At 45.8% G+C, this 141,894-nt stretch overlaps 1 protein-coding gene across 4 annotated transcripts; it reads left to right on the top strand.

Moving 5' to 3' along the window:
• Positions 1-48,693: 48,693 nt before the first annotated feature.
• DHDDS (dehydrodolichyl diphosphate synthase subunit) lies at positions 48,694-124,564 on the top strand. 4 transcript variants are annotated; one of them, XM_077295715.1, is made up of 9 exons: positions 48,694-48,834; positions 53,961-54,035; positions 54,983-55,099; positions 55,764-55,906; positions 76,728-76,844; positions 82,782-82,883; positions 95,439-95,553; positions 111,553-111,660; positions 124,308-124,564. In XM_077295715.1, the coding sequence occupies exons 1-9, from the start codon at positions 48,739-48,741 to the stop codon at positions 124,539-124,541; spliced, it is 1,107 nt and encodes a 368-aa protein (XP_077151830.1). In that variant the 5' UTR covers positions 48,694-48,738; the 3' UTR covers positions 124,542-124,564. The 4 variants fall into 4 exon arrangements, with proteins under 4 accessions (XP_077151830.1, XP_077151831.1, XP_077151832.1 ...); XM_077295716.1 differs by having other exon boundaries at positions 48,819-49,308; XM_077295717.1 differs by lacking the exon at positions 48,694-48,834 and adding an exon at positions 51,482-51,532.
• The last annotated feature ends 17,330 nt before the right edge of the window (positions 124,565-141,894 follow it).

The following is a 141,894-nucleotide window of genomic DNA, read 5'->3' as shown; positions in this document are numbered from 1 at the left end:
ATTACAGAAAAACGGGGAAACCAAGGTGGCAGAGCTGGCCCGATTATTGAGGGCGAACTCCGCCAATGGCAAAAAAGCAACCCAATCATCCTGGTCAGCAGACACAAAACACCTCAGATATGTCTCCAGGGTCTGATTAGTCCGCTCGGTCTGGCCATTAGTCTGAGGGTGAAAAGCAGACGAAAAAGACAAATCTATGCCCATCCTAGCACAAAATGCCCGCCAAAATCTAGACACAAATTGGGTTCCTCTGTCAGAAACGATATTCTCAGGAATACCATGCAAACGAACAACATTTTGAAAAAACAGGGGCACCAACTCGGAAGAAGAAGGCAATTTGGGCAGGGGAACCAAATGAACCATCTTAGAAAAACGGTCACACACCACCCAGATGACAGACATCTTCTGAGAAACAGGCAGATCTGAAATAAAATCCATCGAGATGTGTGTCCAAGGCCTCTTAGGAATAGGCAAGGGCAACAATAATCCACTAGCCCGAGAACAACAAGGCTTGGCCCGAGCACAAACGTCACAAGACTGCACAAAGCCTCGCACATCTCGTGACAGGGAAGGCCACCAGAAGGATCTTGCCACCAAATCCCTGGTACCAAAAATTCCAGGATGACCTGCCAACGCAGAAGAATGCACCTCAGAGATGACTTTACTGGTCCAATCATCAGGAACAAACAGCCTATCAGGCGGACAACGATCCGGTCTATCCGCCTGAAACTCCTGCAAGGCCCGCCGCAGGTCTGGAGAAACAGCTGACAAGATAACTCCCTCCTTAAGAATACCTGTGGGGTCAGAGTTGCCAGGTGAATCAGGCTCAAAACTCCTAGAAAGGGCATCCGCCTTAACATTCTTAGAACCTGGTAGGTACGATACCACAAAATTAAACCGAGAAAAAAATAATGACCAGCGCGCCTGTCTAGGATTCAGGCGCCTGGCGGTCTCAAGATAAATCAAATTTTTGTGGTCAGTCAATACCACCACCTGATGTCTGGCCCCCTCGAGCCAATGGCGCCACTCCTCAAACGCCCACTTCATGGCCAAAAGCTCCCGATTCCCAACATCATAATTCCGCTCAGCGGGCGAAAATTTACGGGAAAAGAAGGCACAAGGCCTCATCACGGCGCAGTCAGAACTTTTCTGCGACAACACTGCCCCAGCTCCGATCTCAGAAGCGTCGACCTCAACCTGAAAAGGAAGAGTCACATTAGGCTGACGCAACACAGGGGCAGAAGAAAAACGGCGCTTAAGCTCCTGAAAGGCCTCCACAGCATCAGGGGACCAATTAGCAACATCAGCACCCTGTCTAGTCAAATCGGTCAATGGCTTAACGACATCCGAAAAACCAGAAATAAATCGACGATAAAAGTTGGCAAAGCCCAAAAATTTCTGAAGACTTTTAAGAGAAGAGGGCTGCGTCCAATCACAAATAGCTTGAACCTTGACAGGATCCATCTCAATGGAAGAGGGAGAAAAAATATATCCCAAAAAGGAAATTCTCTGAACCCCAAAAACGCACTTAGAACCCTTGACACACAGAGAATTAGACCGCAAAACCTGAAAAACCCTCTTAACTTGCCGGACATGAGAGTCCCAGTCATCCGAAAAAATCAGAATATCATCCAGATACACTATCATAAATTTATCCAAAAAATCGCGGAAAATATCATGCATAAAGGACTGGAAGACTGAAGGGGCATTAGAAAGACCAAAAGGCATCACCAAATACTCAAAGTGGCCCTCGGGCGTATTAAATGCGGTTTTCCACTCATCCCCCTGCCTGATCCGCACCAAATTATACGCCCCACGGAGATCAATCTTAGAGAACCACTTGGCCCCCTTTATGCGAGCAAACAAATCAGTCAGCAACGGCAATGGGTATTGATATTTAACCGTGATTTTATTCAAAAGCCGATAATCAATACATGGTCTCAAAGAGCCGTCTTTTTTTGACACAAAGAAAAAACCGGCTCCTAAGGGAGATGACGATGGACGAATATGTCCCTTTTCCAAGGACTCCTTTATATATTCTCGCATAGCAGTATGTTCAGGCACAGACAGATTAAATAAACGACCCTTTGGGTATTTACTACCCGGAATTAAATCTATAGCACAATCGCACTCACGGTGCGGAGGTAGTGAACCCAGCTTGGGTTCTTCAAAGACGTCACGATAATCAGACAGGAACTCAGGGATTTCAGAGGGAATAGATGATGAAATGGACACCAAAGGTACGTCCCCATGAGTCCCCTTACATCCCCAGCTCAACACAGACATAGCTCTCCAGTCAAGGACTGGGTTGTGAGACTGCAGCCATGGCAATCCCAGCACCAAATCCTCATGTAGATTATACAGCACTAGAAAACGAATAGTCTCCTGGTGATCCGGATTAATACACATAGTCACTTGTGTCCAGTATTGTGGTTTATTATTAGCCAATGGGGTGGAGTCAATCCCCTTCAGAGGAATAGGAGTCTCCAAAGGCTCTAAATCATACCCACAACGATTGGCAAAGGACCAATCCATAAGACTCAAAGCGGCGCCAGAGTCGATATAGGCGTCAGTAGTAATAGATGACAAAGAGCAAATCAGGGTCACAGACAAAATAAATTTAGACTGTAAAGTGCCAATGGAAACGGATTTATCAAGCTTTTTAGTACGCTTAGAGCACGCTGATATAACATGAGTAGAATCCCCACAATAGAAACACAACCCATTTTTCCGTCTAAAATTCTGCCGCTCGCTTCTGGACAGAATTCTATCACACTGCATGCTTTCTGGCGTCTTCTCAGTGGATACCGCCAGATGGTGCACAGGTTTGCGCTCCCGCAGACGCCTATCGATCTGAATGGCCATTGTCATGGACTCATTCAGACCTGCAGGCACAGGGAACCCCACCATAACATCCTTAATGGCATCAGAGAGACCCTCTCTGAAAGTAGCCGCCAAGGCACACTCATTCCACTGAGTAAGCACAGACCATTTACGGAATCTTTGGCAGTAAATTTCAGCTTCATCTTGCCCCTGCGATAGGGACATCAAAGTTTTTTCTGCCTGAAGTTCCAAATGAGGTTCCTCATACAGCAAGCCCAAGGCCAAAAAAAACGCATCCACATTGCGCAACGCAGGATCCCCTGGTGCCAATGCAAAAGCCCAGTCTTGAGGGTCGCCGCGGAGCAAGGAAATCACAATCCCAACCTGCTGTGCAGAGTCTCCAGCAGAACGAGATTTCAGGGACAAAAATAGCTTACAATTATTTCTAAAATTCTGAAAGCTAGATCTATTCCCTGAGAAGAATTCCGGCAAAGGAATTCTCGGCTCAGATACCGGAGCATGAATAATAAAATCTTGCAAATTTTGTACTTTCGTGGTGAGATTATTCAAACCTGCAGTTACACTCTGAAGATCCATTATTAACAGGTGAACACAAAGCCATTCAAAGATTATAAGGAGAGAGAAAAAAAAGAAAGACTGCAGCATAGACAGACTGGCAAGTGATCCAATTAAGAGCACAGAGGAAAAAAAAAAAAAAAAACTCTCAGCAGACTTCTTATTTCTCTCCTTTCTCAGCCAAGGATTTTAACCCTTTAGTGGGCCGGTCAAACTGTCATGATCTCCATGGCCAGAGAACTAGCATAAGCCTCTATAGGAACAAGCTCTTGGAAGATGTAACTGTACTGACCATGAACTAAACCTACCGCATCATCTAGAAGTAGCCAGGTAGCATGTCCTACTTTTTATCCCTATATGCCCAGCGCCGGCCGGAGAACTAAATAATGCTAGCAGAAGGAAATATAAGACCTGACTCACCTCTAGAGAAATGCCCAAAAGGAGACAGAAGCCCCCCACATATATTGGCGGTGATATGAGATGAAACAACAAACGCAGCAGGAAAATAGTTTTAGCAAATTTGAGGTCCGCTTTCTAGATAGCAGAAGACAGAAAGCATACTTTCATGGTCAGTAGAAAACCCTAACAAAACACATCCAGAAATTACTTTAGGACTCTGGCATTAACTCATAATACCAGAGTGGCAATTCCTGATCAACAAGAGCTTTCCAGACACAGTAACGAAACTGCAGCTGTGAACTGGAACCAAAATACAAAAACAAAACATGGACGAATGTCCAACTTATCTAGTAGATGTCTGGGAGCAGGAACAAGCACAGAGAGGCTTCTGATAACATTGTTGACCGGCAAGCATCTAACAGAGAAGCCAGGTTATATAGCGACACCCAGATCTAATCAGAACAGGTGAACAGGGAAGATGATGTCACAAGTTCAATTCCACCAGTAGCCACCGGGGGAGCCCAGAATCCAAATTCACAACAGAAATCTATGCGGTCAGTAAAAAACCCTTACAAAATATCCACTCTGAGATTTCAAGAACCCCCACACCAACTAACGGTGTGAGGGGAGAAACTCAGTCCCCTAGAGCAACCAGCAAGCCAGGAAATCACATTTTAGCGAGCTGGACTAAAAACATAATGAACGCTGATAATCAAAAAATGATCAAACAAAAACTTAGCTTGTCTTGGAGAGACTGGGAGCAAGGTAGACACAAGGAATCTGAAGAGCACTGAATATATTGATAGCAGGCAAGGAACTGAGTATCCAGGTGGGCTAAATAGGAAACCAACCAAGGATAACGAACCAGCTGAAGCTGCAACCTGCAGAAAGACAACACTACACAGTACCGCTTGTGACCACTAGAGGGAGCCCAAAAATAGAGTTCACAACAGTACCCCCCCCTTGAGGAGGGGTCACCGAACCCTCATCAAGACCCCCAGGGCGATCAGGATGAGCCGCGTGGAAGGCACAAACCAAATCGGCCGCATGAACATCAGAGGCGACAACCCAGGAATTATCCTCCTGACCATAGCCCTTCCACTTAACCAAATACTGAAGCCTCCGTCTAGAGATACGAGAATCCAAAATCTTCTCCACCACGTACTCCAATTCGCCCTCGACCAGCACCGGAGCAGGAGGCTCAACAGAAGGAACCACAGGTACCACATACCTCCGCAACAAAGACCTATGGAACACATTATGAATGGCAAACGATGCTGGGAGATCCAAACGAAAAGACACCGGGTTAAGGATTTCCAAGATCTTATAAGGACCGATGAAGCAAGGCTTGAATTTAGGAGAGGAGACCTTCATAGGAACATACCGAGAAGACAGCCACACCAAATCCCCAACACGAAGTCGGGGACCCACACCGCGGCGGCGGTTGGCAAAGCGCTGAGCCTTCTCCTGTGACAACCTCAAATTGTCCACCACATGGTTCCAAATCTGCTGCAACCTATCCACCACAGAATCCACCCCAGGACAGTCAGAAGGCTCAACCTGACCCGAGGAAAAACGAGGATGGAAACCAGAATTGCAGAAAAAAGGCGAAACCAAAGTAGCAGAACTAGCCCGATTATTAAGGGCAAACTCGGCCAAAGGCAAAAAAGTCATCCAATCATCCTGATCAGCAGAAACAAAACATCTCAAATAAGTTTCCAACGTCTGATTAGTTCGCTCGGTTTGGCCATTAGTCTGAGGATGGAAGGCCGACGAAAAAGACAAATCAATGCCCATCTTAGCACAAAAAGTCCGCCAAAACCTGGACACAAACTGGGATCCTCTATCAGACACAATATTTTCAGGAATGCCGTGCAAGCGAACCACATTCTGAAAAAATAGAGGAACCAAATCGGAGGAAGAAGGCAACTTAGGCAAGGGCACCAAATGGACCATCTTGGAAAAACGATCACACACCACCCAGATGACAGACATTTTCTGAGATACTGGAAGATCCGAAATAAAATCCATGGAAATGTGCGTCCAAGGCCTTTTCGGAACAGGCAAAGGCAAAAGCAAACCGCTGGCACGAGAACAGCAAGGCTTAGCCCGAGCACAAATCCCACAAGACTGCACAAAGGAACGCACATCCCACGACAAGGAAGGCCACCAGAAGGACCTAGCCACCAAATCTCTGGTACCAAAAATCCCAAGATGACCCGCCAACACCGAAGAATGAACCTCGGAAACAACTCTGCTGGTCCATCTATCCGGGACAAACAGTCTCTCTGGTGGACAACAGTCAGGTCTATCCGCCTGAAATTTCTGCAGCACTCGTCGCAAATCTGGGGAAATGGCAGACAAAATAACTCCCTCTCTGAGAATACACGCCGGCTCAGAAACTCCCGGAGAGTCAGGCACAAAACTCCTAGAAAGTGCATCAGCTTTCACGTTCTTCGAACCGGGCAGGTATGAGACCACGAAGTTGAAACGGGAGAAAAACAACGACCAACGAGCCTGTCTAGGATTCAGGCGCTTGGCAGATTCAAGATAAATCAAATTTTTGTGATCCGTCAAGACCACCACACGATGTTTAGCTCCTTCGAGCCAATGTCGCCACTCCTCAAATGCCCACTTCATAGCCAACAACTCCCGATTACCAACATCATAATTCCGCTCGGCAGGCAAAAACTTTCTTGAAAAGAAAGCACATGGCTTCATCACAGAGCCATCAGAGCTTCTCTGCGACAAAACAGCCCCTTCTCCAATCTCAGAAGCATCAACCTCGACCTGGAAGGGGAGAGAGACATCTGGTTGACATAAGACTGGAGCTGAAGAAAACCGGTGCTTCAGCTCCCGAAAGGCCTCCACGGCCACAGGAGACCAATTAGTCACATCAGAACCCTTCTTGGTCAAATCCGTCAAATGTTTAACCACGCTAGAAAAATTAGCGATGAAACGACGGTAAAAATTAGCAAAACCCAAGAACTTCTGAAGACTCTTAACAGACGTGGGCTGAGTCCAATCATGAATAGCCTGGACCTTGACTGGGTCCATCTCCACAGTAGAAGGAGAAAAAATAAAACCCAAAAAGGAGACCTTCTGTACTCCGAAGAGGCATTTTGAGCCCTTCACAAATAAAGCATTAGCACGCAGGACCTGAAACACCATCCTGACCTGCTTCACATGGGACTCCCAATCATCAGAAAAGACCAAAATGTCATCCAGATAAACAATCATAAATTTATCCAGATATTCTCGGAAGATGTCATGCATGAAGGACTGAAACACAGAAGGAGCATTAGAGAGTCCAAAAGGCATCACCAAGTACTCAAAATGGCCTTCGGGCGTATTAAATGCTGTTTTCCATTCATCTCCCTGCTTAATGCGCACAAGGTTATACGCACCACGGAGATCTATCTTGGTGAACCAACTGGCACCCTTAATCCGAGCAAACAAATCAGACAATAGTGGCAAAGGATACTGAAATTTGACTGTCATTTTATTCAGAAGACGATAATCTATACAAGGTCTCAAAGAACCGTCCTTCTTGGCCACAAAAAAAAATCCTGCACCAAGAGGGGAAGAGGATGGGCGAATATGTCCCTTCTCCAAAGACTCCTTTATATAACTCCGCATCGCAGCATGCTCTGGTATAGACAAATTAAAAACTCGTCCCTTAGGGAATTTACTACCAGGAATTAAATTTATAGCAGTCACAATCCCTATGAGGGGGCAGGGCACTGGACCTGGGCTCATCAAATACCTCCTGGAAGTCAGACAAAAACTCAGGGACCTCAGAAGGAGTGGAAGAAGCAATAGACACCAACGGAGTATCGCCATGAATTCCCTGACAACCCCAACTCGACACAGACATAGCTTTCCAATCTAAAACTGGATTATGAGCTTGCAGCCATGGCAGACCCCAAAACGACATCATGCAAATTATGCAGAACAAGAAAGCGAATCACCTCCTGATGTACGGTGTTACATCCTCCGCTACGCTCCAGCGTCCTCGTTCCATCGCTCCAGCGTCCCGGTCTGCACGCTCCTCTGCAGGTGTTCTTTCTCTGCGCAGGCGCTCTAGCTTCCCTGTAGCTTGCAGGCCCAGCGTCTCTGTTACCTCCTCCTGAAGTCACATGTTCTTTCCACCCAATCCTGTTCCTGCTCCTCCTATAAAAGGTAGTTCTTCCTGCTTCCTGGTGCCTGATTGTTTTAGCACGTTTGCTATTACGTTTGGCCCTTCGTATTCCCTGCTCAAGTACCTGCACTCTGTGCCTTACCGTGCTACCTTCCGGTTCTCTCTGGTTCACTCCGTTTCCTCCTTGTTGTTACCTGCAGTCCCCGTTCTTCTTTTCCTGTAGTTTACCTATGGTCTTTGTTTTGTTTTCCTTCCCTCAGCTCAGCTCCATTCCTGCCTCCCAGCCCTCCGGGCTCTCTAGCTGCTTCCCGTATTCTTCCTCAGTATCCTGCCTTCGTTTATCTCTCTTCCTGGAGCCGTCCCTACTGGTATCTCACCGTGGGTAAGTGACCTCTGGGCTTGCTCCTTGCGGTCCCTGTATAGGGGTCGTTATCTCCTAGGTCGCTCGCCCAGGGGTAGGGCTCCCCACGGTCCAGAGGGTCCACTCTTGTCTCTCCTAGTTCGCTATAGTACAATCAGGCCATGGACCCCGCGGGTACCCCTTTCTCGGCCCAGAAAGAGCTAGCCCATTTGCGTGAAAACCAACGGTGCATAATGGCTTTTATGAAGTCTATGGAGTCCCGCCTTACCTCGATACAGACTTCAGACCCAGTTAACGCTGCCCAGTTAGCTAGTCTCCAACAAGAGCTTGCCCAGCAACGCGATACCCAATCCCGCATGCTGAGTTATATGGCCTCTATTGATGACCGTTTGTTTAATCTCCAGTCTGCCCCAGCTGTGGTCACACAAGCCTCTTCCCTTGACTCCAGTCCTCCGTCTACCGCTCACCCTCCCCCTCGTTTGGGTAAACCTCCCAGGTACTCTGGCGATCCAAAACTTTGCAGGGGTTTTTTAAATCAATGCCGCCTCCACTTTGAGCTTCTCCCACTTCAGTATCCATCAGATCGGGCGAGAGTGGCGTTCATAGTGTCTCATCTTGAGGGGGAGGCATTAGCTTGGGTGAACCCCTTATGGGAGCGTGACGATCCCGTTGTCAGCCACCTGGAGGACTTTCTTGAGACGTTTCGGAAAGTTTTCGATGAGCCCGGACGTTTAGCCTCTACGACCGAGTCTCTCTTTAATCTGCGTCAGGGTTCTTCTTCCGTTGGACAATATGCCATCCGCTTTCGTACTTTGGCCTCGGAGTTAGGGTGGAACAATGAGGCTCTTGTGGGTGCTTTCTGGCGAGGCCTGTCCAGCCGTATTAAAGACGAGCTCGGCGGTCGTGACACTCCAACTACCCTGGAGGACCTTATCTCTCTCGCCACTCGGATCGACCTCCGCTTCCAGGAGCGTTCGCGGGAGTCTGCTAGAGAGAGGAGATCTATGCCTGTCTCCGCTACCTTCCGTCAGTCTAGTATTTCTCGTGCTCCCGTTTCTGTTCCCTCTACTGTTCCAACCTCTGAACCTATGCAAGTGGATCGAGTTAAAATGGCGGAACAACGCCGCAAAGAGAGACGCACCCAGGGCCTCTGCTTCTATTGTGGTAGTGCAACCCATTTACTCCGCAGTTGCCCTGACAGACCGGAAAACTCTTCCGCCTAGGACAGGTAAGAGAGGCCTCCCTAGGTGCCCGCGTTTCCTCTCAACCTTTGACTCTTTCCATTCTTTTTTTCTCTAACCAGCATCAATCTTCCGAGGTGGCGTATGTGGATTCTGGAGCGGCAGGCAATTTTATCAGTCTTGAGGCGGTTCGGAGGCTTCGCGTACCAGTAATCTCTTTGGACACCCCCCGTCTAATCGCCTCTGTGGATGGAAGACCTTTACAAGATGCAATTTCCCTCGTCACTGAAGAGGTGGAGATACAAATTGGGGCCCTTCATCGCGAGAAGATCGCTTTTTATGTTCTGCCTAACCTTTCCTACGCCTTCCTGCTGGGTCTCCCTTGGCTTCGACTACATGAGCCCACACTGAATTGGCACACTGGAGATGTACTTCGGTGGGGTCCTTCGTGCCATGATCGTTGCCTTCGGTCTGTATGTCCGGTTTCTCGTACCCAGCTTGCTGAAGTTCCTGACGGGTTACCTTCTCCTTACTGGTCTTACGCTGACGTCTTCAACAAGCGAGAGGCTGAGAATCTTCCTCCCCATCGTTCTTACGATTGTCCTGTGGAGCTTCTTCCCGGCCGTTCTCCACCTAGGGGAAGGATTTACCCGCTTTCTGCAGCTGAGACCAAATCTATGTCTGAGTACATACAAGAGAACCTAGCTAAAGGATTCATCCGGAAATCCTCCTCCCCTGCTGGAGCAGGGTTCTTCTTTGTGAAGAAGAAGGACGGTTCCTTAAGACCTTGTATAGACTATCGGGGTTTGAACAGCATCACGATTAAGAATCGGTATCCTCTGCCCCTTATACCGGAGCTCTTCGATCGCCTCCGTGGCGCTCGTATTTTTACTAAGTTGGATTTACGAGGCGCTTACAATTTGGTCCGGATCCGCTCTGGTGATGAGTGGAAAACAGCTTTTAACACCCGGGATGGACACTACGAGTATTTAGTCATGCCTTTCGGTCTCTGCAACGCTCCTGCGGTTTTCCAAGAGTTCGTTAACGATGTGTTCCGGGATCTTCTGTACTCTTGTGTTCTGGTTTATTTGGATGATATCCTTATTTTTTCTTCTGATCTTCCGTCACATCGCAGGAGTGTCCGCGAGGTCTTGCAACGCCTAAGAGAAAACCACTTGTATGCCAAGATAGAGAAGTGCTTGTTTGAGCAAACCTCACTACCTTTCCTTGGTTACATTGTCTCTGACTCCGGCCTTAAGATGGACCCTGAGAAGGTGAATGCCATTATTAACTGGCCACGGCCCTGCGGAGTGAAAGCCATTCAACGCTTCATCGGATTCGCTAATTACTACAGGCAATTCATCCCACATTTCTCCTCCATGATTCGTCCTCTCTCTTCTCTCACTCGCAAAGGTTCCTGCTCCAAGGATTGGTCTCCTGAGGCCGAGAAGTCCTTTGTCCTTCTCAAGAGATCTTTTTCTTCTGCCCCAGTCTTGCATCACCCGGAGGTGAACAAGCCTTTTATTCTGGAAGTTGACGCCTCCTCTACCGGAGCTGGAGCTGTGCTCTCACAAAAGACTCCTGAGGGTCTAACGGCACCGTGCGGCTTCTTCTCAAAAGCCTTTTCACCCTCTGAACGAAATTACACAATTGGAGATCGAGAATTGCTGGCCATCAAATTGGCTCTAGGCGAGTGGAGATATCTACTGGAGGGCTCGGTGCACCCGTTTGTAATCTTCTCCGATCACAAGAATCTTACTTACCTACAGACTGCGCAAAGATTGAATCCACGTCAAGCTAGATGGTCCTTGTTCTTTGCTCGCTTTGAGTTCGAACTTCGTTTTCGGCCCGGCAACAAAAACATAAGAGCTGACGCCCTGTCCAGGTCCTTCCAATCGTCAGATACCGTAGAGGAGCCAGCTTACATCATTGACCCTACTAAGATGGTCACCGTAGCCCCTTTACGGATGTTCCAACCTCCTCCGGGCAAAACTCTTGTCTTGGATGAAGACACTAAGAGGGTCTTATCTTGGGGCCATTCTTCCAAATTGGCTGGTCATGCCGGTATTAGAAAGACTTTTCTTCTCATTTCGCGTTACTATTGGTGGCCTACTTTACGTCAAGACGTAAAGGACTTCGTAGCCTCTTGTCCTTCTTGTGCCAGAAACAAGGTACCCAGGCGACTACCGCATGGAAATCTCCTTCCTCTTCCTGTTCCATCCGCACCTTGGCAACACATCGCAATGGACTTCATCACCGATCTACCTTGCTCTTCCGCCTGCACGGTCATCCTCGTCGTTGTGGACAGATTCTCTAAGATGGCTCACTTCATTCCATTATCCGGTTTACCTTCAGCTCCTGAGTTGGCTAACATTTTTATTCTTAACATCTTCAAATTCCATGGTCTTCCTCAGCACATCGTGTCAGACAGAGGGGTTCAATTTACTTCCCGCTTTTGGAGAGCTTTGTGCAAACTTTTAAAGGTGAATCTGGACTTCTCTTCCTCGTATCACCCTCAAACTAACGGTCAAGCGGAACGTACCAACCAAACCTTGGCTGCTTATCTTCGGCATTTTTCTAATGCTCACCATAATGACTGGGTCGAACTACTTCCTTGGGCGGAGTTTGCCTATAACAACCATTCCAGCGAATCCTCCGCAAAGTCTCCATTTTTTGTTGTTTTCGGACGGCATCCAAGTGTTCCCCTACCGGTTTCTCCTGCCTCTGGTGTTCCAGCTGCTGACTCTACGGCTCTCAACTTTTCTTCCATCTGGAGCGAGGTCAAAGGGACCTTAAATCTAGCTTCTTCTAGAATGAAGAGACAAGCAGACAAGAGGCGTTTAGATTCTCCTCCTTTTTCTCCTGGTGACAAAGTTTGGCTTTCTTCAAAATTCATCAGACTCAAGATTCCTTCCTACAAGCTTGGTCCACGGTTCATCGGTCCTTTTGAGATTCTACGTCGAGTCAACGATGTCGCCTACAAGCTGAAATTGCCTGCTTCGCTCCGTATACCCAATACGTTTCATGTCTCTCTTCTCAAACCAGCCGTCTTTAACCGTTTTCATTCTCCCTCTTGTTCCTCTTCTCAACCTGCCAGCACGGACAACATTTTTGAGGTTAAGGACATTTTGGCTGTTAAAAAGGTTCGGGGAAAAGAGTTTTTTCTGGTGGACTGGAAGGGTTTTGGTCCGGAGGAGAGGTCCTGGGAGCCCTTGGAGAACATTGATGCTCCTCGTATTCTCAATAGGTTTTTTGCTACTCTTCGTAAAGGGGGGTATAAGAAGGGGGGTACTGTTACATCCTCCGCTACGCTCCAGCGTCCTCGTTCCATCGCTCCAGCGTCCCGGTCTGCACGCTCCTCTGCAGGTGTTCTTTCTCTGCGCAGGCGCTCTAGCTTCCCTGTAGCTCGCAGGCCCAGCGTCTCTGTTACCTCCTCCTGAAGTCACATGTTCTTTCCACCCAATCCTGTTCCTGCTCCTCCTATAAAAGGTAGTTCTTCCTGCTTCCTGGTGCCTGATTGTTTTAGCACGTTTGCTATTACGTTTGGCCCTTCGTATTCCCTGCTCAAGTACCTGCACTCTGTGCCTTACCGTGCTACCTTCCGGTTCTCTCTGGTTCACTCCGTTTCCTCCTTGTTGTTACCTGCAGTCCCCGTTCTTCTTTTCCTGTAGTTTACCTATGGTCTTTGTTTTGTTTTCCTTCCCTCAGCTCAGCTCCATTCCTGCCTCCCAGCCCTCCGGGCTCTCTAGCTGCTTCCCGTATTCTTCCTCAGTATCCTGCCTTCGTTTATCTCTCTTCCTGGAGCCGTCCCTACTGGTATCTCACCGTGGGTAAGTGACCTCTGGGCTTGCTCCTTGCGGTCCCTGTATAGGGGTCGTTATCTCCTAGGTTGCTCGCCCAGGGGTAGGGCTCCCCACGGTCCAGAGGGTCCACTCTTGTCTCTCCTAGTTCGCTATATACGGGAGTCATGCACATGGTCATTTGCGTCCAATACTGAGGCTTATTCTCAGCCAATGGCGTAGCATCAATTCCCCTCAGAGGAATAGGAAATTCCAAAGGCTCCAGGACAAAACCACAGCGCCTGGCAAACGACAAATTCATCAGATTCAGGGCAGCACCCGAATCCACAAAAGCCATAACCGGGTAGGACGACAAAGAACAAATCAAAGTAACAGACAAAATAAATTTAGGCTGTATAGTACCAATGGTGACAGGTTTAGCGATTTTTTTTAAGCGTTTAGAGCATGCTGAGATAACATGAGTAGAATCACCACAGTAAAAGCACAACCCATTTTGACGTCTATGACTTTGTCGCTCAATTCTGGTCAGAGTTCGGTCACATTGCATAGACTCAGATCTCTGTCCAGAAAATACCGCCAAAGGATGAGCAGATTTGCACTCCCGCAAACGCCGATCAACCTGAATGGCTAAAGCCATAGAATCACTCAGACTTGTAGGGGTGGGAAACCCCACCATAACATTCTTAACGGCCTCAGAAAGACCTTCTCTGAAATTTGCAGCCAGGGCACACTCATTCCATTGAGTAAGCACCGACCATTTCCGACATTTTTGACAATACACCTCTGCTTCATCCTGACCTTGAGAGATAGCCAGCAACACTTTTTCTGCCTGATTCTCAAGATTAGGCTCCTCATAAAGCAGTCCAAGAGCCAGAAAAAATGCATCTACATTAAACAATGCAGGATCTCCTGGCGCCAGAGAGAAAGCCCAATCTTGAGGGTCGCCACGCAACAAGGAGATAACAATTTTAACTTGCTGAGCGGAATCACCAGAGGAACGAGGTCTCAGAGATAGAAATAACTTACAATTATTCTTAAAATTTAGAAACCTAGATCTATCTCCAGAAAACAACTCAGGAATGGGTATCTTTGGTTCTGACATAGGGCTATGAATAACAAAATCCTGAATACTTTGCACCCGTGCAGTAAGATGATCCACACTAGAAGTCAGAGTCTGAACATTCATGTCTGCAGCTGAGCTCAAAACCACCCAGAGTTCAAGGGGAGAAAGAAGCTAAACAGACTGCAGCAAAGGAAAAGCGGGAGGGAAAAAAAAAATGTACTCAGGTCTTCTTTTTATCCCACTTCTGCGATGCATTAAACATTTTTTGGCCTGCTATACTGTTATGATCCTTAGTGGTTGAGGATCACAAATTACTCCAGCTAAGTAACAAACAGGACAAGCTCTAGGGAGGTGGCAAACTGGACTGAACGCAAATCTGAACCTATCCAAACACACTAGAAGTAGCCGGTGAACGTGCCTAAAAATCCTAGACGTCTCGAGCCAGCCTGAGGAACTAACTACCCCTAGAGAGAAAGAAAGACCTCTCTTGCCTCCAGAGAAATAATCCCCAAAGATATAGAAGCCCCCAATAAATAATAACGGTGAGGTAAGAGGAAGGCACATACACAGGGGTGAAAGCAGATTCAGCAAATGAGGCCCACTAATACTAGATAACAGAAAATAGAAAAGGAAATCTATGCGGTCAGTAAAAAACCCTTACAAAATATCCACTCTGAGATTTCAAGAACCCCCACACCAACTAACGGTGTGGGGGGAGAAACTCAGTCCCCTAGAGCAACCAGCAAGCGAGGAAATCACATTTTAGCGAGCTGGACTAAAAACATAATGAACGCTGATAATCAAAAAATTATCAAACAAAAACTTAGCTTGTCTTGGAGAGACTGGGAGCAAGGTAGACACAAGGAATCTGAAGAGCACTGAATACATTGATAGCAGGCAAGGAACTGAGTATCCAGGTGGGCTAAATAGGAAACCAACCAAGGATAACGAACCAGCTGAAGCTGCAACCTGCAGAAAGACAACACTACACAGTACCGCTTGTGACCACTAGAGGGAGCCCAAAAATAGAGTTCACAACAATCAACATATCAATAATAATATACGAACAGTGTGAAGGTACTGTGACAAAACACTCCGGGATCGCCTTTGCTGGGGTCAAAGGTCACGTGGTTTGTGCATTGAATCTGAGGCGTACAGCAGGTTTCTTTAGCAAGCTGACTTTAGGTCAGGTTTATTAACGAGAAAGTAACATAGAAAAAACAAAGCATAAAAATAAATCCTAGCCTGTCCGGCACTAACTAACAGATACGTTGCTATCTCAACAACTGGGGGGGCTTCTCCCTCCCAGCTAACAACAGACAGTCCTTGAGCACAGCTCTCACTCACGTTCGTCTCACACAGACAGGCAATCTGTGTGCCCCAGGCTGACGCTGGAAACCCTCAGCTGGTCATCCTTTATTCCCGCACTCATTAACCCATCATTATCCTGAAAATACTGAGCGGCCTAATTCACATAGGACAAATACCTGGGCGAGATATACCTGCCCCCGACTACCAGACCGACATGATTCTTACATATCCTCCCTCCCTGCTCAGACCACTCAGGTCGAGCAAGAACACTCTTGAAACAGTGCACTCGGGACAGGGCATCAGCGTTCCCCATCTGCACCCGGGGCGGTGCTCCACCGTGAAAGAGTAAGCCTGCAGGGCAAGGAACCACCGGGTTACCCGACTATTACGGTCTTTGTGGAGGTGCATCCACTTGAGAGGGGCATGGTCCGTGACCAGCTTAAACTTCCTACCTGCCAGGTAATACTTGAGGGAGTCGAGAGCCCATTTAATGGCTAGGCACTCTTTTTCAACCACGGCATACCTCTGCTCATGTACGTTCAGTTTCCGGCTGAGGTAGAGGACCGGGTGTTCGACTCCGTCCCTCACCTGGGAAAGTACAGCTCCGACCCCAGTATCAGAAGCATCAGTTTGGACCACAAACTCGCTGCTGAAATCAGGAGTCACTAGTACGGGCTGAGAGCACAAAGCTCGTTTCAGACTGTGGAAGGCCTCTCCAGCCGCTGAGGTCCATTTTACCATGACGGAACCCTTCCCTTTGGTAAGATCCGTCAAGGGGGTAGCCATGGCTGCAAAATTAGGTATGAACCGGCGATAATAGCCGGCGATCCCCAGGAAAGCTTGTACTTGTTTCTTGTTCACTGGTTGTGGCCACCCCTGAATTGCCTGTATTTTGTCGATCTGTGGTTTAACCACTCCTCTGCCAATCACATAACCCAAGTATCGGGCTTCTTCAAGCCCGATGTGACATTTCTTGGGGTTTGCCGTTAAGCCTGTGTCTCGCAGGTCATCAATCACCGCCTGTACCTTCCGGAGGTGAGTTTCCCAGTCCAAGCTGTAAATTACAATGTCATCCAGGTAGGCCGAAGCGTACTGCCTGTGGGGCCTCAAGACTCGATCCATCAACCTCTGGAACGTTGCGGGAGCTCCATGAAGTCCAAACGGCATGTAGACATACTGGAACAGACCTTCCGGTGTAGCAAATGCCGTCTTCTCCCTGGACACCTCGGCCAGAGGGATCTGCCAGTACCCCTTTGTTAGATCCAGGGTCGTAATGTATCGGGCTTTACCCAGCCGGTCGATTAACTCATCGACCCGAGGCATAGGGTACGCATCAAATTTAGAAGCCGCATTCAGTTTCCTAAAGTCATTACAAAACCGTATGGAGCCATCCGGCTTAGGTATCAACACGATTGGACTGGACCAGGCGCTGTATGACTCCTCAATGACTCCTAAGTCCAACATTGCCACCACCTCCCGGGAGACGGCTTCACGGCGTGCTTCCGGAATCCGGTATGGCTTCACATGAACTGTGACACCAGGCTCTGTAACAATCTCATGTTTCACCAGCTTAGTCCGGCCAGGTTTTTCCGAGAAAAACTGTCGGTTCTGTAACAAAAACTGCTTAACCTCAGATTTTTGTTGTTCCGAGAGAGTCTCGGCAATCTGCACCTCCGGTACGGTAGGTGCGCAAACCGGTCGGGGCAGCTCCGCCGTTAGGGCAGAGCGGTCTTTCCAGGGTTTTATCAGATTCACATGATAAATCTGTTCTGGTTTTCTCTTACCGGGCTGGTACACTTTATAGTTCACTTCACCTACTCTTTCCATGACCTCAAAGGGGCCCTGCCATTTCGCCAGAAATTTACTATCCACTGTAGGGATTAGGACCAACACCCTATCCCCGGATGCAAACGTACGGACAGCACCTCTATCATAACTTTGCCTCTGGGCTCCCTGGGCCTGTAACATATGGTCCCTAACAATGGGCATGACAGGGGCAATACGGTCCTGCATTTGTGTTACATGGTCGATCACCGTTTTAAAGGGAGTGACTTGACCTTCCCAGGTTTCTTTTGCGACGTCCAACAGTCCCCGGGGACGGCGGGCGTACAACAGTTCGAAAGGCGAAAACCCTGTGGAAGACTGGGGAACTTCCCTAATGGCAAACAGCAAATAGGGTAGCAAGTAATCCCAGTTCTTCCCATCTTTGTCTATTGCCTTCCGGAGCATCTGTTTTAAGGTTTTGTTGAACCGCTCAACCAGGCCATCTGTTTGAGGGTGATAGACAGACGTATGCAACTGGTCTATTTGTAAGAGTCTGCAGAGCTCCTTCATCACCCTCGACATAAAGGGAGTCCCCTGGTCGGTGAGTATCTGTTTTGGAATTCCCACCCGACTAAACACTTGTACCAACTCTTTGGTGATAGTTTTGGTAGCAGTGTTACGCAAAGGGATGGCTTCTGGGTAACGAGTGGCATAGTCCATGATGACGAGGATATGTTGGTGCCCACGTGCGGACCGGGGAAGGGGCCCAACCAGATCCATCCCAATTCTCTCAAAAGGGACTCCAATGATAGGGAGGGGTACCAAAGGGCTACAGAACCGAGTTTTAGGCTCAGAGATTTGGCACTCTGGACAGGACTCACAATAGTTACGTACATCACTATGTACAAAATCACAGGCATGAATAAGCCCAGGATACTTCTGAATATATTAAACCAAAATTAATTTTTATTAAATATTTCAATAAAAACAATAAGAAAATTAAACAGAGTGCTGCTGATAAAGTGCAGGGATGTAGAGCTTACCAATATCAGTCAGAACCAGTGTATTTACAAACAGTACCAAATAGTGACTTTGTGTAGTATATGTAATATAGCGAGCCTAATCCTACCTACTCCAGACCATTAGTAACATAGTACTACCATGTATGTTGTGAAGTCAATGTCTAACAATAGTTGTGCAGGACGGTATAGTTACTTAGGTATAGAGTATACAGGTACTTACTGGTAAATGCCGGTAAGTTGACTTCACCACAGCCCCAATGCAGGTTTCACCCTTTCTTCGTTAGAGGGCGTCTCCATAGGGAGTTGAGGGTAAATAAATATATGCTATGTGCAAAAAGAAAAAAAAGAGCATGAACCGCACATCCCAAAATCATACGTTGATCTAAAGCCGCTAGGCAAAAATTTAAATACTGAACATGAGGTTTTCAGTTTAACATTCTGATCAGACTGTATGAAGCCCACTGCCCCTTCACGGCAAACCTCGTAGTGGGTCCTAACGCCCTAACGGAGCGGAGCCGTGCGGCGACCACCGCCGCAGCGGCCATGCACCAGCAGGGCGGACGGCCTGTTGCCCCACAGCACCCATGCTGCGAGACTGAGTCCCCAAGACTCCAGACCGCGCCGCCCCACCAGCACAAAGCCACAGCAACAATGGCCACCACACAGCACCAGCACCAAAATGAAGGGAGCATTTAAACTCACCTTCCTCCAGCTCTTCAGTGAGAGCCAAAATGGGCTAGACCCCTTACTTTGCAGTCTCCTGCTAATCACCTGAGCCAAATGGGAGGAGTGCTGGTCCAAAAAAAGAGACAAGTACATGCTATGTGCAAAAAGAAAAAAAAAAAAAAAGAAAAAAAAAAGAGCATGAACCGCACATCCCAAAATCATACGTTGATCTAAAGCCGCTAGGCAAAACAGGCCATGCACCAGCAGGGCGGACGGCCTGTTGCCCCACAGGGACTCAGTCTCGCAGCATGGGTGCTGTGGGGCAACAGGCCGTCCGCCCTGCTGGTGCATGGCCGCTGCGGTGGTGGTCGCCGCACGGCTCCGCTCCATTAGGGCGTTAGGACCCACTACGAGGTTTGCCGTGAAGGGGCAGTGGGCCTCATACAGTCTGATCAGAATGTTAAACTGAAAACCTCATGTTCAGTATTTAAATTTTTGCCTAGCGGCTTTAGATCAACGTATGATTTTGGGATGTGCGGTTCATGCTCTTTTTTTTTTTTTTTTCTTTTTGCACATAGTAAATAAATATATATTCCGCCATTCAATCAGGGAGTTAATCAGTGCCATCATGTGTGTACTAAATAATGAGTTTAATCCATAACGGCACATGTGTAAGAGGGTGGTGCTGTTATGGACAGTAACACGCTGCCACTTTAAGAGACAGCACCCCCTTGTCTGGTGTGATGGAATGTCCTGCTTCCCCCTGCTATAGGCTGTGAAGATGAACTGCCCTAGAATCAGGGGAGGAGTTGAGCCTGAATGTGGTGTGAGCTGAAGCTGCTAGAGAGAACTGTGTGCTGTTTGCTACAAGAAAGATCCCACAGCCTGGGACGGAGTGTACGTGTGAAATTTGCAAGACTTTTCCGGGTACAGCAAAGGTGGCTGTTCTGTGCTAGTTTGTGAAGCCACGAAGATACTGAGAAAGGGACTTACTCTAGGATCCAGAAGCAAGGAGAAGACCACGCTTCACAGAGCTGACAGAAAGCCGTGCGCACCACCATATTAGACTTCTGGGGCCCCCCCTGGGACTGGACCTGAGTCCCCAACATCACCCTGAGTCTGTTCCTGTTTGGTGCACCTGTTAGGGCCTAGTGTAGGCTTCAGTAGTCAGTACACGGGAGCCGTGTGGCCTGCTTAGTAAGGGCCAGGGAGGTCAACACCTTTGAATCTGATCAAGAGCTTGCCCAGAAGGATTCAGACAGTGTTGAAAACCAAAGGCTGATTTACAAAATACTAACAAGATAATAAAAATTAAAAGTTAGATCTTTATGAGCAAAACGGTAACAATGCAATGACATGACAAGAATCTGCATAACTAATTATGTGCTAAAAAGCTGCAAGTCAAATTTAAGTAGGAGATATCTTAGATGATTGTCTATAACATGATGGCAGTCTTAAGTTCAAAGCAGAAGTGGATAATGAGATATGAAGACTAACGATCAAACGTTCAAAACATTGTTACTCTTTTGTTTATCACTGTGTATATATACACTCACCGGCCACTTTATTAGGTACACCATGCTAGTAACGGGTTGTACCCCCTTTTGCCTTCAGAACTGCCTCAATTCTTCGTGGCATAGATTCAACAAGGTGGTGGAAGCATTCCTCAGAGATTTTGGTCCATATTGACATGATGGCATCACACAGTTGCCGCAGATTTGTCGGCTGCACATCCCAAAGATGCTCCATACAAGGCAGGATGGATCCATGCTTTCATGTTGTTTACGCCAAATTCTGACCCTACCATCCGAATGTCGCAGCAGAAATCGAGACTCATCAGACCAAGCAACGTTTTTCCAATCTTCTACTGTCCAATTTCGATGAGCTTGTACAAATTGTAGCCTCAGTTTCCTGTTCTTAGCTGAAAGGAGTGGTACCCGGTGTGGTCTTCTGCTGCTGTAGCCCATCTGCCTCAAAGTTCGACGCACTGTGCGTTCAGAGATGCTCTTAGGCCTACCTTGGTTGTAACGGGTGGCGATTTGAGTCACTGTTGCCTTTCTATCAGCTCGAACCAGTCTGCCCATTCTCCTCTGACCTCTGGCATCAACAAGGCATTTCCGCCCACAGAACTGCCGCTCACTGGATTTTTTTTCTTTTTCGGACCATTCTCTGTAAACCCTAGAGATGGTTGTGCGTGAAAATCCCAGTAGATCAGCAGTTTCTGAAATACTCAGACCAGCCCTTCTGGCACCAACAACCATGCCACGTTCAAAGGCACTCAAATCACCTTTCTTCCCCATACTGATGCTCGGTTTGAACTGCAGGAGATTGTCTTGACCATGTCTACATGCCTAAATGCACTGAGTTGCCGCCATGTGATTGGCTGATTAGAAATTAAGTGTTAACTAGAAGTTGGACAGGTGTACCTAATAAAGTGGCCGGTGAGTATATATATATATATATATATATATATATATATATATATACTGCTAAAAAAAATGAAGGGAACACTTAAACAACAGAATATAACTCCAAGTGAATCAAAAATCAAACTTCTGTGAAATCAAACTGTCCACTTGGGAAGCAACGCTGTTTGACAATCAATTTCACATGCTGTTGTGCAAATGGAATAGACAACAGATGGAAATTGTGGGCAATTATCAAGACATACTCAATAAAGGAGTGGTTCAGCAGGTAAGGACAACAGACCACATCTCAGTACCAATGCTTTCTCACTGATGTTTTGGTCACTTTTGAATGTTGGTTGTGCTTTCACACTCGTGGTAGCATGAGACGAACTCTACAACCCACACAAGTGGCTCAGGTAGTGCAGCTCATCCAGGATGGCACACCAATGCGAGCTGTGGCAAGAAGGTTTGCCGTGTCTGTCAGCGTAGTGTCCAGAGGCTGGAGAAGCAACGAGGAGACAGGCCAGTACACCAGGAGACATGGGGGGCCATAGGAGGGCAACAACCCAGCAGCAGGACCGCTACCTCAGCCTATGTGCAAGGAGGAAAAGGAGGAGCACTGCCAAAGCCCTGCAAAATAACCTCCAGCAGGCCACAAATGTGAATGTGTCTGCACAAACAGTTAGAAACCGACTCCATGAGAAGGGTCTGAGTGCCCAATGTCCACATATGGGGGTTGTGCTCACAGCCCAACACCGTGCAGGACACTTGGCATTTGCTACCGAACACCAGGATTGGCAAATTCGCCACTGGTGCCCTATGCTCTTCACAGATGAAAGCAGATTCACACTGAGCACATGTGACAGACGTGAGAGTCTGGAGACGCCGTGGAGAGCGATCTGCCTGTAACATCTTTCAGCATGACCGGTTTGGCAGTGGGTCAGTAATGGTGTGGGGTGGCATATATTTGGAGAGCCGCACAGCCCTCCATGTGCTCGCCAGAGGTAGCCTGACTACCATTAGGTACCGAGATGAAATCCTCAGACCCCTTGTGAGTCCATATGCTGGTGCTGTTGGCCCTGGGTTCCTCCTAATGCAGGACAATGCCAGACCTCATGAGGCCAGAGTGTGTCAGCAGTTCCTGCAAGATGAAGGCATTGAAGCTATGGACTGGCCCGCCCGCTTCCCAGACCTGAATCCGATTGAACACATCTGGGACATCATGTCTCGCACCATCCACTGTCCATCCACTGTCCTCAACTGTCCAGGAGTTGGTGGATGCTTTAGTCCAGGTCTGGGAGGAGATCCCTCAGGAGACCATCCGCCGCCTCATCAGGAGCATGCCCAGGCATTGTAGGGAGGTCATATAGGCACCGGGAGGCCACACACTACTGAGCATCATTTCCTTGTCTTGAGGCATTTCCATTGAAGTTGGATGAGCCTGTAACTTCATTTTCCACTTTGATTTTGAGCATCATTCCAACTCCATCCAGACCTCCGTGGGATACTAGTTGTGAATTACGTTGATAATTTTTAGGTTTTATTGTTCTCAACACATTCCACTATGTAATGAATAAAGATTTACAAATGGAATATTTCATTCAGTGATATCTAGGATGTGGGATTTTAGTGTTCCCTTTATTTTTTTTGAGCAGTGTATATTGAGTTTTGACCATATGGACATTTTTTGTATCTAGCATGTATCAGCTGCCGGCTCTTTTTAAGAATACAGCTTGGAAATGTGCCTAAACTATCAGAGGAGTAGCATAATAAACAAACATACTGAGCAGGGCTGTGACATGAGAGAAAAAAGTAATCTTCTTGCTACTGGCTGAGCACAATGGGTTTTTTTCTGCAACCTTAGATCTGCTTGCTGCAGTCTCTGACACCTGATTTAACGCTGTCAGGCTGACTGAGCAGAATGGGTGTACAAATAACCACAGAGCAGGCTGAAGCAGTAGAGAAAAATACAATGTGCTCAGTCAGGAAGGAGATTTATTTTTTCTCATTGCTTAGCCCTGCTCAGCAGCTACGTTTGGTATGCATGTTCATGATGCTACTCTTCCAATAGTTGAGACATGTCTCAAGCAGTATTTCTTCAGTTTGCGATTCATCCTCACGAGACTAGGATGAGTTGCAGTTTGAAATATGTGACAAGGAACATTTTTATCAAATTTCTGGCAAACCCCTTTAAGGTAATGTAAACTGTTAAGTTTTACTGCTTTGGCATATCTGAATGCCACATCACCCCATGTACAATAAAGAAGCAAGAAGTCTGAAGGCTGCTATTAATTACCACCTGATCATTAAAAGTTTTTGTTCAGGAAACAAAATATACACCACTCTAAGGGCATGTTCACGATGCCTTTTTCAGGAGTGGTCCGCCAGGAATCTGAGAAAGTGCCCCATAAAATGAAAACCTCATTGCTGTGCACATGTTCTGTCTTTTGTCAATTCTATTAACCTCTTCAGGGTTTGAAAACCATGAAGCGGTAAAATAAGGAATGCTTATTCTTCGGGCGGTTTCTCCTGGGAAGCTGCACATGCTATAGCATGAGAGCAGAGAGCGAAAGACGCCACAGTAAGGCCATGTTCACACGTTGCAAATGTTACCGCGAATCCGCTGCGTTTTTGATGCTGCGGATCTGCAGCAGTTTTCCATGCGGTTTACAGTACCTTGTAAACCTATGGAAAACCCAATCCACTGTGCACATGCTGCGGAAAAAAACCACGCAGAAGGATCTGCAGCGTTTCTGCACCCATTGACTTGCATTGAGTAGGGCACATCCGCAGCAAAACTGCAGATGTAAAAAAGATCTGCGGCTTAGCTGCGGGGGATGGGAGGAGGGAAATGTGTGGACGGAGTGTGGGCGAAGACTGTGCGTGTCTGTGTGTGCGGGCGGGGTCTGCGTGTGTGTGTGTGGGTCTGCGGGGCTCTGTGTGGGGCTGTCAGGGGTCTGTGCGGGGCTGCCGGGGTGTCTGCTGGGACTGTTGGGGTTCTGCTGGGGCAGTCCAGGGTATGTGCGGGGCTGTCGGGGGTCTGTGTGTGCAGGCATCGTCCGATGGGAATACAAGTCCCATTGGGCTATGCCTGCTACAGTGACAGTGATTGACACATTAGCCAATGATGGGACAGTAGTCCCATCATCCGGCTAATGTGTTGAATGTTAAAAAAAAACAAAACACAAACATATAACAGTACATACAACATACAACATATAACAGAACATACAACATATAACAGTAAGAAATGTGAAGATTTTTCCAGCTCCTTTCCAATTAAAAGTCCTTTATTGATCCATATCCTTAAAAATCATCCCTGCACAGAAGGGAATATGAACAGCGACAAAAACCAGCAGGTTTTTGTCGCTGTTCACATTCTCTTCTGTGCAGGGATGATTTTTAAGGATATGGATCAATAAAGGACTTTTAATTGGAAAGGAGCTGGAACAATCTTCACATTTCTTACGTCTTCAGCTGTTGCTACGTCTGGGCCAGGACGGGCTCACGTGCTCTTGTGGTCTGTTGGTGAGCTGACTGGGCCTTTGGCCCCCGTATTTTTCTATTAACATATAACAGTACATACAACAGTACATAAAGCATACAACAGTAAATACAACATACAACATATAACAGTACATACAAAATACAACATATAACAGAACATACAACATATAACACTACATACAGCAGTACATAAAACATACAACATATAACAGGATATACATCAGTACATACAACAGAACATACAACATATAACAGTACATACAACATACAACATATAACAGTACATATAACAGAACATACAACATATAACAGTACAAACAACATACAACAGTACATACAACATAACTAGAAACAACATACAACAGTACATACAACATAACTGCATACAACAAATAACAGTACATACAAAATGTAACAGTACATACAACAGTACATACAACATATAACTACATACAACATACAACAGTACATACAAGATAACTACATACAACATACAACAGCGCATACAGCAAACAAAATTACATACAACATATAACAGTATATACAACATACAATATATAACAGTACATACAACATATAACAATACATACAACATACAGTACATACAACATATAACATTCAATACATACAGTACATTCATACATTACATACAATACATACTGTACATATAGACATACAGTACATACAACATAGAGTACATACTCACCATCACCTTGTCACCTTGATCCCCGAAGCCATAGTCACCTGTAAAAAATATTAAAACAACAAACAAACAATATACTCCCTGATCCGCACGAGGGTGAAGTTGGTTTCTTATTCGTTCAGTTTCTTTTTTCGGAGCTGAAGTTGGTTTCTTATTCGTCAGTTTCTTATTAGGCAGTTTTTTCTTTTCTATTTTTTTATAGGTTTAACAACAGAAAATAAGCATCACAATAATAAAAAACAATGCAGTGAGGTGCCCTGATGTGAATACACTTAAAAATGGCTACAAAAACAATAAAATTGGCACAAAAATGGGAATCAAAGTGGGCACCAAAGAGCGCTGAAGAAAGGGTTAAATGCCTTTGGGCCACTGATCTCACACTGCAGACATATAGAACAGAGCACCTCACATCAAAACCAGTTATATCCAGCCTGGTCCAAATGGGTTCTGGGCATCAGAACTGGCATCAAAGTGGGCAGACAGTCAATTTTGGCAATTTGAATAAGTAACTGATGTTTTAAAGGAGATAAATGACTTTGGGCCACTGATCTGATACATAAAATACACAGATAGTGATGCCCTGCATCAAACCCACGTCCCTCCAGCCTGGCCCAAATGGGTTCTGGGCACCAGAACTGCCATCAAAGTGGGCCCACTTTTGCACAGACCATTTACACAGATTTGCATAAGTAACTGATGTTTTTAAGGGGCTAAATGCCTTTGGGCCACTGATACCACAGTGCATATGTCAGGAAATAGGAAGAAGTCCTGATTACTTCAATTACACATACAGAGCTCTCAGCTGCAGTTTCCTCTGCCTGCCAGCACACGGCTGTAATTCTAAAACACTTTTTCTCCCTCCCCCCTGCTATACAGCCGTAATGTGAGACAAGCCCGCCAGCTTCACTGAAGAATTTATATGGCCCTGTGCTGTTGTCACGATAATGCCAAAAAATTTCATATTGTGAATGTAGTTTCAGAAGGACATGGCTTTCTACACACACACTCACAATGCAGCTGTGACCCCCTTATTCTCCCCCCCTCTGCGTGACTCCTACCCGAAACAAAGCCTATGATAGAGACTGGGCAACCTGATACTAATGGTGGGCAGGGTGTGGCTTTAAACTGCAGGTGACCAACCCTGCAAAGCCACCAGTTGTCCCTCCCCTCTCACTCAGGAATGCCTTTGTCTGAGACCTTGGAATAACATAAAGAACTATCCGATCAGTTAATATCATTAACCAGCCCTTGGGTGATGTCACAAGCTCAGGAGTATAAGTCACTATACTGTTAGCCCAGCCTTCAGTCTTGGCCGGGAAGCAATCTAACACCAGCTTGGCAAAGCTGTTCCATTTATCTGGATGTATTTATCCTCTTAAGCCACAGGCCAGCCAAGATGATACCATGACATAACCTGTTAGTTCTCTTTTCAACGTTAATCCTATTTTATTTTGTAATCTGTAATGTATATACGAATTGTCTACTTTCTAATATCTTTTTATACTTTGTAAACACTGCCTTATTTTTCATGGAGTAAAATATTTAATTGCTAGCTTGTCTCCTCTGCTCTATAACGAACTGTGTCCTCTGAAGTGAATTGCACTACTAATTTGGGTTGGCTCCGGACCCATTAATTGGAGCTGGTGGCAGCATACTTTGTTGTGTGCGATTGGGACGGCAGCGACGGCGGCGTTGATAATTATTGTTCCCGCCTGTGTGGGAGTAGTTATATCGCCCTCGCTGCAGTGTGCCCAATAGCCAGTACATAGCAGGCAGCCTTTCTGGCGACTAATTACCCTAGGTTCAGTACCTAGTCTGACCTGAGGGTAAGGGGAGTGCCAGAGAGCTGCAAGTTCCAAACCGGAACTGAGAAGTGGGATATAGATAAATCCCCTTCAGAAGGAACCAAGGGCAACCAAACAACCCCGGTTCATGACCAATTGGTGTGAGTAGTGGGCAGCACGGTGGCTCAGTGGATAGCACTGCAGCCTTGCAGCGCTGGAGTCCTGGGTTCTAATCCCACCTTGGACAACATCTGCAAGGAGTTTGTATGTTCTCCCCGTGTTTGTGTGGGTTTCCTCCGGGTACTCTGGTTTCCTCCCACATTCCAAAGACATACTGATAGGGAATTTAGATTGTGAGCCCCATCGGGGACAGTGCTGATAATGTGTGCAAAACTGTAAAGCGCTGCGGAATATGTTAGCTCTATATAAAAAATGAACATTATTATTAGTAGTAGTGGGGATGATAAAGATATCCTCCCCAGGATCCCTGACATACTGCTGGGACCCGAGACATAGTGTTGGCAGTCACGGTGTGAACTGTGACAGCTGCGAAAGCCTGTTTCTCCCTAAATCCCTCATTCCCCCTCCCACCTGATACTGGCTTAAACTGGTACAGAAAGCATGGGATTCTATTGTCCTTTTAAGGTTATGTATATTGGCACCGATCAGGTTGTCCCGTCAGGGCGATCATGCCGAGGTGCGCATGGAGGAGTACCGCGAGGTTCTGCCTCTGTAGCGCAGTCCAAAAGGGGAGGTGTCAGGAAATAGGAAGAAGTTCTGATTACGTCAATTACACATACAGAGCCCTCAGGTGCAGTTGCCTGTGCGTGCCAGCAGAAGGCTAAAATTCTAAGCCTGCAGGCAACTCCCTCCCACTGCTATATAGTTGTAATGGGAGACCAGGAATGTTTATGGCTCTGTGCTGGGACAGACAAGTCTCCCTACACTCCTTATTTCCCCCTCCCGCCTGATACTGGCTAAAATTGGTAAAACAAGCATGGGATTCTATATCTGATCTTTTAAGGTTATGTATATTGGCACCGATCAGGGCTAGAGATATAAGGATTATATATTCCGGATGTCCATTGAGAGATCTATAACTCCCTGAAATCACTAGAAGCTAAACCCAACGAGTGCAAGGAGCGGGTTTCTCCGTAAGCAGGTCCTGTAACTACGCCATGTTTACACTTAAAAGAATCCCCCCGACGTGGTGCACGTCCTGATCATTGTGTCATTCATATATGAGGTTCATGCAGCGAGCTAGGTATAAAAATGGTTTGTCATAACTCTAAGAAAGGGGAGGATTCAGCCCCTGAGTGTGATCACCACAGGGGGAGTGCCTTGTTTTTAGGCTGGGAAATAAGTGAGTGAAGCAGCAGTCTTCCAGTGTCTTTTGTCCGGATACTAGCTGCTACACAGATGTGTGATATGCATCTTGATGTGTCACCTGAGCACATAGTCGGCCAGGAGATGAAATGATCTGAACAAAATGTAAGTGATTTTTCAATGTGACACCTCACCCAGGCATACAGACATTGGCCTTCGGTAAGTGTTCACATTTGGACAGGGAGGTCAGGGACCCATCAGTTTTATGAGACCACCTTGACGATGGTTGATGGGCTCACACTATTTGATTATATCAAATTCTGTGCAAAGCGTCTCTTAAATATTTTCCTAATGTTCAAAAGCCATTTTGCTATTCATATTTCATGTATTTCATATTAGACATGCTTTGGCACGATAGAGTGCAACCTTTTTTGTATATTTATATGGTACTTGGTCATCAGGGCCTGCTTGATGGCCTCATAGTCTTCATCTTGGTCTGGTGGAAGAGAAGCAAATGCCCATTTGTTCCCAGGCAGCCGATACTGTCTGCAGGCCTTCTCAAATGCCCGCAGAAAAGTGCCCAAGTCCCTGTTCTTTTCCATCACAGGAAAGTGCTCTGGATGGGGTTTAGGGGTCTAAGCGCTGTTGTGCTCACAGCTGAATTGGGACGACCTCGGCACCAGGAGTCGGGCTAACTCCAGCTGGTACTCCCTCTCCGCTTGCCACTCAGCTCTCTCGTGGTATTGCTGGATCAGCTACAGACGTCCATCACGGTCGTCAGCGGGGAGTTGTTCCAAAGCCGCCAGCAGGTTCGCCCTGGTTGCAAGTAGGGCCAGCATTCAGTGGTTGGACCTTTGCTACAGCTCCATTTTCGCTTGTGCTGGCTTCTGCGGCCACTGGGCTCTGAGAGCGGTCTTGGGCGGTTTCCCATTGCACCAGATCTGCGACCAGTTGGCTTTTGTTTTTGCCCGCATCCTCAATCTGTTTCGCCATGCACAAGACAGCAAGAGTGTTCTTGGTCTGCTTCCTATAAAAGGCTTCTCCCAGCATAGCCATTGTTGCAAAATAAAAGATAGGATAGAAAAACAAAGAGGAAGGGAGGGGGGAATCGCAAGTACACACGGTATCATCTCAGAACTAGTAAACACTGAGCTTGTTCTCCAAAACTTTTTGCGCAAAGTTCTTACAAGAACTGTGAAAGTTTTTAGTAAGAGGAATGATTGCTCAAAAACGATCACTAATGCTCTATTATCCCACCGCGCTGCCACCAATATGTCACGGTTCACTGGGAGGATACCTTTATCATCCCCACCATTCACACCAATTTGTTTGGTTGCCCCTGGTTCTTTCTGAAGGTGATTTAATGTGGCGCCCCTAGGGGTATTTGCCACAAAAAATAGTTATTGACACCAAATACAAATACTAAAATAGCAAGACTGCACTACCATCTCCGGCCAGAAGGGGGAGCTCCAGAGACTCCCCTTGATCCATTCTGGTCTGAGAAAAGGACTGGCAGTTGGGTTGAGGAGCTGAAAGTGAGAGGTCGTATAACTGAACTCCTAACAGCCCTATGACGGATTATAGGCCCGTAATACCCATAGTAGGAAAAGAGGAATAGAGAAAAAGGACATTGTGAGAACCGGGTAGCAATAATTTCTACCCAAAATAGGCGCAGAGACGGATACCGGATCCGTGGCTATATTCGTTATATATAATACAGCAACCGGAAGAAAGTGAGGTGATATCAGCTTCACCAGGGTAAGACGCAGCAACAGACACAGAGTTCAGCGGTACTCCCAAAGGGGGTAAGCCGACAAAAAGGACTCGGGTTGTCCGTCGAACCAGAGCACAGAAGAGACAGATTGGGTCGGCAGCCAGTTCACATACAGCAGCAGGGCCATACAGAAACTGCGCATAATAAGAGGTGGAAATCCTGACAGGGTCAAAGTAATTCAGAGTTCTTATACAGACTCCGGTGACAGTATTGGTTGCAAATCCCTTTTTGTTGAAGTAAACTGGTTAAACGTTTCAGCGCCTCAGTCTTTCATTTAGACAATAGCCATCGATCCAGGATCGGGGTCATCACAGCTGAGAGGACCTGCTGTTGATCAAGTAAGTGTCTGTTCCTTCATGATATCCCTTACGCTGTGCATCGCCTGAGGCCACAGCACCGGGTCAAGCCACTAGTGACATCCCCCTCAAGAGACGGACCTCTTTGATCTGGTGCTGGGTACCCGGGCGTCACAACTGGCGTCACGAACAGGATTGGGCCAGCCCGTACACCGGGTATTGTGTGCCGTTATTGGAGTCTGAAACTGTGAAAATTTGGATGAAAAATCTTGGAAATTGACTTTGTTAAAGAAAATCCCATTCCCCATTGAAAACTATTGAAAGTGACTTTTCTCCATTGGTTATAATGGGGTAAAAATGGCCGCCATACCCTGATGTGATCATCTCATAACCATTAGGCACAAAACTGTTAATCGAGCTACGTCATTACCCAAGCCCCAGTCTAACTGAAAAACTTCAAAATCCATCATCACAGAGCGTGCGGCAGTTAGAGGCAGCAGGGGGCGTGTCATTGTCATCCTGCTGCACAGAGGAACGAATCTACATTATCTAGACGGAAGCTGGGACCGGAGGGGTCTGGATTAACTAAGGGGGTACAGTATGTCGCAGCACGGAGACGCCGCAGCACCCGGCGACGCTAATGCAGCTGAAAGACAGTGTCGATAGAGAGCCTGGCAGCGCAGCAGTGCAAGGAGTGGCGCCCATCATGCCGGTGTTGATGCCATATACCCCGGGTGGCCCGTGGCTTCCAATGTATGAAGGTGAACCTAATACCCTTGACGGTTTCAGGGAAAAGATGCTGGCTCATTTTGATATGTTCCCCGTGGGTGAAGCTCAGCGTGTTAGTCTCCTGATGATGCAGTTAAGTGGCCATGCTAAGCGAGAAGTCACGGCATGGGCAACTGATCTAAAAGGTACTGTTGAACGCATATTTGCTGGATTAAAAGCTACATTTGAAACCACTGCCAGCAGCAAAGCTAAAGTACGATTCTTTAATTGCAAACAAAAAGCTAATGAGGGCGTGAGAGATTTTGCCTTAAACCTGCAGGAAGCCCTTAAATCACTTACACTGGCTGAACCCATTTTTAACACAGGAGCCGATAAACTGCTAAGAGATCAATTTATTGAGGGACTCTACACCCCTTCTCATCGGGGGCATGTGAGCATGCTTGTTTTTAAGAACCCTGAATTGACATTTGCCCAATTAAAGGAGAGCGCTATACAGTGCCTACAAGTAGTATTCAACCCCCTGCAGATTTAGCAGGTTTAATAAGATGCAAATAAGTTAGAGCCTTCAAACTTCAAACAAGAGCAGGATTTATTAACAGATGCATAAATCTTACAAACCAAAAAGTTTTGTTGCTCAGTTAAATTTTTAGAAATTTTAAACATAAAAGTGTGGGTCAATTATTATTCAACCCTTAGGTTTAATATTTTGTGGAATAACCTTTGTTTGCAATTACAGCTAATAATCGTCTTTTATAAGACCTGATCAGGCCGGCACAGGTCTCTGGAGTTATCTTGGCCCACTCCTCCATGCAGATCTTCTCCAAGTTATCTAGGTTCTTTGGGTGTCTCATGTGGACTTTAATCTTGAGCTCCTTCCACAAGTTTTCAATTGTGTTAAGGTCAGGAGACTGACTAGGCCACTGCAACACCTTGATTTTTTGCCTCTTGAACCAGGCCTTGGTTTTCTTGGCTGTGTGCTTTGGGTCATTGTCTTGTTGGAAGATGAAATCACGACCCATCTTAAGATCCTTGATGGAGGAGCGGAGGTTCTTGGCCAAAATCTCCAGGTAGGCCGTGCTATCCATCTTCCCATGGATGCGGACCAGATGGCCAGGCCCCTTGGCTGAGAAACAGCCCCACAGCATGATGCTGCCACCACCATGCTTGACTGTAGGGATGGTATTCTTGGGGTCGTATGCAGTGCCATCCAGTCTCCAAACGTCACATGTGTGGTTGGCACCAAAGATCTCGATCTTGGTCTCATCAGACCAGAGAACCTTGAACCAGTCAGTCTCAGAGTCCTCCAAGTGATCATGAGCAAAATGTAGATGAGCCTTGACATGACGCTTTGAAAGTAAAGGTACCTTACGGGCTCGTCTGGAACGAAGACCATTGCGGTGGAGTACGTTACTTATGGTATTGACTGAAACCAATGTCCCCACTGCCATGAGATCTTCCTGGAGCTCCTTCCTTGTTGTCCTTGGGTTAGCCTTGACTCTTCGGACAAGCCTGGCTTCGGCACGGGAGGAAACTTTCAAAGGCTGTCCAGGCCGTGGAAGGCTAACAGTAGTTCCATAAGCCTTCCACTTCCGGATGATGCTCCCAACAGTGGAGACAGGTAGGCCCAACTCCTTGGAAAGGGTTTTGTACCCCTTGCCAGCCTTGTGACCCTCCACGATCTTGTCTCTGATGGCCTTGGAATGCTCCTTTGTCTTTCCCATGTTGACCATGTTTGAGTGCTGTTCACAAGTTTGGGGAGGGTCTTAAATAGTCAGAAAAGGCTGGAAAAAGAGATAATTAATCCAAACATGTGAAGCTCATTGTTCTTTGTGCCTGAACTACTTCTTAATACTTTAGGGGAACCAAACAGAATTCTGGTGGGTTGAGGGGTTGAATAATAAATGACCCTCTGAAAAAACTTTTCCCAATTTTAAAAAAAAATAAACAAAGAGATAACATTCTTTTTTGCTGCAGTGCATTTCACACTTCCAGGCTGATCTACAGTCCAAATGTCACAATGCCAAGTTAATTCCAAATGTGTAAACCTGCTAAATCTGCAGGGGGTTGAATACTACTTGTAGGCACTGTACGTCTCCAGCTAGCAGAGGCACCTCGGGATCAGGATCTCACACAACCCATGGCAGATGCACTTCAGCAACGGGGAATGCCAGTGACATCAGCTACGTCCGGTGCCAGTGCTAAGTCCCTGGGGCCCATTACTAATGAGACTCTTCAGCAAAAGCTTGACTCTTTAACTGATGTTGTTGCTTCAATGGCTAAAACCATGCAGGAGATGAGAGAACCCAAGATGGAGTTGGTAAACCGTAGAGAGGATGTTCCATGGATGAGGTCCTGGAGATACCCGACATGGAGAGGACGGCCCCGTGACCGCTACCAACCGGATGGACAGCCCATTTGCCGCCGTTGCCAGCAGCCAGGCCACTTTGCACGAAATTGTGATTTAAACGGGAATCCCCTGGGAATGCGGGCCGCTTCGCAGGAATGAATTTTCAAGGCCCAACACCCTGGCACGACAGATACATCGGAGGACGACCCATCATCCCTATCGTGCTGGACGGAATTCCCCTCAACGCTTTGCTGGATACAGGTTCCCAGATTTCATCTATACCATATATCCTTTATAAGAGGTACTGGGCTGAGGTAGATATTGATAAAGGACCCTCTGATGTTGAACTAGATATATGGGCCAGTAATGGTAAGTTGGTACCGAAACTAGGATTCAGGGAGATGACCATAAAGATTGGTAAAGCAGAATTGAAGAAACAGGGTATAATTGTCGTTGATGTTGATCGGCAGAACTGTGAACCAACTGTATTGATAGGGATGAATGTGTTAGAGAATTGCTTTTCCGAAGTTATTTCTGTCTTACAACAAATTGCTGAAACTGCTCGATCCTGCCAGCAGAGAGTTCTCTGGAGGGAAATAAAAGTATTAATGTTAAGGCAACAGATAGAAGTTGCAGGTGGAGAAATCGGCAGTGTGAGGGTGAGTGATCCAACGTCTATTGTAATCCCACCAAAAACAGAAATGCTGGTATGGTGTAGAGCGGCCATTGGTACTAAAGGACGAGACTATCAAGCCTTAATAGAACCAGCGTACACCGACAGCAGGCCCACTATACTCACGGCACGAGGGGTGGTCGAGGTACACCGGGGACGGGTGCCGGTACGACTTTTGAACTGTGGAGAGGAAGAGGTCACTTTGCCAAGGTACGCTACAGTGGCAAAGTTATATACTGTAACAATGCCGTCACAACCGTTGAGCCCTTAGAATTGACCTGTCAGGTGGAAAATAACGGCTCAGATGGAGAATCGGAGGATTGGTGCCAACAGCTAGACGTGGGTGTAGATTCAACACCTATCCATCAAAGACAAGGGGTGTATAGATTAGTGACGGAATATGAACAGGTCTTCAGTAAACACCCATTGGACTTCGGACGGATAGAAGGGGTGGAACATACAATCCCCACCGGTGACCATCCCCCGATAAAAGAAAGATATAGACCCATACCGCCCGCTCATTATCAATGCGCGAAGGACATGCTGAGAGAGATGAAACAGGCCGGGGTAATAAGAGATAGTTGTAGCCCTTGGGCGGCCCCTCTGGTGATTGTCAAAAAAAAGGACGGAACCATGAGAATGTGCGTAGACTACCGGCGGATTAATAATATCACCCATAAAGACGCCTATCCCTTGCCTAGGACAGAAGAGTCCTTGACTGCTTTGAAATCTGCTAATTATTTTTCCACCTTAGACTTAACAAGCGGGTATTGGCAAGTCCCTGTGGCTGAGAGAGATAAAGAAAAAACGGCATTCACCACACCAATGGGTCTAAGCGAATTTAATCGCATGCCGTTCGGACTCTGCAACGCATCCGGTACTTTCCAGCGACTGATGGAATGTTGCCTCGGACACAAGAACTTCGAGACCATCCTCCTGTACCTAGATGATGTGATCGTCTACTCAAAGACTTACGAACAGCACTTAACAGACCTGGCAGAGGTGTTCGAAGCCTTATCCAAGTATGGTATGAAAATCAAACCATCCAAATGTCACCTTCTCAAGCCAAAGGTACAATACTTAGGGCACATCGTGAGTTCGGAGGGAGTAGCACCGGATCCCGAGAAAATAACTGAAATAAGGGATTGGCCAAGACCTACCAACGCAAAAGAAGTGAGGCAATTCTTGGGATTAGTGGGTTACTATCGTAGATTTATAAAAGGATTTACCAAATTGGCAGCGCCCTTGCAAGATGCTTTGATAGGGCAGACGAAGAAACCTTCAAACCGAAACCCTCTTTTTCAGTGGAACGACGAAAGAGAAGACTCCTTTGAACAACTAAAGAAAGCACTAACCGGAGAAGAAGTTCTGGCGTACCCGGATTACCATCAACCTTTCATCCTCTACACCGATGCCAGCAATGTGGGATTGGGAGCGGTGCTGTCACAAAAGCAAGAAGGTCGGGAGAAAGTCATCGCCTTTGCAAGTAGAAAACTCCGGCCTACTGAAAGAAATTCAGAAAATTATAGTTCCTTCAAATTGGAGCTACTGGCAGTACTTTGGGCTGTGACTGAACGTTTCAAACACTATTTGACTGGTGCAGAATTTATTGTCTATACTGACAACAATCCATTGACCCACCTAGACACGGCTAAATTAGGTGCGTTAGAACAGCGATGGATAGCCCGGTTATCTAATTACAACTTCGTGATCAAGTATCGAGCAGGTCGCAAGAATGGAAATGCCGATGCCCTATCCCGGATGCCACACTTGAGAGATGTAGAAGAAGAAACGGGGGAGCTTGAAGAAATTGAACTACCAGCCTTTCATCAGCCCAAGGCAAAACATCGTCAGTCAAATACCTATCAGAAACAACAAGAAGTGAATTTTAATCCATTAGCACACCATAGATGGGCTGACACCCAAGATAGCAATCCGGCTGTGAAGCTAGTGAAGGAACTATTGACTGAGCAAAGTGCATATCCCGATGAGGATGCCCCAGAAGAGACGCATCAACTCTGGAAAGAGAGAGGCAAAATGTTCCTGTATCAAGGGAAACTCTGTAGAAGATACACCAATCCGAAAACACATGAATTGATTTGGCAGATTATCGTGCCTAAACAAGATGTGAAGATGGTCCTCGAGGCTTACCACAATGGTGCTGGTCACTTTGGTTGGAAAAAGCTAGAAGTACTTCTGAGAGAAAGATTTTATTGGGTCGGGATGAGAAAATCAATCGAACAGTGGTGTAGAAACTGTGGCCCGTGCAACCTCAGAAGGAACGATCAAATTAGCCAAAGAGCACCACTGCAGCCCATAATCACCAAACAACCACTTGAACTTGTAGCCATGGACCACGTGAAGTTGACACCGAGCCGGTCCGGTGTCCATCGTGGACCATTATTCGCGCTTCTTGGTAGTAGTACCTGTAGAAGATCTGACTGCAAAAACAGCAGCTAAAGCGTTCCAAACGTACTTTTGTAGACCCCATGGATATCCGGAACAGGTTCTCACTGACCAGGGTACAGCCTTTGAATCAGAGATCTTCAGAGAATTCTGTAATATGTATGGTTGCAAAAAGATCCGGACGACTGCCTATCATCCGCAAACAAACGGCTTATCTGAGAAGATGAACCATATTGTGATAGACCTACTAAAGACTTTACCTGAAACGGAAAGGAATCAATGGCCAGAGAAATTGCCTGACTTGGTGGATCTGTATAATCATGTCCCGGTGAGCTCTACCAACTGTACCCCAGCTTATCTTATGCGTGCAAGACCCGGCCAATTGCCAATCGATCTAGAAATGGGAATTCTGAAACCAGATGCAGAAGATCAAGACTCCAATTGGGATGTCGTACGGCAAAAGCAGTATCGCCAAGTGCAAGAGAGTGTGGAAAGAAGCCTCCAGCAAACCAGAGAAAGACAAGAGCGAACTTTCAACCAGAATGCTCTAGCAACTCCATTAAGACCGGGTGACCAAGTACTCAAGAGGAATCGTCGAACCAATAAACTGGATAATCAATGGGAAGCCGTACCCTGCACAGTTTTACCAACAAGAATGGATAATCCTAAAATGTGTCTCATTAGCAAAAACGGAGGTTTAACATCTGTACTAGTGTCAAGAGACAATCTTAAATTATGTCCGGAAACGTTGAAAGAGCCAGAAGTTGTCCAGCCAGAATCAGAAGTTATTCAACCCATACAGGTTCAACCAGTAAAGGAAAAAGAGGAGGAAATGTATCACACCTGTATAGGAGACTTTCCCAAAACCCTACTAACATACCATGGTGCAGTAGTGGTTCCCATGGTGGCCTTTTATCCAACACCGAACCCAATATTAGAAGTCCCAAGACAGGAAGAGGCTGACCCCGTACTACAAGAGGTTCCAGGTCAGGAAGAACAGATTCCTGATCAGAGTGATCCCATTCACGGTGGACTTGCCAACCCCATAGTGGTGGAATTATCTTTAGCAGAGAGGGCAGATACTATATCCGCAGTGGACAGTAGTACACCACATAAAGAGACACCGCTATTACGTAGGTCCCAGCGTAGTATTTAGGGTCAATTACCGGCCAGGTATGCGGATTACCAACTATAAGACTATAGTCATTGTTATCATTCTGTAACGTTTAAGCCCAGTACCTACAGAGACTTACCTGTATGAACTTCTTGCATATTCTTGAACTTTTTATTAGCCCGGAAATACTAAATCAAAGCTCCGGAAAGACTGCTTTGTGAACTTTGCTTCCTAGTACCTTCAAGGATAGAACTGTATTAATGGACGCTATTTGAAGTGACTTTTTACAGAATTCCATTTTTTTTGTTTCTTTGAGTGGTTTTTGTAACTTTTCATTTTTAAGACTCTGTACATATCAATTGTTATTTCAAAATGTTATCGTCCCACAGTCCCGGAGTACTGTTCTTAACTAAGGGGGAATGTGGCGCCCCTAGGGGTATACTATTTGCCACAAAAATAGTTATTGACACCAAATACAAATACTAAAATAGCAAGACTGCACTACCATCTCCAGCCAGAAGGGGGAGCTCCAGAGACTCCCCTTGATCCATTCTGGTCTGAGAAAAGGACTGGCAGTTGGGTTGAGGAGCTGAAAGTGAGAGGTCGTATAACTGAACTCCTAACAGCCCTATGACGGATTATAGGCCCGTAATACCCATAGTAGGAAAAGAGGAATAGAGAAAAAGGACATTGTGAGAACCGGGTAGCAATAATTTCTACCCAAAATAGGCGCAGAGACGGATACCGGATCCGTGGCTATATTCGTTATATATAATACAGCAACCGGAAGAAAGTGAGGTGATATCAGCTTCACCAGGGTAAGACGCAGCAACAGACACAGAGTTCAGCGGTACTCCCAAAGGGGGTAAGCCGACAAAAAGGACTCGGGTTGTCCGTCGAACCAGAGCACAGAAGAGACAGATTGGGTCGGCAGCCAGTTCACATACAGCAGCAGGGCCATACAGAAACTGCGCATAATAAGAGGTGGAAATCCTGACAGGGTCAAAGTAATTCAGAGTTCTTATACAGACTCCGGTGACAGTATTGGTTGCAAATCCCTTTTTGTTGAAGTAAACTGGTTAAACGTTTCAGCGCCTCAGTCTTTCATTTAGACAATAGCCATCGATCCAGGATCGGGGTCATCACAGCTGAGAGGACCTGCTGTTGATCAAGTAAGTGTCTGTTCCTTCATGATATCCCTTACGCTGTGCATCGCCTGAGGCCACAGCACCGGGTCAAGCCACTAGTGACATCCCCCTCAAGAGACGGACCTCTTTGATCTGGTGCTGGGTACCTCGGTCTCCCGGGCGTCACATTATCTATATCCCACTTCCCAGTTTGGAACTTGCAGCTCTCTGGCGCCCCCTTACCCTCAGGTCAGACCGGGTACTGCACCTAGGATAATTAGTCGCCAGAAAGGCTGCCTTACTTTGTACTGGCTAATGGGCACAGTGCAGCGAGGGCGATATAACTACTCCCACTCAGGCGGGAACATACATTATCAACGCCGCCGGTCACTACAAAGCCTACCAAATGCACAGGACAAATTCCGCTGCCACCAGCTCCAATTTCGTAATTAATAACAGGTCCGGAGCCCACCCAAATTATTAGCGTAATTCACTTCAGATTATGTGACTGTACGTTATAGAGCAAGTAGAGACAAAGCTAGTAATTTTATATTTTACTCCAAAAAAAAGGTAGGCAGTGTTTACAGAGGTATAAAAAGATATTATAAAGAAGACAAGTATCGTATGTACAGTACAATTACAAATAACATGGGATAAAAGTTGAAAAATCACTTACATTTTGTTCAGATCATTTCATCTCCTGGCCGACTATGTGCTCAGGTGACACATCAAGATGCATATCACACATCTGTGTAGCAGCTAGTATCCGGACAAAAGACACTGGAAGACTGCTGCTTCACTCACTTATTTCCCAGCCTAAAAACAAGGCACTCCCCCTGTGGTGATCACACTCAGGGGCTGAATCCTCCCCTTTCTTAGAGTTATGACAAACCATTTTTATACCTAGCTCGCTGCATGAACCTCATATATGAATGACACAATGATCAGGACGTGCACCACGTCGGGGGGATTCTTTTAAGTGTAAACACGGTGTAGTTACAGGACCTGCTTACGGAGAAACCCGCTCCTTGCACTCATTGGGTTTAGCTTCTAGTGATTTCAGGGAGTTATAGATCTCTCAATGGACATCCGGAATATATAATCCTTATATCTCTAGCCCTGATCGGTGCCAATATACATAACCTTAAAAGATCAATAGAATCCCATGCTTGTTTTACCAATTTTAGCCAGTATCAGGCGGGAGGGGGAAATAAGGAGTGTAGGGAGACTTGTCTGTCCCAGCACAGAGCCATAAACATTCCTGGTCTCCCATTACAACTATATAGCAGTGGGAGGGAGTTGCCTGCAGGCTTAGAATTTTAGCCTTCTGCTGGCACGCACAGGCAACTGCACCTGAGGGCTCTGTATGTGTAATTGACGTAATCAGAACTTCTTCCTATTTCCTGACACCTCCCCTTTTGGACTGCGCTACAGAGGCAGAACCTCGCGGTACTCCTCCATGCGCACCTCGGCATGATCGCCCTGACGGGACAACCTGATCGGTGCCAATATACATAACCTTAAAAGGACAATAGAATCCCATGCTTTCTGTACCAGTTTAAGCCAGTATCAGGTGGGAGGGGGAATGAGGGATTTAGGGAGAAACAGGCTTTCGCAGCTGTCACAGTTCACACCGTGACTGCCAACACTATGTCTCGGGTCCCAGCAGTATGTCAGGGATCCTGGGGAGGATATCTTTATCATCCCCACTACTACTAATAATAATGTTCATTTTTTATATAGAGCTAACATATTCCGCAGCGCTTTACAGTTTTGCACACATTATCAGCACTGTCCCCGATGGGGCTCACAATCTAAATTCCCTATCAGTATGTCTTTGGAATGTGGGAGGAAACCAGAGTACCCGGAGGAAACCCACACAAACACGGGGAGAACATACAAACTCCTTGCAGATGTTGTCCAAGGTGGGATTAGAACCCAGGACTCCAGCGCTGCAAGGCTGCAGTGCTATCCACTGAGCCACCGTGCTGCCCACTACTCACACCAATTGGTCATGAACCGGGGTTGTTTGGTTGCCCTTGGTTCCTTCTGAAGGGGATTTATCTATATCCCACTTCTCAGTTCCGGTTTGGAACTTGCAGCTCTCTGGCACTCCCCTTACCCTCAGGTCAGACTAGGTACTGAACCTAGGGTAATTAGTCGCCAGAAAGGCTGCCTGCTATGTACTGGCTATTGGGCACACTGCAGCGAGGGCGATATAACTACTCCCACACAGGCGGGAACAATAATTATCAACGCCGCCGTCGCTGCCGTCCCAATCGCACACAACAAAGTATGCTGCCACCAGCTCCAATTAATGGGTCCGGAGCCAACCCAAATTAGTAGTGCAATTCACTTCAGAGGACACAGTTCGTTATAGAGCAGAGGAGACAAGCTAGCAATTAAATATTTTACTCCATAAAAAATAAGGCAGTGTTTACAAAGTATAAAAAGATATTAGAAAGTAGACAATTCGTATATACATTACAGATTACAAAATAAAATAGGATTAACGTTGAAAAGAGAACTAACAGGTTATGTCATGGTATCATCTTGGCTGGCCTGTGGCTTAAGAGGATAAATACATCCAGATAAATGGAACAGCTTTGCCAAGCTGGTGTTAGATTGCTTCCCGGCCAAGACTGAAGGCTGGGCTAACAGTATAGTGACTTATACTCCTGAGCTTGTGACATCACCCAAGGGCTGGTTAATGATATTAACTGATCGGATAGTTCTTTATGTTATTCCAAGGTCTCAGACAAAGGCATTCCTGAGTGAGAGGGGAGGGACAACTGGTGGCTTTGCAGGGTTGGTCACCTGCAGTTTAAAGCCACACCCTGCCCACCATTAGTATCAGGTTGCCCAGTCTCTATCATAGGCTTTGTTTCGGGTAGGAGTCACGCAGAGGGGGGGAGAATAAGGGGGTCACAGCTGCATTGTGAGTGTGTGTGTAGAAAGCCATGTCCTTCTGAAACTACATTCACAATATGAAATTTTTTGGCATTATCGTGACAACAGCACAGGGCCATATAAATTCTTCAGTGAAGCTGGCGGGCTTGTCTCACATTACGGCTGTATAGCAGGGGGGAGGGAGAAAAAGTGTTTTAGAATTACAGCCATGTGCTGGCAGGCAGAGGAAACTGCAGCTGAGAGCTCTGTATGTGTAATTGAAGTAATCAGGACTTCTTCCTATTTCCTGACATATGCACTGTGGTATCAGTGGCCCAAAGGCATTTAGCCCCTTAAAAACATCAGTTACTTATGCAAATCTGTGTAAATGGTCTGTGCAAAAGTGGGCCCACTTTGATGGCAGTTCTGGAGCCCAGAACCCATTTGGGCCAGGCTGGAGGGACGTGGGTTTGATGCAGGGCATCACGATCTGTGTATTTTATGTATCAGATCAGTGGCCCAAAGTCATTTATCTCCTTTAAAACATCAGTTACTTATTCAAATTGCCAAAATTGACTGTCTGCCCACTTTGATGCCAGTTCTGATGCCCAGAACCCATTTGGACCAGGCTGGATATAACTGGTTTTGATGTGAGGTGCTCTGTTCTATATGTCTGCAGTGTGAGATCAGTGGCCCAAAGGCATTTAACCCTTTCTTCAGCGCTCTTTGGTGCCCACTTTGATGCCCATTTTTGTGCCAATTTTATTGTTTTTGTAGCCATTTTTAAGTGTATTCACATCAGGGCACCTCACTGCATTGTTTTTTATTATTGTGATGATTATTTTTTGTTGATAAACGTATAAAAAACAGAAAAGAAAAAATTGCTGAATAAGAAACCAACTTGATCTCCGAATAAGAAACTGAACGAATAAGAAACCAACTTCAGCCTCGTCTGATATGCAGATATCCAATTAAAATGAGTGTCCCACGACGATCGCCCATGGAGATCTGCAGCATTAGCTGATGCGACCACTCACCAGGGGCTCCAGGAATACAATGACGGAATGTATCCTTCCGCAATGTATTCCTCCGCCACTGTTAAAAATAGTCCCTAGTCTCACTTGTGGCACTGCTGTGTGGGAAAATTCCCATGCAGCTTTGCCATAAAGTGAGACCCTGCACTAAGGTAACCTCAGTGATGCACTGCAGGAGCCATTGTCTCCTGTCAGTGTGTCACTGAAGGTCCTATAGAGCGGTGACATCACCCGATGACACTGTTCTATAAGGGAGATCGTCGTGGGACACTCGTTATTAATTGGACTGCGTCGGACAGGGAGTATACGGTTTATTATTAATTTTTTGCAGGTGATCGAGTTTGGTAAGTATGGTTAAATTAAGAATATTAAAATACTTTTTTCTGGCTGTCTTTTTTTTTTAACCCTTTCACTACTATAGGATTAGTAACGGATAGGCGTCTTATTGACGCCTCTCCATTATTAACTGGGCTTAATGTCACCTTACATTAGCAAAGTGACATTAACCCCTTATTACCCCATATCCCACCGCTACAGGGGAGTGGGAAGAAAGGGGCTAAGTGCCGGAATTGGCGCATCTTACAGATGGTTCAATTCTGGGGCTGATGCAGGCTGGTATTTGTAGCCGGGGGGGGGCAAGTATCCATGGCCCCTTACTAGGCTATGAATATCAGCTCGCAGCTGTCTGCGTAGCCTTTCTGGCTATAAAATATAGGGGGAACCCACGTCATTTTTTTTGGGGGGGTCGCCCTATTTTAATAGCCAGTAAAGACTACGCAGACAGCTGCGGGCTGATATTCATAGCCTAGAGAGGGGCCATGGGTATTACCCCCTTCCAGGCTACAAATATTGGCCCCCAGCTTTCCCCCTCTGGTGCAGAAAATTGAGCGGTAGCCCACGCCATTTTTTTTAAATTAAGCGTTAACATAGGCCTTGCTATTATATATCTATAGATGGATAACTAATAATAATAATAATAATTTTTATTTATATAGCGCCAACATATTCAGCAGCGCTTTACAACTTATAGAGGGGATTTGTACAGACAATAGACATTACAGCATAACAGAAATCACAGTTCAAAATAGATACCAGGAGGAATGAGGGCCCTGCTCGCAAGCTTACAAACTATGAGGAAAAGGGGAGACACGAGAGGTGGATGGTAACAATTGCTTTAGTTATTTGGACCAGCCATAGTGTAAGGATCGGGTGTTCATGTAAAGCTGCATGAACCAGTTAACAGCCTAAGTATGTAGCAGTACAGACACAGAGGCTATTGACTGCATAAAGAGTATGAGGACATGATGCGAGGAACCTGATTATGTTTTTTTGTTTTTGTTTTTTTTATTAGGCCACACAGGGATAGTTAGGTTAATGCGTTGAGGCGGTAGGCCAGTCTGAACAAGTGCGTTTTTAGGGCACGCTTAAAACTGAGGGGATTGGGGATTAATCGTATTAACCTAGGTAGTGCATTCCAAAGAATCGGTGCAGCACGTGTAAAGTCTTGGAGACGGGAGTGGGAGGTTCTGATTATTGAGGATGCTAACCTGAGGTCATTAGCGGAGCGGAGGGCACGGGTAGGGTGGTAGACTGAGACCAGAGAGGAGATGTAGGGTGGTGCTGAGCCATGGAGTGCTTTGTGGATGAGGGTAGTAGTTTTGTACTGGATTCTGGAGTGGATGGGTAGCCAGTGTAATAACTGGCACAAGGTAGAGGCATCGGTGTAACGGTTGGTGAGGAATATGATCCTGGCAGCAGCATTCAGGACAGATTGGAGCGGGGAGAGTTTGGTAAGAGGGACGCCGATTAGTAGAGAGTTACAATAGTCCAGACGAGAATGAATAAGTGAGACAGTAAGAGTTTTTGCAGAGTCGAAAGTAAGAAAAGGGCGAATTCTAGAAATGTTTTTGAGATGCAGATAAGAAGAGCGAGCCAGTGATCGGATGTGGGGGGTGAATGAAAGCTCGGAATCAAGGATGACCCCAAGGCAGCGGGCATGTTGCTTGGGAGTAATGATTGAACCGCACACGGAGATGGCAATGTCAGGCAAAGGTAGGTTAGTAGAGGGAGAGAACACGAGGAGTTCAGTTTTTGACAGGTTCAGTTTCAGATAGAGGGAGGACATTATGTTAGAGACAGCGGTAAGACAATCACTGGTGTTTTCTAAGAAGGTCGGAGTGAAAGCAGGAGAAGAGGTGTATAATTGGGTGTCGTCAGCATAGAGATGGTACTGGAAACCAAATCTACTGATTGTTTGTCTAATAGGGGCAGCATACAAAGAGAAGAGGAGGGGGCCTAGGACTGATCCTTGAGGAACCCCAACAGTAAGGGGAAGGTGAGAGGAGGAGGAACCAGCAAAACATACAGTGAAGGATCGGTCAGAGAGATAGGAGGAGAACCAAGAGAGAACGGTGTCCTTGATGCCGATGGAGCGGAGCATAGTGAGGAGGAGCTGATGATCCACAGTATCGAATGCTGCGGAGAGATCCAATAGAATTAGCATGGAGTAGTGACCATTAGATTTAGCTGTTAGTAGGTCATTAGAGACTTTAGTGAGGGCAGTTTCAGTAGAGTGTAAAGAGCGGAAGCCAGATTGAAGAGGGTCGAGAAGAGAGTTATCTGAGAGATAGCGGGTAAGACGGGAGTGGACCAGGCGTTCCAGGAGTTTAGAGATGAAGGGAAGATTAGAGTCAGGTCTATAATTAGCGGCACAATTTTGGTCAAGGGAAGGTTTTCTAAGTAATGGATGTATGATGGCATGCTTAAATGAGGAGGGAAAAATACCGGAAGTGAGGGAAAGGTTGAATATTTTTGTTAGGTGAGAAGTGACAGCCGGGGAAAGGGACTGGAGGAGATGTGACGGAATGGGGTCAATGGTGCAAGTGGTCGGGCGAGAAGATGCAAGGAGCCTGCTTACTTCTTCTTCAGTAACTGGTTCAAAGTCAGAGAGTGAACTAGATGCAGTGGGGGAGGGAGGACAGTGCATGGTATGAAGAGATTGGGAGATGATTTCCTGTCGAATATGGTCAATTTTTTCGTTGAAGTAATTGGCCAGATCGTCAGCGCGGAGATCTGTGGTTGGGGCCTGCTCTCTTGGGTTGAGTAGGGACTGGAAAGTGTCGAAGAGACGTTTAGGGTTATTGGACAGTGAGGTGATGAGGGTGTTGAAATAGGTTTGTTTGGAGAGGTGAAGGGCAGAGTTGTATGTTTTTAGCATGAACTTATAATGGATGAAATCTTCGGGTAGATTACATTTTCTCCACAGACGTTCGGCGCACCTGGAGCACCGCTGCAGGAAACGTGTTTGCAGCGTGTGCCACGGTTGTCGCCGTCTGTGTCGAGTTGCTCTATGTATAGGAGGAGCAGCTTCATCCAGGGCACTTTGCAGGGTTTCATTGTAATGGTTCAGAGCAGAATCAGGACATGAGATGGAGGAGATTGGGGCCAATGAGGACTGCAAGTTCTTCATAAGTTTCTGGGTGTTAATGGCCTGTATGTTTCTATAAGTGTGGAAAGTGGGGGTGACCTGAGCGGGATGGCAGTTCTTGATAGAGAATGAAAGAAGGTTGTGGTCAGAGAGCGGGAGAGGGGTGTTTGTGAAATCATCCACTGAGCAAAGTCGGGAGAAGACCATAACTATGGCTATATCTATATATTTATAGATACATAGTTATATCTATAGATGCATAGATATATCTATCCATATATCCATCTGGCTACTTTCACACATCAGGTTTTTGCCGTCAGGCACAATTCGGCGAGTTTTGAAAACAACGGATCCGTTTTTTTCCGCCAGATCCGTTTTTTTCTCATAGAGTTGTATTAGCGCCGGATTGTGCCTGATGGCCACACGTTTCATACGTTTTATGTTGTTTCCGGCAGACTGAGAAAACGTACAGAAGAGCGGCTTTTCTGTCTGGCGAAAAGACACACAGCAACGGATCCGGCGAAAAAAACGTATGAAACTGAGATGTGAAATGATGAATCCGGCCTCCGAATCCGGTTTTTCATGCATTTTTCCATTCAAATCATGCACATTTTCCGTTCTCTCAAAAAAAAAAACTGATCAGTTGCATCAGTTTTTCACTATTTGCAACAGATCCGTTTTTTCAAAAATTTGCCGGATCCTGCCTGATGGAAAAAAACTGATGTGTGAAAGTAAGCCTAACTATCCATACATCTATACATAGATATATCTATCTAAATCTATCTACCTCATATCTATCTGTCTATGTGTGTAATGGAGTGTGGGTTGGACAAATGTAAAAGAGGAGATTGGACAAGACATGACATCACAAATCTTTTTTTTGTTCAATAATACATCTTTATTTAGCTTTCAAGAACACATACAAAAACGCATCAAAACCGCGCAAAAAAAGTGCACCTGCGTTTTCTGCCAAGAGCTGCGGCTTTAGGGTATGTGCACACATTGCGGATTAGCTTTAGGAATTTCTGGTGCGGATTCTGCCACTCCTGGCAGAAAACGCAGCTGCGGATTTGTTGCGTCTTTTGTGCGGATCCGCAGCGTTTTTTTGCGGATTTACTGCGTTTTTTACTCCTGCGGATTTCTATAATGGAATGGGTACAAAAACACTGCAAATCCGCAAAAAAGAAGTGACATGCTACTTCTTTTAATGCGCAGTGTTTCCGCACAGGATTTTCCGCAACGTGTGCACAGCTTTTTTTTTTCTCATTGATTTACATTGTACTGTAAATCAATTGCGGATCTGCAGCGTTTCTGCACCGCAAAAAACGCTGCGGATCCGCAACATGTGCACATACCCTTAGGGTATGTACCTATGTACCCTTAGGGTATGTGGACACGCTGCGGATCCACCGCTGCGAGTCCACAGCAGCTTTCCATGCGTTTACAGAACAATGTAAACCTATGGAAAACGCAATCCACAGTGCAAATGCTGCGGATAAAAACGCGCTGAAACGCTGTGGGTTACATTCCGCAGCATGTCAATTCTTTGTGCGGATTCCGCAGCGGTTTACACCTGCTCCTCAATAGGAATCTGCAGGTGGAATCCGAACCAAACTCCGCAGGTAAAACGCAGTGCCTTTTACCTGCGGATTTCTCAAATCCGCTGTGGAAAAATCCGTAGATCTCAAAAATACGTGTGCACATACCCCAAGTGCAGAACAATCCGCAGGCAAATCTGCAACGTGTGCACATACCCTTAGACGATGCCTAGGCCACTCCAGTAGAGTGACCAGTTCACGTCTATAAGTCGCCATGTGCCTTACAGATCCCAAATCAGAGAGCAAAGCTACGAAATCATAAAGTTCTCAGAACACACACTCTCCCACAGGGGCAGGGCTCCACTACTGCAGACGTGACAACCCAACTCATGCCCCCTAATCCCACCACAGACTCTCCCACCCAGAGCCCAGTAGTGTACTCTAAGGACACCAGCCTTCGCAGCTTCTCAGCGATACGACACACGTGACCAGAATGACGTCACTCCAACCAGGAGCCCATACATTGTAACCGATGGCGCTAGCAGCGTGATGACGTCATCGGGAGGCGCCCGGCTGAGGCGAGTTTTCAGCGCTGCTGCCTGTGAATGCGGAAGTGCTTCATACATTGAAGGTGATGAGACTTGGGTAAGAGACGTTTGCTGGCTTCAGCGTCTAGTCTACAACGTACATGTGTTACATTCACTGCTGGCTGCTTAATCGGTAGCTGCAAAGACTATAACCTGTTGCTGCCATGTTTTAGAACTACAGATCCCAGCTGGTGTATTATGCCGAAGGATTTGTGTAGCTGCTCGTCTATGTGTGCATTAGCTGGGAGGCACAGCCCTGCCTTCTGCAGCTTCGCTTTAGTCTGTGTGTGGTCAGCAGTGGAGCAGTAAGAGCCCATGCAGCGCTCTGCCACACTTCCTGCACCAGTTTCATTCCTAGGAGCTCTGCTTGCTGGCATGTAGGTGTAACCCCTCTGTGGCGAAATCACTATATGGGCTCTTGCCAGACTCATGTGTATCATTCACTTATTAGAACCATGGCCAGCTCGTGGCCAGAGCAGATTGAGATCTTCTGCTAGCAATTATTGAAAACCTTTTGAATGATGGCAAGCAGGTAATTGAAAACTGTGACATTGTTTGATAAAGTATACACAGAAGGAAACTTGTACAACTTTTAACGATGCAAATAGCAGCATTTATCTTTTGAAATGTGATCACCTCTTACCTGAAAACCAATGCTGCAGCACCTTCATTCTCAGTCTCTTAGGCCTCTTTCACACATCCTGATATTACCGGTACTGGAAAAAACAGTATGAGTTCTATCTGGGTGTCCTGTCCATGTGTACCATCAGTGGGACACGTACCGGCATCTGAGGAAAAAGCAGTACTGTTAGCTCTGTTCACAAGCACCGGTTGCTGAATCCATCATTGTCGCCTGTTCTCCCTGCAATCAGTGAGATCAGGTGACGCTGATGACAGTTTTAGTCAGCACATGCCGCATGGGAATAGTGCTAACTACAAGTATCATCATCACCTGTTCTTCCTGCAATCAACAAGACCAGGTGACACTGATGACAATTTTAGGAATAGGCTGGGGTCACACTTGCGAGTGTGATGCGAGAAACTCGCATCAATACCCGGCACTGCAGCCGGCACTCAGAACTGGAGTGTGCGGCTGCATAGAAATACATGCAGCTGAACGCTCCGGTCCGGAGTGCCGCGTATTGATGTGCGAGTTTCTCGCATCACACTTTCAAGTGTGACCTCAGCCTTAGTCGGCACCTGCTGTCTGTGTATCTTATTAAATGAATAATTAAAAAAAAATGGCATGGAGTCACCCTTAAATTTTCTAACCATCTGAAGGAATACAGACAGCTGGGGGCTATTGTTATTATTCTGGGACGGGGCCAATAGCCATAAAGGTTTCCAGCATATTAATAACAGCTGACAGCTGTTTGCTTAGTCTTTACGGATTAGTAAAAAGGGGACCCAAAAAGAATATGGGTTCCCCCCTAATTTTACTAACCAGAATAGGCTAAACAGGCAGGATCGGGTTGATATTAATAGGTTGGGAAGTGGCCATGGATATTTGTCCCCTCCCAAACTAAGAACACCAGTACTCAGCTGCCCCAGAAATGGCATATCTAATGGTTGCCATTTTGGGGGGCAGCTGATGGCTGGTGTTCTTAGTCTGGAAGAGGGCTGAAATCCATGGCCACTTTCTAGCCCATTAATATCAGCCTGCAGCTGCCTGTTTAGCCTTTTCTGGTTAGCAAAATGGGGGGACCCCACGTTCTATTTTTTTTGTTTTTTGGAGATTAAACACCTACTGGCCATCCACATCTCTGGTTGGGGCACTGCCTCGCTTCAAGCCAGTGTATGGAACGAGGCCACACTCACTGGCCGGGATTATGTATAAGGCCGGGACCACACATATGTGAGATACAGCCGAGTCTCGCAGGTGAAAACCCAGCTCTGGCGCCGGCACTCTGGAGCGGAGCGTGCAGCTCCATGTATTGCTGTGCGGCTGCACGCTCCGCTCCGGAGTGCCGGAGCCAGATCTCGGTTTTCACCTGTGAGACTGGGCTGTATCTCGCGTACGTGTGATCCCGGCCTAACTCATACCCTCTGTTTCTGGGTCTGAAACCGGCGAATCCCCGCAGCGCACAGTGTGCGCTGGGGCGATTTTTGACCGGACAACCCCTTTAACGGCTGTACTTTATTTAGACAACACTGCAATACCCAGCTTAGATACAATCAAATAGATAGTATGCAGGTATTAAAAGCAATGTAAACACTAAGGCTGGGGTTACAGAGGGACTTTGGCAGTGACACAGGTCGTAAAGCCAAAGATTGTTGTATACCACTGCTACCTCAAATCATAATGCAAGTGAATGGGATCATGTCACATATGTCCCAAAACTCCAACTGGTAAGAACTTTGTATGATTTGTTTTTCACAGTACCTTGAAGGCCGCAATGGACCCCAGTCACTTGTATTATGTTGCAATGTAGCAGAGCCATACAGCAATCTTTTGACTGCACAACGTGTCATCCCAGACTTTTACACGGATAGATCCAATTAGAGAAAAGAGACTTTCTTTCCAATGATTCTAAATGTAAAAATCTGCAATTAGTATAGCAATTCTGAAGCATCTATATTTAAAACATCTGTATAAAAAGATTAAAATAAAAAAGGGAAGAGTACGGGATGTAAAAGCAGACCCAGAGCACCATATAAGGGCTATTTTTTTTTTTATCAGTGGTGACAGAGAGAAAAATTAAAATCCATGCAGACATCTTCAGAGAAGGGGACCCTCACATTGAACATATGGGGAAGTGAGAAAAGCTAAGTATAACATGGAAAGAGCTAACACCTCCATTGGAGTAATAGTCCCCTGCAATGACCAGATAATTAAACAGGAAATTTGGTGGTAAAAAGACAAGGAAGCTGAGATTTGTTTACTCAGAGGAGGAGAAGTGTGCTTCCCATGCAAAAGCTTTTCTCTGATTAAAGAATTGCAGTTGGACACTCTGTCTACCTAAAATTCTAACATACCTAGCACATCCCACAATCAGCCCCCACATGAACTCGTCAAGGGGAGGTATGAGCTAATGTAAAAAAACAGTATTTGGGGTTGGGTCACTGTTCATTCTGAAAGGCATAGTTCACTGTCTGGGAGGTCCATTTTCCCAATCAAAGTGCTTATCTCCTCTAAGCGCTTAGCCATTTTTGTGACAGGTTGAGTAATTTTCTTTTGTTGTTCCTTTTTATTTTATGTAATTGTATTTATCGTATTGTTTTGTTCTCTTTTGTATCATCTTTGTGTATTGTATCATATTGTGGTTGTGTGTGTGTGTGTGTGTGTGTATGTATATATATCTATATATATATCTATCTAGCCGTGTGTTTGAGATGGATATACCATATGCTCATTGTGAGTTTCCCAATAACTGGCTTATTAATGCAAGCAGCCGTGGCATCGTCAATCACTTGTCAGCCAATTGTCCAGACGATTGGAGGCAGCAAAGCTTCTTTCCCCTGACAAACTGGTGACAGTGGTGGAATCTGTGTATGTCATCTGTGACAAAGTGGTAACAGTGGTTGGATCTGCATGACCCTCCCAGCCGATATCCATGACATATTGGTGGCAGCTATCAAAATATAAAAAGTTAAACCGCACCCTATAAAAGTCCAAGTCTATTAAGACAAAGAAAAGGCGCACATCAGAGAGTCCATCCCGGAACACGTTCCATAGCAATAGTTCAAAAGACAGCGCCCCAGACAATGGTGAAAAGCATGCCTTACATTTTATTCTGCCTCCTGTGGTGACGTTTTGGTTCCGAAGACCTTTTTCAAACAAGTTCTTGAAAAAGGTCTTCGGACCGAAATGTCACCACAGGAGGCAGAATAAAATGTAAAGGTACCTTCACACTCAGCAACTTTACAACGAGAACGACAACGATCCGTGACGTTGCAGCGTCCTGGATAGCGATCTCGTTGTGTTTGACACGCAGCAGCGATCTGGATCCCGCTGTGATATCGCTGGTCGGAGCTAGAAGTCCAGAACTTTATTTGGTCTTCGTGTATCGTCATGTTTGACAGCAAAAGCAACGACGCCAGCAATGTTTTACATGGAGCTAACGACCTGTGAGAACGATAAGTGAGTCGCCGTTACGTCACAGGATCGCTCCTGCATCGTTGTGGAGCTGCTGTGTTTGACATCTCTACAGCGACCTAAACAGCGACGCTGCAGCCATCAGCTCGTTGTCTATCGCTGCAGCGTCACTGAGTGTGACGGTACCTTAAGGCTTGCTTTTCACCATTGTCTGAGGTGCTGTCTTTTGAACTATTGATATTGGTGGCAGCGACACAATCTGTGTTATCTCCCTGGTGTCATGTGTGACAAAGTGGTAACAATGGTGGAATCTTTGTGTTATCCTTGACAAGTGGTAACTAGTGATGAGCAAATAGCATTGTGCTCGGGTGAACTCCGAGTATTTGTTAGTGCTTGGAGATTTAGTTTGTCACCTCAGCTGCATGATTTACGGCTGCTAGCCAGGCTGAATACATGTGAGGAATGTCTGTTTGTAAGGGAATTCCCACATGTATTCAGACTGTCCAGAAGCCGTAAATCATGCAGCTGAGGCAAAACAAAAACTAAATCTCCGAGCAGTAACAAATACTCGGAGATCACCTGAGCAACAATGTTATTCGCTCATCACTAACTGAAAAATTCCAATAAAACCCATCTATATATACCTGAAAATCATGAATGATGGCACGTTTTGGAGCTTCCTCAGAAGGGTTTTGACAGGGCAGATGGCTAAAGAGTGTTATAAAGGGAGCGATAGCCAATGGAGAGACATATCTAAATTGAGCAGCTGTATTGGCTCTCACACCAGGTCACCACCCCACCGCAACTCACGACCTTGCTGTCCCGCAGCTCACTGACGTGCCCTTGGTGTACACTGTTCTATATACGACGAACTACTTAGATGTGACTGTGCTAGGTATTGCAGTGTTGTCCCACTGAAAACAATAGGATAAGCTTGCAATGCCCAGCACAGCCATTACTTAGTAAATAGCATGCAGTTATACAGAGCAGTGCAAACACTGAAGAGACTGCAGCGCTCACAAGTGCTGATGATTAGACCTGATGAGACTAATGTAATTACTTTTTAAAATGGCTGGTGAGAGATCGACTTTAACGTATAATTGTTCATGAACAATATTTAAATACTAAATAAGACCTTTATCTTTTAGATCTGTTTCATCATGTCTTGGATTCGTGATAAGGAGCTATCTCTGATAGAACGCTTATGTGCAAATGTCCTTAAGGTATGCCAGCCATTCACTGTATATGTCTGTACACATGCAATGCTAAACTAAACTTGAGGCTGTGTGCACACGTAGCAGATTTTTTGCGTTTTTTCGCTATAAAAACGCTATAAAACCGCGAAAAAAACGCTAACATTAAGCATCCTATGTAACAGAATGCAATCCGCATTTTTTGTGCACATGCTGCATTTTTTTCCTGAGCGGAATCGCAATCCAGAAAAAAACGCAGCATGTTCGTTAAAATTGCGGAATTGCGGCGATTCTGCACACATAGGAGTGCATTGATCTGCTTACTTCCCGCACGGGGCTGTGCACACCATGCGGGAAGTAAGCAGATCAAGTGCGGTTGGTACCCAGGGTGGAGGAGAGGAGACTCTCCTCCACGGACTGGGCACCATATAAGTGGTAAAAAAAAAAGAATTAAAATGAAAAATAGCGATATACTCACCCTCTGGCGGCCCGACCTCCTCAACGGCTTCTGTGGTGTGTGTGAAGGACCTGCGATGACGTCACGGTCACATGACCGCGGGTCACGTGACCGCTACGTCAATGGAAGGTCCTGAACACACAGCATTAGGAACGGAAGCCGCTGAGGTGAGTATAACCTTTTTCTTTTCTTTTTTTTTATTATTTTTAACATTCTATCTTTTACTATAGATGCTGCATCTATAGTAAAAAGTTGGTCACACTTGTCAAACACTATGTTTGACAAGTGTGACCAACCTGTCAAACAGTTTTCCAAGCGATGCTACAGATCGCTTGGGAAACGCTAGCATTCTGCAAGCTAATTATGCTTGCAAAACGCTAGTTTTTCTGCGGGTATATGCATGCAAATTCTGCATGCGATATACCCGCGGCAGGAGGCGCAGAATTGCCGCAGAAATTTCCGCGGCAATTCTGCTACGTGTGCACATAGCCTCACAGTATTTCTCTCCTTTGTTAAACAGGCTGGCCCTATGCCCAAACATGTTGCATTTATCATGGATGGAAACCGAAGATATGCCCAAAAATGCCACGTGGAGCGACAAGAGGGCCACTCACAGGGATTTGAAAAGCTTGCCGAGGTCAGAGGTCCCTATAATTGAACCTTGTGAATTTATAATGTATAAGCCTAGGCACAGCATAGTTGGATTCACACATGATGGGCATACATAGTTATGTCCCTGGGGTTTCGATTACTAGCTTGTTGTGCAGTAAAAGTTATTGTAGGTCATTTTTGCCTAGAGTTCTACAAACGTTGTCAACGTTTGATTCCATGAACTGATGTTTATGCTTGTTTTTTTTCTAGGACTTAATTTTTGATCACCATTGTTAATGTGGATCTGTCACCAGCTTTTATAATATGAACTGCATACTTTTTTAAGTTGATTTTTTTAGACCTGATGAATTTTTTTTTTTTTCATAAATCGAATGATGCCAGAAGCTTCTTTTCAATATCAGTGATCAGTGCTTGCTTTTTTATATACATTTTTTTTTTTAGCCCCTGTTCCATTTGTCACAATCAGAGGCAAGCTTGTTTTGTTTAGACCTAGTAGCCCTGACACTCACTTGAGTACCAAACTCTGATTGGACAGTACTTATTGAGTGGCTGCAGAAGAAGAGAGAATTTTCTTTATACTTTCCTTCTTTTAAGATCTTTTCTTAATGTATCTTTAAAACCCCAAAAACTGCATGAGTCCAGTCTTAATTAGGGACGTAGTAACAAAACTTGTTTACCCCTTCATGTAGACATTGCGTTGGTGTTTGAACTTGGGAATTTGTGAGGTGACCGTGTATGCTTTCAGCATTGAGAATTTCAAGCGTTCTAAGGAAGAGGTGGACGGCCTTATGGAACTAGCTCGCCAGAAGTTCACACGCCTTCTTGAAGAGAAGTAAGTGCATCAAAGTTTGACTATCTAGGCATTATGGGTAATGAAAGGATTAGAAAAATTACTGGTTCACTTTTAGTTTGCTGGCTTTAAAGGTCTCATGTTGAAAATGTTAGCGGATCTGTAGGTAGCACATTCTAGAGAATGTGGATCTGATCAGTTTCCTATACTTTGTGGTAAACGTTTCAGTAAAATAGAGATCTGTTGTGTATGTTTGCATATGAGTCCAGTGTGTGGTCCTACTCAGTGATAATACACAATCGTCGCTGTATGCAGTGCTGTGCATGCAGTGTAGTGCTGTGCATGCAGAGATAGCTGTCAATCACCGAGGAGGAACGCCCACTGGACTCATGCAAACATACACCACGGATTTCAATGAATAAAATTAGTTATACCAGATATTTTCTAACAAATCTATATATCATTCTGCTTAGCTGCATCTTCTCTATACCCTCGCTGATTGGGCTGCTGGTATAAGGTGTCAGTTTCCTTTTTACCCCTTCATGACATGGCGATTTTTGTTTTTTTCTTTTCATTTTTCCCTCCCCTTCTTCCAAGAGCCATCATTTTTGTTTTATTTTTCCGTCAATATTGTAGGACGTGTTGTACTTTTGAATGACACCATTCATTCTACAACATAATGTACAAGAAAACGGGAAAGCAATTCCAACTGCTTTGAAATTGCAAAAAAAGATTCGGATTTGACTTTTATCCTAAGTCATGTGACAAGGCTCGGTAAAGGGTCAACATTGACTGTTAGGATTACTACTTCCAATAGGTGGCACTAGAGTTCTAGAACTCTTCCTCTCTGAAGAGACAATTTGCATATTTCCCAGAGGAGCATTGCAGCTTTAAGTCTCCTCATCTCGACATGCTTAACATGTCAAAAATTTAGAGAAATGCCGACAGCACATCAGATATGGTGATGCAAGTCCTAATTCCACTGGACCATATGGAGAATGTACATACCGAAGTTGCAATGAAGGACAGCATCAAATCTGGGTGAAATATCCAAAAAGAAGTTCCTTTATTATGCCAAGTAAAATGCGACGTTTCGACCAAATAGACTTTTTCAAGCATACATAACATCAATAATGGCAGACTTATATAGGAAGTGGAATACCAGCAACCAATCCCCACACAAAGCCCGCACATACATTAAACATAGTGCAAAATCACACATAAATACATCTATACATAAGTCATATCATATACATATCACACATTATAACTTATACATATAATCCATTAAAAATACTCAGATTTCTTATAAGAAAGACAGCTCACAGAAACACAACTGTGTCCATGGCAACTGTCAACCAATCCCTGTGATTGTCCTATTTAACACACCATTATCCTACAAATAAGGTTTCACGTATCCCCTTAAAACCCCACATGCTCAGCTCACACCAATAAGCACCGTATATATATTGTCCAATCAAAATACCTTAATCACGGTATCACATGTATTTAGAGTGCCAATCACACGAGACATCCCATATTGTGTTTGTAAACAACCTACAGGGCCAATAGATGAGCAGCCACGCCAAAGAGCGCACATGTTCAATCGCCAATGAAAAAATGAGAAGTATTCTCAATCCTACCCGTCATCAAAGGAAGGCGTCTCATCCTGAACGCTCAGCGCTCGGGCACGCAGGCGCACAAAAAACCCCCGCATGGGCGTGTATTACCCTCCGGCCGGCGCCTTCACATGACGGCATGCTGGGGGTTTTAAATACAAATTTTTTTAAAAAGGGATCCGTTGCAAATAGTGAAAAACTGATGCAACTGATCCTTTTTTATCGGTCGTCCATGACAGCACTACGGAGAGAGGGGATCCGCCCTTCAGGAACAGGAAACCTACAGATACATAAGGGCGGCACCTCTCCCACGCATCAGTTGGTTTCCTGTTCCTGGGGGACAGGATTCCCTGCAGATACGACTTCGTTTCTCCTATCAATACCCAGGCCGGCTGTCCGACCCAGGTAGCGAGGGGGTCTCCTACCTCGGGCAGTGCGGGTCCCTGGAAGCGCCACGGTGGGTCCGGGTAGGGCTCCACGACAGTGAGCGGTGCAGTGTGGAGCGACGTCCGGAGGAGGTCCATCCTCAGTGGTCAGCGAGGTGAGTATGCCCCCCAGGGTCCGCTCACCCTCCTGGGCCTCGGTCTTCCCCGCCTCTAGTCCCCGTCGGTGCGGTGTGGGGCGGCGCCCTGTGCGCTCCTTTTTGGTCGGCAGGCCGGGGGTCGGGCGCTGGCTTCTGCCGCTTTCGCCGCTGTGCTGCGGCCACGGGCGGCGGTGGTGTAGCGGCGGGTGGCTAGGGGGTCCGGCGACGCCGTCCCCGGCTTCCGGGTGCGTTCCTGAGTCCTCAGGCCGATACCGGAAGTGACACGCAGGGGGCGGGGTCAAAACCGTAAGTCGGACGCCGGACGTTTTTTTCTCTAGTAACCCCCCACGACAGCACACCTGGAGGATGTTACCCCTTTCCTAATAGGGACAGGAAATGACAAGAGGTTAAATAACCCCTCCCTCATCCTCCCTTCAGTGTTCTTTCCTGTCCCTACTAGGGATGAAGAGGTCATCCCAGGTGCACTGTGCCGGCAGCGGTCACCGGGGGGTATACAGACAATCTGGCCGGGCAGCTGGGATCAGACTTACGTCCATTCCCTGTCGCTGCTCCCGTCTCCTCTGACTCGGGACTCTCCGCCGCCATTCCGCACCTGCGGGTAAGGTCTGGGGCGTTCTTCGGCTGGAGGCCTCTCGGAGCTCTCCAGCCCTTCTCCTCCTCCGTACACGCGCGCGTGTAGGTACTTCCGGTCTGAAGCCGGCGGCCGGATATGACGTCAGACGCCGGCCGGCTTCTTTGAATCAGGAAGTTCCTCGTGCGTTCCAGCCAGGAACGCTAGGCAGATAGCAGGGAAGACGTCGGCGTCCTCCCCCCACGTACTTCCGGACACCGGAGGAGGAGGTCCTCATGCAGGAGGACAGGTGCTACGTCCGGTCGCCTATATATTCAGGCCCTGGACAGGAAGACATCGCAGGTAGGACCACTGTGTGGTGAAGACTATGGAGATGTCTGCTTCCTCGCGCTCTGCACCTGCAGAACACAGCACCATCCCGGCCCCAGTGAGTAATCTGGCCCCGGGTGTCCATTCCCTGATGTGGGTTGTAGTCTTATGATTCCTTCTCCCCTTCCTTTTTAGGGGGACAAGGAACCCACATCAGGAAGCAAAACAAAAATGACCCGCAAATGCGCAGTCTGTATGAAGAAGCTGTCCTCTTCATATAAAAAATCTTTGTGCAAAGAATGCACAGACAAAATTGTCAGCGAGGAACGGCCATCCCTGATAGAAGAGATTAAAACCTTAATCCAGCAGGAGATTAAAACATCTCTAGCCACTCTTTCCCAACCTACACCATCTCCTAGTGCCCCTCCTGAGGCTAAGAAAAGAAAACTTAATCCACAGGAGGAAGAGCAGGAGGACTCTCAGGGAGAGACATCGGACGAACCCCCAGAGGAGGGTGAATTATCCCTGGACTCTGAGACTGTCCAGCAAGAAAGATACTACTTCTCTTCATCTGATATGGAAGAACTCCTTACGGCTGTAAGGAAAACTATGGAGGTTGAGGAAGAAAAGACGGCCCACTCGGTGCAAGAGGAGATGTTTGGAGGACTTCGTTCTAGGAAGCGTCAGGTGTTTCCTATTCACCAAAACATCCGAGATTTAGTTCTGGACGAGTGGGAATCCCCAGAAAAGAAGCTGACTACTCCAGCAGAAATTAAAGACAGATTTCCTGTAGATGCCGAAACAGCGTCATGCTGGTCAGAAGTCCCAAAAGTTGACGTCCAGATTGCCAGAGTAGCCAAAAAGACCACGCTACCATTCGAGGATGCCTCCCAACTGAGAGACCCTCTGGAACGCAAGATGGACGGACTACTAAGGAAGTCGTGGGAGACGTCAGCATCTTTACTGAGCATCAATTCAGTATCCACTTGCGTTGCTAGATCGATGCATCGCTGGCTGGGACAGCTAGAGGAGCACTTGTCCTCAGGTACTCCAAGAGAAGATATTCTGGCCTCCTTGCCTATCTTCCAGAAAGCAACAGGCTTTTTAGCAGATGCTTCTGCAGAATCCGTGAGAGTGACGGCGAGATCATCCGCACTGTCAAACTCAGTAAGGCGTGCACTCTGGCTAAGATCCTGGTCTGGGGATATGACTTCCAAGATGAGGCTGTGTTCCATTCCTTTTAAAGGAAAGTATATGTTTGGACCAGCCTTGGATGATCTTTTGGAGAAGGCTTCAGACAAGAAAAAGACCTTACCTGAACCTAGAAACCCTAGGAAAAGACCCTTCCGCGCTCAGCAGGAGCATACCCCTCAATACAGAGGGAAGGGTAAAACAGGTCGCTGGAGCTATCCGAAAGGAGGGAAAGACAGGAATCTTTTTCTTTCACAACCCCAAAACCAGAGAAAGCAATGACGCCGTCATAGTGGGGGGTCGGATTTCGAACTTCCTCCCAGTCTGGCAAAAGATCGGGGTGGATCAGTGGACCTTAAAATTGGTCAAAGAGGGGATGAAAATAGAGTTTACATCATACCCCCAAAAAAGAATGAAAACTACAACGTTATCAACACCAAAGCTACAGTCCACCCTGATAACTGGGATAGAAGATCTCTTAATCAACAATGTGATCTCCCCAGTCCCAAAAGACGAAAGAAACAAGGGCCATTATTCCAGCCTATTTCTGATAAGGAAACCAAACGGAACCCATCGGATGATAATCAATCTGAAACCGCTGAATCAATATGTAACCTACAGAAGATTCAGAATGGAGTCCATCAGATCAACAGTACCCTTAATAGGGCAAGACTTCGTCATGGCAACCATCGATTTACAGGACGCATATTACCACGTCCCAGTCCATCCAACCTATCGGAAATTCCTAAGGTTTGCAGTCACCAGCGGAGAAGTTATAGACCACTTCCAGTTCAATGTCCTCCCATTCGGACTATCAGCAGCTCCAAGGATCTTTACAAAGGTCATGTCCGAGGTGATGGCGTACATCAGAAGTCGGCAGATATGCATAATCCCATACCTCGACGACCTCTTGGTAGTGGGCCCCACGGTTCCAATTCTACAGGAACACCTTCAGACAACAGTCCAGATCCTGTCATCCCTGGGTTGGGTGATAAACCCCAAAAAATCGGATATGGTTCCGTCCACAACAAAGATCTTTTTAGGGGTCTTATTAGACTCCCACAGACAAACCTCTTTCTTACCCGAGCAAAAACGGTCCCTGCTTACATCAAAGATAAGAACATTACGGGACAAGAAGTGTGTATCTCTAAGATGGGCCATGTCGGTTCTAGGTACCATGACATCTTGCATCCAGATGGTGGCATGGGCTCAAGCCCACACCAGGATACTTCAGACATTTATTCTGTCAAGCTGGGACGAATCCCCAGGTTCTCTAGACAAAAAGATCCGCATACCACCGTATGTAAAGTCCTCATTAACATGGTGGCTACAAAAAGAGAACCTAATAAGAGGAGTTCCCTGGTTGCAGGTCCCAGCAGTGACCATAACAGTAGATGCCAGTGGAAAAGGTTGGGGAGCCACGGTAGACCAGCACATATTCCAGGGATCCTGGTCAGCCGAAATAGCACAAAAATCCTCAAATTTCAAAGAGCTAAAGGCAGTGGAAGAAGTCCTCAAAACAGCGGTAATTCTTGTACAAAATTCCCACATAAAAATATACTCAGACAACATGACAACAGTTGCCCACCTTCGCCACCAGGGAAGTACAAGACACGAAGATCTAAAGACAATATCAGCAAGAATATTTTCGTGGGCCGAAGAACATGTTCTCTCCATATCCGCCCTACATATAAAAGGGGAGATAAACGTACAAGCCGACTTCTTGAGCAGAACAGAGGTCCATCCAGGGGAATGGAGCCTAAACCCAGAAGTCTTTCAGATACTAGTCAAAAGATGGGGTCAGCCAGAAGTGGACTTGTTCGCAAACAGCCAGAACACAAAGGTAGACCAGTTCTTCTCGCTAGATCCGATGAATCCGGGGTTAGCTGTGGACGCATTGGTCCAGCCATGGACATTCACGCTAGCATACGCTTTCCCGCCATTGCCAGTCCTACCAAAAGTCCTGCAGAAAATAAGGGCAGAAAAACTCAAGGTGATCCTAGTGGCTCCACTTTGGCCCAAAAGAGGTTGGTTCGGGGCCCTCATCAGTCTAAAGATAGATGGGCCAATAGCACTTCCACCGGTCAAAGACCTTCTCTACCAGGGGCCAATACTGCATCCAGATCCCGAGAGGCTACACCTAAATGCCTGGCTTCTGAATTCTCAATTTTGAGAACTAGAGGACTATCAAAGAGGGTAATTAAAACATTACAAAAGAGCCGCAAAACGGTTACTAATTCTATTTACCATAAGATCTGGAAGACGTTCATCACATGGTGTGCTCCTGAACAACCTAACCCAGATAAGCCAAACCTAGCCAAGATCCTGGATTTTCTACAAGATGGGCTAGAGAAGGGTCTCAGACCCAGCACCCTCAAGGTACAAGTAGCAGCCTTGAGCTCCTATTTTGACCAGTCTTTAGCGGAACATAGATGGGTAAGAAGATTCATGACGGCGGCATCCCGCATATCTCCAAGACCCATAAATATAGTTCCATCCTGGGACCTGAATATAGTCCTGAAAGGACTTACACTGCCACCGTTTGAACCCTTATCTTCCATAACCATGGATAAACTCGCTTGGAAGACCACCTTCCTAGTAGCCATAACAACAGCCAGAAGAGTGGGTGAACTACAAGCCCTATCAATCAATGAGCCCTACATGAAGATTCTTCAAGACAGGCTTATCTTGCGATTAGACCCATCCTTTCTCCCAAAGGTAGTCTCCGATTTCCACAAATCGCAGGAGATAATTCTTCCATCTTTCTATCAAGAACCAAAGGATGAGGAAGAGGAACATTTCCATACCTTGGATGTTCGAAGAATGGTACTCTATTATCTTCATGCATCAGAGAAGTTTAGGAAAGATCAAAATCTGTTTATTCATCTTCTCGGCCAGAATAAAGGGAAGAAGACTTCCAGATCCACAATTGCAAATTGGATAAAACGAGCAATCCTGGAGGCTTATCAAATTCAAGGCCTTCCACCACCAGGAAAGCTCACAGCCCATTCTACTAGAGCAACAGCTGTCTCCTGGGCCGAGAAAGCCAGTGCTTCCATCGAGCAAATTTGCAGAGCGGCTACGTGGTCCTCGGTCCATACGTTCTCCAAACATTACAGGCTTGACCTGATGTCAAAAGAAGACTTAGCCTTCGGAGAAAAAGTCCTTAGTGCTGTAGTCCCTCCCTAAAAATTACTCTTGGGTACTGCTCCAGGTGTGCTGTCGTGGGGGGTTACTAGAGAAAATAGAATTATTCTTACCGTTAATTCGGTTTCTAGTAACCCACCACGACAGCAGGAGTAATCCCTCCCTTTGCTTAATATACGTTCTGAAAAGAATAAATATAATTTGAAGCATTCATTCTCCTGTGGTCCTTTATAATAACACTGAAGGGAGGATGAGGGAGGGGTTATTTAACCTCTTGTCATTTCCTGTCCCTATTAGGAAAGGGGTAACATCCTCCAGGTGTGCTGTCGTGGTGGGTTACTAGAAACCGAATTAACGGTAAGAATAATTCTATTTTTTTTAACAAAAAACACCGCTATCCTGCATGGGGGGGGGGGGGGGGCACACGGATTTGCAGGTGGAGGAAAAGATTCTGGCCACACACCTGCACATGTTCCGGATTCGGGGGTGGGCTATATATCGCCGAGCATAACGCTGCAGGGCTGCTTGTGAGCCCATCTGCAACTATGGATGAGCCGGAAACTGCCGTCGGTCTGCTGGAGCAGGAGCAGGACAGATCCTCGGAGAAGTCCCATGCGAACCCCCAGCCGAAAGCCCGCGGACGCAGTAACGAGCCCGGTCGCAGATATAAACAGAAGGATCTGGACCGACCCCCCCAGTAATCCGGTACCTACCGCTACTGCCTGGGTAAGAGATCTTTGTGAATGTACCCTGATGCAGTCTTTTCCTATGTTTATTTCCGTAGGGGAAAAAAAGCGCTGGTAAAACAAAAAACAAGGAGTGCGCGCTATGCGCTTGCCCTTTGCCAGACGCCTACCCTAAAAGACTTTGTCAGTCATGTGTACAGCAGACGGTAGGAAATAAATTGATGGGAACTCTGATAGCGGTAGCGCCAGATAAATTACATAGCCTTTCTTCTCCGCTCCCATAGGTGGCGGAAGAATCTCCTGATTTCACATCAAACCTTAGGGAGATTATCAGGAAGGAGGTGAAAGATTCCCTGAAATCCCTGTCCCGGGAGCCTTCCAAAAGAAGAAGGGAACCTAGCGCCTCAGATTCGGATTCGTCCGCTGGCCCTAGTAGGGAGAATAAGTCAGATGCCTCTGTCTCCTCAGCGTCCTCTTCGGAAGAGGAGTCTAACCGGTTCTGTTTCCCATTGGACCAAATGGACAAACTAATTAAATCAGTTAGATCCACCATGGGGGTGGCTGATGAAAGGCCAGAACTCTCAGCACAGGACCTAATGTTTGGCGGTCTGGACCCTAAAAAACATAGGTCTTTTCCGCTCAATGACAAGGTCCAGAACCTCATCAAAAGGGAATGGAAAAAACCAGAGAAGAAAGGCTCTTTTCCACCTGCCTTTAAGGGTAGATATCCCTTTGAGGACCCCATGGTGAACACATGGGATAAAGCGCCGAAATTGGACGCAGCGGTGTCTAAGGCGTCTAAAAAATCATCTATCCCCTTCGACGTCATGGCTTCCCTAAAGGATCCTCTCGATAAGAAGGCTGACTCATTCCTTAAAGGGACATGGGAGATGTCGGCGGGTGCCCTGAGACCTGCTGTAGCTGCAACATGTGCAGCCAGATCGATGATGGTCTGGCTGGATCAGCTTGGGTCTAAGTTGGAAGGGGGTGTTTCCAGAGATTCTATGTTGAAATTCCTGCCAACTATTCAGAATGCCGCTGACTTTCTCGCGGATGCATCTGCGGATTGGGCAAGAATGGCGGCTAGGGCTTCCGGACTATCAAACACAGCACGCAGGGCCCTATGGCTGAAATGTTGGCCGGGTGACCTTCAATCCAGATCCCGTCTGTGCTCTATTCCATGCGAAGGGGAATACCTGTTTGGTCCAGTCCTAGACGAACTGCTGGAGACGAGAAGAAGTTTCCCAATCTACCAACTACCTCTTACAGGGGTCCCTTCGCAGGGAAGAGATTCTTTCGGAGGAGACCAGCCAGAGACCAGAGCAGATGGGATGAGAAGAAGAAGAAAGGTACTGGATTTATGTTTGGAGGTGGAGGACGTCAGGAGCCATCCCGTGAGGTAAAAAAAACACCCCAATGACTAGTCGCTCCGGTGGGAGGTAGACTATCTGCCTTCTACCCGGCCTGGTCCAAAATCTCCAGTAGTGATTGGATTTTGGGGTTAATAGCTACGGGTCTGCGGCTAGAGTTCTCTTCTATCCCTCAGAACTTCTTCAGAATTACCCCACTCAGGTCCTCTCCAGCAGAACAGGCGGCCCTGGAAGCAGAAGTTCACGACCTGCTCAATAAGAATGTCCTGTCAGAGGTTCCGGAAGGAGAACAGGGTAGAGGATTCTACTCTCCTCTATTCCTAATAAGTAAACCTGACGGCTCCTTCAGAACAATTATTAACCTTAGGGCTCTTAATAATTTCCTGACCGTTCAATCATTTAAGATGGAAACTATTAACACCGCAATAAAGCTGCTGTTTAAAAACTGCTTTATGGTAGTATTGGATTTGAAGGACGCCTATTACCATATCCCTATTTATGCAGGTCACCAACGATACCTGAGGGTGGCGGTAAGGTTGGATGGGGTAATCAGACACTTCCAGTATAGGGCCCTCCCCTTTGGTATATCGGTCGCCCCTCGAGTGTTTACCAAAGTTATGGCGGAAGTTATGGCACACCTGCATGAGTCCAACATTCTAATAATCCCCTACCTGGACGATCTCCTTATCGTAGGTAAAACGGCGGATCACTGTCTGGAACAGTTACATAAAGTGATGTCTGCTCTGGAGCGTCTGGGGTGGATGCTAAATGTTAAAAAATCACGCTTACAGCCCATGACGGTGCAGCGATTTTTAGGCCTGACCCTGGATTCCCAGGTTCAGGAATGCCGTTTGCCTCAAGAGAAAATTGATCGCTTGCACCTTCAGTTGCTGAGTGCCTCTAAAAACCCCACCATGTCCCTTAGAAGAGCCATGTCTCTGTTGGGCTCTCTCTCGTCCTGTATTCCAGCGGTCCGATGGGCCCAGTATCATACGAGGATACTTCAGGGCGAGGTGCTGTTACAACAAAAAAGGTTGGGGGGATGTCTGGAGAGCCTGATGACCCTATCCCAAGACGCTATTATGTCCCTCGGATGGTGGCTAGACCAAGAGAACCTGTCCACAGGGGTCCCCTGGGAATATATTGTAACTCGTATAGTCACCTCAGACGCTAGCCCTTCTGGGTTGGGGGCTCACATGGGGGATACGTTGGTCCAGGGGCTTTGGGATCGGGATCAGATAGAAATGTCTTCCAACCTAAAGGAGTTAACGGCTGTGGAACAGGCAGTTAAATCACTCCTTGTCTATCTACAGGGCCACCACGTGCGGGTATTCTCGGACAATCGGGTCGCCGTGGCATACATAAATCACCAAGGCGGGACTCGTTCCAAATCCCTAATGTGCGTAGCAGATCGTCTATTCCATCTAGCAGAGCAACATCTTCTCTCATTGACGGCTCTTCACATAAGAGGGGCAGAAAACACTACGGCGGATTTCTTAAGCCGCAACACATTGAGGCAGGGAGAGTGGTCCCTGAACGACTCCATCTTCAACCTCATCGTGGAAAGATGGGGTCAACCAGAGGTAGACCTGTTTGCCACAAAAGAAAACAGGAAAGTGGCACAATTCTGCTCTCTCAACCCCAGAGAAAATCCTCTGTCAGTAGACTCCCTCCTCATAGACTGGAACTTCAGGCTAGCCTACGCCTTTCCTCCCCTGTCTCTACTTCCTCTGGTGGTGAGGAAAATCAGGAAGGACAAAGCCACAGTGATAATAATTGCCCCCTTCTGGCCCAGAAGAACGTGGTTTCCATGCCTGAGGGCTATGTCGATATCCGACCCATGGGTCTTGCCAGACATCCCGGATCTCCTATCCCAGGGCCCAGTCTACCATCCTCGGGCGGTTGGCCTTCATCTGACGGCGTGGATTTTGAGCGGGCGCTGTTAAAGGATAGGGGGTTCTCTCCGGGCCTCATTAACACTCTGCTGAAGAGCAGAAAAATAATCACCACAAAGATTTATGTCAGGATCTGGAAGAAGTTCCTTCAAAACTCGGGGGTAATAGCTGGTCAGTCAATACCAATAGACCAGATTTTAGAATTCTTACAGAAGGGGTTAGATATGGGGTTATCCCCAAATACACTTAAAGTGCAGGTATCAGCCTTAGGGGCCCTCTTTGGCTGCAACATTGCTGAGAATCACTGGGTCAGCAGATTCATCAGAGCGACAAAACGGTCTAGGCCAATGGTGAAGAATAGGGTCATGCCATGGGACCTGAACCTAGTCCTCTCGGCCATGACAGAGGCCCCATTTGAGCCAATTGCATCAGCCTCTATTAAAAATGTATCCCTTAAAGTGGCCTTCCTGGTGGCCCTAACATCGGCACGTAGGATAGGCGACATCCAAGCATTATCCAGGGTTCCCCCTTACATGCAGCTTAGGGATGATAGAGTGATTCTCTCCCCTGATCCAGCATATCTTCCTAAAGTAGTGTCCAGGTTCCACAGAACACAGGAGATAGTTCTTCCATCTTTCCTCCCCAATCCTACTAACGATAAGGAAAGGAAGCTACACACTTTAGATGGAAAAAGATGTATCCTGGAATATCTGGCAGTAACTGATCCCTGGAAGATAGATAACGCCCTATTCGTGTCCTATCAGGGTAGTAGGAAGGGTCACAGGGCATCAAAATCTACTTTAGCTAGATGGATCAGGGAGGCTATCTCGCTGGCATACATCTCAAAGGGCAAGCCGGCGCCTGAAGGTCTGAAAGCGCATTCCACTAGAGCTATGGCGGCTTCGTGGGCGGAAAGATTGGAGGTGTCGATCGACCAAATTTGTAAGGCTGCTACTTGGTCTTCCCCAAACACATTCTATAACCATTATAGATTGAACTTGGGTGCCTCTTCTGACCTTTCCTTTGGTGTAAGGGTGCTGCAAGCTGTAGTTAGTTGCTCTCTGTAATTCTCTCCGTAGTGCTGTCATGGACGACCGATAAAGTCTTAGTTACTCACCGGTTAACGGTGTTTTTCGGAGTCCGTGACAGCACCTGTACATACCCTCGCGTCTTCTTAAGTTCTGGGTGTACACCTCTTCCTTTATTTATATATTTCACGGGTAGTGAATAGTTAGTTATTTGTGTCATTGTTTATTATGTATGCTATTAACCTTGGTGGTCCTCTTGTGCTCTGTAAACCAACTGATGCGTGGGAGAGGTGCCGCCTTTATGTATCTGTAGGTTTCCTGTTCCTGAAGGGCGGATCCCCTCTCTCCGTAGTGCTGTCATGGACTCCGAAAAACACCGTTAACCGGTGAGTAACTAAGACTTTTTTTTTTTTTTTTTTTTTGTTTTAGAGAGAGAACAGAAAATGTGCATGATTTCAGTGGAAAAAAATGCATGAAAAAGCGGATTCGGAGGCCGGATTCATCATTTCACATCTCAGTTTCATACATTTTTTTGCTGGATCCGTCGCTGTGCGTTTTTTTCGCCGGACAGAAAAAAAAAACTTTCCTCTGTACCTTTTCTCCGTCCACTGCAAACAGTTTTTTTGACGGATCCAGCAAAAAACAGATGAAATGTGTGGCCATCAGGTGCAATCCGGCGCTAATACAACTCTATAAGAAAAAAAACGGATACGCCAAAAAAAAAAATGGATCCGTTTTTTTCAAAACTCGCTGGATTATGCCTGACGGCAAAAACTTGATGTGTGAAAGTAGCCTAACTATCCATATATCTATCTACATCTATCTATCTGTCTGTATCTATCTATCTATCTATCTATCTATCTATCTATCTATCTATCTATCTATCTATCTATCTATCTATCTGTGTGTAATGGAGTGTAGGTTGGACAAATGTAAAAGAGGAGGTTGGACAAGACATGACATCACAAATCTTTTTTTTTTTTTGTTCAATAATACATCTTAATTTAGCTTTCAAAAACGCATAAAAAAATGCAACAAAACTGTGCAAAAAAACGCACCTGCATTTTCTGCCAAGAGCTGCAGATTTAGTGCAGAAAAATCCGCAGGCAAATCTGCAACGTGTGCATATAGCCTTAATAGCTGCTGTTTACTAGTTGTACATGTGGGTTCTCGGCGGTTTTTCCTGTCCGCCAACCGTGACTGATAAGTCTCTGCCTATGTGTGCATATAGACAGAGGCTTGTGCATGTGAAGAGAAGCCGCTGGTAACAGTCTGTATGCCTAGTCATCCGTACAGCTCGGGCCCCAGCAGCTATTAGAAGTGTAATACAAAAATAGAAAGAAATGCGGCACTCACCCTTTTTGCTTGTGAAATTGTGCTGTTTTTATTGGACTAACATGAAGAAGTAGTAATTACATGTCCATATAATAAAACAGGCGTGCAGGAGGGTGCGGAGAGAGAGAGGACGACGGCCGTTTCGCACAGAATGTGCTTCAACGGGTCCAGATTTGTGGACGATATTCTGATAATTTGGGATGGGGAAAGGACAGAATGTAATAATTTTGTCGAATATTTGAATGCAACTAATACAGAAAATGTTATTCACATCTTGTTATGGGGCTAATAGTTTAGAATATCTTGATGTTAAAATAGAGATCTTGGAAGGAGAAATCATCACTAAGGCATATAAGAAGCCAACAGCTACTAATAATTTATTACATTTCAATAGTGCGCATCCACTGCACACGAAGAAAGGGTTACCTTATAGTCTGATGGTAAGATTACGCAAGATTAATAATAATGATGAAATTTTCAATGAACAAGTGAATGATTTAAAATTGCGCTTTAGAAAAAGAGGCTATCCCTCACAATTGTTGGAAGAAGCCGAAAATCGGATTAAAAAACATACACAGATAGATTTTTTAAAAAGTAAACCCCAAAAAAGGGTGAATGCTGTAGAAGAAAGATTTTCCTTCTGTTTCAAACATAGTAATTTGGACAATATCATATATTCGTCGATACGTAAGAACTGTCATGTTCTGCAGACAGACAGAGATCTAGCAGACATTTATGCCAAGACTCCGAGATTTGCATATAAACGTGCTCAAAATTTATCAGATGTTTTGGTACATAATAGGATATTGTCACCTAAAAATACTAATTGGATCAACAGCAATACCCCAATAGGGAACTAGAAGTGCGGCAATTGTAAATTCTGCCATTTGCATATAACAAGTAACCCTTTACAGCTCAGTTCAATTACGCATATGGTTCGGGATTTTATTTTCTGTAAAAGTAAATTTGTGGTTTATGTTTTTTGTCCTTGTTTATATTTTTATATTGGTAAAACAAAACAATAAGACCATTAGTTACCAGATTTAAAGAACACTACAACTCCATTAACACAGGTAAAGGTTGTTTGAAGTTAATACAACATATGAAAGAAAAACATAATTCTGATCCAGAGCTGTTAAGGTTCGCTGGTTTGGAAATTTTCAAATATCCTCCACAGGGAGGCGATCACAATAAATGGTTAATGCAAAAAGAAGCCAGATGGATACTGAATGCTAACGCACAAGGTCCGACAGGGCTAAATGACAGATTAGACATGTCGGTTTTCTTATAAACGCAACTGATGTTATAATTAATGCCAAAAAGCTTTTGATAATGTCGCTTAAAGTTATAAGTCTGTTTGTGTTTTATGACCTGGACCCGTTCAAGCACATTCTGTGCGAAACGGCCGTCGTCCTCTCTCCGCACCCTCCTGCACGCCTTAGTTATTACATGGATATGTAACTACTACTTCTTCATGTTAGTCCAATAAAAACAGCACGATTTCACAAGCAAAAAGGGTGAGTGCCGCATTTCTTTCTATTTTTGTATTACTGACTTCATGCTTTTGATGCTGAGCACCTTGATCCCTGAGATTTCGTGCACGCTGTTAAATTGGATTCACTTGTATCCAAGTCTGGATAGTGTACTCCTCTAGTGCCGTTCACTCCACAAACTTTTCTCCATTTGTTCTAGCTATTAGAAGTGTGTTATTCTCTGAAAGGCTGCAATGTTTCAGAGATGAACATGCATGCGGGAAGTAAGCGGATCAATGCATTCCTATGTGTGTGGAGTCCCCGTGATTCCGCACAAAGAATGAACATGCTGCGTTTTTTTCTGGAATGCGATTCCGCCACAGGAAAAAACATAGCATGTGCACAAAAATGCGGAATGCACTAAAAATGATGGGGTGCTTATGTAAGCGTTTTTTAGCGTTTTTTCTGGGGGAAAACGGCCGAAAAAACGCTAAACATCCTGAACGTGTGCACATTGCCTAATGGTACGGCCCAAGTCTGAAAGGGACACTTAGACAAAATATTTGAGCTGCTGGAAGGAACCCACAGGGGACGTGCCAAAGTGACTCAACTGCGAAGTTTCTTTTTCAGTCGGCCGCAGCAGGAAGGCGAGACTCTAATCAATATTCAATGCCTTGCAAGAAACATTGAATGAAGTAGAGCGGTGGGATTCCCAGGATATGGGAGCTTTCCAGGAGGTGGATAGGCTGTTGTTGGATCAGTTCATTGCTGGGTTAGCCAATAAATTCCTATAGGACAAGTTGCAAGAAATGACCCGGATGACGGCTGATCTGACGTTTTACAATGTTTACCTTGCCGCAATAGAGAGGGAGGAGGAGTTCACGCCTGTGGTGGAGAAAGTTTTGAGTAGTGCTCAATTGATGGGCAGTCATACGAGGTCTGAAGACTCTGAAGGATGTGTGGTTCAGGCTCTGAGGGCAGAAATAAAAGATCTTCGACTAGAAGTGTCCCAGATGCAAGTGAGGTCGGCCAAACTTCTGGAGACACTTCCAGCTCCCCGAGTTCTTCCATCTGTCCCAGCTTGGGTAGAGAGGCCAAATTGAAGAAACACATCTGCTCCTCAGAGACTTGGGAGGCCCTTCTGCAGAAATTGTCGACGATTTGGCATCCTTGCCAGGGATTGCGATCTCGGGACTGACCTCGAGATGACGGCACCAGCTTTAAACTACCAACTGCTGTAGTTGCTGGGCACCCTGCAGCAGCCTCAGATTTGCAAAGCCCACAACGAGGAGAACACTATTTGTATTCATGCATTCTGGTGCTAGTGGCTAGCAGACGGCCATTCACGTCACAGCCGATGCTTTGGGTGGAATCTAACTCTGTATCCAACCTTAGTCGTCTCCTCGACGTGATTCTTCTTTTTTGACAGGAGTCACCGGAATAGTTGCACCTTTCCTCAGTAATATGACCAGCTCCTAGCACACTGCACACACCCGTTCTTAACTCTCCTGTGCTCCTGTCACATCTGTCTCTCTCAAACTGCACTCCAAGATAGCCGCCTTCAAATCTGTCATCCTTCAGTTTTCCAACTGTCACTCGAGGCGGCTCAAACTGGTTATCTCCCTGTGTGCCAACACAGATATAACCGTATCTGTTCCAGTCCTAAGGACAGGGATGAACACCTAACCCAGCTTAAAATGTCATTTTTAAATCAAGGTTACCATCCCACCTCCATTGATGATCAGATCATTAGGGCCACAAGGATCCCTAGAAGTCAAGTACTTCAATATGGAAAAAAAGAGGAAAATCGTGTACCTCTGGTAGTGACCTACAACCCACAGCTTAAAATACTGAGAAAAATGGCTAAGAAACTTCACCATATCCTACACAAGGATGACCGGTTAAAAATATTATTCAAAGACCTCCTAATTTAACCCCTTCCCGACCTGTGACGCCACGTAGGCGTGATGAAAGTCGGTGCCAATCCGACCTGTGACGCCTATGTGGCGTCATGGAGGGATCGCGTCCCTGCAGATCGGGTGAAAGGGTTAACTCCAATTTCACCCGATCTGCAGGGACAGGGGGAGTGGTACTTCAGCCCAGGGGGGGTGGCTTCACCCCCCTCATGGCTACGATCGCTCTGATTGGCTGTTTCACTTTCAACAGCCAATCAGAGCGATTTGTAACATTTCACCTATGAAAATGGTGAAATATTACAATCCAGCTATGGCCAATGCTGCAATATCGTCGGCCATGGCTGGAAACCCTGATCTGCCCTCCCCCCGCCACCGATCGCCTCCCCAGTCCTCCGTCCAGTGCTCCGCTCCCCTCCTTCCGCCTGTCTGCTCCCCCGTCCTCCTGTCCGCTCCCCGTGCTCCGATTTCCCCCCCCCTCATACTTACCAAGCCTCCCGGTGTCCATCCGTCTGCTCCATGGGCGCCGCCATCTTCCAAAATGGTGGGCACATGCGCAGTGCGCCTGCCGAATCTGCCTTACGCCAGATTCGTTCTAGGTGCATTTTGATCACTATGATAAAACCTATTAGGCTTGTGGTTAGGGTTATGGTTAGGGGTGTGTTAGGGTTGGGATTAGGGTTAGGGTTGGGATTAGGGTTAGGGTTGGGATTCGGGTTAGGGATGTGTCGGGGTTAGGGGTGTGTTGGGGTTAGGGTTGTGATTAGGGTTATGGCTAGAGTTGGGATTAGGGATAGGGGTGTGTTGGGGTGAGTGTTGGAGTTAGAATTGAGGGGCTTCCACTTTTTAGGCACATCAGGGGTCTCCAAACGCAACATGGCGCCACCATTGATTCCAGCCAATCTTGCGTTCAAAAAGTCAAATGGTGCTCCCTCCCTTCCGGGCCCCGACGTGCACCCAATCAGTGGTTTACCCCCACATATGGGGTAACAGCATACTCAGGACAAACTGAGCAACAATTATTGGGGTCCAATTTCTCCGGTTACCCTTGCGAAAATAAAAAATTGCTTGCTAAAACATAATTTTTGAGGAAAGAAAAATGATTTTTTATTTTCACGGCTCTGCGTTATAAACTTCTGTGAAGCACTTGGGGGTTCAAAGTGCTCACCACACATCTGGATAAGTTCCTTGGGGGATCTAGTTTCCAAAATGGGGTCACTTGTAGGGAGTTTCTACTGTTTAGGCAGATCAGGGGCTCTGTAAACGCAACGTGACGCCCGCAGACCATTCCATCAGTCTGCATTTCAAAACATCACTACTTCCCTTCTGAGCCCCGACGTGTACCCAAACAGTGGTTTACCCCCACATATGGGGTACCAGCATACTCAGGACAAACTGGGCAGCAACTATTGGGGTCTAACTTCTCCTGTTACCCTTGTGAAAATAAAAAATTGCTTGCTGAAACATAATTTTTGAGGAAAGAAAAATGATTTTTTATTTTCACGGCTCTGCGTTATGAACTTCTGTGAAGCACTTGGGAGTTTAAAGTGGTCACCGCGCATCTAGATTAGTTCCATGGGAGGTCTAGTTTCCAAAATGGGGTCACTTGTGGGGGAGCTCCAATGTTTAGGCACACAGGGGCTCTCCAAATGTGACGCTAAAGATTGGAGCCAATTTTTCATTGAAAAAGTCAAATGGCTCCTTCCCTTCCGAGCCCTGTCGTGTGCCCAAACAGTGGTGGGGTATCGGCGTACTCAGGACATATTGTACAATAACTTTCGGGTTCCAGTTTCTTTTTACCCTTGGGAAAATAAAAAAAATTGTTGCTAAAAGATCATTTTTGTGACTAAAAAGTTAAATGTTCATTTTTTCCTTCCATGTTGCTTCTGCTGCTGTGAAGCACTTGAAGGGTTAACCCCTTCATGACCCAGCCTATTTTGACCTTAATGACCTGGCCATTTTTTGCAATTCTGACCAGTGTCCCTTTATGAGGTAATAACTCAGGAACACTTCAACGGATCCTAGCGGTTCTGAGACTGTTTTTTCGTGACATATTGGGCTTCATGTTAGTGGTAAATTTAGGTCGATAATTTCTGCGTTTATTTGTGAATAAAACGGAAATCTGGCGAAAATTTTGAAAATTTCGCAATTTTCACATTTTGAATTTTTATTCTGTTAAGCCAGAGAGTTATTCAACCACCCCCTCACAATACTACAGCCAGTGGCCGATACATGGTGACCACAGCTTGGGCAGCATTTGTAAGCTGAGAGGCTCCCTTTAATTATTTTGATACAATCAGAGCTTTAGATTTAGCAGAAGCAAAGCTGAGAAAGGTTCTCCAGACCACACCATGCTCTCCATGTACATAGAGGTGCTTCTTACAAAATTAGAATATCATCAAAAAGTAAATTTCAGTTCTTGAATACAAAAAGTGAAACTCATATACTATATATATATTGCAAGACTCGTTAAAGGGTTGGTTGTGACTTGTAGGATCGCTCCTTATAAGCTGGTGCAATAGAGTTCAAGTCCTGTTTTTTTCTGAAGAGGCATTTTGCATACTAGAAATAGATCACCCTTTTTGTAATGACTATATAAAGTGTTTATTTCTGTTAATGTTGATGGTTATGGCTTAAAGCCAATGAAAACCCAAGTCATTATCTCAGTAAGTTAGAATACTTTATAATACGAGCTTGAAAAATGATTTTAAAGAAGCACCATCATCAAAGTTTTTATCTTGTTAATATATTGCAGTAATAACCGTGTACTCACAATTATTCATGATGCCTTTCTACCCAGTGAATTCTTCTGTTTTCCCTAAGGTTGATGATTTCATGTGATTAAAAACTGACTAGCTGAATCCTTCTAAACTCTATGTAGAGACAGGAAGTTTCTTTTTCCCTGCATCAGTTATTATTAGAACTACAACTCTACTTCACTGCAAAGTCCCTGGCAGCCCAGCTCCATCTCCTCTTCAACTCCGGACCCAGCTGCTCCACTCCTTCCTCCCCTGTTACAGACTTTCATATACTATGAGGACTGCAATATATCAAGAGGATAAACATTTAGATGAGTGCTTCTTTAACATGGCCTAGTTGCAGCCCAAAAATGTCTGTATGCCACTAGAATTGTTCTTGAATTTGGCCATGTCCAGTCATATTTACTGCTGCTTGTTTGCTCTTGAAATTGTTTCCATTGTCTACTTGTGTCCAGTAGATTGCCCCCGTGCTGTGTGCATGAAACACTCAGTGGCTGCCACTAGGGTTATTCATTTATTTTACTCGTATGTAGCCATTAATTCCACAGCGCTTAACAAATATCTTCTTCACCATCCTTATTAGGAATCATAATCTAAATTTCTTATCAGTATGTCCTTGGGGTGAGGGAGGAAACCGGAGAACTCAGAGGAAACCCACGCAAACATGAGGAGAACATACAAACTCCTTGCAGATGTTCTCCTTGGTGGGATTTGAACCCAGGACCTCAGCTCTGTGCCACCATGCTGCACTGGGCTAAGTTATCTTGCAGAAAACCTTTTTAACATCTAAATTGAAATATTTAATGACTTGTGGTGTGGTACCCGTTGAGATGGTATTCTGCATCGAAGTGTAGGCAAAGTGTTATATTTTTGACTAAGAAATGCTTTACCTTTTAGCTGGTGTTTTCTGTCCATTTGTGATTTGGTAGTAAAACTACTATACTATCAAATTGTTTTATTTCTATTTTTGTAAAAAAATTAAGTACTGAATTCAATTTTTCAATGCATCTGATGTTTCCTGCAGAGATAAACTTCAAAAACATGAAGTTTGTATACGAGTAATCGGAGACTTGAGTTTGCTTCCTGAAGACATCCAGAGGCTTATTGCACAGGCAGTCCTGGAAACCAAGGCTTACTCTAAGTAAGTTTAGACAAACTATCCTATTGTTACAAAAGAAAATGACCATCACTACTCGGGCAACTATAGATTTGTATTCCATGTAGTGTAGGCTATTTACGACATTTCTGACTACATGATTTAGGTCTTTTTTTTTTTTTCCTGCTAATGGTTTGTATAAATGTAGTGCTTATTTCCAGGACCTTCCTCCTGACAGCACCATCAGGCGGTTGTCCTTCTTATTCTTGATAGGTACAGGAACACACAAGAGGTTAAAAGGCCCCTCCCTCCACCACCCCTCAGTGTTTTTCCTGTCCCTATCAGGGACGGACACAGAAGAGGATTATTACCTATTGCTTCCAGGGATCAGGAGCTCCTGATTCCGGTCGCAGGGGGATCGAGTTGGGGTCCTCACCATCTCTCCCCTTTCTCCTGCTGGAGGTGCGGAGGCTGACACCCCGCCAATCAATGGGTCCCTCGGCCTGGTCCAGGTAAGCGGTGGCTCCTGGATTGAGCCGTTTCCCCTCCAGAGGGGCTCTCGGCTCGCATGACTCATCCCGGCGCGTGTTTCAATGCACTCTGAAGAACTTCCGGTTTCAGGGGATGACACGTGAACCTCTAGTGCTCGGTGTGCGTTCCACCGTGGAACGCACTTCCGGTGGTTTGGAAAAAAAGGGCGCCAAGCCCTAATTTAAAGGAAAACCACTTTCGATGATTCAGATGGAAGACAGGTGAGGCAATACTATTTAAAGTATAGACAGGGGGAAGCTGATGTTCCAGTTCATCAGGTCAGCCAGCTATGGAAGGTCAATCCACTAATCAGTCTGATACCACTACTGAAACTCCCGGTACAAGTGAGTTATTTTGTCTGGCAGATTGGGCCTCACATTGTCACACTATCTGTTGTCAAGAGTATAATTCATAGTTAATTTAAATTGTTAATTTATAGGACAAGGAAGCCCCTAACAGAATCATGACACCATCCGCACCTAAAAAAAAAAGGAAAGATGTGCCATGTGTAATGCTAAATTGCCGGACACATGGGAAACAGTTATGCCCTGAGTGTATTGCCAAGGTGGTTAAAGATGAACACTGCTCATTTATGACTAATATAAGAGCCATAATAAGGGATGAGGTTCAGAATTCCGTTACAGAATTAGTTATCCCTCATCCCTCCTGGATGGCTCTCAGGCAAGAAAGACCATGATGGGAGATGACATCCAGTTCAGAAGGAGAGGCTGACCCGGAACAGGAGGAAAGCGAAGGGTTTGTAACAACACTCCCAGAGGAAAAGAAGTAGTACCTTTTCTCTTGGGAAGATGCGGATGCCCTATTATCAGCTGTTAGAAATACTATGGGGGTGGAGGATACCCACCAACCCCCTTCCTCAGTACAGGATGAAATAAAGTGTTCCCTGTCAATAGCCACATTAAAACCATGATTCTGGAGGAGTGGGAGATGTGTAGAAAAGACTAGCAATCCCAAAAAGTTTTAAATCACATCTACCCTTTGAAGTTGAGGACATAAAATTATGGGAAGAAATCCCAAAGGTAGATATCCCTATAGCAAGGGTAGCAAAGAAAACAGCTATCCCCTTTGAAGATTCATCATGCCTTAAAGATCCTATGGACAGAAATGCAGAGGGCCTTCTCAATAAGACATGGGAGACCTCTGCAGCTGTAATTAAAGCAAATATAGCTTCTACCTCAATGGCTAGGTCCATGAATATATGGATGGAAGAGTTGGAGGCCCATTTAAGAAATTAAACAAATTAAACAACTAAAGAGATCCTGGAGTCTAGAACATTGCTCAAAATAGCAACAGCTTTTATGGCAGATGCCTATAATCTATTAGATTCACCGCAAAGAACGAGGCTCTAGCAAATACAGCAAGACGGCAGTATGGTTGAAGACTTGGTTAGGGGACTATAACTCAAAAAATAAATTGCACTCCATTCCCTTTCCTGGCCTTCGAGTGTTTGGTCCAGTGCTGAACGACATGATGGAGAGGGTGTCGAATGACAAAAAAGGATTGTTGGAACCGAAGAAGGTTTTGTCCTTTCGGAGGCCTTATTCCCATCAGAAACCAGACACAAAGGAAAGGGGAATAACCGGTAGATGGAGCTACCTGAAGGGCAGTAAAGGAAGAAGTGCCTTTTCCGGTGCGTCAAACAGTTCACGGAAACAATGACGCCAGGAAGGTAGGGGGAAGACTTCAAAACTATCTTCCAGCATGGGCAGAGGTATCCAGGAATCTGGATACTTCAGACGATAGCGGAAGGCTACAAGATTTGATTCCTGCGGATACCCCCGGGAAGATTCCACCTGACAGCTGTTCAATATCCCCAGGTCTCAAAAAAGCTGTGGGAAGATGTAAAAAATAGTAGTGCGTTCAGGAGCAGTGATTCCAGTAGCAGACGCAGATAGGGGTCTTGGCTACTATTCGGGCCTATTCTTGATCAAGAAACCAGGGGGAGACTGCCGCACTATAATAAATCTGAAATCTCTGAACCGATGGGTTTCATACAAAAAATTCAAAATGGCGTCTATAAGATCTACAACTCCACTAATCAAGGAAAATATGGTAATGTGCACTTTAGATCTATAAGAAGCGTATTATCACGTGCCTATTCATCCTCACAGCCAGCGATATCTGAGATTTGCGGTGATGGAGGGGAAGAAAGTTCAACATTACCAATTCAGATGCCTCCCATTTGGTCTTTCCTCGGCGCCACACACATTTTCCAAACTGATGGCAGAAGTAATTCCCTTTCTCAGAGAACAGGGAATATTGATTGTCCAGTGTCTGGATGACTTCCTGTTGATGGCAGAGTCCCCCCAGCAACTGAAAGCCAATTTAACGTCAACCATCTTATTGTTAAACAACCTAGGATGGATTATAAACTGGGAAAAGTCAGATCTAGTGCCAGGAAGACAAAAAGTTTTCCTAGGAATTCTCTTGGACTCCAAGCATCAGATGTCCTTCCTACCAGAGAAGAAACAGGAGGAACTCAAGGACAAAGTCTTAACATTCAAAAGGAGATCTCAGGAGTCAATCAGAGAAGCTATGAGGATTCTGGGACTGATGACAGCTTCTATTCCAGGGGTTCGTTGGTGTCAATCCCACTCAAGACAACTGCAACATCAGGTCCTGTCAACGTGGAACAGGAGGACGGATGGGCTGGACAAGAAATTAAGACTAATGACAGCACCTCAAACAATGGTGAAAAGCAAGTCTTACATTTTATTCTGCCTCCGACGTTTCGGTCCGAAGACTTTTTCAAGCACAGTATGGAATGTACTCTGGGATGGACTCCCTGGTTATGACGTGCACCTCTTTGTCCTAATAGACTTGGAAATTTTTTCGGGGTGCGGTTTAACCCTTCATATTTTGATTGCCAAGAAATTAAGACTGTCAGCATTTACAAAAAGGTCTTTGGCTTGGTGGATGTCCACAAGTAACCCGAGGAAGGGGGTTATGTGGAGGCAGTCCCAGTTTCTATTGATCACCACTGACATAAGCGGCAGAGGCTGGGGGGCACAGGTGCAGGATCAGTACATACAGGGCACCTGGCGGAGTTCAGATCCTCCCAAATCATCCAACCTCCGAGAGCTTCAGACGGTCTGGGAAACACTAAAGCGAAGTGGGCCAAGTCTTAGAATCCAGATGTGTCTGTTTTTTTATCAGACAATGTTACCACAGTGGCCTTCCTCAAGCATCAAGGGGGTCCAAGACACCACCTTTTACAATTAGTAGCACGGAAAATCTTCCTTTGGGCAGAGAAGACGGTGCTATTAGTGACCGCAATACATCTGAAGGGGTCCCAGGATGTGGTGGCAGATTTTCTCAGCCGGAAACAGTTCAGCAGTCAGAATGGTAACTGAACGGGGAAGAATACAATCATATAATACGTCAATGGGGTACCCCCCAAGTAGACCTGTTCGCTACCAGGAAGAATTCAAAAGTATTGAGATTTTTTTTTTCCCTCAATCAGACCAACAAGAGTGGACATCTTATCTCAGAAGTGGGGCATGGACCTGGCATATGCCTTTCCTTCTTTTCTTCTAATCCCAGTTCTGAGGAAGATACGGGAAAACCAAGCCACAGTAATCATGATATTGCCATTTTGGCCCAGAAGGAGTTGGTTCCCCCTACTAAGGAGGATGGCCATAGAATATCCTATCATCCTTCTAGAAAGACATGATCTACTGTTCCAGGGTCCAGTACACCATCCCAAGGTGAAGCTCCTGGATCCTGAGTGGCAGATTTTGAGGTCGAGCTGTCTCTCGGATTCGGTCATAACGGCTTTTCAGAATAAAAGAAAGCCAATGACTTCAGCAATATATACAAAAATATGGAAGAAGTTTTGTTCACAATATCTCGAGGTGAAAACAGTCCTATCTAAACCTGACATTCCCAGGATCTTAGGCCCTTCTCAAACCCTGCCTGTAGGAATTCTAAGGCCTAGTACTCTTTAAAGTACAGATCTTGGCTCCGTGTTTTCATGGACTATCCGCTGGGGTCCCATCCTTGGATTGAACGGTTCGTGAAGGCCACAGGCAGATTAAGACCCACAGTTAGCGCCTACGTTCCACCATGGAATTTAAACAGTGTCTTAAATGGACTATGCAAACCACCACATCAACCGCTTTAGGACTCAGATATAAAGTCTCTCTCCCTTAATTCCTAGTTGCCATAACAGCCAGGCTGCTTGGGGAAATACAGGCATTCTCCATAAAGAGCCCATCCCTGAGAATCTTAGATGACTGCATTATACTTAGATTAGACCCTGCATTTCTGCCAAAGGTAGTGACACCTTCACGTGAGTCAGGAAGTAGTCTTGCCTTCCTTCTGTCAAAACCATAAAAATAGTCTGCAACAGTCTTTTCATTCCCTAGACGTCAGAAGAGTCCTCCCAGTACTTGGAAGCCACAAAGAACTGGCGAGTAGATCCCAATCTGTTCGTTCAGTTTTGGGGGAAGAATTAGGGAAAAAAGGCTTCAAAAGCAACATTGGCACGATGGGTCAGATCGGTAATCAGCCTGGCCTACACATCTGAAGGGAAATCTCCCCCGGCCAATATTAGAGCCAATTCCACGAGAGCAGTAGCCACATCTTGGACAGAGCAAGCAGGTGCCTCGGTAGACAAGATCTGCAGGGCTGCAACCTAGACAAATCTTAGTACATTTTGCAGACACTATAAACTGGATGTTTTAGCGGGTCAAAAGATGGCTTTCGGGAGGAAAATCCTCCCAGCAGTGATCCTGCCCGGAATGTATCCTCTGGCATTCTCCTGATGGTGCTGTCAGGAGGTACGTCCTAGAAAGTAGGCATTAGACCTACCGGTAAGTTTTTCCAGGAGTCTATCATGACAGCACCAATTACATTCCCTCCCTATATGACATTTCTTATCTGATATTTGATGGTAATGCATGTAGAAGGAAAATAGAATAAAATAGAGTTGCATCCATCCTGGTGAGGTACTTGGGAAAAATCACTGAGGGGTGGTGGGAGGAGGGACCTTTTAACCACTTGTGTGTTCCTGTCCCTATCAAGGATAAGAAGGACAACATTCTGATGGTGCTGTCATGATTGACTCCTGGAAAACCTATTATCGATAGGTCTAATGCCTACCTTCCTTCTATATACTTTAGGCAAATCTTTTTTTTTTTTTTTTTTTTTTTTTGTTCTATGACCCAATTATTGTGAATCTAAATTATGACAGTCAGCTTTGCTAAATGGACATACTTTTAGATTCTGATCGATGGCTTGAGAAGAGGAACTTGAAGAAAGAGTCATACAAGGTCTTACTTCTGCAGATTGTGCTCTGTTGAAGCACTGCTTCACAAAGAAATATAAAAATCACATATTTAAGTTCCATGTAATTTGAAGATAATTACTAATAATATGTTTAATACAATTTAATTTCAGTTAACATCTTTTGTCCTGATTCTTTTTAAGGTGTTTTTTAAATGTTTGTTTTGCGTACACATCCCGACATGAGATCAGCAATGCAGTTCGTGAGGTAGCATGGGGAGTAGAAGAAGGTCTAATAGAACCCAGGTAAGTCTGTCCCAATTTTATTTTATTTTTTTTCATGTGTATGTATGTACTGTATGTCTGTATTAATGACCAATTTAGACGATAACTTGGATTGCTGTTCTCTAATAGAGTCCTTAGGACCAAGATGAGTTGAACAGTTTTTATTTCCGCAACATTGGACTAGCGTCTTCAAGTGACAAAAACAATTGCCTTGCAATTAATAAAATTATGTAAAAATCTTTCAACTCATCTTGATCCTAAGGATTCTATATTACAGCAGTGCAGAGTGAGAACGTGTTATCGTCCAAATTGGTCAACTATCATGGAGGAGATCATTCCCCAGCCACTTGGCAGCAGCTGATATGTTCAGGTGTTTATCAGAGTTGTGCCTGCACACAACCTGCTCAGGTGAGCGCTTTTTTTTTTTGCACCCAAAAGGGTATTACCCGAAGATCTTTTGTGCTTTTTTTCCCTCTACAGGTGTTTCTACCTATATTTTATTAATGTCATTTTTAATTAAAAGCTTAATAGTAATTAAAATAGTTTCTAATTATGTGGATAGATATAAAACTACAGTGGGTGCGGAAAGCATTCAGACCCCCCCCTGTACATTTTTCACTCTTTGTTTCATTGCAGCCATTTGGTAAATTCAAAAAAATGCATTTTTTTTCACATTAATGTACACTCTGCTCCCCATCTTGACTGGAAAAAAAACAGAAATGTAGAAATTTTTGCAAACTTAATAAAAAATAACTGAAATATCACATGGTCATAAGTATTCAGACCCTTTGCTCAGACACTTAAATTTCGTACCCTCTCCCGTGACGTGGGATGCCAAGCCTGGGCTGATTCTTAGGGGCGACGGGCCCCTTCAAGGACAACCGATCTCCCCACACCTTCAACGGACGAGCACATGGAGTGTCACCTCCATGTATCCTCTTCTGCAACCAGGCCTAATGCCGGACAACTGGCCCCGTCCACCCGGGGGCTTAACTCCGTAGATGTACTTCTCTGGCGCTTCTCGCCTGGCACAGGAGCGCTCAGTTTTCTCGGTCACTACAACGCCCCTCACTTCTACTGCTGGTATCGCTCCCGCCGGCTGCAGAAATTTAGGCCCCGGCTTGGGCCTGCTCATGGAAGTCTCGAAGCTCCGCCTACATTTTGTCTGTGGCTCCGCCCCCCGAATTGGCGCTTCTCGTTCTCTGCTAGATTTTATCACCTCTGCAACTCCCGGTGGCCATCTCAGGCCACCCGGCCGGCTCACACAGGGGCGACGATTTTGCATTAAAGGGGCACAACGAATCTGCAACATCAGTACCCGGGTAAGGAAGTACCTGACCAGTATTCCCTGGTCTTAAAGGCACATGACCAGTATTCCTTGGTCTTAAAGGCACATGACCAGTATTCCCTGGTCTAAAAGGCACATGATCAATCTGAAGCCGGTCACCCTAAATGAGCTCAGGAGCCCTCAGCCGCTGATCCCAGTTTATCCCAGAGTACCTAGTTCCCCTCAGTGGACTTCGTCACTGACCGCAATCCATGATTTCTCTGAGCAAGAGATTGAATCCCTCTGTGATCCCTCTGTTTCTCGGAGTGCTCGCAGGACCGATATACATGGTCCCTCTCCTACATGGGAGCTGTCGGCTAGCAGGGGCCGCAAGTATTCTAGAAACGTACAGGCATCTAGAAAATGGAAGTTTTTATTTCCTGATCTCTCCTCAATGATTTGCTGAGAACAAGACTCTGAATATGGATCGGATATTGCCTTAGATCTGGACTTGCCAGAGCTTCAGAAAAGGATGGACTTGCCTATTTATATCATCAACCAATCTCTGTACATTGACGAGGACTCCGGTTTTGTTCTAGACTACGCAGTGTCCCTGATAAGGAGACAAAACTCCCGTGTAAAGCATTTGCCATTCAGTCCGGGTAAACGATTCACTGGACAGAAGCCTCTACTTGGGATGCCATGCCTGGTCTGATTTTTAAGGGCAATGGGTCCTTTAAAGAGCACCGATCTCCCCACATCATCAACAGACGAGCACACGGAGTGTCACCTCCATGTATCCTCTTCTTGATCCAGGCCTAACGCCAGACAATCTTCCCTGTCCACCCGGGGACCTGAACTCTGGATGTACAGAGGCACCCTTTTTGGCGTCCGAGCCCCCTCTCTGCATTGATGCAAGAAGGCGGACGATCCCTCTCCACTTCCCTGGATCGAAGGTTCCTAATTTTTAACTCTACACTGTCAAAAGAGAGCGGCAATGGCAAGAGACGGCTTTTTCCTAACCTGCTGGATGCAGCCGCGCATTCTGCCACTTGGCAGGTTAACCGGGTAGAATCTCCTGTGGTATACCTACCAGTATCCCTGCCCGATGTATCATCAATTAAAAATACCACGGACTGTCAGATAGCAAATCTGGTTCGTTCCTTCTTGCTTATTTGGGTTCAGCACTCTACCCTCCCTAGCCGCCGCATGGATTGCTAGAGCAATGGTCTCCAGACCCAACCAGCAGTAAAAGGGTTGTCCAGGACAGTCTAGAGCTAAGAGATCTTGGTTCCAAAAAGGGAAACGAAAAGTAAGACCGATCCTGGACCTCAAACTTCTAACAACCTTTGACAAGGTCCTCCTTCTTCGGATGGAGTTCCTCCGCTCAGCCATTACTTCAGCAGAAAAAAGTGGAGTTTCTGGCATCCATCGACATTAGGGATGCTTACCCTCACATTCCTATTTTTCCCCTCTTCAAAAATTCCTTCGCTTTTTCATTCGCGAACAGCATTTTCAAGTCACGACCTTGCCCTTCGGCCTTGCTACCGCACCCAGAGTGTTCGCAAGGGTCATGGCGGCTGTCATGTTCTTCTTGCACCCTAGAGGCGTGGTCGTCCTGCCCTATTTGGTCCACTTTCTAGCCGCTCTTCCAGGACTACGCTGAGTCGTTTATATCTCTTGCGATACCCTCTTACCTGGGCTGGCAGCCTAATTTAGACCAGTTTTCCTCATTTCCAGCCCAGCAGATATCCTTTTTGAGGATGATCCTGCACACTTCCAGAAGGATGGTAATTCTCCCTCGAGACAAGGTCGTGGCCCTTCAAGAGGGAGCTTCTGCACTTGATCACTCATCCCCTCATTTCATTCGATTTGCTAGGAGGGTTTTGAGGAAAAATGGTGAAGACAATGGAAGCAGTTTTCTTTGCTCCACTCATTTTCAGCAAGTCAAACAGACTTTCAGAGGGTAGTCTGTGAGCTCCTTCCTCATCCAGGGCATTTCTCCTGGTTCAATGGTTATTAGTAACTACCAGTGCCAGTCTTCTTCTCCCAATCATTGCTCTGGGGATCCGAACGGTACGACTAGTCCTACAGCAGGTCCACTGCCTTCTGGCGGGTCACCCCATTCGAATTCAATTAGATAATGTAACGGCTGTGCCATACGTCAATCATCTAGCAGGTACCCACGGTCAGGCGCCATGGCCGAGGTACCTCAAATTCTCTGATGGGCCGAGATCTATCATTCGGTGCTCTCGGCAGTACATATCCCAGGAGTAGAACTCTGGGCGGCAGACATATTCAGCTGTCAGGGTTCCGCCTAAAATGAGTGGGAACTTCACCCGGAAGTCTTCCATCAAATCTGCCTTCACTGGACCTCTTCAGTTGTAGATTGGATGGTGTCCAGACTGAACGCCAATGTACTCGAGTTCATGGTTCAGCCTCGAGATCCAAGAGCCATCGCAGTGCATGCTCTGGTTCTTCCGTGGTACCAGTTTCCATAACCCCTCTTCCACTACTTCAGAAAGCCTTTCGGAAGCAGAAAGGGCCCCAGTGATCCTCGGAGATCCGCACTGACCACGTCAGTTTTTTTGTTTGCAGACAGGGTCGGTGTCAACACCCGGGCAAGGGCCAGGGCCCTGGCGAGACGGGGGCCCACTCACGCTGTCATAGATTCAGCTGGCACAAGCATCTTCTCACTCAGTCAGTGCAGCCAGGCAGGCAGGCACATAGGGGTTAAGAGAACGCAGCCAGCGTGACTGTTTGTGGGTGGAGAGAGCACGTTCTCCTGCTCTGCTCTCCGCCCCTGGCTGCAGTGCTGAACTTATCAGGCAGATTCCGGAGGAGCTCCTACTGGCGCCTGAGTGAGTGCAATGGTATCGCTGTATTCTGGGTGAGCTGGGCGGCTGCAGGTTGCAGCTGAGATGCTGAAGTATATACACTGTACAGTACCACTCCCCCTGTATATATACACTGCACAGCACCTCTCCTGTATATGTGATAGAAATATATATATCATATAGATTTCACTTGCATGTATACTCCTTTAAATCATATATACTTACATAAAGACAAATATATATATCTATATACTCAGCTAGTTTATAATCCGTTGCTCAACTTAACCACATGAGCTAGGCCAGATGGTTCTTGGTACTTCCCAGTATGTTTCAGACACCTAAAAACGGGAAGTTAGGCCAGATGTTCTGAACTAATGTCTAAGAATGTTGCTGAATAGCAGGATAAGGGTATGTGTCCACATTGAGGATTGCATCAGGATTTGGTCAGGATTTTTCATCAGTATTTGTAAGCCAAAACCAGGAGTGGGTGATAAATGCTGAAGTGGTGCATATGTTTCTGTTATACTTTTCCTCTAATTGTTCCACTCCTGGTTTTGGCTTACAAAAACTGATGAAAAATCCTGACCAAATCCTGATGCAATCCTGAACGTGGACACATACCCTAAGGGTGACAGCTATTTCCAAGAGTGCTAAATCAGCTTGTTGCTAGGTAGACTCTAGTCAGAATATGCCATGTACTCAGTTAAATACATTATGTACTCAGTCAGCCAATGAAATAATAGCTAAAATTGTATGGTAATTAACTACCCACCCCTAACCACTCCTTTCTATATGCAATTATAAAACTATATATGTACAATAAAGTATCAGTATTGATGGAATGCTTTTCTGTCACAATGGTGTACAGTCCATTCTTGATGAGCGCTCAAAATACTCAGTCTTATTGGGAACGGCCGCAGCACACACAGGGATAAATTTATCCAAACCAAATTTCCATGACAAATGGCACCTACCGCGAGGCGTGGACGAAACACACGGGACCCTGCTGACCGGAGAGACGGAGGTGATGGCCACGGCCTTGGTTCACGGGACGGAGACTGCGCAGCTCCATAAGTAAGGTAAGAAAATGTTATCGTCTTACCTGAAAGTCCCCTGTGCCCAGTCTGGGTCTATACCTCTTGCCGGTCAGGTGTGGTCACCACCGCATTCCCAGGTAGTGTAAAAAGTCCAAAGGCCGTATCCAACAAACCCTGGGATATAAGTCAAGGTGTCTGCTGTGTGCTGTGTATGTGTTCCATGTTTGTGTGAGATCCGGGAGAAAAGCAGGAACGGTGACTGTTTTGCTTGTGGTTGCTGGGTAACAGACCGCAGGAGGTCAAATCGCTCGATAAGTTATTGCAGGATTCCCGTGCATAGGAGGGACAGGTAGTCTCGGGGCAGGTAGTCCCATGTTCCAGGCTCGGGTAGTGATGACTTAGAGGACTACTGCAGATTCCCGTAGTGCCGGCAATCCAGTCCGGACAGGGGTGGTAGATTTCCCGCTTGTTGTGTTTCTCACTCAGGCGGCCCGGGCACAGGTGTGCCCAGTGCGCTTGGCAGTAGTCTGTTCCCAGCGCAGCCTGCACGTGTCACAGAATAATAAAAGGGGCATCTCCCGGACGTCTATCTGTTTCTGTTTGTGTCACGTATCACTGTTTTAAGAGCATACAATTGTAAAGGAAGGTGTTTTTTTTCCTCTCTTTTTCTGAACTTCCCTTTCTGCCGCTGGCAAATATATATCCATCAGGGCCGGACTGGGACTAAAATTCAGCCCTGGCATTTGAAGTCACACAGGCCCACTTGTCACATGGTGACTGTATAATATCTTTGTACACTTGTAGGCTACAAGAAGTGAGGGGAGTGTAACACGACTATATAACATATAATTACAGCTGTATCCAGCATTACAGCTCAGCCCCCATAGAATGCAATGCAGCCAGCCCCCATAGAATGTAATACAGCCAGCCCCCATAGACTATAATATAGCACAGCCCCATAGAATGTAATGCTGCACAGCCCCCATAGAATGTAATACAGCACAGCCCCCATATAATGTAATACAGCCAGCCCCCATAGACTATAATACAGCACAGCCCCATAGAATGTAATGCTGCACAGCCTCCATAGAATGTAATGCTGCATAGCCTCCATAGAATGTAATGCAGCACAGCCCCCATAGAATGTAATGCAGCACAGCCCCCATAGAATGTAATACAGCCAGCCCCCATAGACTATAATACAGCACAGCCCCATAGAATGTAATGCTGCACAGCCCCCATAGAATGTAATGCAGCACAGCCCCCATAGAATGTAATGCAGCACAGCCCCCATAGAATGTAATACAGCCAGCCCCCATAGAATGTAATACAGCCAGCCCCCATAGAATGTAATACAGCCAGCCCCCATAGAATGTAATGCAGCACAGCCCCCATAGAATGTAATGCAGCACAGCCCCCATAGAATGTAATGCAGCACAGCCCCCATAGAATGTAATGCAGCACAGCCCCCATAGAATGTAATGCAGCACAGCCCCCATAGAATGTAATGCAGCACAGCCCCCATAGAATGTAATGTAGCACAGCCCCCATAGAATGTAATGCAGCACAGCCCCATAGAATGTAATACAGCCAGCCCCTATAGAATGTAATGCAGCCAGCCCCCATAGAATGTAATGCAGCACAGCCCCCATAGAATGTAATGCAGCACAGCCCCCATAGAATGTAATGCAGCACGCCACCATAGAATGTAATGCAGCCAGCCACCATACAATATAATGCAGCACAGCCCCATAGAATGTAATGCAGCACAGCCCCCATACAATATAATGCAGCACAGCCCCATAGAATGTAATGCAGCACAGCCCCATAGAATGTAATGCAGCACAGCCCCCATACAATATAATGCAGCACAGGCCCATAGAATTGAATGCAGCACAGCCCCATAGAATATAATGCAGCACAGGCCCATAGAATATAATGCAGCACAGGCCCATAGAATATAATGCAGCACAGGCCCATAGAATATAATGCAGCACAGGCCCATAGAATATAATGCAGCACAGGCCCATAGAATATAATGCAGCACAGGCCCATAGAACATAATGCAGCACAGGCCCATAGAATGGAATGCAGCACAGCCCCCATAGAATATAATGCAGCAGAGGCCCATAGAATGGAATGCAGCCAGCCCCATAGAATATAATGCAGCAGAGACCCATAGAATGGAATGCAGCCAGCCCCATAGAATATAATGCAGCAGAGGCCCATAGAATGGAATGCAGCCAGCCCCATAGAATATAATGCAGCAGAGGCCCATAGAATGGAATGCAGCACAGGCCCATAGCAAACAATGCAGCACAGCCCCATAGAATATAATGCAGCACAGCCCCATAGAATATAATGCAGCAGAGGCCCATAGAATATAATGCAGCAGAGGCCCATAGAATGGAATGCAGCCAGCCCCATAGAATATAATGCAGCAGAGGCCCATAGAATGGAATGCAGCCAGCCCCATAGAATATAATGCAGCAGAGGCCCATAGAATATAACCATAGAATGGAATGCAGCACAGCCCCCCCCCCCCCCCCCCCCCCCAATAGCTCCACAATCCAGTCATCACTCATTGATAAAAAAAAACAAAAAACACTCTACTCACCTTTCCTCCTGCCCCGCGCTGCTCTGGCTCTGGTCTCAGCAGTCGCAGTCTGCCCGCCCGGTCACACAGCAGGTGCGCGATGATATGACGTCATCGCGCACCCGCAGTGTCAGCGGCAGGCAGAGCGGGGAATGATGGGAGAGGGGGCGTCAGCAGACGCTCTCTCCTCCATCATTGCATTCAACTGTACCGGCGTCTATGACGCCGGTATAGTTGAATGCGGGGCCGGGAGTGCGCCGACAGTGGGGAGAGTGTGCCGACAGCGGCACACTTGAGCGGCCCACTACTGCTACCGGCCCTTCTGGCATTTGCCAGAACTGCCCGATGGCCAGTCCGGCCCTGATATCCATTGTAAATCACACTGTCACATCTGTTTGTTTTTTTTCCCTGGCTGTTTCTGCAATGTAGACTGTGGTGTAGCTATTTGTGAATAAATGAAACTAAGTGCTATCTATCATTTTTGCTGTGACATACTTGTTCTCAGATACGTGATTTTAGACATTGGATACAGCGGCATAAGAAAAGGGGAAGTGTGTGTCTGACTACGTTTGAGTACAAAGAGTTTGAAAAAAAAGAAAAGAGAAGCCGTTTTAACTTTTTACTCATTTGAAGGTATTCCTTCTATCTTTTTCATTTTAAAGTTTTTAAGTTTTTTTTTTTAAGTTTTCCAAAGTTTTCCTTCAATCTCTTTACTTTTTACTTTAAAAAAAAAAAAGTTTATTTCCTTTTGTATCAAAATTTTGAGTTTTTGATCGTGTACCAGGTTTTTGATGGTTTTCTATTCTTTTAGTTTTTTTTGGAGTTTTTAGATACTCATTTTTAGAAGTTTTTTGGTGTTGTTTTCTTTTTTTCCTTTTTGTGTGTTTTTCATTTTTGTTTTTGCCATGGGGAATGGGGTGGCCAAGCAACAAGAGGGTCTTTTACTTCCTGGAGAGAAAACGGCCCCCAGATAGTGGTAGAACACGAAGGTGTTAAATACGTGAAGAATTTTGGAAGGTATAAAGTATGTGAAATTCATAAGAATGGCAGACTTCAAGCTGCGGAATGGCATGACGTAGAAAGGAAAATAAGGGAAGTTAGCTGATGTTAAATTGCTGAATACTAATACATGGTATGAAGTAGCAGCAGAGCTTACATAGTTTAGGTGGTACAGAAAGATATGTGAGCAAACCAGGAAGTGATTTTTTGTGTGTATAAGATGGGAGATATTGGATCTGCGCAGTCTGCTCTCAGCAGAATCCATGGTATAGGGAGTTTTTGCACAGTATGTGGTGCGCCCCGTCCCTCCCTACAGTGAGAAGGCATCATTGCTCCTCTCTATTGTTCTTGTTGTTCTTCCCTATCCTCCTTTTCCTGCCACTCTTTCTCTCCTCATTCTTCTCTCACTCTCCTTTCCTCTCCTCTTTCTCCACACTTTTCTCTTCTCTCTCTCTCCCTCCCTCTATCTCTCTCCTCCACACCTCTTTCCTCCTTTTTTTTTTTTTTTCCCCTCACCCTCTCTCCTCCTTCTCCACTCCCCCACCACACCTATCTCCTCCTGCTCTTCCTTTTTCACACCCATCTCCACTCCTCTCTTCTCCTTCTCTCTCTTTTCCACACCTCCCATCTTCTCCTCCCTCTGTTCCTCAATCCTCACCTCCTCCTCCTATACTCTTTTTCATCAACCCCTCGTCCTTCTTTTTCCTTCTTCTCCGTTGCCGGCTGGGCCAACGCCCAATTCAAACAATGTGGTGCTTACAGCACAAGGTTCCCCTTCTATGTCCCTGGCACAGTCCAGCCATTGCCTGTTGTAATTATCGGGGAAAGAAGGTGAAAATCCCCTACACACAATGCAGTGGGCAACCCCCAGACACATCAGGCAGCAGACAGCTCAGCGCTGGGTGCAGAGGGGGGAGGACTGACGTCACCATTTGTTGATAATGTACAACTTCAGCACCGGTCAGAGCTGCCTACATTCACACCAACATAAAGCTATAAGCCTAATCCATCACAGCTTCAGCAAGGGGGAAGACATCCTCACATAAAAAGGCAACTTCTAAGTCCAAAATCAGCCAGTGTATGACCCCAGCACATGCTATCACAACTATTCCTCTGATGAGGATGAAGAGGGAACATCATACATGCTGTCCAGTACTAGAAAAAGAAACCCACAGGCACCAAGAATGCAGGGGCAGATAGAGGCACCACCACTACACTATGTGCACTTCACCCCAAGTCAGATGACCAGCATTCTAGACAATCCTCCAGACCCAGGGATGCATCCCATTCCATTTTATTGAAGAATGTAGCAGAACTAGCAAACATATGCAGCCACCTGGAATGATCTCTGGGCCATAAATGGAAATAGAAGCAGGCGATGCACTCTGGCCAATCATGAAGGAACAATTCAAACTTCCAGCAGAATTAGATGTACACGCTTGGGAGTCAGTGCCACAGCTAATTGAACAGCTCAGAGAGTGGGCCAAAGGCAGATAGGCAGGACAAGTCCTCAGCTTACATGACATGAGCTAAGACAAGACAGAGTCTGTAAAGAAGTTTCATGGCAGAGTAATGCAAGTATTCCAAGAATGGACTGAGACAGCCAATCAGGAAAACACTGATAGTGGTTAGGCCTGAGAACAGGTCAATGGCAGTGGACTGACCCAGCTAAATGGTTTATGTGCGCCTAGGAGACTGTTTATTGCCAATTGTCGCCAAAACTGCCACCATTATAGCACCACAAAGAGCGCGAAGAAGGAAATGGGTGCCGTGCTGCTGAGAACGTCAGAAGGGGAGCCAGTGAAGACCCTGCAAAGTGCCGAGCGACACACCGGAAGAACCGCTGCAGACTCCGGAGAGGAGACACCGACCTCAATAAGGTTAGCAAAGGGGGAAGAAGTGATGGCAGATGCAGCCGCAGCCCCTGTAATGCCCCAAGACCTTGGGTTGGATGCAGCCGCCGGTTTCATGGCACCCCCGGGCCTCGCCACGGACGCACCTGCAGGCCCCATCTTACCACCGCAGCTTCAATGTACCCCGTCCATAGGGCAGGGGCAAGCAAGCCAGGTCCGCAAGACACTACGCTCCTGACATATGAAACCTCATCTGCAGGACCAATACCACAAATTACCCTTAAAGTGGATGGCGTTGTCAGATCTTTTCTTCTGCACACTGGTGCAGCCAGAAGTGTGATGAGACCTGTGGAACTCGCTGATCCCACCTGCCTATCAGAATCCTCTGTGTCTCGCATGGCCATTGATGGTCAAGTCAGACATTCTGAGCTTACAAAGCCACTGAGCGTGTGCACTCAGCCAGGACACTCTATCCTGTCCCAGTTTGTGGTGTCAAGGACTTGCCACTCAACCTGCTGGGAGCGGACCTACTGCAGAAGCTGAAGGCAACCACAGTGTTCCAGGAAAATGGGTTCGTGACACTTTCTTCATCTCTGACCCAAGAAGAGTCATGCTGGCGGCCCTACAAGAACCTAAACAACCGATGAGGCCTACCCAAAGAGGTACTGGACGTAGTACCAGAAAGACTATGGTCTAAGGGACCCCAGGACGTGGGAAAACCTCAAGTTGCCCCAGTACGGGTGTCACTCAAGCCAGGTACCCCGTACCCTCATAAGGCCTAGAGTCAAGCTGCCTCTGACCAACTGAAGGTCTACCTGGAAATAGGAATCATTGTTCCTTGCACATCGCCTTGCAATACCCCGCTTTTCCCGGTCAAGAAAAAGACTGAAAAAGGAGAGCCAGTCAAGTTCAGAATGGTACATGACCTGAGAGCTGTGAATGATGCCACGGTATTTGAAACTGCAATTATGCCAAATCCGCACACTCTGCTCTCAAATGTGCCTGCCACAGCAAAAGTGTTCACAGTGACCGACCTGGCTAATGTTTTCTTCAGTGTTCCCATTCACCCGGATGACCAGTCATGGAAGGTTGGACACTTTATTTGGGCTTCCTGACGATAAGAGGAAGACTTTCTGACTGTTACAGGAAGGGTTTAGCCATTTCATCGTCCGTGTTAGCCTGGTGGATTCGTTTCACCATCCAGGAGTCCTTCCGTGTTAGATGTCAGCCTATCTCCCTGTCAGTCGAGGGTTCTAAGCACAAGGCGTCAGCAAAGCATGCCTGCAAGCTTGCGGATTCATCCAGTCCACATGCATTCTTTAAGCACTATAATTCCCACACTTCCACAGATGTGAGTCTCGGCAGGCGGACTCTGCAGGCCGCAGTGGCACACTTGTAAGTAGCGGTTACACAGGGCCTGATCTGATGTTGTCCCCACCCAGGGACTATTTTGGGATGTCCCACGGTCTGTGTCCCCCAATGAGGCGAAGGAGAAATAGGGATTTTTGTGTACTCACTGTAAAATCCTTTTCTCTCAGCCATTCATTGGGGGACACAGCTCCCACCCTGTTATTAGCTTGTGCTTGTTTTATAATTTGACATGCTATACTCTCATATATATAATATGACATGCTATACGCTCATATGTTGTTATTGATCTCCTACTGCTTTTGCACTGAACGGATTAGCTGAGAGCCAGCAGGAGGGTGTATACTGCAGGGGAGGAGCTAACTTTCTTTGTATCACTTAGTGTCAGCCTCCTAGTGGCAGCAGCATACACCCACGGTCTGTGTCCCTCAATGAATGGCTCGGAGAAAAGGATTTTACGGTGAGTACACAAAAATCCCTATTTTTGTAAATTACCAAATGGCTGCAATGAAACAAAGTGAAAAATTGTAAAGAGGTATGAATACTTTCCGTACCCTCTGTATATAATTAAATTTGCATTTGTTAGTTTCTACTGATCTTTCATGTTTTTGTTACTTAGGGATGTATCAGAGAATTTGCTGGACCAGTGTCTGTACACGTCAAACTCCCCTGACCCTGACCTTCTTATCCGTACCTCTGGTGAAGTCCGACTCAGTGACTTTCTTCTATGGCAGGTAACAGTAGTTTACCCAGTAATGGTGTGAAGATCTGAAGTTGTGAGTTATATTTAATCACCTAGGCTGGTTAACAATGCAACTATTTTTTATTCCATACATCCATGTTTTTACATCAAATCCAGGTAGATTGCCAAAATACAATGTCATCAGTACACAAGATCTCCTCCCTGGAGCCGATGGTCCCACTGCCCCCAGTACCAGGCGTTACTCACTGTCTCCCAACTTTTGGTTGGCCGACAGATTTCGTATCTCCCGCCAGTGTAGTTTGTAGTCACAGTCCAGGCTCCTCCAAATGATAGGTGACACAAGCCCATGTATCCTGCAGCAATAGTTCCAGTTAAGAAAGTTACTGAAATCCAGAAAACAAATTCCTCAACAATATCACGTGTGTCCAGCCCAGCCGGCAACTGATCTCCAAAACCCATAGACCATCCATACATGTCCTCCAGGATGTCATCCTTCGACGTCAATCCAGCATCTGCCTGACTAAACTTGTGGCATATTTTTCTCCATCCCGCTTAAACGTTTCCCTATAGCTCACAGAATGAAGCACATTCCATAAATCCATCACCTGGGACCCCTGTGATGATGGCTCCCCTGGGTCTACTATCCCCATCCACACAATGGGCCTAGTAGCTGATAGAGATGAGCGAATTTGCTCAGGTTCCATCTTATTTGGCAAGCTCTAGCGATTGCCAAATAAGCTGCAGAGGGAACCCGGCTTCCTGGATCGCGCTGGCCGTTCAGCTGTTTCACAGTCACAACACATGCATGGAGAACCCAACAAACCGGGAGGTAACCCGAGCAAATTTGCTCAACTCTAGTTGCTGGAAGCATAATGAATTGAAACCTTGAGATACAGAAGAGATTGATAGGAGGATTACTTTATATTTACATTTGGTAATCTCCTGTCTAACCTTAGGTATACATAAGATCCAACCAGCACGTCTTCCTCTGCTTGCTGTTACTGAATAGAAACATTGATTAGTGAGGATGAACTGATGAGCAAGTAAATCACTAATAAACATAGCAAGAAAATATCTGATAAAGTACAATAATATTGATGTAACCACTGCTCAGTGCTGGAAAAGGTCTGTATTCCATAGAGGAGTGGACTCCACTCTACGGGCCTTGGTCCAATAGTCCGTGGCCAGTATCTCTCAAACAGTGAGGGTATGTTTCCACGTTCAGGAAACGCTGCGTGTTTGATGCTGCGCAGAGCCGCAGCGTCAAACACGCAGCGTCCAGATGTTACAGCATAGTGGAGGGGATTTTATCAAATCCCGTCTCCACTATGCGTGGTAACACGCACCCGGCGGTCCTGCGATTCCGGACATGCTGCGCATCTTTTAAGATCGCAGCATGTCCGTTTACCTTGCGGCGACGCTGCACCGCCGCAAGGTAAAACACAGGGCCCTATGTCTGGGGTGCGATGATGTCGGATGTGTGCAATGAACACATCCAGCATCATCGCGTCACAGAAGGTGGCGGAACGGGTTTGCCGCTCCGTCCAAACCGCCGGCCATCCTGAAGGTGGACACGTACCCTAATACAGTTTAAGGCTATGTTCCCACATTGCAATTTTTCAGCATTTTCTTGGCTGCATATTTTCAAAGCTATGACATTTCTGAAATCTCATTAACGTATTTGGTTGTTTTTTCCTTACTGCAATATTATTCGGCCCCTTTAACGTAATACTTTGTTGCGCTACCTTTTGCTTCGATTACAGCTGCAAGTCGCTTGGGGTATATATCTATCAGTTTTAGGCCTCTTTCACACGTCAGTGTCTCCGATACGTGTAGTTACAGTTTTCTCACGTACCGGAGACACTGACACACGTAGACCCATTCAAATGAATGGGTCTATGCACATATCTCTGTGTTTTCACGGACCGTGTGTCCGTGTGCAAAACACGGAGACATGTCCGTGTTTCTCCGGCAGCACGTACAGCAATACGTCCTGCACACGTGCACACGGAGAACAGTGTGCACTCTCCTCCGTGTGCACGTACCGCCCGCAGGAGAGACAGCGCTACAGTAAACGTGTCCCCCCGTGTGGTGCTGAAGGCGGCATTCATCTCTTCTCCCCCAAAGGAGAGAAGAGATGAATGATCAATTTTTTGTTTTTTTTAGGTAAAAATAAAGTTGCTGGGACCTCCCGCCTCCCATCCCCAGTGCGCCGCCCGGCCCCTTGCAGAAGAAATACTCACCCGGCTCCCGCGATGTCTCCTCTCTCCTCTCAGCGCTGGCCTCTTCTCCTGTGTGAGCGGTCACGTGGGACCCTCATTACAGTGAGGAATATGCGCATATTCCTCACTGTAATGAGCGGTCACGTGGGCCAGCGCTGAGAGGAGACATCGCTGGAGCCGGGTGAGTATTTCTTCTGCAAGGGGCCGGGCGGCACACTGGGGATGGGAGGCGAGAGGTCCCAGCAACTTTATTTTTAACAAAAAATAAAAATAAAAAAAATTGATCATTTATCTTTTCTCTCCTGGGGGGGAGAAAAGATGAATGCCGCCTTCAGCACCACAGCGGGGGGGACCGCGCTTAGTGTAGCGCTGTCTCTCCTGCACGGTCCGTGTGGTCCTCAGGCGGCATACGGATGCCGCACGTGTGCCACACTGATGTGCCACGTGAGCACACGGACACACGTACACGGATAACTCCGGTACCGGAATTATCTGGACGTGTGAAAGAGGCCTTATACATGGAGAGACTGAAATTCTTGCCCATTTTTCCTTGGCAAACAGCTCGAGCTCAGTGAGGTTTGATGGAGATCGTTTGTGAACAGCAGTTTTCGGCTCTTTCCACAGATTCTCGATTGGATTGAGGTCTGGACTTTGACTTAATCGTATCCAGGTGTTAGAATGGCTATTTGTGAACCATTCCATTGTAGATTTTGCTTTATGTTTGGGATCATTGTCTTGTTGGAAGACAAATCGCTTGTCCCAGTCTCAGGTCTTTTGCAGACTCCAACAGGTTTTTTTCAAGAATGGTCCTGTATTTTGCTCCATCCATCTTCCCATCAATTGTAACCATCTTCCCTGTCCGTGCTGAAGAAAAATCAAACCATGATGCTGCCACCACCATGTTTGACAGTGGGGATGGTGTGTTCAGGGTGATGAGCTGTGTTGCCTTTACGCCAAACATATCGTTTGGCATTGTTGCCAAAAAGTTCGATTTTGGTTTCATCTGACGAGAGCACCTTCTTCACATGTTTGGTGTGTCTCCCAGGTGGCTTGTTGCAAACGTTAAACGACACTTTTTATGGATATCTTTGAGACATGGCTTTCTTCTTGCCACTCTTCCATAAAGGCCAGATTTGTGCAGTGTACGGCTGGTTGTTGTCCTATGGACAGACTGTCCCACCTCAGCTGTAGATCTCTGCAGTTCATCTAGAGTGATCATGGGCCTCTTGGCTGCTCCTTGTTTGAGATAAAAGTTTAGAGGGACGGCCGGGTCTTCGTAGATTTGCAGTGGTATGATACTCCTTCCATTTCAATATGATCGCTTACACAGTGTTCCTTGGGATGTTTAAAGTTTTGGTAATCATTTTGTATCCAAACCCGGCTTTAAACTTCTCCACAACAGTATCACGGACCTGCCTGTTGTGTTCCTTGGTCTTCATGATGCTCTCTGTGCTTCAAACAGAACCCTGAGACTATCACAGAGCAGGTACATTTATACGGAGAATTGATTACACACAGGTGGATTATATTTATCATCATTAGGCATTTAGGACAACCTTGGATCATTCAGAGAGCCACAATGAACTTCTGGAGTGGGTTTGTTGCACTGAAAGTAAAGGGGACGAATAATATTGCACGCCCCACTTTTCAGTTTTTGAATTTCCAAACAAATTTAAAATAACCAATACATTTCGTTCAACTTCACAATTGTGTTCCACTTGTTGTTGATTCTTCACCAAATATTTCCATTTGGTATCTTTATGTTTGAAGCATGATATGGGAAAAAGTTGAAAAGTTCCAGGGGGCCGAATACTTTCGCAAGGCACTGTATTTCCGGTACTGGAAAAAAACGTAAAAGCCGCATCAGTATCACACATACCGGCGCCTGGGAATCGGCTATACTGTACGCGCTGTTCCCCCAGCTCCGGGTGCTGAAGACAGCTCGCATCCTTGTACACTGCTTGCGCAGCAATCAGTGTGAGCAGGGGTCAATGTTTAGAATTGCATTCAACTGATAACAGCTAGAGCAGGCAGCTCTGGGTTCCTGTGTATTTTTGATAACCAGCCAGGCAACCCTCAGCAGTCAGCTTTTGCAAGGCTGGTTATCAAGATTAGAGTGGTCCCCACACCAATTTTTTTTTTTTTTTTTTTTATTATTATTATTTAAATACATTTAAAAAAAAAAGCCTGTGGTCCTCCCCATTTTTGACAAACCACCAAGCTAAAGCAGACAGCCATTGGCTGGTATTCTCAGGCTGGTAAGGGGCCATGGTTATTGCCCCCTACCTCCCCCCGGGCCTAAAAATAGCATCCCGCAGCCACCCCGAATAAGACGCAACTATTAGATGAGCCAATTCTGGTGCTTTGCCTGAGTCTTCCCACTTGCCCTGTGGAGGTGGCAAGAGGGGTTGATGTCACCTTTGTATTGTATGGTGACATCAAGCCCACGGGTTAGTAATGGAGAGGCGTTATAAGACGCTTATCCGTTACTAATCCTATAGTTATATTGTAAATAAACACACAGCAAGAATAAAGTGTTTTATTTAAAATAAAAACACAACCTGCAAAACACACTTTTACTTTTTTATTTAAAAATAAACACACTTTTACTCGCCTATAAAATTACTAAGCCGTGGGCTTGATGTCACCTGACAATACAAAGGTGACATCAGCCCCACAAATATGAACCCCACTTGCCACCGCTATAGTGCAAGTGGGAAGAGCTGGGCAGAGCGCTACAATTGGCACGTCTACTAGATGCCACCTATCCATGCCCCCCTTACTTGGATGAGAATACCAGCTCCCAGTTATCTGCTTCAACTTGGTAGATGTCACAAATAAGGGGGACACCCCACACCATTGTTTAGATTTATTTGCTAAAGCTAACAGCTGAGGGTTGCAGCCCACAATTGTCAGTTTTGCCTCGCTAGTTATCAAAAATAAAGGGGAATCCACGTAATTTTTTTTTTTTTTTCATATTTTTTATAGTGCAGGCTAATAAATACTCCCAACAGCTGTCACCTGCTCAGGGAACAGCGCTAACAGTACCGCTGATTCCCAGACACCGGTACTTGTCCAAGTGATGGCACACGGATATTTTCCATGTGTCATCAGCAGGGCCGGACTGGCCATTTGGCAATTCTGGCAAATGCCAGAAGGGCTGGTCTGGTTGTGGGCTGCCTTGTCTGCTACGTTGTAAACAGAATCAATGTTCACAAGACACCCATACTGTTAACAGTTGTGACGGAGCACAAAGCCGGTCACTCCGTCACTTACCTCAGCATGCCGTGGGTGTAATTAGAATTATTGGTCTTGTAGTAAATCTTCCTTTCCTCCATCCAGGGTAATATTAGTGATATATCCCATCTGGTTCATGGGGACGGGGACAACATGGGCCTGTGTAATTTCAAATGCCAGGGCTGAATTTCATCCCCAGTCCGTACCTGGTCATCAGTATGCACATTTGCAGGATATTTTGCAGCTTGAGCTGCTGTTAAAAAATGGATATGTCAGCGGACACATGGGTCTACGTGTGTATGTGTCTTCGGATCGTGTGAAAACTCACTACACATACCGGGACCACTGATATGTGAAAGAGCACTTAGACTGTTTTCCCACTATAGACCACCATCTGATAGTTTGGTGCCCAGACCTCAACACAGGCCTCATTTAGATTGCCGTAATTTGGGTGCATTTTGGCATACATAATGCATTGTTAATTCCAAGCCCATCCTTGGGTTTTATAACCTGAACTAAATGTGGTAATGCTGTGGTGACTTATCAGTTGGTAGAATCGCAAACAGAGATGCTGAGAATTATCAGAATGACAGATGCTACGATTGATGGTGTTCTTTCATATCTATCTACATATGTGAAATCTTTAACCCCTTAACGACCGCCGATACGCCTTTTAACGGCGGCAGTTAAGGGTACTTAACCCCTTCATGACCCAGCCTATTTTGACCTTAATGACCTGGCCATTTTTTGCAATTCTGACCAGTGTCCCTTTATGAGGTAATAACTCAGGAACACTTCAACGGATCCTAGCGGTTCTGAGACTGTTTTTTCGTGACATATTGGGCTTCATGTTAGTGGTAAATTTAGGTCGATAATTTTTGCGTTTATTTGTGAAGAAAATGGAAATTTGGCGAAAATTTTGAATCTTTATTCTGTTAAACGAGAGAGTTATGTGACACAAAATAGTTAATAAATAACATTACCCACATGTCTACTTTACATCAGCACAATTTTGGAAACAAAATTTTTTTTTGCTAGGAAGTTATAAGTGTTACAATTTGACCAGTGATTTATCATTTTTACAACGAAATTTACAAAACCATTTTTTTTAGGGACCACCTCACATTTGAAGACAGTTGAGGGGTCTATATGGCTGAAAATACCCAAAAGTGACACCATTCTAAAAACTGCAGAAGTTTATTAACCCTTCAGGTGCTTCACAGCAGCAGAAGCAACATGGAGGGAAAAAATGAACATTTAACTTTTTAGTCACAAAAATGATCTTTTAGCAACAATTTTTTTATTTTCCCAAGGGTAAAAAGAGAAACTGGACCCCAAAAGTTATTGTACAATTTGTCCTGAGTACGCCGATACCCCATATGTGGGGGTAAACCACTGTTTGGGCGCACGACAGGGCTTGGAAGGGAAGGCGTGCGTACCATGTCGTGTTTGGAGAGCCCCTGTGTGCCTAAACATTGGAGCTCTCCTACAAGTAACCCCATTTTGGAAACTAGACCCCCCCAAGGAACTTATCTAGATGCATAGTGAAGCACGTTGAACCCCCAGGTGCTTCACAAATTGATCCATAAAAATGAAAAAGTACTTTTTTTTCACACACAAATTTTTAGCCTCAATTTTTTATTTTCACATGGGCAAAACAATAAAATGGATCCTAAAATGTTTGTGCACACGGCAAGGCTCGGAAGGGAAGGAGCGCCATTTGACTTTTGAATGAAAAATTAGCTCCAATCGTTAGCGGATACCATGTCGCGTTTGGAGAGCCCCTGTGTGCCTAAACATTGGAGCTCCCCCACATGTGACCCCATTTTGGAAACTAGACCTCCCATGGAACTAATCTAGATGTGCAGTGACCACTTTAAACCCCCAAGTGCTTCACAGAAGTTTATAACGCAGAGCCGTGAAAATAAACAATTTTTCTTTCCTCAAAAATTATTTTTTAGCCCGCAATTTTTTATTTTCACAAGAGTAACAGAAGAAATTGGACCACAATATTTGTTGCCCAGTTTGTCTTGAGTACACTGATACCCCATATGTGGGGGTAAACCACTATTTGGGCGCATGGCAGAGCTCGGAAGGGAAGTAGTGACATTTTGAAATGCAGACTTTGATGGAATGGTCTGCGGGCGTCACGTTGCGTTTGCGGAGCCCCTGATGTGCCTAAACAGTAGAAACCCCCCACAAGTGACCCCATTTTGGAAACTAGACCTCCCAAGGAACTTATCTAGATATGTGGTGAGCACTTTGAACCCCCCAAGTGCTTCATAGAAGTTTATAACGCAGAGCCAGGAAAATAAAAAATAATTTTTCTTTCCTCAAAAAATATGTATTAGCAAGCAATTTTTTATTTTCGCAAGGGTAACAGGAGAAATCGGACCCCAATATTTGTTGCCCAGTTTGTCCAGAGTATGCTGTTACCCCATATGTGGGGGTAAACCACTGTTTGGGCGCACGTCGGGGCTCGAAAGGGAGGGAGCACCATTTGACTTTTTGAATGCAAGATTTGCTGGAATCAATGGTGGCGCCATGTTGCGTTTGGAGACCCCTGATGTGCCTAAACAGTGGAAACCCTCAATTCTAACTCCAACACTAACCCCAACATACTCCTAACCCTAATCCCAACTCTAGCCATAATCCTAATCACAACCCTAACCCCAACACACCCCTAACCACAACCCTAATCCCAACCCTAACCACAACTTTAACCCCAACACACCCCTAACCATAACCCTAACCACAAGCCTAATCTTAACCCTATTTCCAACCCTAGCCCTAATTCCAACCCTAACCCTAAGGCTATGTGCTCACGTTGCGGATTTGTATGAGATTTTTCCGCACCATTTTTGAAAAATCCGCAGGTAAAAGGCACTGCGTTTTACCTGCGGATTTACCACGGATTTCCAGTGTTTTTTATGCGTATTTCACCTGCGGATTCCTATTGAGGAACAGGTGTAAAACGCTGCGGAATCCGTACAAAGAATTGACATGCTGCGGAAAATACAATGCAGCGTTTCCGCGCGGTATTTTCCGCACCATGGGCACAGCGGATTTGGTTTTCCATAGGTTTACATGGTACTGTAAACCTGATGGAACACTGCTACGAATCCGCAGCTGCGGATCTGCAGCCAAATCCACACCGTGTGCACATAGCCTAATTCTAACCCTAGTTCTAACCCTAACCCTAGTGGAAAAAAAAAATACATATATATTTTTTTTCTTTATTTTATTATTGTCCCTACGTATGGGGGTGATAAAGGGAGGTTCATTTACTATTTTTTTTTTTTATTTTGATCACTGTGATAGGTTTTATCACAGTGATCAAAATATACCTGGAACGAATCTGCCGGCCGGCAGATTCGGTGGGCGCACTGCGCATGCACCCGCCATTTTGGAAGATGGCGGCGCCCATGGAGAAGACTGACGGACACCGGGAGGCTCGGTAAGTATGAGGGGGGGGGGGGGGATTGGAGCAAGGGGGGGTGGGATCGGAGCACGGGGGGAGCAGACAGGAGGACGGGGGAGCGCACGGAGGGGAGCGGAGCACCGGACAGAGGACTGGGGAGGTGATCGGTGGCGGTGGGGGGTGCAGACCAGTGTTTCCAGCCATGGCCGATGATATTGCAGCATCAGCCATGGCTGGATTGTAATATTTCACCAGTTTTCATAGTGCAATATTACAAATCGCTCTGATTGGCTGTTTCACTTTCAACAGCCAATCAGAGCGATCGTAGCCACGAGGGGGTGAAGCCACCCCCCCCCCTGGGCTGAAGTATCACTCCCCCTGTCCCTGCAGATCGGGTGAAATTGGAGTTAACCCTTTCACCCGATCTGCAGGGACGCGATCCCTCCATGACGCCACATAGGCGTCACAGGTCCGATTTGCACCGACTTTCATGATGCCTACGTGGCGTCACAGGTCGGGAAGGGGTTAAACCACAGCGCCGTTAATTAACGGCGCTGTGGAAAAAGTGAATAGCACCCCCCAGAGTCGGATTTTCTCTGGGGTCTCGGTTACCGGGGGTAGCCGAGACCCCAGAGAACATGATTCGGGTTTTTTTTTTACCAACCCCCGGGTTGCGATCACCGGTAATTAACCGTTTACCGGCGGTCGCAAAAAAAACCTAAAAAACGCGATTTCCCATTTAATTTCTCTGTCCTCCGATGTGATCGCACATCAGAGGACAGAGAAATGGGGTCCCCGATCGCCCCCGATACTCACCTGTCTCCCCCGGTGCTCCTCGTAGCTCCCGATGGGTGCCGCCATCTTGTTCTGGCCAAAAAATGGCAGGCGCATGCGCCCGCCGGCACCCGGAAGATCTTTGGGGTCTCGGCTGCCGGGGGTAGCTGAGACCCCAAGGAACATGATCGGGGTCTGTTTTTACCGACCCCTGTTTTGCGATCGCCGGTAATTAACTGTTTACCGGCGACCGCAAAAAAAAAAAGCGGTGTGTCATTCTCTGTCCTCTGATGTGATCGCACATCAGAGGACAGAGAAATAGGGGGATTCGGGGACCCTGTTATACTTACCGGTGTCCCTGGGTCCTCCTACGTCCCCTCCTGCCCGCCGGCTTCTTCATCCAGTAAGAAAATGGTGGGCGCATGTGCAGTGCGCCCGCCATGATCTGCCGGCCGGCAACTAGATGAGTTGGGGCTAAATTTAGGGTTAGGGTTGGGGCTAAATTTAGGGTTAGGGTTGGGGCTAAATTTAGGGTTAGGGTTGGGGCTAAATTTAGGGTTAGGGTTGGGGCTGAATTTAGGGTTAGGGTTGGGGCTGAATTTAGGGTTAGGGTTGGGGCTAAATTTAGGGCTAGGGTTAGGGTTGGGGCTAAAGTTAGGGTTAGGGTTGGGGCTAAAGTTTGGGTTAGAGTTGGATTAGGGTTGGCATTAGGGTTACGTTTGGGATTAGGGTTAAGGTTAGGGTTGGGATTAGGGTTAGGGGTGTATTGGGATTAGGGTTAGGTTTGAGGTTAGGGTTTAGATTAGGATTAGGGGTGTTTTGAATTTAGGGTTTTGATTAGGGTTATGGTTAGGGTTGAGATTAGGGTTGTTTTGGGGTTAGGGTTGTGATTATCATTAGGGTTGTGATTAGGGTTAGGGGTGTGTTGGGGTTAGGGTTGGAGTTAGAATTGGGAGGTTTCCACTGTTTAGGTACATCAGGGGGTCTCCAAACACGACAGCCAATTTTGCGCTCAAAAAGTCAAATGGTGCTCCCTCCCTTCTGAGCTCTGCCGTGCGTCCAGTGGTTTACCCCCACATATGGGGCATCAGCGTACTCGGGATAAATTGGACAACAACTTTTGGGGTCCAATTTCTCCTGTTACCTTTGTGAAAATAAAAACTTGGGGACTAAAAATTTTTTTTGTGGAAAAAAAAAATATTTTTTATTTTCACGACTCCGCATTATAAACTTCTGTGAAGCACTTGGGCATTCCAAGTTCTCACCACACATCTAGATAAGTTCCTTGGGGGGGGTCTAGTTTCCAAAATGGGGTCACTTGTGGGGGGTTTGTACTGTTTAGGTACATCAGGGGCTCTGCAAACGCAATATAACGCCCGCAGACCATTCTATCAAAGTCTGCATTCCAAAACAGGGGTCCTTCCCTTCCGAGCTCTGCCATGCGCCCAAACAGTGGTTTACCCCCACATATGGGGTATCAGCCTACTCAGCATAAATTGCACAATAAATTTTGGAGTCCAATTTCTCCTGTTACCCTTGTGAAAGTAAAAATTTGGGGGTGAAAAGATCATTTTTGTGTAAACAAATGCCATTTTTTTTATTTTCACGGCTCTACGTTATAAACTTCTGTGAAGCACTTGGGGGTTTAAAGTGCTCTCCACACATCTAGATAAGTTCCTTAAGGGGTCTAGTTTCCAAAATGGTGTCACTTGTGGAGCGTTTCCACTGTTTAGGCACATCAGGCGCTCTCTAAACGTGACATGACATCCGATCTCAATTCCAGCCAATTCTGCATTGAAAAAGTCAAACGGCGCTCCTTCTCTTCCAAGCTCTGCGGTGCGCCCAAACAGTGGTTTATCCACACATTTGGGGTATCGGCGTATTCAGTAGAAATTGCACAAAAAAATTTATGGTTAAATTTCTGTTTTTACACTTGTGAAAATAAAAAAAAATGGTTCTGAAGTAACATGTTTGCAAAAATAAAGTTAAATGTTCATTTTTTCCTTCCACATTGTTTCAGTTCCTGTGAAGCACGTAAAGGGTTAATAAACTTCTTGAATGTGGTTTTGAGCACCTTGAGGGGTGCAGTTTTTAGAATGGTGTCACACTTGGTTATTTTCTATCATATAGACCCCTCAAAATGACTTCAAATGTGATGTGGTCCCTAAAAAAAAAAAATGGTGTTGTAAAAATGAGAAATTGCTGGTCAACTTTTAACCCTTATAACTCCCTAACAAAAAAAAAATTTGTTTCCAAAATTGTGCTGATATAAAGTAGACATGTGGGAAATGTTATTTATTAACTATTTTTTGTGACATGTCTCTCTGATTTAAGGGCATAAAAATACAAAGTTTGAAAATTGCAAAATTTTAAAAATTTTCGCCATATTTCCGTTTTTTTCATAAATAATCGCAAGTAATATCGAAGAAATGTTACCACTAACATGAAGTACAATATGTCACGAAAAAACAATCTCAGAATCAGCGGGATCTGTTAAAGTGTTCCAGAGTTATAACCTCATAAAGTGACAGTGGTCAGAATTGTAAAAATTGGCTTGGTCATTAAGTACCAAATTGGCTCTGTCACTAAGGGGTTAAAGAGGTTGTCCAGCTTTGGGAACAATTTATGTGCTTAAATGCATGTATTTTGCGCTAAAAATCATTTATGCAATGGGGTTTCATTCCAAAGGTTGCACTATTTTGCTTCTACATACTCTCTTTTTTATAATGTATATTTAACGTAATTATATAATTTGGACATAAATCACCCACGAGGAGATCAGGAAAAGTACATATAACAAAGAATTAAAACTTGAGGAAAGCTGCACTAACGAGCAGTTGGCCAATCCCTTTAACTGTGTGCTTGCTTTAACAGTTTTATTTATGTAGAAAGAAAAGAAAGTGGAAAATCTGCCATGCTGGTAAATAAATGCAAATCCAGGTCCACACTAGGATATTATACTGCTGTAGTCTGTAGATAAAACTGTAAAGAAGTCTTAGCATTTCTCAGTGACTACAAGTTTAAAGTAAAGGGAATGTGTCAGGTCCCCCAATGTTTTTTAAACGTTTGCCTTATGCAAATTAATCTAGACTAGTTAATTTACTCACCGAAACTAGTCCAGGCTCAGCAGGTGCAGTCACTCCATCCTGAGCGACACTGACAGTCCCTGAACTGCCGCAATGTTTTCTAAATGTTTTGTTACCTGGGATAGAGGAGAAGATAAGCAGTGGAGGATGCGACTGCAGCTACTGAGCACCGATTACTCTCGGTGAGTAAATGCAGCAACATAAAAGTTCATTTTGCATACACGTGTGCATTTGTATGTAACATCTAACACCTTACTGTAGTGAGGGACTAAAAGGTAATGGGGACAGTTTTAAAGCGCTGGATAACTGACAGGTTTACTTTAAGAAAATGATTACACTGGTCAACAGCATTTTTGGTGCCAAAGATATTTCATCGAATTTAGGGTATTTTTGGGGTGCTGATTCTGAATATGTCATCAGTTTTGCCAGATTGGCTCAAGTTTTTGAGATTTTTGGTATCTTATTTATAGCACTTGTTGGTAAATGCGACGCATCATCTCATTAATTTCTTTGGATTAGTACTTGAACTGAGCAGTTCTCAATATAGTTTTGTGTTAATTAGTGTTCTAAAAGTTTGTTCATAGCTTGATTTTTGCACTAACTTTATGTTGTTGTGGAGAGAGCCAAAAAATCATCATGATGACTGTTATTTATGGTAAACACAGGTACAGGCACATCTTCACAATGAGGGACAGGCCTTCTTGCAGATTCCATGTTACTCCCATTTTCGTTTCTTATGCTTATTGAATCCTTGCACTTGCACTGCACAGAAATAACAGTCATCATGATGATTTTTTGGCTCTCTCCACACCATTGGAACACCAAATTTGAAGCTTTTTCTTTGTCCTTTGCTCCATTTTCGTAATAATTCGATACATGCTTTGCACACTATGTGTGGTGCCCAAAACTTGTCTTGGTCCCCAAGCATAACCCCAAAATAGGCAAAATACACTTTTTTTTACGAAGTCTGCTATGTTTCTTCTATGTTTTGGCAGTGTGTATTCACCACAAATGTAACAGAATGAGTCTGGATCGTTAAGACAACTTCTTCTTGATGAGTTCATGCTTTTCACTGGAAAACAGACAACAACATAAAGTTAGTGCAAAAATCAAGCTATGAACAAACTTTTAGAACACTAATTAACACAAAACTATATTGAGAACTGCTCAGTTCAAGTACTAATCCAAAGAAATTAATGAGATGATGCGTCGCATTTACCAACAAGTGCTATAAATAAGATACCAAAAATGTCAAAAACTTGAGCCAATCTGGCAAAACTGATAGCATATTCAGAATCAGCACCCCAAAAATACCCCAAATTCATTAAAATATTTTGGACACCAGAAAAAAAAAATTTTTTTGTTGACCTGTGTTATCAGCCCCACATTTCTCTGCTCTTGACTTTGCAGCAGGAGTTGGGTCTAAACCTCCTGCGCAGAGCTTTAGAAAGAGGTGCAAATTGCTGAAAGGGTTTGATCACGTTCCCCACCCTCATCAGCACCTACAGGTGCATCTCACAAAATTAGAATCTTCAAAAAGTTAATTTATTTCAGTTCTTCAATACAAAAAGTGGAACTCGTATAATAGTCATGACAAACAGAGTGATGTATATCGAGTGTTTAGTTCTGTTAATGTTGATGATTATGGCTTACAGCCAGTGAAAACCCAAAAGTCATTATCTCAGTAAATTAGAATACTTTATAACACCAGCTTGAAAAATGATTTTACAATCCAAAATGTTGGCCTACTGAAATATGATGAGACACCAGAACCCACAATGCAGACGAGCTGAAGGCTGCTATCAAAGCCACCTGGGCTTCCATAAGGGTATGTTCACACGCTGCGGATTCTGCTGCGGGTCCGCAGCAGTTTCCCATGCGTTTACAGTATAATGTAAACCTATGGAAAACGAAATCCGCAGTGCATATGCTGCGGAAAAAAACGCGCGGAAACGCAGCGGTTTACATTCCGCAGCATGTCAATTCTTTGTGCGGATTCCGGTGCGGGTTTACACCTGCTCCAATAGAAAACTGCAGGTGTAAACCCGCAGCGGAATCCGCAATAGAAACCGTGATAAATCCGCAGGAAAAACCGCAGAGGTTTTGCCCTGCGAATTTATCAAATCCGCTGTGGGAAATTCCGTAATGGAATCCACAGCGTGTGCACATGGCCTAACACCCCAGCAGTGCCACAGGCTGATCATCGCCATGCAGCATTGCAGCATTGATGTAGTAATTGATGGAAAAGTAGCCCCGACCAAGTATTGAGTGCATTTACTGAACATTTTTTTCAAGCTGGTGTTATAACGTATTCTAATTTACTGAGATAATGACTTTTGGATTTTTATTGGCAATCAACTTTAACAGAACTAAACACTTGAAATACATCACTCTGTTTGTAATGACTCCATATAATATATGATATATATTATATATCATATATTCAAATTTCACATATTCCAAATTGACATGCATGATAGAGTGCAACCTTTTTTGTATATGGAGGTAGCTCCTCCTGGTATGCACCTATTCACACTAGTCTGGATGTGCCAGTAAGGTTTTTGTCTTTTGTAATGTTAGCTTACTGATCGAGCCCTCCGCCCTCCACCAGGTGGTGATTTTAATTACAGCAGTTCCCTACTTACCCATAAATGCAGGCATTGCTGACAGAGGTGTCCACATTCACCCAGGAATTCAGTCATCAGCCTTAGAGAGGTATTCACACAGGTCAGGGACCCATCAGGCTGAGACCACCTTGACGATGGTTGATGGGCACTTAAATTTTTGGCCAAATTTTATGCTAAGCGTTTTTTTCCTAATCATCCAAAGCCGTTTTGCTATTCAAATTGCACATATTACAAATTGACATGCTTTAGCACGATAGAGTGCAACCTTTTTTTGTATATTGTATATGGAGGTAGCTGCTCCTGGTATGCACCTATTCACACTAGTTTGGATGTGCCAGTCAGGTTTTTGTCTCTTATATAATATAAGTTTCACTTTTTGTATTGAGAACTGAAATAAATTAACTTTTTGATGATATTCTAATTTTGTGAGATGCACCTGTATTTTCCAGATTGGAGCGCAGCACTGCAGTGGTGTGCCTCTTTTGAAATGAAGACACCAGCACTATTGTGGTAATATATTATTTTCCTAGGCATTTGTACAAATTATAGAAAATGGCCAGCCCCTTTATTTATTGGAATACCAGCAATTCTACAGAACAGCACACAGAATAGCCTGAATTTAAAGTCCTGTAATGATTCATCACTTCTTTAATCTCTTGCTAGACTTCACATGCCTGCTTGGTATTCCAGTCAGTCTTGTGGCCTGAGTACACCTTCTGGAACCTATGTGAGGCTGTTCTGCGTTATCAGTATAACTACAGTGCAATTCAGGTCAGTAAATTGCTCTATTACACATCTGTAGATTTTATTTGTTTGGTTTATTACATTAAAAGGTTCAATTACATACAGAAAACTACAAGTGCTACCAATAGTGTACAACAACCTGATGTTAAAAAAAAAAGTACTATCAGAAAATTACCTAAATTGTAACCTGATTTTTTTTGTAACTATTTTTCTATTGAAATACAAATTAAATAAATAATCTTGAATTATTCTTGTTCTCCCACTGGCCACATTGTTGACTCTTTATTTTACAGCTTTACTGTAATAGACTAACAAGCAAGGTAGGAGAGGAGAGGATGCTGTATGCCATCACTTGCTGGAGACTGTAGTTTTCTAAGGTTCCTCAGTCACCTTTCTCCAAATTATTTCACCGTCATTGCAAAGTACCTATAATTAGTGTAGGGGTGCCCCTTTTTGGTTAATAAGAGTGGGCAGCCTCAGACTGGTGATTTATTTTTATTTTTTTTAAATCACCAACTAGCAACAGTTGAAAAGTAACTCTAAAGTCCCCAGAAAAGAGCCTGCCTTTCTAAGAAAAGTCAGGCCAAAATGTCCAGGTTGTTGTATCTCATAACCCTCTTGTGACTGTAAAGTGGGACTCCGCTTCTCACACTCTCTTGTCCACTATTCTATCACAATAGGCTGACCATAAGCTAAACGCAACACACAGCCGGTTCATACATCCATACCACACTTTGCTGCCACAAATCACTGTTTTGCTAGGCCTGTGAGATGCCCGCCCTGTGCGGCACACTAGTACATACTACCCAGCTTTCCAAAGCTGCTGGCAGGTAACTTCTTGCACTCTTGCATACACATGGTAACACAACTAGGCTATACTTGGCCTCTTCAAATTTGTGAGTACATTTAGAGCAGCAAGGAACAAACCTATTACATTTTAGATTGAGGCCATGCGCACACATTGCGTTTTTTGTGTTTTTTCTTGGTGAAAATGCTTAAAAAGCTCTTACAAAACGCGTCCCATTATTTTTTATGGAATTCCACATTGTTGTGTCCATGCTGCGTTTTTTTCCGCAAAAAAAGCATGATGTGGGCGTTTGTTTTTGCAAAAAAAGCATCGCAGAAAAAACGCAGCATGTTCATTAATTTTGCTGAATTTTGGCGATTTTTGCCGCTATACAATTGTATTGGGACGTGCCGGGTAAAAAACGCGAGAAAAACACGAGTGGATTTCCTGCGAAAGGAGTCCGGTTTTGCTCAGGAAAATTCTGCAACGTGGGCACATAGCCTGAATATATGAAAAATAATAGTGCGTAAAGGAAATGTGTTGTGATTTTTATTTTTGTATTTATTATAGATTCAGTTATTTTTAATACATTAAATGTACTGTTAACATATTTTTGTTTTTCTCTGAAGCCACTGGGGGGCTGCCATTTTTATTTTGTGTGTAAGTGTCTGAGCACGACACTTACACATCTCAAATACATTGGGCCGCACAGTGACTCAGTGGTTAGCATTTCAGCCTTGCTGCTCTGGGGTCCTGGGTTCAAATCCCACCAAGGACAACATCTGCAAGGAGTTTGCATGTTCTCCCTGTATTTGCATGGGTTTCCTCACACATTCCAAAGACATACTGATAGTGAAATTAGATTGTGAGCCCAAATGGGGGCAATGATGATGGAATATGATAGCCCTATATAAGCAAAGCCTAATGAATGAATAATAATACACCAGCCCATGGGCCTAGGAGACTGTGATCGGTATCCAACCGCATCGCCTACACAGGGACTGCTACAGCTGTTAGCTGGGCACGCTCCTTAGGCTGTCCAGGTCACATGCCTGGGGGAGCCAGGCACCATTTTGTTGTAGTACAGAGCTGTCCCCTTGTTGCCGTTCAGAGGGTACAGCACTAACGATGACAGGAGGTGCAGGGATGTGAGCAGAGCATAGGGGCCAAGAGTGAGCTATGGTTGGCAACCTGGAATTGTACTACTGTTATATTGCTGAGCTGTTATCAGCGGTGGAAGAAATGTCTGTACTGCTTATGGCATCCTGGGATTAATAGTTAAGTATTGGGCTGCTGAAGTGTCCTCACGGACGCTTTTAGCACTGCAGAGTTCATAGTGTGTGTATTTATCTGCAGACAGAGATTCTATCTGGTATCCTATGATATTGTGTTTAATTAATCCATAATGTTATAAACTTTACAGTCTGATGTTTATGTTCAGAGCGGTAATAGTGCAGGGTGAGGCATAAGTTGTGCCATCAGGAACAACTGTCAGCTAAAATGTAAAGCTGATCCTAAATTGTGATCTTGGCATCTAAGCGGTTAAACAGTGTATATATTTTCAGGTTCCTTTTCATGTTTTTTCTGAGCTCTTTTGGGGGTTTTTAGGGGGTGAAGAGACTGTACTTATTTTGAGGTCTGTTTATACTGGAGTTCTTCATATGTCCGCCACGAGCGTGAGAACCCTGTTCCATACACAATGTATGCTGACATTGTGTTACAGCTGATCCCAACTTGCATCTGCTGCATTGATGGCAGTTGAAGCCTAAATGGGGTGAGGGGGGCCCATTGTAAACTCTTTGCAGCGGTCTCAACCCAGAACATGATCGTGAGGTGCCGATGGGTTGTTAGAGAGTCTGGTGTCTAAAGGCCTCGGTGTCTACATTTTTGTACTTCACAGGCAGGGCCTAATAGAGGAGGCTGAAAGTATGTTACAAGTAATGATAGCAAAGTTATCTATCTCAAAAATACTAACACAAACTATTTTTATTTTAATATTTTAAAAAATGTCATACCTAACACCCGATCCCCGCCAGTCCACTGGCAAACCATGGCAGGGCATGGTCAGACCAATCATGTCTGAGCTCACACAAGATGTCAGAATCCTGGCACAATGCTGCCCATACTGATACATTTAACAGGAGTGGCCGATTGGGGGGGACCAATCGGCGTGAGAGCCCCAGAGCAACAACTCCCTTTACTCCCCAGTAGCTACGCTGCTGATTTCTATTTTATCTACATGTCCCATAAACAAAATGGAATAAAGTGTGATCAAAATGTAGTATGCTTTCCAAAATGGTAACTCTGAAAATTTCAACTCCTTTCCAAAAAAAAATCAAGCCCTCACATAGCTTTGTCTGAAAAAAGTTTGACTTTAAAAATGTTGACATAAAAGCTTGATTTTGTTCCAAAAAGCAGTGAAATCTAAAATATACACAGTTGTGTGAAAAAGTGTTTGCCCCCTTCCTGATTTCCTATTCCTTTTGCATTTTTGTCACCCTTAAATATTTCAGATCACCAAATAAATTAAAATATTAGACAATGTTAACACAAGTAAACACAAAATTCAGTTTTTAAATGAGGGTCTTTATTATTAAGGGAAAAAGAAATCATCAGAGAAAAGTGACCTCAAGTAAATGCCGAGCTCCAAAAGCCATATGGTCTTTCTTTCAGTCTGAGCCCAGGAGCGTGCCAAAACAGTAGTTTATGTCCACATATGTGGCATTGCTGTGCCTGGGAGTACCTTCCTTACAAGTTAAGGGGTGTGTGTCTACAATGGCATAAGCTTGGCACAAATTATAGGGCACTGAAATGGCATTTCTATAGAAAAATTGCAGTTATCACGTTGCAGAACCCAATATACATTAGTTTTGAAAAACATCTACTTACACCTTTTTAGAAATATCTTGAGGAGGTGTAGTTTCCAGAATGGGGTCACTTCTTGGAGGGAGAATGCTTTTTTTTTTTTTTTTAATCAACCTAAAAGCCTTTGCAGTTGTCTGCCTTAACTATGTTGTATGAAAATAATTAAGGTCATAGTTTGTAAGCTTGCGAGCAGGGCCCTCATTCCTCCTGGTATCTATTTTGAACTGTGATTTCTGTTATGCTGTAATGTCTATTGTCTGTACAAGTCGCCTCTATAAGTTGTAAAGCGCTGCGGAATATGTTGGCGCTATATAAATAAAAATTATTATTATTATTATTAAGGTCACATGTATGGTGTTTCTAAAATCGGGAAACCAAACATACTAATTAGAGATCTATGTTTTCATCTTTTCAGCTAAACACAAATTATTAAACACCATTTACTACTTAAAAACAGCCTTATTGAGCGGTGTTTTCTATTCTGACGCATTAAAACCTCTGAAAAATAATCTTCCAGCAAGTTATGCACTCAAAAAGTTAAATAGCTGGAGGCAGCAGAGCAATACTAAAGCTCCTTCTTGCCCATTCCCAAAATCGAGGTTCAAGTGTGGAGAGCCACCAAAAAAATGTTTGAATTCAGGGACTCATTTTATTTGTCCCCTTAATAGCATAACAGAGCCCTTCTAGAATGGCTACATTCGCAAGATGCTCAGTTTGGTCAAACTTAGGCACTCATCACACATCCTGGTGATTCCTGTACTGAAAAAAAACGGTACATGTACGTATGTGACATCTGTGCGCTGTCCGTGTGCCACGTATGTAATAAAAGGGAGCATAGCAATTAAAGGGTTTTCTGTATTAAAGATGTTCAGAGAGAGAGATAAATAGCGAATAGGAACATGATAATGATAGAAAATGTAATTGTGATTTCTAATCAGTGCTTTTCATTCTTATTTTGCTGTACTTGTATTTATTTATTTTTTAAAAATCAAATGGCGCTCCTTCCCTTCTGAACATCGTTGACTTCAGATATTTTCTCAAAATAGCTCAAAACTTATTGACCTAAATTTACTACAAACATGAAATGCAATGTGCCATGAGTGAACCCCTCAGAATTACTGGGATACGTAGGACCATCCGAACTTATTACCACGTAAAGCGAGACTTGTCAGATTTGAAAAATTTGCCTGGAACATCAAAAAATACTATTTACCTACAGGTATAGTGGTAATCTGCAGTTAAATAGCGTCTAAATCCTGGTAGGCAGACTACTGGATCAGCGGCTACAGGGAGAAATGCAAGCTGTTGTTAGTCATCTCACTATACTTTGAGCACAATGTGTTCTCCCCACAGCAATTTGGCAGCCGGGGAGAGATTACAGCACGGTGACTAAAAGCCCCCTGCACCACCCCAATGACTGAAAGCCAGCTGCAGCAGGGAGAATATAATTTCATTTTCTCCCTGTAATCACTGCTCCAGTAGATCAGCCTAACATGATTTAAATGCAATTTATCTGCAGATTAAGCCCTATATCGGCAGGTAAATAGCTTTTTTGGATGCGACAGGTTCCCTTTAAATTGTACATAATTTTGAAAGAATAAGCTGCCTTGGTATGGTAACCCCTTTCTGACATCGGACGTAATATTCCGTCCACGTGACCTGGGCCTATTTGATCATGGACGGAATATTACGTCATCGCGATCACCTGCACTCACGGGGGGTGCGTGGGCGATCGCTGCCAGGTGTCAGCTGACTCTGACACCCGGCACTTTAACCCCTGAAATATTGCGATCGAACACGATCGCAGCATTCCAGAAGCCACAGAGGGCGGACAGCCCCTCTGCCTTTGGATCGGAGACCCTGCGGCGTGGTGCGGGGTCCCGATCATTTCCATGGTAACCCGATGTCGTCATGACGACATCCAGGTCACCAGAGCTAGGAAACTTGTTGATCATGCACAGTGCATGATCAGCAAGTCTCTCTCTGTCAAGTGCAGCACTGACAGTTTCTATAGCATGCAGATGCTGCTTCATCTGCATGCTATAGAAGTGATCAGCCTGCAAAAAATGATTGTCCCATAGTGGGACAAAGTAAAAAAGTTAGAAAAAAAAGTAAAAAAAAAAAAATTTCAATAATTGTTCAAATATATTTTTTAAAAAATCATAAATAACAAAAATCTATATATAGTCTATCTCTAAATAAATATTTGAATTAAAAAAATTATAAACAATAATAGTATACATATTTGGTATCGCCGCGTCCACAACAACCCGACATACACAACTGTCCCACTAGTTAACCCCTTTAGTGAATAAAGATAAAAAACGAGACAAAAAAACAATGCTTTATCATACCGCTGAACAAAAAGTGGAATACCATGCAATCAAAATGACGGATATAAATAAACATGGTACCTCTGAAAACGTCATCTTTTCCCGCAAAAAACAAGCCGCCATCAGCGGAAAGATAGAAAAGTTATAGCTCTCAGAATAAAGTGATGCAAAAACAATTATTTTTTTCTATAAAATAGTTTTTATTGTATAAAAGCACCAAAACATAAAAAAAAGATGAGTGAGGTATCGCTGTAATCGTTCTGACCCGAAGAATAAGGGCTTGTGCACACGCTGCGGATTCCATTGTGGAATTTTCCGCAGCGGATTTGATAAATCCGCAGTGCAAAACCGCTGCGGTTTTAACTGCGGATTTATCGCGGTTTCTATTGCGGTTTCCTCTGCGGGTTTTCACCTGCAGATTTCTATTGGAGCAGGTGTAAACCCGCAGCGGAATCCACACAAAGAATTGACCTGCTGCGGAATATAAACCTGCACTGCGGATTTCGTTTCCCATAGGTTTACATTGTACTGTAAACTCATGGGAAACCGCTGCGGACCCGCAGCTGCGGAAACGCTGCGGTTCCGCAGCAAAATCTACAGCGTGTGCACATACCCTAAAACTGCATTATCAATTTTACCACACACTGAGCTGAATAACTTCCTAACAAAAAAAATATTGCCTCCAAAATTGTGCTGATGTAAAGTAGACATGTGGGAAATGTTGCTTATTAAGTATTTTGTGTGACATATCTCTGTGATTTAAGGGCATGAAAATTCCAAGTTGGAAAATTGCGAAATTTTCAAAATTTTCACCAAATTTCCGTTTTTTTTGTTTGTTTGGTTTTTTTACAAATAAATGCAAGTCATGTCAAATAAATTTTACCACTATCATGAAGTGCAATATGTCACGAGAAAACATTCTCAGAATCACCGGGATCTATGGAAGCGTTCCAGAGTTATTACCGTATTTTTCGGATTATAAGACGCACTTTATTTTCACCAAATTTGGGAGAAAAGGGGGGTGCTTCTTATAATGCGGATATACCTTACCGGCCGCGGAGGGAGCCGCTTATGGAGGAGGCAAGAGTGGAGCATTGCTACAGGCCGCAGGCTGGGATGAGGGGGTGTTCGGATGTGCGCAGCTACGGGTGCTCGGTGGTGCGGGGGGTCTGCCGACATATTGTGAAAGCCCAGAGCCCCCGGACTTACATTGTTTACTATGTGGTGAACTTCGGGAAAATGGCTGCCGGGGGCGGCGCATGCGCAGATGGAGATCTCGGCACCAAGCAGCAGTGCACATCTGAACACCCCCTCATCCCAGCCTGCAGCAACGCTCCACTCTTGCCTCCTCCAGCAGCGACCCCGGGACCCTGGTTCACCGCAGCCACCACCCCCAGTAAGCAATAAGATGCATGGAATGTAAGATGCACCACCATTTTAGGAAAAAAAACAACTTTTTTTTAAAATATTTTTCCCCTCAAAATTTGGGGTGCGTCTTATAATCCGCAAAATACGGTACCTCATAAAGAGACAGTGGTCAGAATTGTAAAAATTGACCCGGATATTAACATGCAAACCTCCCTCGGGGTAAAGGGGTAACAGAGAACCTGTCATATTTCAAGTGAACTTTTCTGTTTCTACCTGTCTCCTTCTAGCAACTCTTTGCCTCTCTATTAAATTTTCATAGTGATCTCTTACCTCAATGAGCTTTACCGAATACATTATGAAAAAAAAAAGTAGCTCTTTATGTTACCCAAGTAGTTCCATTTTATCAATTTTGAAAGCCAAATCTTCACTTTCACTTCCAAGTCTATAACATCCATGCATACATTTTAGTTTGGCAGTATTTAAGGGGTTTAATTGTCTTATTTATAGCAACTGAACATGGCATTGTTTAAAAAACAGGAATATTTTATTTCTTACTGGATAAGCAGAACTATTGGCAGCTCATAGAATAGAAATGTGTAGGTGTAAGAATCGCAGGAATGCAAGATGCAGTGACGAACAGGAGGCAGAGCAAGGGTTAACAAGTTTATTAACAGGGGAATACTCCACGCAGGGAGGTGAATGGTTAAACGGGATAAAACAGTTCAATGGCAAAGGATATGGTGAGGTGAAGAATAACGGTACTACTAACGGCAGTTTTAATGAGAATCAATGCTTCCGAAGTCCATGAAATGGTTAGCGCCGACAACAGCTTGCGAGGTATCTTTTCCATGAAGGTCGTGTGGCCATTAATGCCCCGTCTTCTAGCAGCAGCGGTCGGTCTCCGGTACCTTCCGCTGATCCCTAGTCCATATCCTGATGTGGCTGGAAGAGCGTGGGTCACGGCACTGTCTGAGCCCGACGCGGCCCCTGTATGACTCACCTCACAGTCTCTGGTGCCAGTGGCAATGCTTGGTCACGGGCCTACGCTGTATGGATGCTCTGGGACCGAAGGACTCACTGGTCCCTGCTGTAGTGTCTGACAAGGTTACGGGCCGCAGTCCTATATGAGCCAAAGATGGCTCGGCAAATCTATAATGGCACAGTCAGGATGCAAGGTTCAGTCCTGTCCCCGATCACTCTTATGGGGCATGTGTGTCATACATACATGGTGCATTTGGCGCCTTGCTTTTTGGTAGTCACCGGTACACTGCACCTCTCTCTGTAGTCGCCAGGCACACACTGCACATCACTCTCCCTCTCTAATCCCTGCTGCTGACGACAGGAGATGGCAAACGCTGATCTGCACGATGCTGGTACTCCCCAGATGGAGCACTCCTTTCTCTGGCTGCTGCTGCTAGACACACAGCTCCCCTCAATGCAGCAGTCCCTATCCTTCTGGTCTGCTCTGTGTGCACGGCTCTGCTCTGTTCTGCAGCGGTCCCTCTGCAGGTGGGGGGGCTCTCTATGCCACCTGTCGCAGCGCCGGTACTCTGGTGGGGGCAGCGGAGCGCACCACTCGCCTGTCTGTGCGCTGCCCTTCGTTCGCGCCAAACTGACCTGTTATGTGCGCTTTCTGCTTTTATCCCCCTGCTGCTGCATGCCCTTTTCTTCTCTATCTGCCCACCCTCCTGGGACAGCAGGAACGTCTCTTTAGCGCTTCCCCCAGGCAATAGAGGAAGACTCACCCTCCGGGAACAGGGGATGCAGCCTCTCTAGTTCTGGACCCGGCACACAGGTACCCACAGTGCTGTCGACCCCCTTACATTCCCCCACTCCTTTAGCTCACCATTTCACGGGCGAGAATTCTTCATGCACCTTCGAAAGTAGGACAGATGACCACAATTTTCGCATCCAGTTCTGCCTCTCTTGCATTACATTCTGCCAAAAAAAGTTTGTTCTGTGCACACTGAGCACTTTGAGGCTCCTTCTGAATCTGCTTGTTAGGGGTACTCAGAACTTCAAACTGGGTCGGGGAAAACGGAGGCACATCCGAGTTCAATGGAGAAGTCCTCTCTGAAACCTGTTCCTCTTCTGAGTCAACATCTGCCTGGTCAAGAAATTCTTCCTGTTTATAATAAACAGCTGCAGGAGGAAATGTCTCAGGTACACTTTGCATCTCTTCCATCTGGTCAGGAACCCTTGTGCTGGCGGGCAGCGAACTTTCATCTTCAGGGAACTAAACAAGTGGTTCTCCTTCCTCACAATCTGGAACGGTGGAAGTAGGTGTTTCAGGGACATTTGACTCTTTCTCCCCTTCTACTGGATCTTGTAACAGGCAGGGACGCGACACACTTCGGTGTACTATTCGGGTAGACACCTTCTTCCCCTTCGGGTTGATCCTCCCTGACTGGCCCTTCGGATCCAACTTGGAGTTTCACCAGATCCGCCTTCATGCATCTGCACAGCGCAGACACCTCACCGTAGACAGTTGACACCTTCATCGCTTTTCGGCGTCCGACGTCTTGGCTCTGTCTGGCTTTGAGTGCGGCTCCTCTCTTCTCGCCATACTTTTTCTCCCAGGGGTGATGTTCTCTCCAATTAGCAGGACCTTCGGAGGGGTGAGCGGATCTTCTCCGTCGTTTTTCTTGGGTAGGGCAACTTCTGGACAGGGGTCTCAGTCTTCCGCACGTCCAACACCCACTTTGCGCCTGTCTGGTAGACACTTTGGTCGGGATCCTCATCCTCTACAGGAAGCATACCCCCTCCACATTCGCTCTTCTCCCCACGATATGGGGTTGAATTCTGAAGCTGCTGCTGAAGTTGTCTTCATGCTCCGCATCTCAACTCTATCCTCTTTCACCTGTTCACATGAGTTACATCGGGCTATGGCATTCAATTCCAAGGTGGCAGCCAGGGCCTCTTTCAAGCTCTCGATTTCTTCCCATATTTTCTGCATTCCCTGCTGTAATTCACGGGACCACTCTGGCTCTTCCTCATTTGAAATAGGTACCTCGCGGATCCGGATCATCCCTGTCAAGGCTGCGGACCCCTGCTCCTGCTCTCCTATGCGTGCCTCTGCCCCACTGTCTGAAAAAGTCATGCGTGGATTAGCTCGCAGGTGCTCACACAAGGCTTGCCTAAGCAACGCATGTCTAAGGCCTGTCACCAACTGATCTCGCAAAACTATATCGGGGGTCCTACGCCTATATCGCCTCGCTTGGTAATTGCAGCATGCATTCATGTATTGGGTCACGGTCTCCCCCTCCCTTTGAATACGGCTAAATAGACTCGCGCGCAATTCTCCTACATCTGTGGGGTCTCTGTGCATCTCGTCTAAAATCTATAGCACCTTGTTAAAGAACTCCCGCTCATGGGGAGGCCGTAACATCATAGAGGTCCTCGCCTCTCCGTCCAGAGCCATCAGGGCAATCTCTGCCTCCATTACAGGGGTCATGGGGTACATCCTCAACATCCCCATGACTCGCTCTGTCCAACTCCATAGCAGAATGTTGCTCCCTGTAAACTTAGGTAGGTTACTCAATATTGTCCCCAGCGGTATACTGGCTCTTGGGACACACTTGACCGCTTGGTGTGCCACCTCTGCGACCATAGACTGCATCCTGCCAAATACGCCAAATGTAAGAATTGCAGCAACGCGGGATGAAGTGACGGACAGGAGGCAGAGCAAGTGTTAACAAGTTTATTAACGGGAATACTCCACGCAGGGAGGTAAAGGGTTAAACGGGATAAAACAGTTCAGTGGCAAAGGATATGATGAGGTGAAGAATAACGGTACTAGTAACGGCAGTTTTGATTAGTCAATAAGTCCATGAAATAGCGCCGACAACAGCTGGTGCGGTATCTTTTCCCTGAAGGTCCTGTGGCCATTAATGCCCCGTCTTCTGTCAGCAGCAGTCGGTCTCCGGTACCTTCCGCTGATCCCTAGTCCATATCCTGATGTGGCTGGAAGAGCGTGGGTCACAGCACTGTCTGAGCCCGACGCGGCCCCTGTATGACTCACCTCACAGTCTCTGGTGCCAGTGGCAGTGCTTGGTCACGGGCCTACGCTGTATGGATGCTCTGGGACCGAAGGACTCACTGGTCCCTGCTGTAGTGTCTGACAAGGGTACGGGCCACAGTCCTGTACGATCTCAATATGGCTCGGCAAATCTGTAATGGCACAGTCAAGATGCAAGGGTCTGTCCTGTCCCCGGTCACTCTTATGGGGCACGTGTACTCACGGACACTGTGCATTTGGCGCCTTGCTTTCTGATAGTCACGGGTACACTGCACCTCTCTCTGTAGTCACCAGGCACACACCGCACATCACTCTCCCTCTCTAATCCCCGCTGCTGACGACGGGAGATGGCGGACGCTGGTCTGCACGATGCTGGTACTCCCCAGATGGAGCACTCCTCTCTCTGATGACTGCTGCTGCTTGACACACAGCTCCCCTCAGTGCAGCAGTCTGTCCTTCTGCTCTGCTCGGTGTCCTTCTGCTCTGCTCGGTGTGCGCTGCCCTCCGTTTGCGCCAAACTGACCTGTTGTGCGCGCTTTCTGCTTTTATCCCCCGCTGCTGCACGTGCTTTTCTTCTCTATCCGCCCGCCCTCCTGGGACACCAGGAAGGTCCGTGTCTCCAGCGCTTCTCCCAGGCAAAAGGGGAAGGTCCGGCTCACTCAGGCTTCCCCCCTGGAACAGGGGATGCAGCCTTTCTAGTTCCGGACTCGGCACGCGGGTACCCGCAGTGCTCTCGACCTCCTTACATAGGCACACTGCAGTAAATAAATAACTAGTAAAACATGTAAAAGTATATGGTATTTAGTTAACATGTTGGGGTTTTTTTTTAGCAAAAAAGCATAAAATCCTCTTCTTTTCTTCCTGCCGCAGCTCCTGCGCAGGCGTACTTTATTTGCCCTGTTGAGGGCAGAGCAAAGTACTGCAGTGCACAAGTGCAGGGAAAGGTCAGAGAGGTCAGGCGTCTGCGCACTGAGGTACTTTACGCTGCCCTCAGACAAAGTACGCCTTTGCAGGATCCGCAGCAGGAAGAAAAGAAGACAACGTCATCATATGAAGATGGGAGGCGCTGGACCCGGACCGCGACACCCATCGGACCGGACCGCAGCGGGACCGCCCCTGGGTGAGTATAATATAACCTGTTTTTCTTATCTTTCAGGATACATCAGGGGCTTATCTAAAGCATTACAGAATGCTGTAGATGAGGCCCTGATGGCGGTGGCCGCAGCTTATATGTGAATTTTGGGGTGACAGATATCCTTTAAATTCTTCTGTTTAATTACTAAAGACTTTTTTCTGCCCACAGAAGTCCAGAGAGCTGTACAATTCGGAGCAATCCAGGCTGCAAAATTATACAGATGAGACCTGGGTACAGATGAATCTACATCTCATTGAATTTAGTGACGAGGAGGAGAAGACAAAGGTTTTCCAGAGTCTAATGTTTCAGTGTCGGACAGAGAGAGAACAGAGGACACAAAACTTTTTAAGAGCACTGGAAAAGAAAAGGGAGGGTTTTCTACAATCACTCTGCACACATTAAACTGGAGAATATGTTGTTCTTGAGCATGGCTTCTCATTTTCTTTACCAGAATATAATCAGTTTAGAATATCTGGACAAGTCTTTAAAGGGAACCTGTCACCCCCAAAATCGTATATGAGGTAAGCCTACCATCATCGGGCTTATCTGCAGTATTCTGTAATGCATTCTGTAATGCTGTAGATAAGCCCCCGATGTATCCTGAAAGATGAGAAAAAGAGGTTAGATTATTCTCGCCCAGGGGCGGTCCCGGTCTGGTCCGATGGGTGTCGCGGTCCGGGTCCTCCTATCTTCATTCGATGACGTCCTCTTCTTGTCTTCTTGCTCCGGCGCAGGCGTACTTTGTCTGCCCTGTTGAGGGCAGAGCAAAGTACTGCAGTGCGCAGGTTCCGGGGCTCTCTGACCTTTCCCAGAGCCTGCACACTGCAGTGCTTTGCTCTGCCCTCAACCGGGCAGATAAAGTACACCTGCGCAGGAGCTGTGGCGTGAAGACAAGGACGTCATCGTAAAAAGATTGGAGGCCCCGGACCGCGACACCCATCGGACCCGGACTGCAGCGGGACCGCCCCTGAGTGAGTATATTATAACCTGTTTTTCTCATCTTTCAGGATACATCGGGGGCTTATCTACAGCATTACAGAATGCTGTAGATAAGCCCCTGATGCCGGTGGGCTTACTTCATATACGATTTTGGGGCTGACAGAGTCCCTGTAATCATGCCTAGATAAGTTAACCATCGTGAGTGTATTGGGAATTTTCGCACCCTTTGCCACAAAGGCAAATTCTGAACACGTGGCTTATTGGTTATTCTTCAGGACACAAGGTGAGAAAAGTAATATAACGTCTAATACTAATAGTCTTTAAAATTTTTCTGACAAAGGTCATTTGGATATTTATAACGTCAGTACACCAGTATCCTCAATCCTAAATAATTTAGGCCAAAAAAATGTATCCAACACCAAAAAAGATAAGGCTTTTTATAGAAGGCTAAAAACATCTTTATTAAACATCACTACACCAGTATCCTCAGTCCTAAATAGTTTGGCCAAAAAAAAGCATATCCAACACCGAGAGATCAGGCTTTTTATAGAAGGCTAAACACCTCTTTATTACAGTACATTAAAAAAGACAAGAATCATATTTTTATATAAAAAAAACGGAAATACAGATACAGGAAAAAGAGGTGGGTATAGCTGGGTAAAAATCTCGTATAATGCACGGCTACGTCTACACTGTGTGCAGAATTATTAGGCAAGTTGTATTTTAGAGGATTATTTTTATTATTGATCAACAATTATGTTCTCCATCAATGCAAAAGACTCATAAATATCAAAGCTTAATATTTTTGGAAGTTGGAGTGGGGTTTTTTAGATTTGGCTATCTTAGGAGGATATCTGTTTGTGCAGGTAACTATTACTGTGCAGAATTATTAGGCAACTTTAATAAAAACCAAATATATTCCCATCTCATTTGTTTATTTTCACCAAGTAAACCAATATATCTGCACAAAATTTAGAAATAAACATTTCTGACATGCAAAAACAAAACTCCGAAAAATTAGTGACCAATATAGCCACCTTTCTTTATGATGACACTCAACAGCCTTCCATCCATAGATTCTGTCAGTTGGTTGATCTGTTTACGATCAACATTGGGTGCAGCAGCCACCACAGCCCCCCAGACACTGTTCCGAGAGGTGTACTGTTTTCCCTCCCTGTAGATCTCACATTGTATGAGGGACCATAGGTTCTCTATGGGGTTCAGATCAGGTGAACAAGGGGGCCATGTCATTATTTTTTATTCTTTGAGACCTTTACTGGCCAGCCACGCTGTGAAGTAGTTGGAGGCATGTGATGGAGCATTGTCCTGCATGAAAATCATGTTTTTCTTAAACGATTCCGACTTCTTCCTGTACCATTGCTTGAAGAAGTTGTCTTCTAGAAACTGGCAGTAGGTCTGGGAGTTGAGCTTCACTCCATCCTCAACCCGAAAAGGTCCCACAAGTTAAAGGGCCACTGTCACCCCCCTCCAGCCGTTATAAACTAAAAGAGCCACCTTGTTCAGCAGTAATGCTGCATTCTAACAAGGTGGCTCTTTTAGTTTTAGGTTCAAGCATACCCCAAATAAAACGTTTTTATACTTAGCCACAATTCCTGTCTCTAGCCACGTAGGCGGGTCCTCACTCCCCAGCTTGGCCAGCTCCTCTGTTGTCACTCACATCTTCCTGCGCTTTTGGCGCCGCCCCCTCAGCGCTGTTATCGTTTCAAATCCGGCGCCTGCGCTGTGTACTGGTGTCCTGCGCAGACGCAGTAAGCTCTGGCCGTCTGATGTAATGGCTGATACCAGAGAACAAAAGACATCCACAGAACACCAGGATGGATCTGCTGCACAGCAAATAGCTGTAGGACCTGCGATGATGTCACTGCCATGTGATTAGGGCAATCACATGGCAGTGACGTCATTGCAGGTCCTACAGCTATTTGCTGTGCAGCAGATCCATCCTGGTGTTCTGTGGATGTCTTTTGTTCTCTGGTATCAGCCATTACATCAGACGGCCAGAGCTTACTGCGTCTGCGCAGGACACCAGTACACAGCGCAGGCGCCGGATTTGAAACGATAACAGCGCTGAGGGGGCGGCGCCAAAAGCGCAGGAAGATGGGAGTGACGGCAGAGGAGCTGGCCAAGCTGGGGAGTGAGGACCCGCCTATGTGGCTAGAGACAGGAATTGTGGCTAAGTATAAAAACGTTTTATTTGGGGTATGCTTGAACCTAAAACTAAAAGAGCCACCTTGTTAGAATGCAGCATTACTGCTGCACAAGGTGGCTCTTTTAGTTTATAACGGCTGGAGGGGGGTGACAGTGGCCCTTTAATCTTAGATGATACCAGCCCATACCAGTACCCCACCTCCACCGTGCTGGCATCTGAGTTGGAGTGGAGCTCTCTGCACCTTACTGACCCAGCCTCTGGCCATCCATCTGGCCCATCAAGAGTCACTCTCATTTCATCAGTCCATAAAACCTTTGAAAAGTCAGTCTTTCTTGGCCCAGTCTTGATGTTTTATGTTGCTTGTTCAAAGGTGGTCGTTTTTCAGCCTTCCTTACCTTGGCCATGACCCTGAGTATTGCACACCTTGTGCTTTTTGTTACTCCAGTAACGTTGCAGCTCTGAAATATGGCTAAACTGGTGGCTAATGGCATCTTGGCAGCTTCACGCTTGATTTTCCTCAATTCATGGGCAGTTATTTTGCGCCTTTTTTGCCCAACATTCTTCTTGCAACCCTGTTGGCTATTTGCCATAACACGCTTGATTGTTCGGTGATCACGCTTCAAAAATTTGGCAATTTCAAGACTGCTGCATCTCTCTGCAAGACATCTCACAATTTTGGACTTTTCAGAGCCCATCAAATCTCTGTTCTGACCCAAAGGAAAGGAAGTTGCCTAATAATTAAGCACACCTTATATATGGTTTTGATGTCATTAGACAACACCCCTCCTCATTACAGAGATGCACATCACCTGATTTACTTAATTGGTAGCTGGCTCTCAAGCCTGAACAGCTTGGAGTAGGACATGTATAAAAAGTATCATGTGTTCAAAATACAACTTGCCTAATAATTCTGCACACAGTGTATTTAGAGTCTGTTAAGTAAAATAGAAATTCATACCATACAAGGAAGACCTGGTGTCATATTGGTACAAAATGACTTTTTTATATACTTATGATTCTTGTCTTATTTTTTTAATGAGCTGTAACAAAGATGTTTCTAGCTTTCTATAAAAAGCCCTCATCTCTCTTAGGCTATGTTCACACATTGCGGTTTTGCCGCATTTTTTTCTGCAGGCAAAGTTTGCTCTCTTGGCAATAAACAAGCTGCTTACAAAAAGCAGGTTTTTGCTGCGTATTTGCTGCATTTTTGTTGTGCATGCTGATCGTTTAGTGCCCCCCAAAAATCATGATGCAACTTCCTTAAGGTTTTTGCACCAAAAATGCACCAAAACCCGATACCTGCATTTTTTGCACTTATTCATTGCTTTCGGTGGGTGAAAAAAATGCTGAAAAAACTCTGAAAGAAGTGATATGCTGCAGTTTGCAAGAACGCAGCCCTTTTCCAAATCAGTCAGGGGAAAAAACAGTGTGTGCATGAGATTTCTGAAATCTCATAGCTTTTGTTGGTACTGTAAAACGCAGCTTCAAATTTGCCTTAAAAAATGCATCAAAAACGCAACATTCTAACATATTCTACGTGTTAATTAATAACATCATTCATGAGCAATACAGAATTATCAACTAAAAATGATCCTGCTATATTTGGTCAAACATTGAATTAACCCCTTCCCGACCTTTGACGCAGCGTATGCGTCATGAAAACCTGTGCCAATCCGACCTGTGATGCAGCATATGCGTCATGGTCGGATTGCGCTCCTGCAGGCCAGGTGAAAGGGTTAACTAATTTCACCCGACCTGCAGGGACAGGGGGAGTAGTACTTGAGCCCAGGGGGTGTGGCTACGCCCCCCCCCCCCGTGGCTACGATCGCCCTGATTGGATGTTGAAAGTGACGTTTCACTTTCAATCAGAGCGATAGTAATATTTCACCAATGAAAATTGGTGAAATATTACAATCCAGCCATGCCCGATGCTGCAATAGCATCAGCCATGGCTGGAGATCGCGATCTGCCCCCCCAGCACCGATCTCCCCACCGTCCTCCATCCTGTCATCTGCTGTCCTCCGGTCCCCCCGTCCTCTTGTCCGCTCCCCCCGCAGTCCGATCTCCCCCCCCAAAAACACACCCCCCCCCCCCCTCATACTTACCAACCTCCGATGTCCCTTCCATAGGTAGGGACAATAATAAAATAAAGAAAAAATCTTTACTTTTATTTTTCCACTAGGGATAGGGCTAGGCTTAGGGTTAGAATTAGGGTTAGAATTAGGCTATGTGCACACGGTGTGGATTTGGCTGCGGATCCGCAGCGGATCGGCCACTGCGGATTCGTAGCAGTTTTCCATCAGGTTTACAGTACCATGTAAACCTATTGAAAACCAAATCCGCTGTACCCATGGTGCAGAAAATACAGCGCGGAAACGCTGCATTGTATTTTCTGCAGCATGTCAATTCTTTGTGCGGATTTTACACCTGTTCCTCAATAGGAATCCACAGGTGAAATCCGCACAAAAAGCACTGGAAATCCGCGGTAAATCCGCAGGTAAAACGCAGTGCATTTTACCTGCGGATTTTTCAAAAATGGTGCGAAAAATCTCACACGAATCCGCAACGTGGGCACATAGACTTAGGGTTACGGTTGGAATTAGGGCTAGGGTTGGAAATAGGGTTAAGATGAGGGTTGTGGTTAGGGTTGTGGTTAGGGTTGGGATTAGGGTTAGGGGTGTGTTGGGGTTAGGGTTGTGATTAGGGTTATGGCTAGAGTTGGGATTAGGGTTAGGGGTGTGTTGGGGTTAGTGTTGGAGTTAGAATTGAGGGGTTTCCACTGTTTAGGCACATCAGGGGTCTCCAAGCGCGACATGGCGCCACCATTGATTTTCAGCCAATCTTGCGTTCAAAAAGTCAAATGGTGCTCCCTCCCTTCCGAGCCCCAACGTGCGCCCAAACAGTGGTTTACCCAAACATATGGGTTATCGCCGTACTCAGGAAAAATTGCACAACAACTTTGGCCATCTAATTTCTCCTGTTACCCTTGGGAAAGTAAAAAAAATGGGGGGCTAAAAACTTATTTTTGTGGGAAAAAAAAAGATTTTTTATTTTCACGGCTCTGCGTTATAAATTTCTGTGAAGCACTTGGGGGATCAAAGTGCTCACCACACATCTAGATAAGTTCCTTGGGGGGTCTAGTTTCCAAAATGGGGTCACTTGGGGGTTTCTACTGTTTAGGCACATCAGGGGCTCTGCAAACGCAACGTGACGCCCGCAGACCATTCCATCAAAGTCTGCATTTCAAAACATCACTACTTCCCTTCCGAGCCCTGACGTGTGCCCAAACAGTGGTTCCCCCCCACATATGGGGTATCAGCGTACTCAGTACAATCTGGACAACAACTTTTGGGGTCCAATTTCTCCTGTTACCCTTGTGAAAATAAAAAATTGCTTGCTAAAAAATAATTTTTGAGGAAAGGAAAATGATTTTTTATTTGCACCGTTCTGCGTTATAAACTTCTGTGAAGCACTTGGGAGTTCAAAGTGCTCACCACACATCTAGATTATTTCCATGGGAGGTCTAGTTTCCAAAATGGGGTCACTTGTGGGGGAGCGCCAATCTTTAGGCACACAGGGGCTTTCCAAATGCGACATGGTGTCCGCTAACGATTGGAGCTAATTTTTCATTCAAAAAGTCAAATGGCGCTCCTTCCCTTCTGAGCCCTGCTGTGTGCCCAAACAGTGGTTTACCCCCACATGTGAGGTTTCAGTGTACTCAGGAGAAATTGCCTAATAAATTTTAGGATCCCTTTTATCCTGTTGCCCATGTGGAAATGAACAAATTGAGGCTAAAAGAAATTTTTTGTGAAAAAAAGTACTTTTTCATTTTTACGGATCAATTTGTGAGGTGACCGGGGGGTTCAAAGTGCTCACTATGCATCTAGATAAGTTCCTTGAGGGGGGTCTAGTTTCTAAAATGGGGTTACTTGTGAGGGAACTCCATTGTTTAGGCACACAGGGGCTCTCCAAACGCGACATGGTGTCCGCTAACATTTGGAGCAAATTTTTCATTCAAAAGTCAATTGGCGCTCCTTCCCTTCCGAGCCTTGCCGTGTGCACAAACAGTAGTTTGTGACCACATATGAGGTATCGGTGTACTCAGAAGAAATTGCCCAACACATTTTAGGATCCATTTTATCCTGTTGCCCATGTGAAAATGAAAAAATTGAGGCTAAAGGAAATTTTTTGTGAAAAAAAAAAAAGTTATTTTTCATTTTTATGGATCAATTTGGGAAGCACCTGAGGGTGCAAAGTGCTCACTATGCATCTAGATAAGCTCCTTGGGGGGTTTAGTTTCCAAAATGGGGTCACTTGTGAGGGAGCTCCAATGTTTAGGCACATAGGGACTCTCCAAACGTGACATGGTGTCCGCTAAAGATTGGAGCCAATTTTTCATTGAAAAAGTCAAACGGCACTCCTTCCCTTCCGAGCCCTGTCGTGCACCCAAACAGTGGTTCTCCCCCACATATGGGGTATCGGCGTACTCAAGACAAATTGTACAATAACTTTTGGGGTCCAGTTTCTCCTTTTAAAATAAAAAAAAATTGTTGCTAAAAAATCATTTTTGTGACTAAGGGTACCGTCATACAGTGCAATTTTGATCGCTACGACGGCACGATCCGTGACGTCGCAGCGATCGTATGATTATCGCTCCAGCGTCGTAGACTGCGGTCACACGTAGCAATCACGGCGCTGGAGCGATGCCGAAGTCTCCGGGTAACCAGGGTAAACATCGGGTTACTAAGCGCAGGGCCGCGCTTAGTAACCCGATGTTTACCGTGGTTACCAGCGTAAAAGTAAAAAAACAAACAAACTGTACATGCTCACCATCTGATGTCCGTCCGGTCCCTTGCCGTCCGCTTCCTGCTCTGACAGATCCGGCCGTACAGTGAGAGCAGAGTGCAGCGGTGACGTCACCGCTGTGATCTGCTCTCACTTTCCGGCCGGCAGACAGTCAGAGCGGGAAGCGGACGGCAAGGGACCGGACGGACATCAGATGGTGAGCATGTACGGTTTGTTTTTTTTTACTTTTACGCTGGTAACCACGGTAAACATCGGGTTACTAAGCGCGGCCCTGCGCTTAGTTACCCGATGTTTACCCTGGTTACCAGCGAACGCATCGCTGGATCGCTGTCACACAACACGATCCAGCGATGTCAGCGGGTGATCAAGCGACGAAAGAAAGTTCCAAACGATCTGCTACGACGTACGATTCTCAGCAGGATCCCTGATCGCTGCTGCGTGTCAGACACTGCGATATCGTAACGATATCGCTAGAACGTCACGAATCGTACCGTCGTAACGATCAAAATTGCACTGTGTGACGGTACCCTAAAAAGTTAAATGTTCATTTTTTCCTTCCATGTTGCTTCTGCTGCTGTGAAGCACCTGAAGGGTTAATAAACTCCTTGAATGTGGTTTTGAGTACCTTGAGGGGTGCAGTTTTTAGAATGGTGTCACTTTGGGGTATTTTCAGCCATATAGACCCCTCAAACTGACTTCAAATGTGAGGTGGTCCCTAAAAAAAAATGGTTTTGTAAATTTCGATGTAAAAATTAGAAATCGCTGGTCAACTTTTAACCCTTATAACTTCCTAGCAAAAAAAAATTTTGTTTCCAAAATTGTGCTGATGTAAAGTAAACATGTGGGAAATGTTATTTATTAACTATTTTGTGTCACATAACTCTCTCGTTTACCAGAATAAAAATTCAAAATTTGAAAATTGCGCAATTTTTAAAATTTTCGCCAAATTTCCATTTTTTTCACAAATAAACGCAAAAATTATCGACCTAAATTTTCCACTAACATGAAGCCCAATATGTCACAAAAAACATTCTCAGAACCGCTAGGATCCGTTGAAGCGTTCCGGAGTTATTACCTCATAAAAGGACACTGGTCAGAATTGCAAAAAACGGCCAGGTCATTAAGGTCAAAATAGGCTGGGTCATGAAGGGGTTAACTTGCCCCTAATCTGGTGGCTGGAACTCCTTCTCTTTGGTGAAATGTGATGTTGGGTAGTAGTGATGATGCTGTATACATTACATAGTAGACTCCGAGTCTGCTGCATATACATCACATAGGATACACTGATGCTTCTGTATGCATCAGATAGGATACACTGATACTGCTGTATACATCAAATATGAAACACTGTGACTGCTGTGTATACATCACATAGGAGATAACAAGACTGCTGTATATACATTACAGGATATACTGGGGCTACTGTATACACATCACATAAAATACACTGGGGGGGCTGTTATTCATCCAGCACATAGGACACACTGGGGCTGTTACATATATATCACATAGGAAACACGTGAGGCTGGGCTACAAACATCAAATTGAATACACAACGGCTGGTGTACATACATCACCAAGGGGACACTGGGATGATATACATCTCTAAGGGGCAGGACGTGAGTATGCTAAATCTGCCTAAAAAGAACTGTTTTCTACTGGAAAGTGCAAAAATGTTCCTTCTTTAGGGAGATTTCAATTTCTTGAAGTTGTTTTGGAAAAGTTTGTTTTTCCTGAAGCATTTTTTTTTCAGCCTTTTGATCAGAGGCGTATCTAGGGTTTCTGGCACCCGGGGCAAGAATTCATTTTGGCGCCCCCCCAGGACATTTGCGTTTTTCACACTTAGTCATGTACCCACTAGCTCCTCTCCCTAATGCTCTCAATGTTCAGTAAAAAACAGAGAAGCAGAAAAGAAGCTCGTTGTCACAGGACCATAAGTATGAAAATCACATATGAGTGAAGTGTCCATGTGATGACTACTGGAACCTGCAGAGCTGAATCCTGACATCGCAGCTTCTAAATTCTCACAACTAATGCACTGCACATTTTTAGGATTCTCCCTTGCTTGTGGACAGTCATGTCAGCACAAGTATGTGATTTGTATACTTCTGACCACATTCCAACTAGACGTGTCTGACCTCGCTCAGTTCATTTTCATTGAGTGAGGCCACACATGTCTAGTCAGCAATCAGCATGTGACCGCATGTATGTAAATCGCCAGCACGAGAGAATCCTGATAGCGTGCAGTGCGCACTGTGAGAATTCAGAAGTCTGCAGTCACCCGCATACATGTTTCCTCATACATGCCCTCATTCCCCAATACTGTTTCCTCATACATGCCAACCCATTCCCCTGTACTGTTTCCTCATATATGCCCCCCATCTCCCCCTTTGCTCTTCATTTTGTGTCCTTAAATCCCCCATCTCCTCTCCAAATCTCCCCACACAATAAATCCCCCCATTCCCCACACAGCTCCTCATCATTCCCCCCCCATTCCCCACACAGCATCTCATCAGCCCCCATTCCCCACACAGCGTCTCATCAGCCCCATTCCCCACACAGCGTCTCATCAGCCCCATTCCCCACACAGCGTCTCATCAGCCCCCATTCCCCACACAGCGTCTCATCAGCCCCCATTCCCCACACAGCGTCTCATCAGCCCCCATTCCCCACACAGCGTCTCATCAGCCCCCATTCCCCACACAGCGTCTCATCATTCCCCTATTCCCCACACAGCTCCTCATCATTCCCCACACAGCTCCTCATCATTCCCCACACAGCTCCTCATCATTCCCCTATTCCCCACACAGCTCCTCATCATTCCCCTATTCCCTACACAGCTCCTCATCATTCCCCACACAGCCCCTCATCATCCCCCATTCCCCACACAGCGTCTCATAAGCCCCTTTCTAAATTACATCCTGAGAGCCTCACACCGAGTTCTGCGTCCTCATTCCCTTGTACTCTGGGTCCACCATGGTGCAGCTCCTCTCCTCACATGGCTCCATGCTGCAGCCCCTCGGTCCTCTCCTCGCACGGCTCCATGCTGCAGCTCCTCATTTCCGGCTTCTCTTCTCCACCAGCAGCTTCCTGCAATCGACTCCTCCCCCTCAAGAAATCAACTGCAGTTTAGACGCTGCCCTGCAGTCAGATCTTCAATTGTACTCGTGTCTAAGATATGAGTACAATTGAATACTGGGAGCCGGCACGCTGCAGCTTCTCTGTGCCGGCTGTTCAGTCAGTTTTTCTATATTTACTATGTATTGCTTTTTCTGACTTGAACGCCCCGCCCTTCACCATGCTGTGATTTTAATTACATCCAAACACAGTTGGTTCTAACCTCCTCTATAAATGCAGGCTTTACCATATTATTAGCCATAGGTAAGTGTTCACACTAGGCAGACAGGTTAGTTACCCATTCAATCTGAGATTACCTTGACGTTTGGTGAATGGGCTCACAACTTTTGGCCAAATCTTGTGCTAAAAATCTCATGTGTTTTTTCATAAATTTCACAAGCCATTATCCTGTTCACATTTCATATATTGCACATTTCCTTGCTTTAGCACAATAAACTTGAGTGCAGCCATTATCTATTTGCTATGTAAGACTTTTTGGTTATGCACCAGTTCAGACTAGATGGCTGTTCAGTCAGTTTTTCTATATTTACTAAGATATGAGTACAATTGAATACTGGGAGCCGGCACGCTGCAGCTTCTCTGTGCCGGCTGTCAGCTTGACAGTCGGCACAGAGAACAGCTGACTCCCAGTCCGGGAGGCGGCAGAATGCAGCTGCCAGGATAGTCGCATGCGACGGTCAGTTAGTACACCACCTGCAGCACTAAAGACACGTTCCGATAATACACTGGCCGCAGGGCAAGACAGCACCTCCAATGCATACTGGCTTAGCTCTGGCCATGTATCCAGCTTTGAGACCCAAAACTTGAAAGGGGAAGAGCCGTCTGGGAGTACAGCAAGAGGGCAAGACATGTAGTCTGTCACCATCTGACGGAACCGTTGCCTCCTGCTGACTGGAGCCGTCTGTGACGGTGTAGACTTTTGTGGCGGGCACAGAAAACTGTGCCACAGTTGGGCCATACTGGTGTTGCCTTGGGCAGAGGCACTGCTTCTGCTCCCTCTTTGTGCAGAGCCTCCACCACTGCCTGGACGCACTGAGCTGCTTTGGAATGCACTAGCAGCACTTCTCTCAGTTGGAATGGAGAAGATGATGGAATTCACCAGTGTGTCTTGGTACTCCCGCATTTTTCGCTCCCGGTTCAACGGTGTGATGAGGCTTTCTACGTTGTCCCGGTAGCGAGGATCGAGGAGGGTGAACACCCAATAATCAGACATGTTGAGAATGTGGGCGATGCGGCGGTCGTTTCTCAGGCACTGCAGCATGTAATCCACCATGTGCTGCAGACTGCCAACTGCCCAAGAAACGCTGTCCCCTGCTGGAGGCGTGATCTCTGCCCGCTCGTCATCACCCCACCCTCGCTGTACACACTGAGTACTGGACAATTGTGTAACTCCCTCCTCTGGACGGATGTCTTCCTCCTCCATTGACTCCTCCTCATCCTCCTCACAAACTGTCCCCTGCCTACGCGTTTGTGAGGAACCACGTGGCGCTGACTGTCCAGAAGATGATGGAAATGCTGAATCCTCATCCTCCACCTCTTCCACAACATCATCCCTTAGCGCTTGCAGTGATTTTTCAAGCAGGCAGATAAGGGGGACAGTCATGCTGACTAGTGCATCATCTGCACTCGCCATCCGCGTGGAATAATCAAAGGGACGCAAAACCTGGCAGACGTCATTCATAGTGGCCCACTCTGTGGTTGTGAAGTCTGTACGGCGCTGACTGCGACTTCTTTGCGCCTGAAGTAGCTGGTACTCCATTACAGCTTGCTGCTGCTCACACAACCGCTCCAACATATGTAAGGCTAGTTTCACACTTGCGTTTTTGTCTGCATGCGTTTTTTAAAAAAACGCATGTGTGAAAAACGCATGTAAACGCGGTAAAACGCATGCGTTTTTTAGACGCATGCGTTTTTATAGAAAAACACAAGAAAACACAAGAAAACACAAGAAAACACAAGAAAACACAAGAAAAAACAAGAAAACCCTAACCCTAACCCTACCCCTAACCCTAACCCTAAACGTGACTGAAATACGTGGCACTGAAATACGTGCAACTGAAATACGTGGTACTTAAATACGTGGCACTTTAATACGTGGCATGTGGCACTTTAATACGTGGCACGTGGCACTTAAATACGTGGCACGTGGCACTTAAATACGTGGCACGTGGCACTTTAATACGTGGCACTTTAATACGTGGCACGTGGCACTTTAATACGTGGCACGTGGCACTTAAATACGTGGCACGTGGCACTTAAATACGTGGCACGTGGCACTTATATATGTGGCACGTGGCACTTATATATGTGGCACGTGGCACTTAAATACGTGGCACGTGGCATACGTGGCACTGAAATACGTGATACGTGGCACTTAAATACGTGGCAATATGACTGTCAGAAAATGTTCATTAAACGGTTAGGGGTGAGGTTAGGGGTAGAGTTAGGGTTAGGGTTTGGATCCTTTTATCACCTTGATGGTGGTGGGTGACTTTTCATTGTGTTTTCTGGTTTTTTTCTATAAAAACGCATGCGTTTTTAGCGCAAACAAACGCATGTGCTTAAAAACGCATGCGTTTACATAGACAGCAATGCATTTTTTTGCCGCGAAAAAACGCATGCGTTTTTTCGCGGCAAAAAAACGCGCAAGAAAATACTGCAGGTAGCATTTTTGAAAATGAACGCATGCAGTCAAAAAACGCATGCGTTTGAAAACGCGACCAAACGCATGTGCAAAAAAACGCATGCGTTTTCAATGTTAAATATAGGAAAAAAAAACGCATGCGTTTTTTGTGCAAAAAACGCTGCAGACAAAAACGCAAGTGTGAAAGCAGCCTAACATGGAATTCCACCTGGTAGGTAGGTCACATATGATGCGATGTTCCGGCAGGCGGTGTCGGCGCTGCAGAGCCGCAATGCGCGCTTTTGCCGTGCTGGAACGCCGCAAGTGAGCACACTCTAGGCGGACCTTGTGCAGCAGTGCATCAAGATCCGGATAGTCCCTCAGAAAACTCTGCACGACCAAATTGAGCACATGTGCCAGACATGGGATGTGAGTGAGGTTGCCGAGGCCCAGAGCTGCCACCAGATTTCGGCCATTATCACACACTACCATGCCTGGCTGGAGATTCGCTGGCACAAACCACACATCGCTCTCCTGCTTGATGGCATTCCAGAGCTCCTGCGCTGTGTGGCTTCGATTCCCCAAATAAATTAATTTCAAGACGGCCTGTTGACGTTTGGCCACGGCTGTGCTCATGTCGGTCGTAACAGGTACACGTTCATCACGGGTCCATGTGGAGGTGGACTGTGACGGCTCCTGCAGCGATGATTCTGAGGAACTGGTGTAGGAGGAGGAGTCAATGCGTACAGAATGGATTCCTGCAATCCTTGGAGTGGGCAGGACACGTCCTGCGCCACTCGCACGGTCTGTACCCGGCTCAACGACATTAACCCAATGGGCAGTGAGGGAAAGGTATCGCCCCTGTCCATGTTGACTGGTCCACGCATCGGTGGTGAGGTGGACCTTGCTACTGACGGCGTTCAGTAGCGCGTGTTTTATGTGTCCCTCCACATGCTTGTGCAGGGCAGGGACGGCTTGCCTGCTGAAGTAAAAGCGGCTGGGCACATTGTACTGTGGGACTGCCAATGACATCAAGTCACGGAAGCTGTCAGTCTCCAGCAGCCTGAATGACAGCATTTCCAGTGACAGAAGTTTGGCAATGCCTGCAGTCAGAGCCTGTGCTCGTGGGTGGTTTGACGAGAAAGGCCGCCTTTTCTCCCATGCCTGTACTACCGATGGATGTAGACTGGGCTGGGAGTGTGTGGATGACTGGGAAAGTGGTGCTGCGGGTGGAATTACAGCGGGTCTCTGGACAACAGGGCCAGAGGTTCTTCCACGGCGATCCTGGGAGGAAGCCGAACCAGCTGCGTGTGAGCTGGAGGAAGAGGCAACACGAGCTGAAGAGGTGGTAGCTGCCGCTGTTGGTTGGCCTAGCTCTTCAGTGTGTTTTTCTAACTCCGCCGGGTGCCTGGTGCGCACATGTTTCCACATGCTGGAGGTATTGAGGTTGCTGACATTTTTCCCTCTTTTTACTTTGTGATGACACACCTTGCATTTGACATAGCAAATGTCATCTGCAACTGTGTCAAAAAAGGACCAGGCACTGCAAGTCTTGGGAGCACCCTTTTTGGCTTTTGGAAGAGACATGCTCCTAACGGGTGCCAAAGCGGAGGCTGCAGGATCCGCAGTCTTCCCCCTCCCTCTCCCTCTTTATGCCGTACGGGGAATCTCTTCCTCAGAGCTGCTCCCACCACCTTCCTGTCCCTCACGCCAAGATGGGTCAAGGACCTCATCATCTACACTACCCTCTGCCCCCAACTGCTCCTCCTGGGTAGTCTCAGCAGCAGAGCATGCACCAGTAAGTGGCACCTGAGTGTCATCATCAGCTGATGCGGCCTGCGATGTGGTGAACGGAGCCACTGGCCCACCCGCCTCTTCAGAGGAAGAGAGAAAAAGCTGTTGGGCATCACTGCACCCTGCCTCTTCTTCCATTTCTCCAATGCTGCTTGGCTGGCCCCCTGTTTCCAAGCCAAGAGATTCAGAGAACAGAAGTAGAGACGGCTCCTGTCCTGGGCTCTCTGTCTGCCTGGGCAATTTGGCAGGTGGTGAATAGACAGATGGCTGCTCTCCAGTGCTCTGTGTCTGAGAGGATGTGGCACTAATTGAAGTTGATGCATTAGCTGCCATCCATCCGACAACGGCTTCAATTTGTTCTTCACGCAGCAGCGGTGTACGGCGCTCTGCGATAAAGCTGCGCATGAATGACTGTTCCCTGGTGAAAGTGGGTGCTGATGAGTCACCGGTGCCCGCAGCAGGCACAGAATCCCCACGTCCCCTCCCTGCTCCGCGCCCACGCTCACGTGCCTTACTCACTGCCTTCTTCATCTTGGTTGACTGATAAAGATAAGCAGAAAAGTACTAACGGATTTGTGTGCTTATTCCTGAACAACTCCTCCTAACAGGTATAAGAAACACTAATTTTCTAAAGTGTGGACTAGACTTTAATATGAGCTAATGTGGCCTACACAAATGTAAAGTGGTGTCACTGGTGTGTTTGGTGAACTTTATTATTTATTTATTTTTTGGGGGCTGAACTGACAACAGATAGAGCTGCAGTCACACGGAGACCGTGCAGACAGCCGTAAACGGCGCTGCAAGGCCCAAAAACCCTCCTCTACGTTATCCTATGTAGTGTTTTTCCACAAATTAGCTGGAGACGGGTGGAAAGACACTAATAGAATTTTTTTGAAAAAATTAGCAGCAGACTACACTACTTGGAAAAAAAAAAAAAAAGAACAGTATGAGGCAATGAACCACCCTCCCTGAACTGAATACAACCAGCTATGGATGGCCTATGGCTGCACTCAGACTAGAGAGTGGGCTGCACTCACACTCACACACACACAGACCTTGCAGATCGCTGTGAAAACAGCGCTACAAGGCAAAAGCACGGTGATTAGTAGGTGAACACAGCGGTTGCTAAATTAGCCTTTGGAAAGCACAAAGAAGCAAATCGCTATCTCTAAACTGGCCCTCAGTCAGCAAACAGCGTCCTGTCACTAACTGAATTCACAGCAGAGTGATCGCAAAATGGCGCCAGCGACTTTTAAACTGCATCATGACATCATTTCAGCAGCCAATCACAGCCATGCCAGTAGTTTCATGCCCTCCATGCTGAACAGGATGTGCCCACACTTGGAATCATTCTCATTGGATGAATTTGTGCATTTTGAATCTGGGAACTTCTGATTCCGGTATCCGATACGCGGCAAGTATCGGAATACCGGTATCGGAATTCCGATACCGCAAGTATCGGCCGATACCCGATACTTGCGGTATCGGAATGCTCAACACTACTAGTCACACAATACCTATACACTAGGTCACTGCACATATATATATATATATATATATATATATATATACTAGATGGCAGCTCTATTCTAAAGAATCGGGAGTCTAGAATCCATATATACTTTATTTATTCAAATGTAAGAATAATACAATTAATAAATAATAGTAAGAAAGAACAAAAAATGGCTGCACTCACCAGCTCTTGACAATTCTTGTTATTTAAGGTACAGTTACACAGGATGCATGAACATGCTTATGAGGGGAGTGATGAAAGACATCAGACAACAACTTTGCGTGTTGTGGCAAATGCCACAACAACGGTTCTTTGCTTAAGAACAATAATGTAAATAATATGTATCAATAACTATGTATATTGGTATGTTCTATGACATTTTAAAATATTTCATTATTATGTGGAAAAGCTCTTAGTACCCATACTGGCGCATACTTGTGTGCCCATCAGGTATTTTCACAGTAAAATTTTCACAGGTGGGGCCCCTCGTCCTCCGATTTGGTGGGCGGGGACCCTCGGCCTCCGATTTGGTGGGCGGGGACCCTCAGCCTCCAATTTGGTGGGCGGGGACCCTCGGCCTCCGATTTGGTGGGCAGGGACCCTCGGCCTCCGATTTGGTAGGCGGGGCCCCTCGGCCTCTGATTTGGTGGGCGGGGACCCTCGGCCTCCAATTTGGTGGGCGGGGACCCTCGGCCTCCGATGTGGTGGTCGGGGCCCCTCGGCCTCCGATGTGGTGGTCGGGGCCCCTCGGCCTCCGATTTGGTGGGCGGGGCCG

Source organism: Ranitomeya variabilis, chromosome 3 (assembly GCF_051348905.1).
Source record: "Ranitomeya variabilis isolate aRanVar5 chromosome 3, aRanVar5.hap1, whole genome shotgun sequence".
In the NCBI taxonomy this organism is placed as follows: Eukaryota; Metazoa; Chordata; class Amphibia; order Anura; family Dendrobatidae; genus Ranitomeya; species Ranitomeya variabilis.
Note: the sequence above shows the minus strand (reverse complement) of the source record. Positions and strands in the feature narration are given on the sequence as shown.

Bases quoted from the DNA above. Each gene is read 5' to 3' on its own strand.
- DHDDS (XM_077295715.1), top strand. From the start codon at position 48,739: ATGACGTCATCGGGAGGCGCCCGGCTGAGGCGAGTTTTCAGCGCTGCT. The intron at 55,907-76,727 runs GTAAGTGCATCA...TGTTTCCTGCAG, and splicing joins ACACGCCTTCTTGAAGAGAA to AGATAAACTTCAAAAACATG. The intron at 76,845-82,781 runs GTAAGTTTAGAC...ATTCTTTTTAAG, and splicing joins GAAACCAAGGCTTACTCTAA to GTGTTTTTTAAATGTTTGTT.